Source organism: Schistocerca serialis, chromosome 7, assembly GCF_023864345.2.
Source record: "Schistocerca serialis cubense isolate TAMUIC-IGC-003099 chromosome 7, iqSchSeri2.2, whole genome shotgun sequence".
In the NCBI taxonomy this organism is placed as follows: domain Eukaryota; kingdom Metazoa; phylum Arthropoda; class Insecta; order Orthoptera; family Acrididae; genus Schistocerca; species Schistocerca serialis.
Window position 1 is genome coordinate 474,283,288 of NC_064644.1, and position 144,179 is coordinate 474,427,466.

Genomic DNA, 144,179 nt, shown 5'->3' on the forward strand with positions numbered 1-144,179 from the left:
ACCTTTCTGTTTTGGAAACATTTCTTCTACACTGGTCAGGACGCTGCTTCTTTTTCTGGTGGGGAGTGAGCCGTCGCCCTCTCGCCCTCTCGCCCTCTGTGTCATTCTGGTTATTTTCAACTATTACTACGGGTTCGATTTCTTGTTGAGTTCCTTCCATTTAAATTACTGTCACTTCATTTGTACCATCTTCTGCATTTAAAATGCCCACAAATCACTCATTTTCTTTAAAAAATCATGTAAATACGTCAACACACACCTTGCTGATCTGTGATTACCGGCGAATATTTCGACAATGCATCGGCAGCAAGAGCTTCACTGTTGCGCACGCGTTTCCTACAGCGCAGCCAACCTAATTCTGAATAACAAAAATATCCCTTCTAATCTTAATAAAATGAAATTTAGGGTTGAATGTCTAGATTCGTAAGCCTGATTCCAGTTGGCGTACTTTGCATCCGGACATGGCACAACGACCGCCATGGCTGTTCAACTTGGCGGGTTTTACAAACTGACATTTAGCGGACTTTGCTCCCGAAGACAACGTACACTTAACGGCTTTTGCAACCGCACACGATTTTATACAGCCATTTTCAACGGTTTAGTGCGGGTCTTGCTCCGTGAAACCTATTCCATCTGAAGAAATCCATACGGCAGTGTGCTCAAATCAAAATCTTCAAGAATTGCATTTATCAGCTTTTGCATCTGGGCTACTCACTGTAGACAATAACAATGCAACATCAATAACGCGTTGGACCCTCTTTGCCCAGATACGTTACCGTAAGAAGATTCTCCCACAAATTTTGAACAACCACCTCCAAATCATGTACGGAGTGTCAACCGTGGCATCTAGCGTTTAAGATGGTCCCACACATTATCTGTAGGGGACAAGTCCAGGGAGCAGGCCGCTCATAGAAGAGTCAGCATGATGTAAGGAAGTCTTGAGCAACTAGAGATCTATGCGAACGAGGATTATCTCGCTGGAAAAGTGTACCCGATGGACCACGTAGGAAAGATTTCACATGCGGTTCAAGAACGTCGCCAACAAGAAGGAACGTCGAACAGATGTGCAGAACTATAGACCTATATCTCTAACGTCGACCAGTTGTTGAATTTTGGAACACGTATTATGTTGGAGTATAATGACTTTTCCGGAGACTAGAAACCTACTCTGTAGGAATCAGCATGGGTTTCGAAAAAGACGATCGCGTGAAACCCAGATCGCGCTATTCGTCAACGAGACTTACGAGTTCCCAGGTAGATGCCACGTTTCTTGATTCTGCAAGGCGTTTGATACAGTTCCCCAAAGCTGTTTAATGAAGAAAGTAAGAGCATATGGATTATCAGACCAATTGTGTGATTGGATTGAAGAGTTCCTAGATAACAGAACGCAGCATGTCATTCTCAATGGAGAGAAGTCTTCCGAAGTAAGAGTGATTTCAAGTGTGCCGCAGGGGAGTGTCGTAGGACCGATGCTATTCACAATATATATAAATGACCTTGTGGATAACTTCGGAAGTTCACTGAGGCTTTTTGCGGATGATGGTGTAGTATATCGAGAGGTTGTAACAATGGAAAATTGTACTGAAATGCAAGAGGATCTTCAACGAATTGACGCGTGGTGCAGGGAATGGCAATTGAATTTCAATGTAGACAAGTGTAATGTGCGGCGAATGCACAGAAAGAAAGATCCTTTATCATTTAGCTACAATACAGCAGGTCAGCAACTGGAAGCAGTTAATTCCACAAACTATCTGAGAATAGGCATTAGGAGTGATCTAAAATGGAATTACCGTATAAAATTAATCGTCGGTAAAGCAGATGCCAGACTGAGATTCATTGGAAGAATCCTAAGGATATGCAGTCCAAAAACAAAGGAAGTAGGTTACAGTACACTTGTCTGCGCACTGCTTGAATAATGCTCACTGGTGTGGGATCCGTACCAGATAGGGTTGATAGAAGAGATAGAGAAGATCCAACGGAGAGCAGCGCGCTTCGTTACAGTATCATTTAGTAATCGCGAAAGCGTTACGGAGATGATGGATAGACTCCAGTGCAAGACTCTGCAAGAGAGATGCTCAGAAGCTCGGTACGGGCTTTTGTTGCAGTTTCGAGAACATACCTTCACCGAAGAGTCAAGCAGTATATTGCTCCCTCCTACGTATATCTCACAAAGAGACCATGCGGATAAAATCAGAGAGATTAGAGCCCACAGAGAGGCATACCGACAATCTTTCTTTCCACGAACAATACGAGACTGGATAGAAGGGAGAACCGATAGAGGTACTCAAGGTACCCTCCGCCACACACCGTCAGGTAGCATGCGGAGTATAGATGTAGATGTAGATATAGATGAACGTAGCGCTGATCCGTTAAGGAGGAGGAGGAGGAGAGTAGTGTTTAACGTCCCGTCGACAACGAGGTCATTAGAGACGGAGCGCAAGCTCGGGGGAAGGAAGGATGGGGAAGGAAATCGGCAGTGCCCTTTCAAAGGAACCATCCCGGCATTTGCCTGAAGCGATTTAGGGAAATCACGGAAAACCTAAATCAGGATGGGCGGAGACGGGATTGAACCATCGTCCTCCCGAATGCGAGTCCAGTGTGCTAACCACTGCGCCACCTCGCTCGGTCAGATGATCCGTTAAGGTTCCACGTACCATAATATTAGAGGGGAGCGGCTATCGTAGGCTGTGGCCCTCGAGACCATTAAGCCGCCGGCCTGTGTGGCGACCGGTCTAGGCGCTTTTGTCTGAAACCGCGCGACCGCTACGGACGCAGGTTCGAATCCTGCCTCGGGCATGGATGTGTGTGATGTCCTTAGGTTAGTTAGGTTTAAGTAGTTCTAAGTTCTAGGGGACTGATGACCTCAGATGTTAAGTTCCATAGTGCTCAGAGCCATTTGAACCATTAAGCCGGCTGTGCGAGAGTGGTGGCGCCCGATAGCGTTACTGGAACAGTACAGTTCACCAGGCAGCCTCCACAGCCGTTTGCGGTTATCATCCATCGTCAAAAAGAATTGCAATAATTCATCACTAAACACCACTTTCTGCCAGTCTGTGGTAGTCCACGACTTTCTGGCATAGCACCGCTGTAGATGGAGTCGGCGATATCTCTGTGTTAACGGCAGTACATGACAAGAGCTCCGAATTGCAAGTGCGGATTCGCAAGGGGTCTGTAAATGGTTTGTGGAACAAATGGCACGCGTACACTTGATTGTATCGTGGAGGATCCCTGATCGCCTGTCGCACTATCCTTCAATCATTTCGTCTCGTCGCTCCAGACCCGGTACATCGCACATGGGCGCCATCTCGAGTCCACTGCTACCAGGATCGCCTCACTGAACACCTCGAACGATCTGCTTGGCAGGTTACACGACATGTCGACCAGCATGAGATTTTCATGCCCTTGGTTACGCCCATCTCAAAGTGCCTTGGCTGTGAGAAATGTCGTCTAACACGTGTATCAGACACTCGGCGCCTGCTAACGTTCTTCTCGAGTCGGTATGTATTCGTCAGATGTATGACTCTTCTACTATAAATAGGGCCACCTGCCCAGTAGCAGAGCCACGTAGGGTCTGTGGGCATGGGCATTGACACCAAACTTTGATCATTTGCATATCGGAACTCACTGAACTTACCTGCAAAGTTTCGCGTTTGTATCTTTCTTCACTCCTGGATGTATTTACAACCTCATCGAACCTCCAACCGCGTCCATATGAGTTAAGAACAGGACAACACAAGCAAGTACATACTTCACAGAAGCCCACACACCTACACAAACAGTGCATGAAAGTGCTTCAAATAACTGAATGTATACATGATACTTTCACACTTCATCTCAGCAGTAATTCCTTGACAAACTGCATCCTCCAGTAATTAAGTAGGCAAATATAAGTAAAGCAGAAAAAAATTAGTCACCCCGAGGAAAAAATCATGCTAGTTCTATGTAACACACCTCTACTCATGATCAAGACCTCAGTTCGGCTACTAAGAGAATCGAAAAATTTCGTCAGGTATGTGATATCCAACTGGAGACACCCATTGATTATTAGATCCTGCAGAACTACCACTACGTCATAGTACGAAAAACACCTCAAAAAAATCACAGTACCACCTCTGGCCTGAACGATAACGTCAATACGCTGGGGCGTAAACCCTCTTTGGCCATCGGTCCGCTCGACGCCTGACATTTGCAAAGAGAAAAAACTGCGACTCGTCGGACCAGCTACATGCCTCCAGTCAGCTACTGCCCAATTTCGGCTTTTTATTTTGGCTCATTGAAGATGCACACTTTTTGTGCCACTGTGAGCAATGGCCTTTCGCGAGATACGTGCCACAAAAAAGATCCATTGCAGACAGTTCCCTTCGCAGTGTGTGCTCGGAATCTGTTTCGGGTGGACATGCATTCAGTGACAGCAGCGATTCATATCGGGTTTGAAACGAATTGTCATCGACAAGGCATGACACTTGTCTCCGATTCCTGTAGCTTAGGATCTTTTTACGACCACTATTCTTATGTCGTGTTACATGGCTGCATGTGGCTCATTGCTCCTCATGGCTCATTCAATAAGGGGCAAAAAAGTCTAACAAAGGAAAAACACCGCGTAGATGCAAATTTCTGTATGGTTGTGGAAAGTGCGGGGGTGGGGGGTTGGAACTGCCATGAACAACACAGTAAAAGCGCTGACAGGTGGTGTGTCAGCGTAGGGTTGCGGGTGGGAGAGGTGGCGTTTAAACTTCCCTTTTTTGTGTTTTTCCTGAATATCTCGAGAACTGTGGATTCTAGCGAAAATGATTCCCAGTTCAAACGTATAATACATTAGATTTTCTACAAAAAGGGTCGTAATCATTTTTTCTACATCATTGATAGTTTCCGTGTTGCCGACGATGGAGAAATAGGAGATTACTACAATAGTGTTTTAACCTTACAGGATTAATGTTTATTGCTAAATAAAGTGGGTTAAGAACAAATATTAAATTTGTTTACCACACGTAAATGCAGTAGAACCGTATTGAGGGGGTGGGTGGGATAGAGGGTAGACGCGGGAGGGAAGAAAGGTCATCAGTTTCTGGTGATGCACTTCCCCTTTTCGTAGATCTGCGAAATGAAGAACGAGCAGGCGAGTCCCCACTTTCTCTTTCTCACTACGTCGCAAAAAGCCACTACAGGGTATTACACAAAGTTCTGTCCTTCCGCAGGTCGCCTAAAGTATCACTGGCGACGAACTACGCGGACGCTTCCGGGAAGAATTTACTTTTCACAAAATGTGTTAAAAGTACATTGAATGCAGATATGAGTTACTAATAACACTAATTCAAGGAAAGAATATACACAGATTCTACCTAAATCTATGCGCCATGTTCGATGCTGACAGGGGCGAAATTGATTCTAAGTCATCGTGTACCACAGTTGTAGCATTCTTCCGCGAAAGGCTGCTTCCTCTACCATGGCTGCTGCTCACAGTTTAGCTTACACACACACTATTTTTTTTAGTGTATTGGCCTGCGGGACGCGCCCATACAGTCATCCAAATAGTGGAATGTGAATTACGATGATGCGAATGTAAGGACAGCCCCGAGCGGAGAAAAACTCCAACCTGGCTGGGAACTGATTGCGGGGCCCCTTCGGTTAGCAATCGGCCGCACAGCTGCAGAGGCGGATATGGCACACACTGTCTCCTCAGCGGTTCCTGTCCAGTTCTCTTATGTAAGCAGACAAAATAACTGCACTGATCTCGTTTTACATAGTGTAGCTATTTTCAGTTTATCAAGTGAGTACTTATTTGTGACCGCTCCCTTTTCCCACTTCCAATACATTACACCCTCACAACATAGTTTATTCTTTGATTTCTTTGATACGATTCTGCTCCACTTAGATGTGGTACACATGTTTAATTTTTGTTCTTAATCAACTTTATTTGTCAATAAACATTAACTTCATACGCTTAAAACACTATTTTCAATAATCTGCGATTCTTCCGTCCCCTGAAACACGGAAACTATTAAAGCTAGTGCGAAAATGAATAGAACCTTTCTTACAGGCAGTTTGATGTAGTTTAATTTTGTGCTGGGAAGCATCAATATCTACATGGTTACTCTGCAATTCACACTTAAGTGTCTGGCAGAGGGTTCATCGAGCCATTTTCATACTACTTCTCTACCATTCCACTTTCGAATGGCGCGTGGGAGGAAGGAACACCTAAATCTTTCCGTTCGATCTCTGATTTCTATTATTTTAATATTATGATCATTTCTCCCTACGTAGGTGAGTGTCGACAAAATATTTTCGCATTCGGAAGAGAAAGTTGGTGACTGAAATTTCGTAAAATCGATCTCGCCGCAAAGAAGACCGCCTTTGTTTCAATGACTGCCACCCAAACTCGCGTATAATGTCAGTGACTCTCACCCCTATTGCGCAATAACACGAAACGAGCTGCACTTCTTTGCACTTTTTCGATGTCCTCCGTCAATCCTACCTGGTAAGGATCCCACACCGAGCAGCAATATTCCGGCATAGGACGGACAAGTGTAATGTAGGCTGTCTGTTTAGTGGGTTTGTCGCATCTTCTAAGTGTTCTGCCAACAAAGCGCAGTCTTCGTTTCGCCTTACCCACAATATTATCTATGTGGTCTTTCCAATTAAGTTGGTCGTAATTGTAATTCCTAGGTATTTAGTGGAATTGACAGCCCTTAGATTTGTGCGATTTATCGTATACGCAAAATTTATCAGATTTCTTTTAGTATCCATGTGGATGATCTCGTACATTTCTTTGTTTAGTGCCAACTGCCACTTTTCGCAACGTACAGAAATTGTCTCTAGATCATTTTGTAGTTGGAATTGATCGTCTAAAGATTATACTAGACGGTAAATTACAGCGTCATCTGCAAACAATCTAAGAGGGCTCCTCAAATTATCACCTAGATCATTTATGTAAGTCAGGAACAGCAGAGGGCCTATGCCACTACCTTGCGGAACGCCAGATAGCACATTTGTTCTACTCCATGATTTGCCGTCTATCACTACGAACAGTGACCTCTTTGAGAGGAAATCACGAATCCGGTCACACAACTGAGACGATACTTCATATGCACGCAATTTCATTAATAGTCGCTTGTGAGGAACGGTATCAAAAGCCTTTCGCTAGAAGCCACGGTTTTTGAGGTATCGAAGGAAACCATAAAAAAGTGGCCATTAAACACCCCCAACCTCCACACACCCTCCTCCTCCCTGCCGCCACATCTCACCGCTCAGGATGTTTAGTATGTTGTTCATGACACACCCTACTACCACTGTACAAAAATTTTCAGTCACACGAATTTTACCCCTAATTTTCCGTCGTTGTCTGGACTATTGTAGACATGTTTGACAGTCTTCGTTGATAAAGCAATAAATCGGACAAGTTTATTCACAATGTGGTCATAGTCATGTTCGCCGCGCGGGATTAGCCGAGCGGTCTTAGGCGCTGCAGTCATGGACTGTGGGGCTGATAATGGCGGAGGTTCGAGTCCTCCCTGGGGCATGGGTCTGTGTGTTTGTCCTTAGGATAATTTAGGTTAAGTAGTGGGTAAGCTTAGGGACTGATGACCTTAGAGTTTAGTCCCAAAAGATTTCACACACATTTAAACACATGGTCATGTTCAAGTCTTTAGCAAAATCGTTCAGCGGTTCAGGTTTCCAAGCCGACCGGTGTGACCGAGCGGTTCTAGGCGCTTCAGTCTGGAACCGTGCGACCGCTGCGTTCACAGGTTCGAATTCTGACTCGGGCATGGATGTGTGTGTGTCCTTAGATTTAAGTAGTTCTAAGTTATAGGGGACTGATGACCTCAGATGTAAAGTCCCATAGTGCTCAGAGCCATTTGAACCACTTTTTTCAGGTTTCCACGATGGTACACGTTACTGCGCTGATTCCATACGACTGAACACCACAAGCACACTTCACTACCACGACTTACGCGAGCGGGCGGACTTGGGGGAAAGGGGGGGGGGGACTACATGGCCTCCTGGTTCCAGGTCTCCACCATACACAGCACTCCGAAGCGACCAATGTGCTCTTTTAAGGGAGTGACGAATACTTTGTCCGGCGAGTTAGGTATTTACAGCAGGGGCCAGTTGCGATCCAGGCCACCTGCAGGCTGCGGTGTGAGCTGTGTAGCTAACGCGGCCACACGTCCTGGGAGGCTGGTGGCAGCGGCCACCTGTGCTTGTGGTACCCTCGGCTGCGGCTGGCCGGAGATCGATAGGCGGACGCAGTGTAGGCCCGGGCTGCGCTCCCCCATCCAGCCCAGCGCCGCCTGCCCCTCACCATTCACACAGGTGGTAGGCAGGCACGACAGCCGGCGCAGCTCTGCCTGCCTTCGTACCGTCCTATTCACCCTGGGGCACGAGTGTACAGGTGGTGTTCCAGCGAAGCAACACCAGGTGACATGGTGCCACATTTTAATTTAATTTAATCGTTGTTGTTGTTGTTGTGGTATTCAGTCCTGAGACTGGTTGGATGCAGCTCTCCCTGCTACTCTATCCTGTGCAAACTTCTTCATCTCCCAGTACCTACTGCTGCCTACATCCTTCTGAATCTGCTTAGTGTATTCATCTCTTGGTCTCCCTCTACTATTTTTACCCTCCACGCTCCCCTCCAGTACTAAATTGGTGATCCCTTGATGCCTCAGAACATGTCCTACCAACCGATTCCTTCTTCTAGTCAAGTTGTGCCACAAACTCCTCTTCTCCCCAATTCTATTCAATACCTCCTCATTAGTTATGTGATCTACCCATCTAATCTTCAGCATTCTTCTGTAGCACCACATTTCGAAAGCTTCTATTCTCTTCTTGTCCAAACTATTTATCGTCCATGTTTCACTTCCATACATGGCTACACTCCATACAAATACTTTCAGAAACGACTTCCTGACACTTAAATCTATACTCGATGTTAACATTTTATATCCTCTCTACCTCGACCATCATCGGTTATTTTTCCTAATCTAATTCCCTCAGCATCACCCGACTTAATTCGACTACATTCCACTATCCTCGTTTTGCTTTTGTTGATGTTCATCTTATACCCTCCTTTCAAGACACTGTCCATTCTGTCTGACAGAATTACAATGTCATCGGCGAACCTCAAAGTTTTTATTTCTTCTCCATGGATTTTAATACCTACTCCCAACTTTTCTTTTGTTTCCTTTACTGCTTGCTCAATATACAGATTGAATAACATCGGGGAGAGGCTACAACCCTGTCTCACTCCCTTCCCAACCACTGCTTCTCTTTCATGTCCCTCGACTCTTTATAACTACCATCTGCTTTCTTTACAAATTGTAAATAGCCTTTCGCTCCCTGTATTTTACCCCTGCCACCTTCAGAATTTGAAAGAGAGTAGTCCAGTCAACATTGTCAAAAGCTTTCTCTTACTCTACAAATGCTAGAAACGTGGGTTTACTTTTCCTTAACCTTTTTTGTAAGATAAGTCGTAGGGTCAGTATTGCCTCATGTGTTCCAACATTTCTACGGAATCAAAACTGATCTTCCCCGAGGTCAGCTTCTACCAGTTTTTCCATTCGTCTGTAAAGAATTCGCTTTAGTATTTTGCAGCTGTGACTTATTAAACTGATAGTTCGGTAATTTTCGCATCTGTCAACACCTGCTTTCTTTGGGTTTGGAATCGTATGGTGATTTTATACAATATACAGTTGATATAAGGCAACTCATTTTATACAATATACATATAAGACAAGATTACGGTAAACCTTAAAGTCCGTGTTTTTCAACCAGTTAATTAAGCTCGGTGTGAGAGTGAACAAGTCATCGGGAATTCCAGGGTATGAATGAAGTGGACAGCGTTGGACTAAATGTTCAATTGTCTGCTTTTCTTGATTACATTCACACATTGGTGAACTGATCCAGCCCCATTTGTACCTGTAGTAGCTACAACAACCATGTCCAGTCCTTAACCTGTTGAGGCGGCACCAATGTTTCCTCGTTAGGTCAAAACATTTTGGCTTCTTTGTGGGATCAAGGTGATGGGCTCTTGTTCCCAATGTTTTTGTTGACTATTCATGCTTCCAGCTTTCATTTAGATGAAAACCATCCGAGATGAGTTGGCCTGCAGTAACACTTGCTGGTCTTCTCAATCGCAATCGTTTCTGTGGCGAATGACCGAATTCCTCGTGCAGTGGTAGAGAAGTGATGCAGATATTTTCTTGGCCTCCCTCAGTAGAGCTTGTTTCCACCTTAAGTGAGGTGGAGGGATGTGACTCAGTACAGGTAACCAGTGGCATGGGGTTGATTTAATGGAACCAGTGGAACCAGTAATGCAGCGCATTGTGTCTACCTTCTTCACATGCACACTTTCCAACCAGACAGGTGCACAGTACTCGGCCACAAGCCGCATGCTACATGTTGAAGAAACTTCGGAATAGTGCATCTTGTCTCTGCAATTGGTTCAAATGATTCAAGTGGCTCTGAGCACTATGGGACTTAACATCTGAGGTCATCAGTCCCCTAGAACTTAGAACTGCTTAAACCTAACTAACCTAAGGACATCACACACATCCGTACCCGAGGCAGGATTCGAACCTGCGACCGTAGCAGTCGCGCAGTTCCGGATTCCGCCTAGAACCGCTCGGCCTCCGCGGTCGGCTTTGCAATTGGTAGCAGAGGCTACGAGGGCGTTCAGTGAATAATGCAACACATTTTGTTTCGACAAGTACAGAGTTCGTTGTTGGACATAGTGGAATGTGCCCATTTCAGCCCCTATAGTTACATGAATTTCCTATAGGTGGCAGCGCTATAAGCAGCCTTCAAAATGGCACCTGTAATAGAGGTGGTTCCAAACAGAGGGATGTCAATAAATTTTGAAGGAAAACCAGAGCATCGCAGACATTTATAGCCACTTGCATAATGTCTACGGAGACCTGGCAGTGACCAAAAGCACGTTGAGTCGTTGGGCGAGGCATCAGTCATCATCGCAACTCGATCGCACAAACCTGTCCGATTTCAGCATGCCGGCCGGCCGCACACAGCTGTGATTTCTGCAGTGTTGGAACAAGTGGACACACTTACTCGAGGTGACCGGAGGATTACAATTATACACCTCGTTGCTCAGCTGCTCAACTGGACGTCTCTGTTGGTAGTCCTGACACACACGTCCACAGGTTGGGGTACTCAATGGTGTGTGCCAGCTGGGTTCCTCTTCGTCTAACAGAAAACTGTAAAGAACAACGTAGGACCATCTGTGCCAAATTTATAGCACGTTTCGAGGTTGATTTTGACAATTTTCTCTCGAACATCGCCAGAGGCAGTGAAACGTGGGCTCATCGCTTCGAATCAAAAACATAACTCCAATCCATGGAGTGGGACCATACCACCTCACGTCAAAAAAACCTCTTGGTGCAATGATCAGCTGTGAAGTGTTGTGCTACCGTCCGGAAATTGATGAAACGACTTCAGCGTGTTCGTCACCACAATAATGCAAACAACTTCTCCGTGACAATGCAAGGCCTCACACAAGTCCGCGCATCCGAGAGGAACTCACAAAACTTCACTGGACTATTCTTCCTCATCCATCCTAGAATCCGGATTCCAAATCTTCCGTCTGTTAGGCCCAATGAAGGATGCACTCCACGGGATAAAGTACGTAGTTTACAGTGAGGTTACTGATGCTCCGACTTCGAACAGTAGAGTGGCACAAAGCGGGGGCATAGAAGCCCTGTGAGTATGATGATATAAGGCCGTTGCATTGAACGGATATTACATTGAAAAATATGGTTTTGTAGATAAAAGAGAGGAGAATAATATTGTGTTTTGAAATCCTGAATAAAACGAATCTGCACCCAGAAAAAAAGTGTTGCATTACTTATTTAACGCAGTACCTAAAAGTTTACTATTACCCTGATCACATTCTGTAGCAACTGCTAGTACAAATGAATTCGTGTATAGGTAGTGGGCAAACAGAATGTTTTCTAAAATTTTTTCAAGTAATGTGCAACGGTAGATAACATGTTCTAGAATTCTTTCAATTCGCATTCGCAGACTTCTCTTTTCTTGAGTCTGGGTCCTTAGAGGTGAAAACCCCTCGTAATTTCCTGGTCGTAACCTTCAGCCTTTTTTTCTTCTCCATGGCGTTTATCGCGCCTAATAAGATGTCTGCTTTTTTCAAGAGTTAGCAAATTTTATTTTATTATTTAACTTTGCGGATGCCTCTCTTGCCGCCACAGTTACCAAGGTAAGTGAAAGGTGTTACGTGCAACATATGTCTGTGAATCGTGTAAACTTCGTTGTTTGTGTGTCCGTATATCAATTTTTTGCGTATCGTATTATCCGACGTGGGATTTAGAAACCAGTCCAGTATTTGCCGAAACGAGTGTGGGAAAGCTCCTGGAAACCACACTCCAGCTGCCCGTCGTACCAGCTCACGCGCGCGGGTTCGATCACAGGCTGACTTCACCTTCCAAACTTGCAAGCTGATGCCACTGTGCGTCGCGTTATACGACCAGATCGGTCGTGGCTTTGACTAACATTAGAAAACAAAAGGGGGAAAAACATGATAGTAATGTCGAAATTCTTTTTGACGTCAAGACCCTCGTAATGATATTCTCAGAAACGCAATAGCGGCTGATGAGAGATTGTCCTTGACTAAAGGTATCAGTTGTCCTTCACACGTGTACGTGTTCTGAGTCTCTGAACCAAGTATTTCAAGAATTATTCCACAAGTATTCAAAGTTACAGTACCTGTTCTGTATGATTTCGTATTAGGAAAACAGTGACATTCTTTTGCATATACAGGGAGGTCTGGAAAGCTTGTAAAGGTTGTTGCAGGATGCGTTGTGCTTAGAAATAACTATTAAAACATTCGATATGTTTCGCCGTTTCCGAGTTAATTAGCACTGAAGTCAGCCAATCAGGCCGCTGTGTGCGCTAATTCAAGCGGCTCGCCAGAGATGGTGTTGCCAAACTTATTCTTCGTTGGATTTCCTAAAACCAGACAGGAGAACGATACAAGAATTGGACATAGGACGTGCTTGAGCGTTGTCCTGCAAAATGATGATCAGGTCCTGTAGAAGGTGTCATCACTTCTGTCTCTAAGCTGGTCGTAGGCTGTGTTCCAAAAGTGAAAAGCACAGAGACGGAAGTGATGACACTTTCTGCAGGACAGTGCAAGCTGTTACTGATTTGTTTGACTAATGGGGCTTCTAAGTGCTATACTACCTATTGCACTCCTCTAACTTAAGTCCTCGTAAGTTCAACTCGACTTCTGAACTGAAGGAAACACTTCACGGCATTTGCTTCAGAACTGCTACAGATTCGTCGGGCAACAGACCGCGCCGCTCGAACTGTCAACGCAACTGGCACTGCTAAGAGTATCCTACGACTTCCATATCGCTGGCAACGGGTTATACACAATGCTGGTGACTACTATATAGGTCAGTAAAACTTTGAAACACGTATCTATTTTGTACGAGCTGTAAACAAATAGTTGCCACTATTAAAGTTCCAACCCTCGTAAATAGCGTTTGGTTGCGATTGACTATTTGGTCGTTTAGCGTCTGTTTCTTTCTGTGAGTGCCATTTGAATTTAGAAGAAACAAAATGTTTTCTCTCTCTGTCTTGAATGAATCACTGCCTACTTATTTTCAAGCACTTTTTTTTTTGTTTCCGTGTCATCAGTCGTCTGGCTGGTTTGATGCGAACTGCGACGAATTCCTCTCATGTGCCGACCTCTTCAACTCAGAGTAGCAATTGCAACCTACGTCCTCAATTATTTACTGGATATATTCCAGTCTGTGTCTTCCTCTGCAATTTTTGCCCTCTACAGCTCCCTCTAGCACCATGGAAGTCATTCCCTGATGCCTTAACAGATGTCCCATTACCCTGTTCCTTCTCCTTGTCAGTGTTTTCCGTATATTTCTTATCCCTCCGATTCTGCGCAGAACCTCTTCATTCCTTACCTTATCAGTCCACCTGATTTTCAACATTCGTCTGTAGCACCATATCTCAAATGCTTCGATTCTCTTCCGTTCCCGTTTTCCCACAGTCCATGTTTCAGGGCCATGCAATGCTGTTCTCCAAAGGTACATTCTCAGAAATTTCTCCTCAAATTAAGGATTACCTTTGATACTAGTAGACTTCTCCTGACCAGGAATACGCTTTTTGCCGGTGCTAGTCTGCTTTTTGTATTCTCCTTGCTCCGTCTGCCGTTGGTTATCTTGCTGCCTAGGTAGTAAAATTCCTTAACTTCATCTACTTCGTGGCCATCAATCCTAATGTTAAGTTTTTCGCTGTTCTCATTTCTGCTACTTCTAATTACTTTCGTCTTCCTTCGATTTAGTCTCAGTCCATATTATGTACTCATTAGGTTGTTAGTTCCATTCAGCAGAACACTGGACTCGCATTCGGGAGGACGACGGTTCAATCCCGTCTCCAACCATCCTGATTTAGCTTTTCCGTGATTTCCCTAAATCGTTTCTGGCAAATGCCGGGATGGTTCCTTTGAAAGGGCACGGCCGATTTCCTTCCCAATCCTTCCCTAACCCGAGCTTGGGGTCCGTCTCTAATGACCTCGTTGTCGACGGGACGTTAAACACTAACCACTTACCTACCTACCATTCAGCAGATTTTCGGGAAACATTCCTCACACACAAAGAAAGAAATATGTTATGTGGACATGTGTCCGGAAACGCTTACTTTCCATGTTAGAGCTCATTGAATTACTTCTCTTCAAATCACATTAATCATGGACTGGAAACACACAGCAACAGAACGTACCAGCGTGACTTCAAACACTTTGTTACAGGAAATGTTCAAAATGTATTCCGTTAGCGAGGATACATGCATCCACCCTCCGTCACATGGAATCCCTGATGCGCTGATGCAGGCCTGGAGAATGTCGTATTGCATCACAGCCGTCCACAATACGAGCCCGAAGAGTCTCTACGTTTGGTACCGGGGTTGCGTAGACAAGAGCTTTCAAATGCCCCCATAAGTGAAAGTAAAGAGGGTTGAGGTCAGGAGAGCGTGGAGGCCATGGAATTGGTCCGCCTCTACCAATCCATCGGTCACCGAATCTGTTGTTGAGAAGCATACGAACACTTCGACTGAAATGTGCAGGAGCTCCATCGTGCATGAACCACATGTTGTGTCGTACATGTAAAGGCACATGTTCTAGCAGCACAGGTAGAGTATCCCGTATGAAATCATGATAACGTGCTCCATTGAGCGTAGGTGGAAGAACAAACTAAAATGAGCTCTAGCATGTAAATTAAGCGTTTCCGGACACATATCCACATCTTTATTTGTGTGTGAGGAATGTTTCCTGAAAGTTTGGCCGTACCTTTTTGTAACACCCTGTATATATACACTCCTGGAAATTGAAATAAGAACACCGTGAATTCATTGTCCCAGGAAGGGGAAACTTTATTGACACATTCCTGGGGTGAGATAGATTACATGATCACACTGACAGAACAACAGGCACATAGACACAGGCAACAGAGCATGCACAATGTCGGCACTAGTACAGTGTATATCCACCTTTCGCAGCAATGCAGGCTGCTATTCTTCCATGGAGACGATCGTAGAGATGCTGGATGTAATCCTGTGGAACGGCTTGCCATGCCATTTCCACCTGGCGCCTCAGTTGGACCAGCGTTCGTGCTGGACGTGCAGACCACGTGAGACGACGCTTCATCCAGTCCCAAACATGCTCAATGGGGGACAGATCCGGAGATCTTGTTGGCCAGGGTAGTTGACTTACACCTTCTAGAGCACGTTGGGTGGCACGGGATACATGCGGACGTGCATTGTCCTGTTGGAACAGCAAGTTCCCTTTCCGGTCTAGGAATGGTAGAACGATGGGTTCGATGACGGTTTGAATGTACCGTGCACTATTCAGTGTCCCCTCGACGATCACCAGTGGTGTACGGCCAGTGTAGGAGATCGCTCCCCACACCATGACGCCGGGTGTTGGCCCTGTGTGCCTCGGTCGTATGCAGTCCTGATTGTGGCGCTCACCTGCACGGCGCCAAACACGCATACGACCATCATTGGCACAAAGGCAGAAGCGACTCTCATCGCTGAAGACGACACGTCTCCATTCGTCCCTCCATTCACGCCTGTCGTGACACCACTGGAGGCGGGCTGCACGATGTTGGGGCGTGAGCGGAAGACGGCCTAACGGTGTGCGGGACCGTAGCCCAGCTTCATGGAGACGGTTGCGAATGGTCCTCGCCGATACCCCAGGAGCAACAGTGTCCCTAATTTGCTGGGAAGTGGCGGTGCGGTCCCCTACGGCACTGCGTAGGATCCTACGGTCTTGGCGTGCATCCGTGCGTCGCTGCGGTCCGGTCCCAGGTCGACGGGCACGTGCACCTTCCGCCGACCACTGGCGACAACATCGATGTACTGTGGAGACCTCACGCCCCACGTGTTGAGCAATTCGGCGGTACGTCCACCTGGCCTCCCGCATGCCCACTATACGCCCTCGCTCAAAGTCCGTCAACTGCACATACGGTTCACGTCCACGCTGTCGCGGCATGCTACCAGTGTTAAAGACTGCGATGGAGCTCCGTATGCCACGGCAAACTGGCTGACACTGACGGCGGAGGTGCACAAATGCTGCGCAGCTAGCGCCATTCGACGGCCAACACCGCGGTTCCTGGTGTGTCCGCTGTGCCGTGCGTGTGATCATTGCTTTTACAGCCCTCTCGCAGTGTCCGGAGCAAGTATGGTGGGTCTGCCACACCGGTGTCAATGTGTTCTTTTTTCCATTTCCAGGAGTGTATATTGTGGGGTTTTAGGGCGCTCAACTACGAAGGTGATTAGCGCCCAGTCACAAGTGTAAGTGCACATATAATCTGGTAAAACTCAAGGAGGGGGGGTGGGGGGGGGGGACACCAGAAAGTTCTTACAAAGACGCAGATAAAATAATTAAAAGAGTTAGATGTCTTTGGACAAGTCCGTCAAAGTAATAAAACGAAGAACACGAGCAGCTGCTCGAGCGTCATCAACTAAAATTCCCTGTAAGGCAGATGGCAGAGACAGGACGACACGAGAGTGAATAAAACGGGGACACGACAGTAAAACATGGCGCACTGTCGATGCATGACCACAAGGGCACTACGGGGCGGGGTCACCGGATAGCAGGTAGCGGTGGCTAAACCGGCAATGCCCAGTACGCGACCTGGCCAAAATGACCATATAATTCTTCTTCACTTTCATCCAGGATAGCAATTTCATCAGCGTATCGTATCATTGATATCATTTCACCTTCCGTTTTTTATTTCACTCCTGAATCTTTCTTTTACTTCCATCATTGCATATTCGATGTACAGATTGAACAGTAAGGGCAAAAGACTACGTCCCTGTCTTACAGTCGTTTCAATCCGAGCACTTCGTTCTTAGTCTTCCACCCCCTAGGCTCTCGTACATGTTGTATATTACTCGTCTCTTCCTACAGCTTACCCCTATTTTCTCCAAAATTTCTAACATTTTGCACCATTTGGCATCGTCGAACGCTTTTTCCAAGTCGATAAATTCTATGAACATGTTTTGATTTTCCTTTAGTCTTGCTTACATTATCAGCTGCAATGTCAGAATTGCCTCTCTGGTGTCATTACCTTTGCTAAAGCCAATTTAATCGTCATCTAACATGTCCTCAGTTTTATTTTATTTTCTATTCTTCTATATATTATTCTTGTCAGCAGCTTGGATGCATGAGCTGTTAAACAGAACGCGATAATTCTCGCACCTCCGGAATTGTGGGATGATATTTTTCCGAAAGTCAGATGGTATGTGGCCAGATTGATGCATTATACACACCAATGTGAATAGTCGTTTTGCTGCCACTTCCCCCAATTATTTTGGATATTTTGGTGGAATGTTGTGTATCCCTTCTGTCTTAATTGATCTTAAGTCTTCTACCTAGAGCGACCTAGACTGCCGAGACGGGTAGTGGTGCTCGGTACATTGCTACGGAAAATATCCCAAGTGCAGCCATCGTTCCCTAACCTCTGGCAGACTGTTCTCGAGATGGGAATGTGTACGAGTTGTAGCGATATAGTTGTTACGCGACCACAATACACGGGGCGCCGACCGCAACATTCTCCATTGGCCTCAACAGACGAGCTACATTACTCGTGGAGCTCAGAAACCAGATACGGCAACACATGTCGGTAGCTGCCTAATCTTACCCAACCTCATGTACATCGGGGCACTCACATGTTCAGGCTGCCTGGCTCGCGGTTTTAAACTGTGACGAAGTATCAAGATGACGCACGTTCCGCTGCGTAGCGAATAATTCAGACTGGAGGTATTAAAATTCCTTGATATGACAAAAACGGAAGAATGTGGAGGAAACGCTGAAATACTGAAACTGACAAAACTAGAAGCGAATCCCTTCTTGTCTATGAATTGACTATGAACATAATGCAAACCTGACACCACTTGCCGACGGCCGCATTTAGGAGCGACTTTGCTCATCGTGTGCACTGTTGACCATTATAATTTCAACGCCATGAAGGTAACGTGCAACAAAGGTCAAACTGAGATGACGTGCGCTTCACACTTGGATATGTAAATGACTAACATATCACTACAACTGCAGAAATTAGTTGGGGCGAACGATATATACACTACTGGTCAATACAACTGCTGCACCACGAAGATGACGTGTTACGGACGCGAAATTTAACCGACAGGAAGAAGATGGGTGACATGCAAATGATTAGCTTTTCAGAGCATTCACACAAGGTTGGCGCCGGTGGCGACATCTACAATGTGCTGACATGAGGAAAGTTTCCAACCGATTTCTCATACGCAAACAGCAGTTGACCGGCGTTGCCTGGTGAAACGTTGTTGTGATGCCTCGTGTAAGGAGGAGAAATGCGTACCATCACGTTTCCGACTTTGATAAAGGTCGGATTGTAGCCTATCGCGATTGTGGTTTATCGTATCGTGACATTGCTGTTCGCATTGGTCGAGACCCAATGACTGTTAGCAGAATAAGGAATCGGTGGGTTCAGGAGGGTAATACGGAACGCCGTGCTGGATCCCAACAGCCTCGTACCACTAGCAGTCGAGATGACAGGCATCTTATCCGCATGGCTGTAACGGATCGTGCAGCCACGTCTCTATCCCTGCGTCAACAGATGGGGACGTTTGCAAGACAACAACCATCTGCACGAACAGTTCGACGACGTTTGCAGCAGCATGGACTATCAGGTCGGATACCATGCCTGTGGTTACCTTTGACGCTGCATCACAGACAGGAGCGCCTGAATCCAGATTCTGTTTAGCGCATCATGATGGTCGCATCCGTGTTGGGCGACATCGCGGTGAACGCACATTGGAAGCGTATATTCGTCATCGCCATACTGGCGTATCACGCGGCGTGATGGTATGGGGTGCCATTGGTTAAACGTCTCGGTCACGTCTTGTTCGCATTGACGGCAGTTTGAACAGTGGACGTTACATTTCACATGTGTTACGACCCGTGGCTCTACCCTTCATTCAATCCCTGTAAAGTCCCACATTTCAGCAGGATAATGCACGACCGCATGTTGCAGGTCCTGTACGGGCATTTCTGGATACAGAAAATGTTCGACTGCTGCCCTGGCCAGCACATTCTCCAGATCTCTTACCAACTGAAAACGTCTGGTCACTGGTGGCCGAGCAACTGGCTCGTCACAATACGCCAGTCACTACTCTTGATGAACTGTGGTATCGTGTTGAAGCTGCATGGGCAGCTGTACCTGTACACGCCATCCAAGCTCTGTTTGACTCAATGCCCAGGCGTATCGAGACTGTTATTACGGCCAGAGGTGGTTGTTCTGGGTACTGATTTCTCAGGATCTATGCACCCAAATTGCGTGAAAATGTAATCACATGTCAGTTCGCATAATATATTTGTCCAATAAATATCCGTTTATCATCTGCATTTCTTCTTGGTGTAGCAATTTTAATGGCCAGTAGTGTAGGTACATTCCTTATGTATAATGAAACAATACGTAGTGGGCTGATCATTCGGAACTCACGTGTTAACGTTCGCTGTTTGAAAGAAGATTGTTTTATGCTTTGTGTCATAAGGATGAACGTCTAAAAGCGCATGTTGTTATTCGATATAAGCAGGTTTGTAGCCTGCCAAGGTTACGGTTTATCGTTTCATGATACAGCTGCTCGCATTGGTCGGGATACCACGACCGTCATGGGAGGAGGAGGACATTAGTGTTTGATGTCCCGTCGACAACGAAGTCATTAGAGTCGGGCCGCCATGCTAATATAGAATCGATGTATTCAGGAAGACCACACTCAGCGCCATGCAGGGTCTCAAGGGCCGTGCTCTTAGCTTACGCCAGTGGTTGAAGAAAGAGAATGTTCTTTCTGTTAACTGTTTACAACATTATTTTTTAAACGAGTAGATATGATTATCGTTCTATATTGTCCATCATACTCGGAGTAAAAATATTGATATACAATGACGGAAAAAAATAGCAAAACCAATAAATAATAATTGCAGAGTAATGAAATTTCGGGAGTACATTTGCCTAGATAACATATTTAAGTAATTAACATTGCAAGATCACAGTTTAATGTACTTGCGAGATAAGCCATTACAAATATGAAAACCTGATACGTTTATAACCAGTGTAACCGGCAGAATGTTGAACTCGAGCATGCAGACGTGCACAGGTGCTGAATGTCAGTTTGTGCGATTGTGAGGCAACGTAGCGACGGTTAGCGCTGTTTGTGGTGACGTTGGAATTGTTGTCTCATGATGATCCAGACGTGCTTGATCGCAGACAGGTCTGGTGATCCAAGGGAACATGTCGACACTGTGGAGCATGTTGGGTTAAAACAGTGGTATATGAGCGAGCGTTATCCTGTTGGAAAACACATCATGGAATGGTGTTTAGGAATAGCTGCACAACAGGTCGAATCACCAGACCGATGCACAGATTAGCAGCCACAATGCTTGGGATAACCACGCGAGTGCTCCTGCTGTCATACGAAATCGCACCCCAAATCATAGCTCCATGTGTGGACCCAGTGTGTCCAGCACGCAGTCATGTTGGTTGCAGGTCCTCAATTGGCCTCCTCCTAATCACTAGACGGCCATTACTGGCATTGAGGTAGAATCACCGTTCATCAGAAAACACGACTGAACTCCACTCTGCCCTCCAATGAGCTCCCAGGTTCGATTCTGGGCTGGGTTGGGGTTTTCTCTGCCTGGGGACTGGGTGTTTGTGGTGTTCTCATCATTTCATCATCATCATCATCATCATCATCATCATCATCATCATCATCATCATTCGTGATAGTGACTGTGAAAGAAATTTGACTGCGTAAAAATTTGGAAGTTGTACGGGCGTTGATGACCGAGCAGTTTGGCGCCCCATAAACCAAACATCATTACAAACCAAAGATCCAATGAACTCTCGCTTCTAACCACTGAAGTTGCAAATGGCTGTGATTTGGGGTCAGTGGAATGCACGCTACGCGGCGTCTGGGTTGGAGCCTTCCCTGAAGTAAACGGCTTGTAGCAGTTCGTTGTGTCTCTGTAGTGCCAACTGCTGCTCAAATTGCTGCTGCAGATGCAGTACGACGCGCCAGAGCCGTAAATCGAACACAGCGGTCTTCCCTTCCGATAGCTCCGCGTGGCCGTCCGAAGGCCGGTCTTGTTGCAACCGTACATTCTGGTGACCACCGCTGCCAGCAGTCACGTACAGTGGCTACGTTGCTCCCAAGTCTTTCTGCAGTATCGCAGAAGGAACATACAGCTTCTCTTACCTCAGTGAGGCGCTGACAATGTCGTTTTCGTCGCCTTAAAGACAGTCTTGACTAACATCAACTCACCACGCCCAATCTCAAAAGTACATCTGCATCTACATCTACGTGCTTACTCTGCTATTCACAATAAAGTGCCTGACAGAGGGTTCAATGAACTACCTTCAAGCTGTCTCTCTACCGTTCGGTACGATTCCTGATTTGTCTTATTTTATCGTGATGATCATTTCTCCCTATGTAGGTGGGTGTCAACAGAATGTTTTCGCATTCGGAATTGGTGATTGAAATTTCATGAGAAGATCCCGTCGCAACTAAAAACGCCTTTGTTTTGATGATTGCCACTCCAATTCACCTATCATGTCTGTGTCACTATCTCCCCTACTTCGCGATAATACAAAATGAGCTGCCCTTCTTTGTACTTTTTCGATGTCATCCGTCAGTCCCACCTGATGCGGATCCCATACCGCACAGCAATACTCCAGAATAGGGCGGACAAGCGTGGTGTAAGAGTCTCTTTAGTAGAGCTGTTGTACCTTCTAAGTGTTCTGTCAATGAATCGCAGTCTTTGGTTTGCTCTACCCACAATATTATCTATGTGATCGTTCCAATTTAGGTTATTTGTAATTGTAATCCCTAAGTATTTAGTTGAATTTACAGCCTTCAGATTTGTGTGACTTGTCGCGTAATAGAAATTTAGCTGATTTCTTTTAGTACTCATGCGAATAACTTCACACTTTTCCTTATTCAGGGTCAATTGCAACTTTTCGCACCATACAGATATCATATCTAAATCATTTTGCAAGTCGTTTTGATCATCTGATGACTTCAGAAGACGGTAAATGACAGCATCATCTGCAAACAATCTAAGACGGCTACTCAGATTGTCTCCTATATCGCTAATATAGATCAGGAACAATAGAGGGCCTATAACACTTCCTTGGGGAACGCCGAATGTTACTTCTCTTTTACTCGATGACTTTCCGTCTATTACTACGAACTGCGACCTTTCTTACAGGAAATCACGAATCCAGTCGCACAACTGAGGCGATACACCGTAGGCACGCAGTTTGGTTAGAAGACGCTTGTGAGGAACAGTGTCGAAAGCCTTCTGGAAATCTAAAAATATAGAATCAATTTGACATTCCCTGTCGATAGCAATTATTACTTTATGAGTATAAAGAGCTGTGTTTCACAAGAACGATATTTTCTAAAACCGTGCCGACTATATGTCAATAAATCGTAACTAACGCTCACGACCGTTAGAGCGTGTTATTTGAAGCAAACCTGGCGAGAAATTTGAATAGACATCGTCTCTCACGCTCCTACCAACTTTCGTTTATGCTGCACAATTCCTTCTTCGTGTTGTGATTTTCTTTCCGTCATGCCTTGCGGATAGCCGCGTGGTCTAGGGTGCCTTGTCACGGTTCACCCGACTCTCCTCCCCCCTACCTCCCCCCCCCCCCCCCCCGGGCGGAGGTTCGAGTCCTCCCTGGGGCATGAGTCATGGGTGTGTGTGTTGTCCCTAGCGTAAGTTAGATTAAGTAGTGTGTAAACCTAGGGACCGATGACCTCAGGAGTTTGGTCCCAAAGGAACTTACCGCTTACCTTACCATTCAGTCATTATATTTATGGACTTGTATTAATATTTGCATCTATCATTTCTTCAACATTGTAAATAGGCTATGTGACCATAGACGGTCTACAGTGCCTGGACTGTATCACATTACATATCATACCCAGCATAGATACCAGAAATACTTGGTTGTGGAAACCCATCTGGCTTTGTTGACGTCTTGAAAGTCGTGGATCAAGGCAGCGAGGTGAAAATACTTCGAGGCTTCCTAAAAGTACGTAGGGCGTCAAAGGAAATTTGTGGCTAAGTTGAGAATTTCTTGGTAGAAGGACCTTAGTATGTAATATTGGATGGAAAATCATTGATATATTTAATCGTAAGTTTAGGCATTTTCCAGAAAAGTATGTTAAGACAGTTAATCTTCATGGTGTATGTCCATCATCTGGTAGTCAACATTAATAGCAACCTCGGAGGTTTTGCGGATAACGCAGTTACCTATAAAGAAATAATGTTCGAAAAAAGCTGCGCATACATCCTTCATAAGATTTCAAGGTAGTGCAAAGCGTGTTAACTTGTTTTAAATTTTCAGAAATTTGCAGTTATGTATTTCACAATACGCACAATCGTAGTATCCAATATCAGTTAGCTATAATTTGAATCAGCCATACACAAAAATGCCTGGGTGTAAGAATTTGTGCAGATGTAAAATAGAAAGACTGCACACGATCATTCGTAGATAAAACAGGCGGCTGAATCGATTCCTTAGTAGGATGCTGGAAAAATGCAGCCAGTCTACAAATCACGCTGTTTCAACATAAAAAGAATTCGTCTAGTGCGTGAGATCCATACCAAATTGGACTAGAAGGAAATAGTGAATGTATAAAAAGGAGAGGAAGAATAGTCACAGTTTCGATGAAGCAACGGGAAAGTGTCTCGAAAAATTCTGAAAAACCTGTTGTGATAGAGCCTTGAAGACGGTCGCCAAGCATCCCGCGAAAGCCTACACACAAAAGTGCAAGAACGTTTACATATCGTTTACGTAGGAACCGTGAAGACAAGATTAGATTAATCACAGGTGGTATATAGGCAATTAAGTAGTGAATGCATAAAATATTAAGTCAGATCTTGGTAAGATTTCAAAGTTCTGAAATATTGACAATATTCTTTAGATGATCAGAAATGTAAAACCGTGCACGTTAAAAATACAGAAAAGTAGTATCCTGTGACTACAATATTAATTACACAAAACTGGAATGAGTCAACTCACACAAAGAAACAATTTTCGGGGATATGAAAGTGGAAATTCATATCAAGTACACTCGCTGAAGTTCCATGTTGTCACCAGTTCCTAATCGGTGTTTTCTTCCTCCGTGCACAGTGCCCTCTTTCCTTGCACAGTAATGTATTAACCGGTAATCCATGACTACACCAGTGAGTCTAAGTCGGAATCAGTCGATTTATGCAATTATCTGGCGTAACTGAATGATTTCGTAGGCCCAGTCGTAGGCTCAGCCGGAACCGCGCTGCTGCTACGGTCGTAAGTTCGAATCCTGCCTCGGGCATGGATGTGTGTGATGTCCTTAGGTTAGTTGGGTTTAAGTAGTTCTAAGTCTAGGGGACTGATGACCTCAGATGTTAAGTCCCATAGTGCTCAGAGCCATTTGAACCATTTGTAGGCACAGCAGGCGGCAGAGTCCCATGGGGTCAGTCTGATAAGAAGCCTCCTTACGAAACACTCGTGCCACTCATTCTAGGGCATTTCTCGAGAGTGAGATCCATATCAAATAGGACAAAGAACGCACACAAAGAAAGGCAACACTGATGGTCACAAGATTTGTTACACCTACGAGAGAGGGTTACCGAAATGCTGAAAAACTTGAAATGGCAGTAGCTTGAACAAACGTGGCAATTATCTGGGATAGTCTCCCACAAAGTCCAAATGAAAATGAAATGAGCGTACGGCATTGTTGGCCGGCAGGCCCCATGCGTGGAAGTTCGGCAGCCGAGTCTTATTTCACTCGACTGCACATTGGGCGACTTGCGTGTCGGTGATGAGGATGAAATGATAAGGACAACACGACACACAGTCCATGAGCGGAGAAAATCTCCAACCCGGCCGGGAATCGAACACGGGCCCCGCTGCACGGGAGGCAAGCACGTTACCACGCAGCTAAATCCAAAACCACAAATACGAGACTAATGTGAAATATATTAGGTTGGTGCGTAAGTTCGTAATGTTGTTGTATGCATATTGCTATTCCGTTTGCTGTGGGTTTATTTATCAATTGTTGTTTTTTATTAGTAGTTCACTGTTGCAGTTTGACTTTATATATTGTCAGTTTGAGATTATGAGTTGAGCTGTGGATGCTAGAAAATGAAGTTCCAAATGGAGAAATTGGAAATTTCCGACATGCTCATCTGTTTGAGTTCACTAGAGGGACGACAGCAGCGATGGCACCCACAAACATTTCCACCGGGATTATGTCACTGGACAGAGCACGGCAAGAAAATTGCTTTCTCGTCTTGATGAGGACCGTTTCGACATTAATGACTCTCCACGTTCAGAAAGACCGTCGGGGTTTGATGAAGATCGTTTAAATACGTTAATCCACAATGATCCACATCAGTGTACTCGAAAACTGGCAGATGTGGTGAACTGTGATCATTCCACCAAAGTGCGAGATCTGTATGCAGTTGGGAATGTTTAAAAACCTGGTGTGCAGGTATCGCGTGCTCTAGGCCAAAGTAACAAATATAAGAGGATGGCGATTACGTGCAGCTCTGCTTGCTCGTCATCAATTGGCTCGTGAACATCACCGACCATTCCTATCCTATATCGTTACTGGTGACGAGAAATCGTGGCTTTATGCTGACCTAAGGAAAAGAAAGGAACGGTTAAGCCCAAAGAAAGCAACAACTCCCCGTACAAAGATTCGCGCGGAGCCACAAAATATCATGTTTCGCATCTTTCGCAACAGCGACAGTTTATGTACTACGAATTGCTTCCCCGACGTGTACCATTACTGCTGACATTTATTGTCAACAACTGAGACGTCTTTCCACCTAATCTTGCGCCCTCAGATTTTCTCCTTTTCGGCTCTCTATCGAACAATCTTCAAGGAACTTCCTCCCACGATGAAAATGCGCTCGGAACATGAACTGAAGAGTTCTTCGCCTCAAAACCACGTGATTTCTACAGTCGTGGAATGGGAAAGTACCCCAGTGAGGCAGACTGTTGTAAACATTGAAGGAGAATATATTATAGGTGACTAACTAAAGCGTCTGTTAAGTGTTTCTGTTGTGGTTATTAAACGTATGGGAAAACGCTACGAAATTATGCGCCAACCTAATACTAGACCCCACACGTGTCGCTCCCCTGGAATTCGCAAAGATGAGATTAGAGCAATTAGTAATTACAAAAAGCAAAAAGAAGTTTATGCTGTCATTCTCCCCGCGCTCAATACCTGAATAGCACTGAAGGAGCCTTCATATCTCATACAATGGGAAGTTCCCTCTCGGCCACGTATTTACCGTTGCTTGCAGTGTCTGGATACACAGGGTGGTCCATTGATCCTGACCGGGCCAAATATCTCACGTAATAAGCATCAAACGAACAAACTACAAAGAACGAAACTCGCCTAGCTTGAAGAGGGAAACCAGATGGCGCTATGTTTGGCCCGCTAGATGGCGCTGCCATAGGTCAAATGAATATGAACTGCGTTTTTTTAAATAGGAACCTCCATTTTTATTACATATTCGTGTAGTACGTACAGAAATGTGAATGTTTTAGTTGGACCACTTTTTTCGCTTTGTGATAGATGTCGCTGTAATAGTCACAAACGTACAAGTACGTGACATCATGTAACATTCCGCCAGTGCGAACGCTATTTGCTTCGTGGTGTATCACCCGTGTTAAAATGGACCGTTTACCAATCGCGGAAAAGGTCGATATCGTGTTGATGTATAGCTATTGTGATCAAAACGCCCAACGGGCGTGTGCTATGTATGCTGCACGGTATCCTGGACGACATCATCCAAGTGTCCGGACCGTTCGCCGGATAGTTACGTTATTTAAGAAAACAGGACGCGTTCACCCACATGTGAAACGTCAACCACGACCTGCAACGAATGATGATGCCCAAGTTGGTGTTTTAGCTGCTGTCGCGGCTAATCCGCACATCAGTAGCAGACAAATTGCGCGAGAATCGGTAATCTGAAAAACGTCGGTGTTGAGAATGCTACATCAACATCGATTGCACCCGTACCATATTTCTATGCACCAGGAATTGCATGGTGACGACTTTGAATGTCGTGTACAGTTCTGCCACTGGGCACAAGAGAAATTACGGGACGATGGCAGATTTTTTGCACGCGTTCTATTTAGCGACGGAGCTTCATTCACCAACAGCGGTAACGTAAACCGGTATAATATGCACTATTGGGCAACGGAAAATCCACGATGGCTGCGACAAGTGGAACATCAGTGACCCTGGCGGATTAATGTATGATGCGGCATTATGGGAGGAAGGATAATTGGCCCCTATTTTATCGATGGAAATCTAAATGGTGAAATGTATGCTGATTACCTACGTAATGTTCTACCGATGTTACTACAAGATGTTTCACTGCATGACAGAATGGCGATGTACTTCCAACATGATGGATGTCCGGCACATAGCTCGCGTGCGGTTGAATCGGTACTGAATAGCATATTTCATGACAGATGGATTGGTCGTCGAAGCACCATACCATGGCCCTCACGTTCACCGGATCTGACGTCCACGGTTTTCTTTCTGTGGGTAAAGTTGAAAGATATTTGCTATCGTGATCCACAGCAACGCCTGACAACATGCGTCAGCCCATTGTCAATGCATGCGTTACGGAAGGCGAACTACTCGCTGTTGAGAGGAATGTCGTTACACGTATTGCCAAATGCATTGAGGTTGACGAACATCATTTTGAGCATTTATTGCATTAATGTGGTATTTACAGGTAATCACGCTGTAACAGCATGCGTTCTCAGAAATGACAAGTTCACAAAGGTAGATGCATCACATTGGAACAACCGAAATAAAATGTTCACACGTACCTACGTTTTGTATTTTATTTTTAAAAAACCTACTGTTCGTCTAAAATTGTGAGCCATATGTTTGTGACTATTACAGCGCCGTCTATCACAAAGCGAAAAAAGTGGTCCAACTAAAACATTCATATTTCTTTACGTACTACACGAATATGTAATAAAAATGGGGGTTCCTATTTTTAAAAACGCAGTTGATATACGTTTGACCTATGGCAGCGCCATCTAGCGGGCCAGTCATAGCGCCATCTGGTTTCCCCCTTCAAGCTAGACAAGTTTCGTTCTTTGTAGTTTTTTCGTTTGACGCTTATTACGTGAGATATTTGGCCCGGTCACGATCAATGGACTACCCTGTACACTGAGGCGACAAAAATAATGGGATGTCTCCTTATATCGTGCCGGTGTAGGATTTTGTGCACGGAGTGACCTCTCGATTATCTCACGTAAATGTTCGATGGAATTCATATCGGCTGATATGCGTGGTCAACTAATTCCCTCGAATTATCCAGAATGATCTCCAAAGCAATCGCGAACAATTGTGGCTCGGTGACAAGGCGCACTGTCATCCATCGTTGTTTGGTAACATGAAGTCCATGAATGGCTGCAGATGGTCTCCAAGTAGCCGAACATAACCATTTCCAGTGAATGATTGGTTCAGTTGGAGCACAAGACCCAGTCCACCCCATGTAAACACAGCCCGCGCCATTACGGAGCCACCACCAGCCCATGGCTTCATGGGGTCTGCGCCACACTCGAACCATACCATCAGCTCTTATCAACTCAAATTCTACATCTACATCTACATGGATACTCTGTAAATCACATTCAAGTGCCTGGCAGAGGGTTCATCGAACCACCTTCACAATTCTCTATTATTCCAATCTCGTATAGCGCACGGAAAGAATGAACACCTGTATCTTTCCGTACGAGCTCTGATTTCCCTTATTTTATCGTGGTGATCGTTTCTCCCTGCGTAGGTCGGTGTCAACAAAATATTTTCGCATTCGGAGGAGAAAGTTAGTGATTGGAATTTTGTGAGAAGATTTCCTCGCAAAGAAAAATGCCTTTCTTTTAACGATTACCAACCCAAATCCTGTATCATTTCTGTGACACTCTCTCCCATATTTCGCGATAATACAAAACGTGCTGCTTTTCTTTGAACTTTTTCGATGTACTCCGTCAGTTCTATCTGGTAAGGATTTCACACCGCGCAGCAGTATTCTAAAAGAGGACGGACAAGCGTGGTGTAGGCAGTCTCTTTAGTAGGTCTGTTACATTTTCTAAGTGTCCTGGCAATAAAACGCAGTCTTCGGTTAGCCTTTCCCACGACATTTTCTATGTTTTCCTTCCAATTTAAGTTGTTCGAAATTGTGATACCCAGGTATTTAGTTGAATTTACGGCTTTTAGATTAGACTGATTTAGCAGGTCACCGAGGTTTAAAGAGTTCCTTTTAGCACTCATGTGGATGACCTCACACTTTTCGTAATTCAGGATCAAATTGCGACTCATCTGACCAGGGCTCGGTTTTCCAGTCGTCTAGGATCCCACCAATGTGGTCAAGACACCAGGAGAGGCGCTGCAGGCGAAGTCGCGCTCTTAGCAAAGGTACTCGTGTCGGTCGTCTGCTACCATAGCCCATTAACGTCAGATTTCGCCGTATTGTCCTCACAGATACATTAGTCGTACGTCCCACGCTGATTTCCGCGGTTATTTCAAGCAATATTGCTTGTCTGTAGCACTGACAACTCTACGCCAACGTTGCTGCTCTCGGTCTTTAAGCGAAGGCTCCCAGTCTGCAGTGAGAGGTGAAGCCTGAAATTTAGTATTCTCCTCACACTCTTGACACTGTGGATCTCGGAACATTGAATTCCCTAAGGATCTCCGAAATGACATGCCTCATACGTCAAGCTCCAGCTTCCATTCCGCGTTCAAAGTCTGTTAATTCACGTTGTGCGGCCACAATCACGTAGCAAACATTTTCACATGAATAACTTGGGTACAAATGGCAGCTCCGCCAATGCATTGCCTTTTTGTACCTTGTGTCCGCGATAGTATCGCCATCTGTATATGTGCGTACCGCTATCCCATGACTTTTCTCATCTCACTGTATGCGTAGAACAATCCGCCCATATTGTGACGCTGCAGCAAGTTCGCACCGGTACTAGCATGAAATAGTGCCTTCCTAGCATCGTGCCGTGATAGTTGGCGTGAAACTTTCATCAGCCCTGCGAGCTACTGCGTAGCGCGCGGCTCATAAAGCGGACTTTGTTTTAAACTTTTAGCAGGCGCCCCGGCAGTAAAGGTTCGCCCCGGCCGACCGCACGTATCCTTCCGCGCAGTCGCCATGCCTGCTGAACAAATAAGCTGCGGTCCCTGCGGGATGACGGGAATAGGTTTTATGGCGACTTGCTGCTCCCACCTTTTTATTTATGCCTCGGACGCGAGCTCAGGCTGTCAAACGGGAGAAGCGGTGTAGAAAACCTGGCCTCGCTACGGACGCTAAGCGCTTGTACTCTCTCCCTGTGACATCACGTACCGCTAAGTTGAGAAGATGCTCGGTAGTTTAACAGTCCTGTTTGTGACTGACGCCTTACCTTTAATCTCCTCCTGGCTTAAAAAAAAATGGCTCTGAACACTATGGGACTTAACTTCTGAGGTCATCAGTCCCCTAGAACTTAGAACTACTTAAACCTAACTAACCTAAGGGCATCACACACATCCATGCCCAAGGCAGGATTCGAACCTGCGACCGTAGCGGTCGCGCAGTTCCAGATTGTAGCGCCTAGAACTGCTCGGCCACCCCGGCCGGCCCTCCTGGCTTAATCCCAACCTTATGTTTAAGTACAATAAACTCTTCTACGAGGGACGCTCATTAAGGGGGGTAGGACGTCAAATGGGCCGACTTGGAGCAGGAGAGGCACCACAGGAGATTTTAATTTCCGGTGCGTATACTTTTACAAACAAATTCATAAATCTTTGTCAGCATGACCAAGAAGGATTTAGGATTCGCACTCATAGCAGTGGAAGTTCAAAAACATAACAAAATAATTTTTGTACGTGTGAAATTTCATCATTTTTTCACTTAAAATTGGCTGCATTTGTTGCTATAGGTACATTTTTCTTCACAAGTAAGAGAGATTCTTTGATGAATTTTGCACAGCATACAAACCATACTTACAGGTGTATGAAACTCTAGAATTTTCCAAATCAATTAAAAGCTGTGATAAAAATTGAGATAATTAACTACAATTTTTTTCTAAATATAAAGCTTAAAACGTAAGAGCTCATTCATTTTTTCAAAAATTAAATAGATTATAGAGTTTCAGACACCTGTAAGTATGGTTTGTATGCTGTGCAAAATTCATCGAACAGTCTCTCTTACTTATGAAGAAATGTGTACGTATAGCAACAAATGCAGCCAATAGTAAGTGAAAAATGCATGAAATTTCACACGTAAAAAAATTTATTTTGTTATGTTTTTGAACTTCCGCTGTTGTGAGTGTGAATACTGAATCCTTCCTGGTGATGCTGACAAAGTTTTATGAATTTACTTTTAAAAGTACAAACAGTGGAAATTAAAATGTCCTGTGGTGCCTCTCCTGCTCCAAGTCGGCCCGTTTGATGTCCTACCCCCCTTAAATAATGCAACTTTTTTTTCTGAAAGAAGGTTGGTGTTATTCAGGTTTCCAGTACACCATAACATTCCCCACTCTTTTGGTTACAAAACCGTATTTTTCAACATAATCTTCGTTCAATGCGACGGCCTTACCCCACCTCACTGGCAGAGCCTATGCTCCCGCGTGGTACCATTCTACTGGTTGACGTCGAAGCCATTGTCTTGCTGCATCAATCACCACTCCATCATCCACATACTGCTTCCCTCTGGAGTGCATCCTTCATTGGGTGCAACAGATGGAAGTCGGAAATTGCGAGTTTCAGACTGTAGTGTCGATGAGGAACAACAGTCCAATGAAGTTTTGAGAGTTCCTCTCGGATGCGCAGATTTGGGGGAGGCCTTGCGTTGTCTTGGTTAAGGTGGAGTTCGTTTGCATTTTTGTGGCGACGAGCAGTCTATGGCTGTTTCTTAAATCTCCTAAGGATAGCACAATAGACTTCAGACTACGTAATGAGATTTTCACTCTGCAGCGGAGTGTGCGCTGATATGAAACTTACTGGCAGATTAAAACTCTGTGCTGGACCGAGACTCGAACTCGGGACCTTTGCCTTTCGCGGGCAAGTGCTCTACCATCTGAGCTATCCAAGCACGACTCATGACCCGTCCTCACAGCTTCACCGTGAACGGGTGACCGTGTGGCGTGCAGTCACGGAATAAATGGGGCAATATTCCTTGATGGCATGGCGACTACCGAACATTACATGAAGGTTTTGGATGATTATTTGATCTCCATTATCCAAAGTGACCCTGATTTCGACAAGATGTGGTTCATTCAAGACGGAGCTCGATCCCATCAAAGCAAGAGAGGGTTTGATATCCTGGAGGAGCGCTTGGGGGACCGCATTCTGGGTCCGTAGTGCCCAGAGGCCACTGGCATGGGCCTCGTTTGGCCGCCATATTCTCCGGATCTGAACTCATGCGACTCCTTTTTGTGTACTAATAGTACAGACAAGGTGCACAGCAATAACCCCAAAACCATTGCTGATCTGAAAACAGCCATTCAGGAAGTCATCGACAGCATCGATGTTCCGACACTTCAGCGTCTCATGCAGAACTCGTCTGCGCCACCATCATCGTCGTTGATGGTAGGCGTATCCGAACATCTGAAGTGACCAGAATGGAAGGTGGGAGACGAGATACTGGCAGGAGTAAAGCTGTGAGGACGGGGCGTGAGTCGTGCTTGGGTAGCTCAGATGGCAGAGCACCTGCCCGTGAAAGGCAAACGTCCCGAGTTCGAGTCTCGGTCCGGCACACAGTTTTAATCTGCCAAGAAGTTTCATATCAGCGCACACTCCGCTGCAGAGTGAAAATCTCATTCTGGGAACATCCGCAATATCCTTTCTTTCAGAAGTGCTATTTCTGCAAGGTTCGCAGGAGAGCTTCTGTAAAGTTTGGAAGGTAGGAGACGAGCTACTGGCAGAAGTAAAGCTGTAAGGACGGGTCGTGAGTCGTGCTTGGGTAGCTAAGATGGTAGAGCCCTTGCCCGCGAAAGGCAAAGGTCCCAAGTTCGAGTCTCGCTCCGGCACACAGTTTTAATCTGCCAGAAAGTTTCAGACTACATGTCTTTACCGGTCGAGGGTGCGACTTTCAAGTTTTTATTCGGACGAAAGGTGCTATGGCGCCACTCCATGGATCCCTGTTTTGTTTACGGTTCGAAGTGATGAATAAAAAATAGAACTGCAGCTATCATTTGAAAAGACTGAGACAATGGTAAGAGATCCGCTAGTAATCAACTACATAACAGTAAATAACGGGGAAGGAAAAATAGCGAAACAATTTCAATACCTAACAGAAATTATAGCATACAACTTGGACGAGACCTGCATGGCAAGAATAAACTAACAAAATGATAAAAACTCAAAAACTGACACGGTCTACATACAATAAAAGATGCGTATCAGTCAAAACTAAATTAAAACAGTGGTTCAACCAGAGGTGGCGTACAGAAGTAAAATTCTTTTCAAAGTCACACAGGGAAACAGAATTGACAAAATGTTGAAATTAGAGAGAAGAAAGCTAGAACATGCACAAATAAGAAATATCAAAAAGATGGACAATGTCGGATAGTGCAAAATAAAGTGGTTTACAGCGAATTAGACCCCATTACTGGTAACATAATGAAAAAAATATTTATTGTTTTGGTCACATTATGAGGAAACGATATTACCAAGAAAAATTACAGAAAAGCTTTGGAACATGAAGAGGGTGGCTACTCAGACTTGGAGAAAGAAAAAAAGACATGAGAATTCCAGGTGTGAAGAGGAAGATAATGTCAAGAAGCTGCTGATAAATTAATGGTGACCGCAGGCGGGCGGTGTCATAACAAAATAATGCCCTTCTTTCCTCGCATCTTAGATATACTAGCTATAAGCAACAGCTCAACCGCAGTTTTCAATAGGGATTAACTTAAAATTTGTGATTTATGTAATTCAATGAAATTAGATTTCAACGGTAGTTTTAAAAACACGGGGCACTCTGAAATTTTATTAAAGTCTTGAAATTCCCCGAGTTTTGCATGGCTTTTCCAGGTAAAATATAACTCACCGAGAATTCCAGGTTTTTTTAGATGAATCGCCACTATAATGAAGCAAGAAGTAGGGTGCATAATGGAGATCAAGGATGATGAAATGAGAGCTAGAATGAACCTTGGGCGATATACAGTAAAATACAAAACAAAAAATTGCAGAAACTGGAAAATATAAAAGAAAATTTAAACTAAAAATAGAGCTACGACAAACATTAAAAAGGGTACTTGCAGATGAGGAACGACAAAAAAGAGGAGAACGAATGAAAAAAGTACTGGTCAATTCGGAAAGAAAAGCTACTAAAGGACATGACCAGAAAATGATTGACTGCAGTGGTTCAATGAGACCGTAAAAGCGGAAGAAGAAGAGGCAAACGAAATTTTCTTCACTTTCCGTCATTATCCTGTCACTGAACAACAATTAGAAATTAATATTTTTCTAACATTTGAAATTAAGTTTTCAGCAGGGAATAAAAAAAAAAAAGAATATACCGTATGTATTCTTCGACACTGTCAGTGGCGAGATACGTGATCTGTTGATTTAAAACATGTCTGGATAAAAATCCTGCGAAAAGATTGCAAATTTTCTTTTTGATTAGCAGTTGCGACTCATTGCCTAGCCATCCTCAGACCAGTTTAAAATGTTGTTCAACGTATGACAATCATTACACCTCGTCGCATTCTTAGAACTGAGTCGTACTAAAATAAAAATCGTAATTGGTCATGTAAAATGAGAGCGGTAAGCGCTAATCGCGGATTCTTACAGTGCCCATATTGTCACCCATGTGCGTAATCGATCGACAGCAGTGATTGTTGCATCGCCAATGGGTGAATGTCATGTTTTCGTGTAGTCATCACGCTACACTTCAGCCAGTTAGCTGACAGCTGTCACACAGACGCTTCCTTGTCCTGTTGTGAATATTAGAAGTGATATCTTGTTTACATTCACTCAGGGGCGATGCACCTATAATTGCTGTCGATCGATTTGTAAACATGTGTGGCAGTATGGGCCCCGTAACGATTTTTAATTAGTGATCAGGGTTGCCAGTTTACACAACCAACTACGATTTTTCATTTTAGGGCGACTGAGCTCTAAGATAGCGCGACTGAACTCTTAAGAATACGACGATATGTAATGAGAGTCACACACTGAATAATGTTTTAGATTGATCTGAGGATGACTCGTCAATAAGTGACGTAAGATTTTTATCCATACCTGATTTAAAACGTGTGTAATTGGACTTTAACAATGCTCGGCGTAACACCGCATGTCTTAAAAACGTAAGAGGCGCTGTACGCCGCTAGGAGCAAAGTGAAGTAAGAGAAGAAAACAAATGCCTGTGCTGCGGCCACCTGCGTGAATCGCCGCGCTATCCTGCGGCGCATCTGACGGCGCTGCTCGCGTGATGGATGTGCACGCGCTCTGTCTCGCTGTCAGTGGCTGGGCTCCATCCCCCCTCCCCTCCCCCACCCCCCTTTTCTCTTTCTTTACTGGCGGCTTACACTGAAGGCATCAGGGTCGCCGGCTTTGATCTGTCCGCGGCGAGCAGAGGTCCCCTCTGCTTTCTTGTCCCGCTCTCCGCTAATTGGCTCCAGTTTACTTACTGCTGCCCGCAGACCCGTTTCTTTGCCTTTTCAATTGAATCTGTTTCTCTTTTTCTTCCTTGCTCCCGATCCAGTTCGAACAACCCGTTCGCGGAAGCTGTTGTACCATACTTTTCCGCTACGTTAATCGTTACTTTAACCTACAAACACCTCATACGGAGCCGGTGCACGGGAATATAGCCAAAAAAGACAGTAGTTTTATCATCTGCAATTATACAACGTGATGAGGCAATATTTTTACACTTTAAATGTAAGGGTGTCTTCTCTATAAGGAGGCGTAGACTAAAGATTCTTATTTGTTAGCAGGTAACTAATTACAAACGCATTTCCAACCAACACTTAATTCTCAGAGAAGTACACAAAAAATTCTTCTTTTTGTACCAGTAATGACATTGCTGTTTCAACGCAAAACTGTAAGTAAGAACATTTTTTTGTCGCCACTTATCATAAGAAACTTACAGACACAGCTACTGAAGACTATATATTCACTACTGGCAATTAAAACTGATACATCAAGAAGATGTGCAGATGATAAACGAGTATTCATTGTCAAATATATTATACTACAACTGACATGTGATCACATTTTCACGCAGTTTGGGTGCATAGATCCTGAGAAATCAGTACCCAGAACAACCACCTCTGGCCGTAATAACGGCCTTGATACGTCTGGACATTGAGTCAAACAGAGCTTGTATGGCGTGTACAGATACAGCTACCCATGCAGCTTCAACACGACACCACTGTTCATCAAGAGTAGCGACTGGCGCATTCTGGAGAATGTGCTGGCCAGGGCAGCAGTAGAACATTTTCTATATCCAGGAAGACCCGTATAGGACCTGCAACATGCGGTCGTGCATTATCCTGCTGAAATGTAGGGTTTTGTAGGGATCGAATGAAGGGTAGAGCCACGGGTCGTAATACATCTGAAATGTAACGTCCACTGTTCAAAGTGGCGTCAGTGCGAACAAGAAGTGACCGAGACGTGTAACCAATGGCACTCCATACCATCACGCCGGGTGATACGCCAGTATGGCGATGACGAATACACGCTTCCAATGTGCGTTCTCCGCAATGTCGCCAAACACGGGTGCGACCATCATGATGCAGTAAACAGAAACTGGATTCATCCGAAAAAAATGACGTTTTGCCATTCGTGCACCCAGGTTTGTTGTTGAGTACACCATCGCAGGCGCTCCTGTCTGTGATGCAGCGTCAAGGGTAACCGCAGCCATGGTCTCCGAGCTGATAGTCCATGCTGCTGCAAACGTCGTCGAACTGTTCGTGCAGATGGTTGTTGTCTTGCAAACGTTCCCATCTGTTGCCTCAGGGATCAAGACGTGGCTGCACGATCCGTTACAGCCATGCGGATAAAATGCCTGTCATCTCGACTGCTAGTGATACGAGGCCGTTGGGATCCAGCACACCGTTCCGTGTTACCCTCCTGAACCCACCGATTCCACATTCTGCTAATAGTAATTGGATCTCGACCAACGCGAGCAGCAACGTTGCGATACGATAAACCGCAATCGCGATAGGCTACAGTCCGACCTTTATCAAAGTCAGAAACGTGATGGTATGCATTTCTCCTCCTTACACGAGGCATCACAACAACGTTTCACCAGGCAACGCCGGTCAACTGCTGTTTGCGTACGAGAAATCGGTTGGAAACTTTCCTCATGTCAGCACATTGTAGGTGTCGCCACCGGCGCCAACCTTGTGTGAATGCTCTGAAAAGCTAATCATTTGCATATCACAGCATCTTCTTCCTGTTGCTTAAATTTCGCGTCTGTAGCACGTCATCTTCGTGGTGTAGCAATTTTAATGGCCAGTAGTGTAGCACCACTGGCTACCAGCTAGTCGAATTACGAAGCCACCAGGCAGTCAACGAACGAATTATATAGAGCCAGTGAGTGAAGTAACGCCTTGCGATCTATTTCATTTGATTTTAAATCATAATTAGTGTCACTGACACACACATTACAGATAAGATATAGTGAATCTGAAACCACCATCACTGCGTGCTCAACCCAAAATGCTATTCGACTTATCCATATGATTAATGGCACAGAACATGCTGTTAATAAGTAACTTAGTATACTTCTTAAGAAACATTACACATATGTGAAAGAACACAGCATAAAAATTCTTACTATATCGCCAATAAAATTAAAAGCATGATTCCTGCCAATGGAAGATTTATATCACTTGACATATGAAACCTTTACACAAACACTGTGGTAACAGAGACGATTAGAATAATTAAAAGTAACGATCTTGTATACAAGAAAGTCAGTCCAAAGTCTATGAAGTAGTAGAACTACAGTTAATCACTGCATAAAATGTTCTCATTCCAAAACACAATTTATCTCCGAGACGTTGGGTAGGATTGGTTCATGCCTTGCGATCGCTTTAGTAGACATTTTTATTAATGCTAGAAGATAAGCTTTTTAGTAGGTTCACTGAAATGGGTGAGAAAATAGTTTATTATCATAGGTATGCTGATGACATTTTAACTGTATTTGATTGCACATATGGGGGCAGGCAAATAAAAGTGACTGGGACTAGTGGATAGGACTGGACGTGAAAGTATGCATGTAACCACACCTCGTGAAGCGTACATCACGTGTACATCCGCCATATAAGCGTAGTGTGGGCTGTATCAGTGTGAGTGGAGCAGTGCAAAGGGGACGATGGTACTCACAACGGAGCAGTGGGTGTTGGTTGCAGAAAGGTACGTGATAATTAAGTCGTGGAAACGGCGTTTACTGAAAAGTTTAATGGTGTCAAAGAACCAGCAAAGAGTGGCATGCAACGCTTAGCTCGAAAATGGCGTCAGGCACGATCTGTTTTGAACAAGTGGAAAAAAAATTCCGAGGCGTACCTGCACACCAGAAAATATGGCTGCGTTCTCCAGAAAATGCTTCAGAGTCCTACCACATCAACCCGACGCCTTTTGTAAGACCGGAATATAATGTCGTTTATGCGGACGAATACTCCACCTGGACCTGCCCATGCAGCCCGACGGAGCGTCTGTTGGTAAAACCAACAGATGCTACTCAGCGCCTCCAGTTTTGCAAGTTGCTGTTCTCTGAGATATCAATGAATGGTTTGGACATGGATTTGCTCTTTATGTCTGATGAAGCCTGGCTTCACCTGAGTGGTTATGTCAACTCACAGAATCACAGGTTCTGGGCATAGAAGAATCCGCATAACTTCCACAAAACACCATTGCATGATCAAAAGGTTGGGGGTTTGGTCTGTAGTGTCTTCACGCTTCATCATTGGTCCTATCTTCTTTCATCAGACGCTGACTTCGGCACATTACATTGCCAACATTTTGAAACAATTTGTGGCAGCGTTAAGGGAGGAAGGAAAGACCTACAGTTACTTCGAACAGGATGGAGCAACAGTCCAAACAGCCGGCCGAGCCTTGGAGCAGATTTACACAATCTCCGCTCCTGACAGAGTTGTCAGCGGAGGCCAGTCTGGACGAGGTCCTAGCTGGCCACCCACGTCACCTAGTCTGTTAGTTTGTGATTACTTTGTGTGAGGAGCCATCAAGTCTAAGGTGTGCGGCAATAACCTTCATTGTCCTCAACTCCAGCAGAACATTTCGAACGACACTGCAGCAATTTCAGCAGTCCAGCTTCGATCCGCCTTCAGCAACTTGCTGACCATGGCCGATAAGTACCGAGAGATGAATGGTGTAACTTTCAACATCTGCTATAGTCTGGTTATTACAGTATTTCCTTTCCTCTGCCGTGTTTCTTTGTATCCGGAAGCTCTGTTCTCCGGACCACTTTATTTGCCCCACCCTGTAGTAATTTTATGAATTTACATTTCAACAGCTTACGTCATAAGATTTCGATTCAGAGATATGAACATACAGTCGATATACAGGGTGTCCCAGCTATCTTGTCCATCCAAAATATCTCTGGAACAATAACAGCTATTGGAAAACGACTTTCACCGGTATCAATGTAGGGCTGGGGCCCATGAATGTACATATTTGGAAACATTCTAAAACCAAAGCATATGTGTTTTTTAACACAAACTTATGGTATTTTAAATTGACCTCCTATTTTTTCTTCAGCAATCCACAACATGACAAAGCACATACACAATGGAGTTGATTGCATCGCAATATTCCCATTACATCCCGAGATATTAAGACGCGAAGTTGACGCTTGAAACACCCGACATGCGGTGCTAGCGCACGTCCTGAGGCTCAGGCGTGAACCTCATGCCGCCCGTAATCGCGATGTGATTGACATGCGTAATCACACTTCCATACTTATCAAGAGGTCCGAAACGAATAATACGGTCTGCTGCCATCCTGCATTAACGTCGTACATTCCAGCAGGTATTTATCCCATAGGCTAGGGGTGATGCGGTTCTGTAACATATCTGTGTACCGCAACGTTACTCACAAAGTTAACTTCGCTTATCGTGAATCCGTTACTAAAAAGGTAATGCCGTTCAACGTTAAAACTTTACTTTACTGTAGATCTAGCGCAAGTGACAGTTAATCATTCACTCGTAATAGTAAAATTCGTGTTAATAGTTTTAGTGAAACGAACAAGTGGACTAAAAGTTTTACCGTTGTTTAGGTAAAAATGTTTTGGTTTGGGAAGTTCAGTTAGGACATAGAAGATGAATGTAAACATGTTTAACCAATTAGTTTTGTTATCATATAATTATCAATGTTATGTTTATCTAATACGTTAAATGACAAATTGTTGCAAGCAAATGTTTCTTAACATCACTGGGTAAAATACGTTTTACGTATCTACGTACACAATATGTACCAGTACCGATCGATGTACACCCGTCAGGTTGTCTTACTTATCCTGCACACCCAAAATAAGGTTTATCTAATGCGTTATATGACCCATTGTGCCTGTCGCGCAGGGCCTGGCTCTACCTAGTCAAGTGTCCAACGTAGTTCCCACTACTGCCACAGTTACCACTTCACCATGTTTATGATTTGCGACCCATGCAAACTCCTGTACTCCACCACCCTCCGAGCATCCCATTTGTTGTTGCTTTGGCGTGCAGTACACCGCTTGCCAGTGTAGTCGTGCATCAGAGTAATCTAGTGACGGCACGGAGGTAGTACACATCGAGAATAAACGTTGTGTTGTGGAACTTATACTGTACAGTATAATGTACACACATGAAGATATGATAGAAATGCTGCTGATCTATGGAGAATGTACGTTGACGGGAAATACGTTATGAGATTGCTTGTTTGTTGATAGTAGTTAGCGAACATTATGATTATTAAGTTAATATGTCTGTTTTCTACCCTACTCTACATACCTGTACTGTACCCTGTTGTAGGTGGACGAAATGCTGTTCGCGCCGGATGTTTGGTCGTCTCACATCTCGTCTACGTGAAACGGGAAGCTTAAATCCAAGACCTCGACATCGTCCTAGAACACGCACAGGTGAACGTGCTGAAGTTGCTGTGCTCGCTACCATAGCTGTGAATCCTCAAATCAGTACACGTCAAATTGAACGTGAAGTTGGTGTGTCGAAATCAAGTGCACAGCGTATTCTTAAACGTCATAAATTTCATCCTTACCATGTTCATTTACACCAGGGTCTTCATGGAAATGACTTCCGCAATAAGGTAACATATTGTCGGTGGGCTCAGCAAAAACTTCTGACTAATCCGAATTTTTTCCAGATGTTATCTTTACCGACGAGGCATCATTCTCCAACAAAGGAATTGTCAATATGAGGAATATGCATTATTGGTCCGCAGACAATCCAAAATGGCTCCGTCAGGTAGAGCATCAACGTCCGTGGAAAGTTAATGTTTCGTGTGGGATTACTGAAGATACCATTATCGGACCTTTCTTTATTAATGGAATCCAAAATGCAGACAATACTCCAGTTTTATACGACACAATCTTCCTGTTCTCTTGGACACCGTACCTCTGAACCGGAGAATGGTCATGTGGTATCAGCACGACGACTTCTGAACCGTAAGTTCCCTGGTAGGTGGATTGGACGAGGCGGCCCAGTTACGTGGCCTGCCCAATCTCCAGACCTTACACCGCTGGATTATTTTCTTTGGGGAGCAGTGAAGGATGCTGTTTACCAACATGAACCAACAACACCAGAGGACATGAAGCAACGCATTATTGATGCTTGTACAGCCATCAAAGAGGAAACAGTAGCACGAAGTAGGGCATCCTTCAAAAATGGTTCAAATGGCTCTGAGCACTATGGGACTCAACTGCTGAGGTCATTAGTCCCCTAGAACTTAGAACTAGTTAAACCTAACTAATCTAAGGACATCACAAACATCCATGCCCGAGGCAGGATTCGAACCTGCGACCGTAGCGGTCTTGCGGTTCCAGACTGCAGCGCCTTTAACCGCATGGCCACTTCGGCCGGCCCAGGGCATCCTTCATCCGCAGAGTGACCCTATGTATGCAAGCCAATGGGCATCACTTTGAGCATGAGATGTGAACGCTATGTTTAGTATGTAGTGCTGGTATCACAGTGGAAGTTTCTACAAAGGGCCATTTTACCCAGTGATGTTAAGAAACATTTGCTTGCAACAATTTGTCATTTAACGTATTAGATAAACATAACATTGACAATTATGTGATAATAAAACTAATTGGTTAAACATGTTTACATTCATCTTCTATGTCCTAACTGAACTTCCCAAATCAAAACATTTTTACCTAAACAACGGTAAAACTTTTAGTCCACTTGTTCGTTTCACTAAAACTATCAACATGAATTTTACTATTACGAGTGAATGATTAACTGTCACTTGCGCTAGATCTACAGTAAAGTAAAGTTTTAACGTTGAACGGCATTACCTTTTTAGTAACGGATTCACGATAAGCGAAGTTAACTTTGTGAGTAACGTTGCGGTACACAGATATGTTACAGAACCGCATCACCCCTAGCCTATGGGATAAATACCTGCTGGAATGTACGACGTTAATGCAGGATGGCAGCAGACCGTATTATTCGTTTCGGACCTCTTGATAAGTATGGAAGTGTGATTACGCATGTCAATCACATCGCGATTACGGGCAGCATGGGGTTCACGCCTGAGCCTCTGGACGTGCGCTAGCAGCGCATGTCGGGTGTTTCAGGCGTCAACTTCGCGTCGTAATATCTCGGGATGTAATGGGAATATTGCGATGCAATCAACTCCATTGTGTATGTGCTTTGTCATGCTATGGATTGCTGAAGAAAAAAATAGGAGGTCCATTTAAAATACCATAAGTTTGTGTTAAAAAACACATATGCTTTCATTTTAGAATGTTTCCAAATATGTACATTCATGGGCCCCAGCCCTACATTGATACCGGTGAAAGTCGTTTTCCAACAGCTGTTATTGTTCCAGAGATATTTTGGGTGGACAAGATAGCTGGGACAGCCTGTATTTTGTAAATCCACCACAATAGGCGTAATAATTCACAATCAATCGCGTCACCAGATGACACAATAAACTTGAACATTTTCACGCTACGATTCTGAGACTGGTCAATCTAACACAGGAAAAAGGAAAAAGTAGAAGAGGTTCTAAAAATCCTCCTGAATGTTGCTGCAGAAAAAAGCTAACGTAAGACACTCAGAAGAAGAAATAAGTTTAATGGAAGAAAACGAAGTTCATGTGTGCCCATAATTAGGTACAGTTTGCGACAAAATAGCCTGCTGCTTTAAGAATGCAAAAGTGAGAACACGTTAAAGGAAAAATAATTGTTTACAAAGTCTGTTGCGACATATGGCACGTAAATCGGTAACTTTATTACAGTCACCCGGTATAAAGAGCACGCAACTGGTGAATCACACAACTTGGCCATTTACATTTTCCTATCCCAGAACTCATATGTCAGACTGTTATACTGCGTGCAACACTTGGCTTATTTAAATTGTCCATCGTTTTCCGTCGTCTTCTGGGAATATTGGCGTTAGCTATATGTCGCGACAATATTCTTGCCGCCTGCACCTCCCCACCCCTTTGTTGCGAGTACATAAACAATTTAGTCGGTACGTACGCGACTCTTGCAGCGAATGTAACGCTCGATCGGTGGAGAGTGATGTCAATATACAGGAAATTGATTGACATAGAATATTCATGACATTTGCGTGCATCATCTCTGTACGTTGAATAGGTCATCTCTGTATATCTGCTATACTGTAGCATTTTATCTTTGTAACAGCATTTCTATAGTCCCATGCCCGCATCAGACATTGTGCAATCAGCGTGAACTGGTACATGGAAATACATGTAATTTTAAAATTGTGGCGTGCACCCGTAGAAACGATGCTTGTGGTACTCATGTCATGAAAAGTATTATACTTTCACCCATAAGGGCAATATCAGTGGCCGCCATTGTACGTCAGAGATCTTATGGCTTAATGTGGCATCGTTAAACAATAAGTCTTTGTTGATGCTAGCACACTTTAACTTTTGACTTGTCCGGCGCTTAACTTTTAACTGATGTTGCTTCCATGCAATACGATACTTGCTAGTGCTCTAAGACCTAAAATGTGCAATCGCACAAAGAACAAAGAATAAAAAATGACGTCAAAACATTTAAACAATTTGTTGCAGCTTCGGGCCCAGTTTCAATTAGGATCTTTCAGAGTGCGAGTTTGGCGACTGCCAACAGAAATAAACAGTGTAGCAGGAGAACTGTCTGAGGTAAAGAATCATGACAGGCTGAAATGACGTATCACACTAAACGAGAATGCAAAAATCTCACTCAGAGCTGCATCAGTTGAACTATCATAGCATGCATACGAACGATATCAAAACTTCAGGTTTCAGATCGCCTGTCCAGCTTATTCCCCTTTAATACGTACTTTTAAAGTGCCGCCATCACATTGGAACAAATTTCGTACTATTGTCACATTTACGTAGTATGGGAACTATCAAGGCCCACTGCCAACGGAATTGAGTTTGCAACTTTCCGTGGCTCTTTTCAGTCCGAATACAATCTTCTGAATGTATTGGTTGGTTGGTTGATTTGGGGGAGGGGACCAAACATTTAGGTCATCGGTCCCATAGGATTAGGAAAGAGCAGGGAAGGAAGTCGCCCGTGTCCTTTCATAGGAACCATCCTGGCATTTGCCTGAAGCGATTTACGGAAAACACGGAAAATCTGAATCAGTATGGCCGGACGCGGATTTGAACCGCCGTTCTCCCGAAAGCGATTCCAGAGTGGTAACCGCCGCGTCACCTCGCTCGGTGAGTGTATTGGTCACAACATTTATTTTCACATTCGCCACCCAGGGTTTCAGTCTCCAAAATGTTCAACAATTTGAAAAATACTGATTGCTGGGTGAGTCCCTGGCAATGGTACTGAAACAGTGTTGAATAATAAAATTATGGAATATGTTATCTGGTTGGCGCTATTGCGTTGTTGCTCATGAGAATATAGATTTGAAAAACAGTTATGAATGACACAGGGAATTAAAGTGCTAAAATAATAAGGGACCTGAAGGAGACGTGGACTTTAACATCATGCTATTAAATAGGAATCACTTTTCTGTTGTTCGGCAGTACATTTTGCAGAACGTCAGGAAAAGTTTTCATGTTCTTCAAGCATGGACGGAAAATTTGGTTCATACTGAACATTGTGGTTTTATGAAAGCCTCATGATCAAACATTTTACCTTGCACTCACTTGGTGAACAGACATATTCTTCATTGAACACAAAAAAAATTCAAGTACTTAAAAAGTATGCAGGTCCTAAGGCTTCTTGAATGAGATATAAAGACTTCCTATAAGTTTCCAAGAAAGTATGGTATCCACAACAGCACTATTACCTGTCCGCTGATACTGTTAAACGCTAGAAAATAATCTGTCTCTGAGTATTCCTTGTTAAGCATCCCAGTATTTACGATCATCAAGAATGAACGATTTTGTCAAAGTTTTAATTACCTGAAGTACGTTTTTGTAAATAAATGGTGCAGCATCTATAGCCAAACGCCCCTTTCTTGCTAGCGTAACAATACGTTTCGTAAACAAATTTTTAACTTGAAAATGTAGGCGGGAGAAGAATTTTTAAATTCACTGTGTGTACCAGTACGGAAATGAGGACTGCGTGTGGTCGAACAATGTATGGGGTGGCGGTGGTGGTTAGTGTTTAACGTCCCATCGACAACGAGGTCATTAGAGACGGAGCGCAAGCTCGGGTTAGGGAAGGATTGGGAAGGAAATCGGCCGTGCCCTTTCAAAGGAACCATCCCGGCATTTGCCTGAAACGATTTAGGGAAATCACGGAAAACCCAAATCAGGATGGCCGGAGACGGGATTGAACCGTCGTCCTCCCGAATGCGAGTCCAGTGTGCTAACCACTGCGCCACCTCGCTCGGTGAATGTATGGGGGACGTGAGGATACGTGATGAGGAAACGTGATGAAGGCCCAGATGTCGAGAACTCCTTCGGTCCACTTCACATGCAAAGGATGGACGGAACTGGCGATGTGATCGATTTTGAAGAAGAGGAGGTGGTGACGGTACAGTGGTTGGGAACAAATATCTCGGAAGCGGTGAGGTCGCCAATGTTCGCGTGCTGGCGTCATTAGTGCGCTTGCCCGTTCACTAAAGCACAATAGTCGTCATCCGTGCGCAGCTACAGGAGCGAACAATGCTGGGGAAGGTACCAGTGTTTGCAACACGTTGTTCACCGCACAATGCTGGCGTCCCGTCAAACGATCCCTACGTCTCTCCTCGTTTTCCTGCCTCCCCCTCCCCTCCCCTTCGTAGCTGAAGTCGCTAAAGCACGTCTGTGCAGTGGCACTCGAATCAGAGGTACCCAGTTCTAATCCTTGTGCTGAAAGAATTTTCCACAAGGAGTATCTGGCGAGCAAAGTCTATCAACATAAATGATCTTTTGGATAGGGTGGATAGCAATGTGCGGCTGTCTGCTGATGATGCTGTGGTGTACACGAAGGTGTCATCGTTGAGTGACTGTAGGAGGCTACAAATGACTTGGACAGGATTTGTGATTGGTGTAAAGAATGGCAGCTAACTTTAAATATACATAAATGTAAATTAATGCAGATGAATAGGAAAAAGAATCCCGTAATGTTTGAATACTCCATTAGTAGTGTAGCGCTTGACACAGTCACGTCGATTAAATATTTGGGCGTAACATTGCAGAGTGATATGAAGTGGGACAAGCATGTAATGGCAGTTGTGGGGAAGGCGGATAGTCGTCTTCGGTTCAGACGCAGAGGTTTTTTCCCTTAGCTCTTGCCTTGGCACTTTTTTTCCTCTGCCCTTCAAACCACTACCCTTCGTTCGTCTTCGACACAATCTATCTCCACATGAGCGCGTATTAATGGTTAACGTTAAGCAGACGTACGCAAACATCACAGTACCCACATCCTGCGACACCTCACTCTAGTGAAAACTAAACCTTATGCAGAGATGGTACTAGACCTTGAAAGGTCTCTGTTGGATTCCTTTCATGTTAATTTCTTAAATATGTTGTCATTTACGGCATAAATTCCTCTTCTAAATTTACTGTGGTGTTTCTGACTATCTGGGAGGAGACTGAGCAGTGGAACGTGTTACTTTTACACATAAACAAGAACGATGTGTCACACTACTACATTTTAAAACACAGTTTATATGTAATTCATGTCACACAGTCTCATACGGAACCGACATCTGCTTTTTTTTAATATACTGTATATGATAAGATACTTCATCCCACTTCCCTTCTGTGTGAGAGGATGAATGAGCAAATGTATTTCTAGTTGTATGCTTGATGGTAGCAGACAAGCCTGTCTGCTAGAGAACAGTAGGACCAACGTCGGAACAGGTAGCTACGCTTTCTAAAAGCAGAGAGGTTTCTATTCTTAGTACGGTACTGTCCGTCCCTTGTCATGTTGGTATAGGAAGCTGCCTCTCTGGTCACTTCCGTTCGTATCTGTTAAGCACGCTCGGTAGGAGCCCAGGTCAGTCGGTCCGCGACAAGTGTCTGAAGTGGTAAGATCTCCGGCTAAGCGCGTGTCTGCTAAGTCCGTAGGACAATGGATTTCTTAAGTCCAGCCTAACTGAAAATTTAATCACCTTTATTTCAGGTTTAGCTCTAAAATATCTAATGTTATTTTAAATTGCAATGCAGTGTAATTCGAGTGTGAAGTTCAGAATATCTTCCGGTAGTTGCTTTGTCACTACTTTGTGAGTAAAGTGGAACCACGTGTTGATCAGTAACTCTAACTAAGACCATCAATCTTAAATGCGAATGTGCGTGAAATTATAGCATCTCGTCTTAACAATATTTTTCAATACAGCAACTTTTATTTATGTTCAACCCACGTGGGGTGTACTTTGTGAGACCAGTACCACGTGCTTATACAATTGTTCGACCCACCAGGTTAATAGTAAGACGATAGTAACCAGTTCGAGGTTTTTCTCTTGTAAATAGCGTTTCGATGTAATTTATTTTAACTATCAAAATTATTGTGGAGTTACACTCTTTGTGTAAACCAAGTTGACCACGTGAAGCATGTGGTGTAATCATCAAAGTAGCCCTCAGCTATTCTTTTCGGGAAGATTTCACAGAGAGTTAGTATGAATTTAGTATACCAGTGTGTGGGAATTTCATGATGGACAGGATTGCGCTACGAACGTAACTTCTTTGGGTGAAAATTGAATCGGTTGGTTGTGGTTGATTTCCTCTTGGATATGTTTCAACGTTCTTCGTGTGTTATTTTATGAATGCAGTGTTGTATGTAGTTTCCCAATCTTGGCTCCCTATTTGATGTGTTCCGTGACATTACAAACTCACATTTTCACAATCCTAAATAAAGCACCAGTTTAGTTATGAATCAAGTTTGATATGCTGAAATTTTAACGGAACAATGATCAATGTTAAAATAAATGTCCAAATATAAACTGATTTATTTCTTTTTATTTAAATTGTCTTTATATATATATATCACCGGTTATCGTAAGATGAGTACTAAAAGATTATAATTAATGTTAGTCTGGTTGGGAATTTGGTAAGCTAGACTGGATACCTGGTGAAACAGTTGCGCAGTAATGCAAGGTTAACTTCCTCACATAGCTCACAACTTTTAACCCACTTTTATGGTCTTGAATATCAGCACCGCTTTCAGAATAAATTAATGCAACAACATTACACATAACAACATTACAACCTTTTCAGTTGGCCATCATACCGGTGTGGGCGTGGAGGGGCTCCACCTCTATTAATGAAGCGGTGAGAGGTAACGCTTGAAATTGGGTGTTCTCATCACATTCTTGACGCTGTGGATCTAGGAATATTGAATTCCCTAAAGATTTCCGACGTGCGACCGTAATCACGTCCGAAGCCTTTGCCCTTGAATCACCTGAGTACAAATGACAGCTCCGCGAATGCTCTGCCATTTTATACCTTGTGTGCGCGATCCTGCCGCCATCTGTATACATGCACGTCGCTATCCCATGAGTCCACTCACCTCAGTGTAGAGTAAGAGCATTTTGCACTATTGACGGTAATCCACGATGGGGCTGTTAAGCGTTGCGGTCCGCATGACGTTCTTCGAGAGGATTAAGCTACTGTATGTGCCGACACTGATTATAGTCTCTCCCTTCTGTCATCATCGTAAAACATAAAATATGGCACCACCATAAACAAACATCCGCATTAGTAGAAGTGTTTAGATTTTTACCACATTTTTATTAAGGCGCTTTCTAGTCTGTCTGTCTGTTTAGTACAAACTTTGCAGGTAATTTTAAACTAACTTCCCGATGAGTTAGAGACTAGAAACTTTAAGCATAGCTCAATACTTGATGACAATGCCGCATTATCTCGCTCTCTTATCTGTCTGGACCACCTAATTCCCATATGGGAAGAAGTGGGAGTAAAAAGGGTTGGTAACTTACGACATCTCCAGTCCCCTGTGCGAACTGTGTGTTGTGTGCACAGTATCGGAATGCGTTCCAGGTGGTTTCTCAGTCGACGAGCATGGAGCAGAGATAGGAGGGAAGAGGAGGTGTATATCGCTTGTCTGTGTGTCCAGTGAAAATTCTGCAGTTGATATTAGACTATTTTCCTGATGAGCTAGAGACTTGAAACTTTAAAGATAGCTCCGAATTGGATGACGGTCCAGCATTAATTCGCTTTCTTGTCTGCTGCGCGCAGAGGATACCATATTTTGTTCACCACTATCATTCCCCGATGACCTAGAGACAGTAAACTTTCAAGACTGCTCAGAACTCGATGACAATGCAATATTAGCTCGTTTTCTTGTCTGGTGTGTGGTGGAGTGTACACAAAGTAATCTCTGCCGCTTGTACTCCCCTTTTTCTGTTTCAGTTGCTAATGGTTCGTCGAAAGAACGGTTGTTGGTAAGCCTCCATGTGAGCTCGAATCTCTCTAATTTTTACCATCACAATCTTCTCGCGAGGTATTTGTAGCAGGAAGCGATGCACTGAGTCAGATGAAGAGAAACTGAATGTAACCTCATGTTTCTGTTGTAGTCTCATCAAAATGTTTGAAATCCACTGAAAATTTTCAAACACAAAAAACTAATAAGTATAAAATAATTACTTGAATAAGAATGAAATTTCAATACATCACGTTTTTAAATCAGACTAAAAAGTATGAAACTATTTACCAAATCCCATACAGATTCCTAGCCCCATATAGCGAGGCCTGAAAATGTGAGATTCTGAATTTTTAATAGCTATGAAAATACTTTTAAGATGTAATTGATACATCAATAGTTCACCTCCTTGCTATTACACTACTTACTAATTGATGCATGAACAGCTCACCTCCCTGATATTATTTATTATATTATTGGTTTAAATCTTACAAAGATAGATCCCTTATCATTTAGCTACAAAATAGCAGGTCAGCAACTGGAAGCAGTTAATTCCATAAATTATCTGGGAGTACGCATTAGGAGTGATTTAAAATGGAATGATCATATAAAGTTCATCGTCGGTAAAGCAGATGCCAGACTGAGATTCATTGGAAGAATCCTAAGGAAATGCAATCCGAAAACAAAGGAAGTATGTTACAGTACGCTTGTTCGCCCACTGCTTGAATACTGCTCAGAAGTGTGGGATCCGTACCAGATAGGGTTGATAGAAGAGATAGAGAAGATCCAACGGAGAGCAGCGCGCTTCGTTACAGGTTCATTTAGTAATCGCGAAAGCGTTTCGGAGATGATAGATAAACTCCAGTGGAAGACTCTGCAGGAGAGACGCTCAGTAGCTTGGTACGGGCTTTTGTTGAAGTTTCGAGAACATACCTTCACCGAAGAGTCAAGCAGTACATTGCTCCCTCCTACGTATATCTCGCGAAGAGACCATGAGGATAAAATCAGAGAGATTAGAGCCCACACAGAAGCATATCGACAATCCTTCTTTCGACGAACGATACGAGACTGGAATAGAAGGGAGAACCGATAGAGGTACTCAGTGTACCCTCCGCCACACACCGTCAGGTGGCTTGCGGAGTATGGATGTAGATGTAGATGTAGATTCTCATAGCTATTAAAAATTCACAATCACAAATTTTCAGGATTATATGTATGGGGGATAGGAATCTGTGTAGGACCAGGAGAAATTATTTGATACATTTTATTCCAATTTAAAAACTTGACATATTAAAAATTCATTTTTAGTTAGTCATTACACGTATCAACTTCAGAACTTCATAGCTAACTTCCGGAAATAAGTTAGCAGGGAAATTAAGTCTCGAAAGTGGCAAGGAATTTTTCCTACATACTACTCGAGGGTCGTACGACCGAGAAATAGTCTGAAAGTCGCTCACTTTGGATTGAATTGCAGAGTAATTATGTAGATGTAGATTCAGGATCTTATCGTTCCAGTGAAAATGTGGTGTTCTGTATTGTGGTGTGCGTACTGTAAGACCTTCGGTACACACACCATCAGATTTTTTGACTTGTCGCTCTAGCGAAGTAGGCGAGTGTCAGCAATATGTCTCGTGGTCTTATCGTGGCGTGTTTACCTTCTGCCGTTAGGTCAGACGATAGAAATGCCACTTGCACGCTTAGAGTAGCAGATTGACGGTGACCAACTTTAAACAGAACTTGATTAATTTTCACACACATTTATTAAAATAATAGCAAGCATAAAAATAACTTAACTCGGTTCTGGATGCTATTTACAATTGACAATCTGAAGTTCCTTTGGGCTTGCTACGTTAATCTTATTCTCACATATCTCTGATACTTGACAAAGTGTCTATACATTTCTCTTCATGGCTATGTACAGGAATATGATAATCTTATTAGGCGCAGACTGAAACTTGACTATAGACTAATGCAGACTGACTAATCGGAGGTCTGTACACTCGTTATAATACCTCGCGCGTTCATGTATCACCGCGCGAGTGTGATCCGCGAGGAGAAAAAGGTTCTACGTTAGCAGCAATCTCATTGGCTGCATTACATATTAATACGCGGATCGGCGGAAGCAGAATTATGGTCCGTCTTTATGGCAGCGCCATCTCGTAGTGCGGAGACGGACGAGCGCTGCGCCTGCGCTGTTGTGCTTAGCGGGGCGCGCTCTAGCGGGAAAGTTGTGTACGCGCTGACTACACGGAACTATGCACAGAACATGTATGGACTCATTTTCCGCATTAGGCAACACTGCTGTACTGAGCCCCTTAATAGTCTGAAAGGAAATGTAGTATAGCTGTGCCCGACATAGTTGAATATCTAAAAATTTATTATCCATAGGGAAGATATTACTGGGGAAGCAGGCAGTCGACCGTGGAGCGTGACAGTTCGACATTCATCACAATATCGAGTCCTCACGACAGCACATGTAAGCCTGGGAATAGTTTTGAGCAGCGATGGGAATTTCTCGTACTTTTCATGCAGGGGCACCGCCGTTCCTCCTGCCGGGATACGGCCTGTCACGAAGACATCACTTTAAATGACACTGTTCCACCAATAGGCAGCAAACCGGCTGCGTACCATTCCGTGAATGGGCCCCTGACAAGCGCGAGCGATTCACATACGACAGATTTATGGCCAGTCTGAAATAGTGCACCAGCCGCGACCGCCTTCCGCCGTTCGATATCCCAGCGGCCACAAAAACCTGCCCCAAGCCACTGCCGTACATGACGGATTGGTCCTTAAACGCTCGTTTTTCTGAAATTATCTGAAAACCACTGCAGTGTTTAAGAAGGGTAGTAGGAGTAATCCATCGAACTACAGACATATATCATTGACGTCGGTTTGCAGTAGGGTTTTGGAGCATATACTGTATTCAAACATTATGAATCACCTCGAAGGGAACGATCTATTGATACGTAATCACCACGGTTTCAGAAAACATCGTTCTTGTGCAACGCAGCTAGCTCTTTATTCACACGAAGTAATGGCCGCTATCGACAGGAGATCTCAAGTTGATTCCGTATTTCTAGATTTCCGGAAAGCTTCTGACACCGTTCCTCACAAGCGACTTCTAATCAAGCTGCGGGCCTATAGGGTACGTCTCAGTTGTGCGACTGGATTCGTGATTTCCTGTCAGGAAGATCGCAGTTCGTAGTAATAGACGGCAAATCATCGAGTAAAACTGAAGTGATATCAGGTGTTCCCCAGGGAAGCGTCCTGGGACCTCTGCTGTTCCTGATCTATATAAATGACCTGGGTGACAATCTGAGAAATTCTCTTAGGTTATTCGCAGATGATGCTGTAGTTTACCGTCTAGTGAGGTCATCCGAAGACCAGTATCAGTTGCAAAGCGATTTAGAAAAGATTGCTGGATGGTGTGGCAGGTGGCAGTTGACGCTAGATAACAAAAAGTGTGAGGCGATCCACATAAGTTCCAAAAGAAATCCGTTGGAATTCGATTACTCGATAAATAGTACAATTCTCAAGGCTGTCAATTCAACTAATTACCTGGGTGTTAAAATTACGAACAACTTCAGTTGGAAAGACCACACAGATAATATTGTGGGGAAGGCGAGCCAAAGGTTGCGTTTCATTGGCAGGAGCCTTAGAAGATGCAACAAGTCCACTAAAGTGACAGCTTACACTAGACTCGTTCGTCCTCTGTTAGAATATTGCTGCGCTGTGTGGGATCCTTACCAGGTGGGATTGACGGAGGACATCCAAAGGGTGCAAAAAAGGGCAGCTCGTTTTGTATTATCACGTAATAGGGGAGAGATTGTAGCAGATATGATACGCGAGTTGGGATGGAAGTCATTAAAGCAAAGACGTTTCTCGTCGCGGCGAGATCTATTTACGAAATTTCAGTCACCAACTTTCTCTTCCGAATGCGAAAATATTTTGTTGAGCCCAACCTACATAGGTAGGAATGATCATCAAAATAAAATAAGAGAGATCAGAGCTCGAACAGAAAGGTTTAGGTGTTCGTTTTTCCCGCGCGCTGTTCGGGAGTGGAATCGTAGAGATAGTATGATTGTGGTTCGATGAACCCTCTGTCAAGCACTTAAATGTGAATTGCAGAGTAATCATGTAGATGTAGATGTAGAAGTTAGGAATGGGCATATTGGCGTACGAATTGATAATTTACAAAGGTCTTGCAGAACATAAGTAGGATGGTACAATATTATGGAAATGGAAGAGAATGTACATGAAGATGAAATAGGAGAGTAATTTACATCTATACAATGGTCTCCGATTCTAACACAATGAATAAAACTCCTGGCTTATGCAGATTATATACTGTTGCTGCGTTAAACTGAAGAAGAACTGAAAGACATGTACAGATCTCTCAGGTACAGTGCCAGCAGAAAGGTGCTTTTGATTAACCAAGAGAAAACAGAATATATGGAAGTAGGACAAGTCATAAACCCAAATTCTTACTTTGAAATTGACCAACATTCTAAATTCAGAAAAGTTCTTCAGTTTAAATACCTTGGATCACGTTTCAACAGTAAAAATATCATAACAATGGATATAAATAAAAGAATAGCCTCAAGGTCAAGACGTCTGTACTCACTAAGCAACCTAATCTAAAGTAAAGCTTTGTTAATCACCACAAAGATGAAGATATACAACACTATCATCTGCCCCATAGTACTGTACGGTTCAGAAAGCTGGACGCTTACAAAGAATGAAAGAGAAAAACTGAATGTTTAAGAAAGAAAAGTAATGAGAAAGATCTGGGCTCCTGTGTTGGAGAATGGCGTATGGAGGATTCGAAAGAACAATGAAATTTATCAGTTAATGAAGCAACCCACTATAACCCAGAAATTAAAATGTAGGAGGCTGCAATGGGATGGACATGTGGCTAGAATGGAAAACAACAAATCACCAAGGAAGCATTTGAAAGAACTCTCCAGGCAAAAAGACCATTGTGCCGACCCCGTACAAGATGGAAAGATGACATAGAGAAGGACATCGCAGCGTTAGAAATTTCCGCAGGGTGGAGAGAGGCTACGAGAAATAGAAGGCGGTGGAAGCAGATACTCGGTGCAGCGCGTGATCTACAGGGCCAGTGATCGCTGAGAAGGGAGGGGGATATATATATATATATATATACAGGGTGAGTCACCTAACGTTACCGCTGGATGTATTTCGTAATCCACATCAAATAATGACGAATCGATTCCACAGACCGAACGTGAGGGGAGGGGCTAGTGTAACTGGTTAATACAAACCATAAAAAAATGCACGGAAGTATATTTTTTAACGCAAACCTACGTTTTTTTTAATGGAACCCCATTAGTTTTGTTAGCACATCTGAACATATAAACAAATACGTAATCAGTGCCGTTTGTTGCATTGTTAAATGTTAATTACATCCGGAGATATTGTAACCTAAAGTTGACGCTTGAGTACCACTCCTCCGCTGTTCGATCGTGTGTATCGGAGAGCACCGAATTACATAGGGATCCAAAGGGAACGGTGATGGACCTTAGGTACAGAAGAGACTGGAACAGCACATTACGTCCACATGCTAACACCTTTTTATTGATCTTTTTCACTGACGCACATGTACATTACCATGAGGGGTGAGGTACACGTACAAACGTGGTTTCCGTTTTCAATTACGGAGTGGAGTAGTGTGTCCCGACATGTCAGGCCAATAGATGGTCAATGTGGTGGCCATCATTTGCTGCACACAATTGCAATCTCTGGTGTAATGAATGTCGTACACCCCGCAGTACGTCTGGTGTAATGTCGCCGCAGGCTGCCACAATACGTTGTTTCATATCCTCTGGGGTTGTAGGCACATCACGGTACACATTCTCCTTTGACGTACCCCACGGAAAGAAGTCCAGAGGTGTAAGATCAGGAGAACGGGCTGGCCAATTTATGCGTCCTCCACGTCCTATGAAACGCCCGTCGAACGTGTACCTCGCCCCTCATGGTAATGTATATGTGCGTCAGTGAAAAAGACCAATTAAAAGGTGTTAGCATGTGGACGTAATGTGCTGTTCCAGTCTTTTCTATACCTAAGGTCCATCACCGTTCCCTTTGGATCCCTACGTAATTCGGTGCTCTCCGATACACACGATCGAACAGCGGAGGAGTGGTACTCAAGCGTCAACTTTAGGTTACAATATCTCCGGATGTAATTAACATTTTACAATGCAACAAACGGCACTGATTACGTATTTGTTTATATGTTCAGATGTGCTAACAAAACTAACGGGGTTCCATTTAAAAAAACGTAGGTTTGTGTTAAAAACATACTTCCGTGCATTTTTTTATGGTTTGTATTATCCAATTACATTAGCCCCTCTCCTCACGTTCGGTCTGTGGAATCGATTCGTCAGTATTTGATGTGGTTTACGAAATACATCCAGCGGTAATGTTAGGTGACTCACCCTGTATATATATATATATATATATATATATATATATATATATATATTTGAAAAGAAAGTAATACCTGACCTATCTTTGCCTGGAGACGCTTGAATCTTTCTTAATGGTAAAACACCTGATGTCGGACAAATGTGTCTGTAGATACTATCCGAAATTGTAATAAGACGGGACACACTTTAAATAAACTAAACATTTTGTTCTGAATAAATACTTTTCTTACCGAAACGTACAATTTGCTCAAATTGTTTACCGCCGAATGCAAAACACTTTTGCAATCACCATTCGAGAGAGAGATGAACAGATGAAAGTACATAGAACGATGCGCCGCTGTATGCGCATATTGTTTGGCACAGTTGGGGCTTCATGATAGACACCTGTCAGTGCTCCCCAATGAGAAAAATCAAGAGGAATCAAATCCGATCATTCTACTACAGTATTCCGTCCTATCCGCGGTCAGGAACCTTTTCATTCAGTCTTCGCGTTCCGACAAGAGAAGAATGCGACGGGCAGCCATTCTATTGAAATCAAATACACCGTCGCTTATCCAGTGGTACGTCTTCCAGAAGATCACGTGGAACGTTCGTAAGAAAGTTGGAATACGTATTTCATAAGGTCCCACAAAGCAATTTCCTGTGATGGCACATCATACTTTTATGCTCCACGCTCGTTGGTGTTAAACCTGACGAAGCCTGCGTGGATTTTTCGCTGCCTAGTAGTGCATGTTACGTATATTTACATTACTGTGGTTTGTAAACGTTGCTTCGCCGGCAAAGAGTGTAAGACGTGTATATTTCTATTGTCTATTGTCAAACCACAATTTATGATAGATGTTGGTATTTTATTTGTAGGATTAAGTTGGAATAATTAATATTTGTCATTTTGGAAATAATTGTGGTAGCAGGGAATGTCTGCACCAAAGTATTGTTAGCAGGAGAGACCGCACATTGATATAATTTTAAAAAAGGCGGGAGAGACCGCGTATGGGTACATTTTAAGAAAAGAGCGAGAAAGACCGCGCACTGAAACATTTTGTAATGGTAGCAGGGATTGTCTGCACCAGAAAGCATTGTTGGCGGGAGAGACCGCATTTTAACGTTAGTAGGAAGTCAGTAGTAAGCGAGAGGTGAAGCGAGTCGGTAGCAGGTCTGAAGTGAGAGGTTGAGAGGAGCGGTGTGCCTGCCAGCCACCAGATATGATTTACAAGAGATTATAAACGGATGTACAGAGACATCAGCTAACTATTATCATAAGAGGAACTAATATTATTGAATTATTTTTTTGAGAAACTCAAGACTACTGAAGGTGTGTTTGCGCAATGCTAGTTGTAAGATTATTGTAAAAAGTAAATCCCATTTGAACTTTTGTAAAATCATTTCATTCAGAATATAATTAATTTTTGCCAGCAATATTGCATTACTGATTATAATCCATCCCTAAAACCGTCAACGTAAAACTTTGCAAAATTTTATTGTTGTCAAGAAAAAGTTTAACTAAGAATTACGTAACTTCAGTCAAATTAAAGAATAACGTCAGCTTTGCTATTAAAGAATAACATCAGCTTTGCTAATAAATACAGCCACTTATCCACCAGTAGCTAACAGAGTATACTAAAACAGAGTAAGTATATTCATGTCGCAGTTCGATGTAGCAGTCAGATGGCGATCCAGTAACAGCAAAAAAGGTAAGGAACAATTTTGGGTTATTGCAGGTAATGACTGAGGGCCACGACGACGACACATTCTGTGTTTCGTCGAAATAGTCAGAAAATCACTTTTAATAAGCAGCATTTTAATTTGTATGCGAAGATTGAGAAAGAATTAATTTCAAAGGGAAGATTTCATTTGTTATTATTAAGCAAGAGATAGAAATTCTAAGGGAAGGTTTCGTAGGTTATTGTAGAAGGGAAGGTTGCGTAACAAAAGAGATATAGAGGAGACGGGAAGGTTTCAAGAGAAAACACTGGAAAAACGTAGTAGTGTCGTTTCCCAGGTGCTGCAGAGTAAACCGATAAAATTCGATATGCCGTTCGGAATCACGTCCTCTGAGTGTCTGATATGACGTTCTAAATCACGTTCTCCGCGTGCCTGACTTCGTGACAGATGATACGGGTAGAATGTTACGTCTTATCTGACTCACCCTGTATAATGCAGATAGTGTATCGGCCACCGTCTCGCTAGAGAAGCTAATTCCAAGAATTACAAGCACAATTCTGAATAATACTAATTGTCCTAATTACCTCTTCAGTAAAAAATTAAACGAAAGATTGAAAGCACACTCAGGGAGAAAAGAGCTTTGTGGCACGACTTCACCAAAAAGAGGAATAGGTTAATAGGGCACTTCCTATGGTATGAAGAAATAGTTAACCTGATAATGGGTTGAGGTGTGAGGCTGTAACAGCTATTGAAGGAGACGAAGACTTGAGTGTAGCATACATTACTGATGGAGATGTGAAAATACTTGCACAAGATAGACTAGACTAGCACTGACACCTGCACAAAAGCACTCTTTGGACCGATGATTACATCAACGTAGTTAAGTTTTCGAAAGCCATTAAACTTATAAAAACGTCTGACACGTCGTGCCGTCTTGCACGTCGTAGCTGTCGTTCCAGACTGTACCGCCCACAACTCGAGCAGTCAAGCTGGAAGGCCCTGTACGACAGTCCGAAAGCACCCGGCTGCCTTCGCTCAACCGTCCGCTGCTCCATCAAAGCGAGCAGTCGCCGTCCCACGCGACAGCTAAAAGCCGCCCTGACTACCGGTTACATTGCCGGCCATTAAAGTAGGCGTGAAAACCTCTCCGCTCTCCGTTGACGCCGTCAGCATAAGACTGAAATACTACTGGTCCTCTGTGGACATTCAGACCTGGTAAATACACGGCCCAGGCACACCGAAGGCTGTCTGAAATGTACTGTCGCAAAACCCATGTACGCAAGATTAATTTTACACCATTTTTTCTTCCCGTCTACATTTTGCAACTACAAATTTAATCAGTAATTCGCACCTGAACGAATGAGTGGCTTTTAAGCCAACAAAATCTGATTTATCACAAAAAGTGTCTCTTAAATAGTCCAGTAGTCTTATTTCCTTCCCACGCTACCGTTTAAGCCTCTCGAGATTTGTGGTCTGCACAGAATGAATTGACATAATCGTTTATTTTTACGTTCGTTGGCTAGTCGTATGTGACTGTCCTGTAAATGAAAAAATCGTGTTGTTACAATCAAACGGAAATAAGTCAAATTCCTCCTCAACAGTTAGTTACTCACTTCCTCCTCCAGTGTTAAGCTCTTAGTCTATTCCGACCCCAATATTCCAGCCGTCTCTTCATGGGCCGACCAACATCTCTTCTTCCACGCAAACTTTGGAATTCTACTCTCCTCCTCTCTAAACATGTGGTTTGGTTTCCCTTGCTCTGATAAATTCTGTCATTCAACGAAAATATATTTTATTTCTGCCTTATTCCTCCATTGCGTTTTTTGTCATTTAGGGAGCATTCTTTTACTGATGAGCCGCATTTCAAACTACTGTATTTTGTTTCGAAGATTTCATGTAATTGTTACAGTTGTTTGTGAAAAACACCATTTTAACTAAACAGCACATGAATCCTTTCCCGAATGATTAATCATCATGAAAAGAATTCAAGTAAGGCTGTAATTATGAAATTACTGTGACTCTTGGAGCTGAACGATCGTTTAATATAATAACACGCCAAGGGTGCTCCGAAAATATTTCACAGAATTTATAACAAATACCGACGTCGCCTAGAGAATGCCACGAGCCCAGGAAAGGGGCTGAAGGCGTTGTTGTTCAGTCAGTAAAGGCATTCGCGTCGGTCGTCAGTTACCATAGACCATTAAGGCCAAATTTCGCCGCATTGTCCTAACGGAAACTTTCGTCGTACGTCCCACATTGATGTCTGCTGTTATATCACGCAGTGTTTCTTGAGTGTAGTAATGACAACTCTGCGTAGTCCATGCTGCTCTCCAATCCCGCGTCCGCTCATCCTGATTTAGGTTTTCCGTGATTTCCCTAAATCGCTCTAGGCAAATGCCGGGATGGTTCCTTTGAAAGGGCACGGCCGACTTCCTTCCCCGTCCTTCCCTGATCCGACGACACCGATGACCTCGCAGTTTGGTCTCTTCCCACAAAACAACCCAACCCTTCCATGCTGCTCTCGGTCGTTAAGTGAAGGCCTCCGGCCACTGCGTTGTCCACAGTGAGAGGCAATGCCTGAAATTTGGTATTCTCGGCATATTCTTGACACTGAGAATCTGGCGATATTTAATTCCGTAACGATTCCCAACAAGGAATGTCCCACGCATCTAGCTCCAACTAACATTCCGGTTCAAATTCTGTTAATTGCAATGCTGCGGCCATAGTCATGTCGGAAACCTTTACACCTGAATAACCTGAATACAAATGCCCGCTGCGACGATGCTCTGCCCTCTTATACCTTGTGTACATGATAGTACCACCATGTGCAAATGTGCATATGGCTATCCTATGATTTTTGTCACCCCAGTGTAAATTCTTACAACATTCAGCCAACTTTTGCCTTAATCATTCAGATGAAAATATATGGTTCCAATGACCTTTTCAAATCTCAAACATCTATGATGTATGAGGGTCACTCCAAAAGAAATGAACACATTTTTTTAAATCCATCTTTTATTCTACATGTTTGAAAGTTTTACAGTGTGTAGATACACCCTTTGGAATAATATTTTCTTTTCTCCACATAATTTCCATCCCTCTCAACTGCCTTACGCCATCTTGGAACCAGCTCCTGTATACCCGCACGGTAAAATTCTGGACCAACCTGTTGGAGCCACTGTCTGGCAGCGTGCACAAGGTAGTCATCATCTTCAAACCTTGCTCCACAAAGAGAGTCTTTCAGTTTCCCGAAGAGATGATAGTCACATGAAGCCAGTTCAGGACTGTAATGCGGTTGTTTCAGTGTTGTCCATCCGAGTTTTGTGATCGCTTCCATGGTTTTTTCACTGACATGTGGCCGTGCATTGTTGTGAAACAGCAAAACATCCTGCTTTTGCCGATGTGGTCAAGCACGACTCAGTTGAGCTTGAAGTTTCTTCAATGTCGTCACATATGCATCAGAATTTATGGTGGTTCCACTTGGCATGATGTCCACAAGCAAGAGTCCTTCGGAATCGAAAAACACCGTAGCCAGAACTTTTCCAGCAGAAGGTGTGGTTTTGAATTATTTTTTTTTCTTGGGTGAATTTCCATGATGCCACTCCGTTGATTGCCTCTTCGTCTCTGGTGAAAAATGATGGAGCCATGTTACATCACCTGTCACAATTCTTTCAAGAAATTCATATCCACCATTCTCATACTGTTCCAAAAGTTCGCTGCATACCGTTTTTCTTGTTTCTTTGTGAGCCACTATCAACATCCTGGGAACCCACCTGGCACAAACCTTTTTTAACGTCAACACTTTCAGTATTCTGTAAACGCTTCCTTCCCCTATCCCCTGCGATGCGTCTGTCAGCAGTCACCAATTCGTTAACTCTCTGCGCATTGTCTGGAGTGTGTGCAGCACGAGGCCTGCCGCTGCGAGGACAAACTTCAATATTGCCGTGTCCGCTTTCATCACGTAAGCTGCTTGCCCACCGACTAACTGTACTGCGATCAACAGCAGCATCTCCATAGACCTTTTCCAACCTCTTGTGGATGTTTCCCCCTGTCTCGTTTTCACAGCACAGGGATTCTATGACAGCACGTTGCTTCTGACGAACGTCAAGTGTAGCAGCCATCTTGAAGACATGCTGTGACGGCGCCACTCACGGGAACAGGTTGAACTAAGTTTGAAAACAAGCGGGAAGGATGTATATACACACTGTAAAACTTTCACACATGCAGAATGAAAACTTTATTTCTACAAAAATAGTGTGCATTTCTTTTGGTGTGACCCTCGTATAAATGCAAACAGAAGCGATGAACGAAAATTTGTCCAAAGGTAGTCTTCGAATACTGCCTTCTGCTCACTATGCAGATGCAGTGAACACTACGCCATCCTGATGCAGCGGCTTTGCACAAATGCACGGACTACCCTAGCACACGTCCCTTGTGGTCAGCACAACTGCCTAGTGAGCAGGAGTCCAGGGTTCGAGTCCCGGCCTTGGCACACATTTTTATTCGTTGCTTTAGTCTGCATATATACACACTTAATTATTACTTAAATTATCAGTAGCTAGTAAATTAAGGGTAGTAAATAACTTGCTAGTTAATGTAACTAAGGAAGACACAACAATTTTCAAAGTAGGTCTATGGCACTTTCCTACACTGATCATTCAACGCATAATAACTCAATGATAATTGTTAATGCACCATACATAATTTGTTCCTGGCAGTTGCTTCTATTTCTTAGTGTATACCTTAGCTGGTTTCACATTGTTGAAGGTTCTTTTTCATGACGGAATCTGCAGAATGGAGTGCATGAATCGATGAAAGAGTGAATGAAGTAATAATCTTGCATCAAGAGATTTACGCTATAGCAACTTTCCCAGCTGAAGTTGTGCCGTATACTTCACTCTCCTTGGTTCTTAAACGCTCTCGCAAGAATGGAGAAAACTTCCGCGGCCAAAACTTCACCGCCTGCTTGTGAAAAGTCTGATCACAGCTGAGTTTTTATTGGTTTTATTTCGTGCTTCATATTTTGAGGAGAATGCGTGTATCAAAGCTATTTTCACAGCCTTTGTTAAGTAACGACGAAAGGAACGTTAATCAGGCCCTGCGTAGAAACCACTTCGAAACTGATGTTACATAATCTATGAACAGGATCCATTTAACTTCCTTTACTTTATGTACTGACAGAAATATTTTATAAACAGTTTAAGAAATAGAAAAAAGTGGTTTCGAAAGACGACAGCACACTAAGTAAATAATTCGTTGGATCTCTGGACTATCGAGGTACTTAATGGTTCAAATGGCTCTGAGCACTATGGGACTCAACTGCTGTGGTTATCAGTCCCCTAGAACTTAGAACTACTTAAACCTAACTAACCTAAGGACATCACACACATCCATGCCCGAGGCAGGATTCGAACCTGCGACCGTAGCAGTCCCACGGTTCCGGACTGCGCGCCTAGAACCGCGAGTCGAGGTACTTAATCAACTATGTTTTCTTTTAAATGGTATGATGTTTCTTGTGGTATACATCTGCAGGTGTATTTCTCAATCAAACATGCTGTCTGTGTAAGGTGTGCCAAAACTACTTTCCCCCTTCCTTTTCCATTCACCGACTGTGTACGGGAAGATACTGTCGCCTCCCCCTCTTTCTCCACCACAATATACGTCCGGATTGTTCTAATATCACACTTGAGGTCATCATCCGAGACATATGCTTGAGGAGACTGGTGTTCTTGACTCATTTTAACGTGCGTTCCCACAATTTTGAGATTGAGGATTTCAGAAACGCACAGCACCTTCGTGATAACGTCTCCGGTTGAAGGTGATTGAGTATTTGTGCGAGGTTCTCACATTGACTAGAAAAATACGTGACAAAGATGGAATCTTAGAATCTCGTCCATATCTGCCGTTAATCCAACTTGGTAACAGTCCTACAGCAAAGAGCAATACTCAATAGCTGGAAGATGGAGAGCTTTTGTTAGTGACCTCTTTCCACTGTGGACTACAGTTCCTACGGAAGGGCTAGGATTACGTGATCACTCCGCATGGAACTGCCTCGGAAAGATACTCCCGGATACGTGGCGGTCGTTAACATGCTAGTGACCGCAATGAGATTTTCACTCTGCAGTGGAGTGTGCGCTGATATGAAACTTCTTGGCAGATTAAAACTGTGTGCCCGACCGAGACTCGAACTCGGGACCTTTGCCTTTCGTGGGCAAGTGCTCTACCATCTAAGCTACCCAGACACGACTCACGCCGCTTCCTCACAGTTACTGGCAGAAGGAAAGCTGTGAGGAAGGGGTGTGAGTCGTGTTTGGGTAGCTTAAAAAAATGGCTCTGAGCATTATGGGACTTAACATCTCAGGTCATCAGTCCCCTAGAACTTGGAACTACTTAAACCTAACTAACCTAAGGACATCACACACATCCATGCCCGAGGCAGGATTCGAACCTGCGACCGTAGCGGTCGCGCGGTTCCAGATGACGCGCCTAGAACCGCTCGGCCACACCGGCCGGCTTGGGTAGCTTATATGGTAGAGCACTAGCACTTGCCCGCGAAAGATAAAGGTCCCGAGTTCGAGTCTCGGTCCGGCACACAGTTTTAATCTGCCAGGAAGTTTCATGCTAGTGACCATCTACTAAACGAGTTGTCAAACGATATCGTGTCGATTATTATTTAGTTTCTTCTGCCTTAAAAGTACTGCAAAGGGGTTATGCACCAGAAGCGTCTGTTGCACTTTCTTTGTCGAGCGTCATCGTATTTTTAACTATATTGAAGCTAATGGTCTTTTCGTCTCGATGCCAACAGAGGCTGAAGTCTACAAAAGTATAATTTTACTTTCGGTATAATTTTTCCGCTTTTAAAAACCCGCTTTTGTTTTATCTGCATACGGTTTTGCTGCACTCGATTTTCATGTCGTACAACTTCATACATGTTGACTCCTCACAAGCTGTAAGAACATACCGAGTAACGGACGATTTTTGTGATTGGATTCAGGACTTCCTAGCAGGTAGTACTCAGCACGTTGTTTTTAGTGGGATGAATTCGACAGATTCCGGCTGTTCTTCAACGGAAAGTTATACGGCCAAAAATCCGCAGAGTATGTACGACACTTGTTGGGACCGGCAGTTTATCCCGAATGTAAATAAATGGAACGTATTGCGCACAAATACGTGAGGAGATCCATTATTGTTCAATACGATTTGCCGATAAACCACTGGCTACAGTAACAACAGCCTTGGAGAAGACGACAGGAGCAACATGAAGTGGAATAAAACAAACTGCAGAAAAAGAAGGCGCCGAGTTAAGACTTATAGGAGGACTATAACTTGATTAGATTAATAGAAGAGATAGAGAAGAAGCAACGAAAAGCGGTGCATTTCGGCATGGGGTCGTTTAATTGGCGGGGGAACGCGACGTTGGTACTAAATAAACTCTAATGGCAGGCTCTACAAGGGATGCACACAGCGATGTCAACTGTTGAAATTACAAAAGAACACGTTGCAAGAAGAATCGAGCAACATGTTACTTCCTCCTATATACGCCTCGCGAAACGTACACGACGACATAAATCAGAGAAATTACAACTCATTTGGAAGGATACCGACATTCGTTGCTGGACTATATTTTCGGTTTTGAAATTTTCTTCCCATTAAAAAAGACATACTGGATTCCGTTAGTCCCAAATTCAATCGCGTGCTGCTTTCGGTATTTAGTTAGTACGTATTGCGCTCACTAGGCGTCCTCGGGAGTCGACCTGGCTGCACGAAGAGACCAAGTCGAATTTCACGTGACAGCTGTTTTGCGTAATCTGTGTTACTGTGTAACATAAAATGTTTGGCAGGTAGTACAGAAAAATTCGTTCCTTCTGGGCTACCTTTTCCATTCAACAGACAAATAATTGTATAGCACTGGTAGATTACGGAGTATGGTAAAAAAAATGAGTTTACTTTATTGTTAGGTGCTGTTTCATTTCTAATATGAGCAGTGGCAAATACCAATATGTTTGTTCTTATCAAATATAAGGCACTGTGCTGCATAATAACATGCAGTTAGCTATACAAACAAACATGTCATGTATACTGACTGTAAACTGAGTTGATACGCATAATTTCTGTTTAAATGTCCAGAAGTTCGGAACTGAGCACTACACAAAACGTAGAGAAGCACTATCCTATGACTGCAATATTAATAAGTCACAACTGGAAACAGTCAACCCATACAAATACACACGTGTAACAATCTATGAGGGCATGAAATGGAATGATCGCATAGGTTCAGTCGTAGGTGAAGAACGTCACAGTCATTGGTTCATTCCGACCAATAACGCCATACGATCGTTTTTATTGGTAAGAAGCTACGAAAATTCTGAACGTCTACGGGGGAAATTGCTTACGGAGCACTCGTGTCACGCACGCTAGAACATGGCTCAAGAATAAGGAACCCACACGAGTCTACCGGGTGATTCATATTTACGTTTAAAAACACCCAAAGGGACGCGGATGACGCTGGGAAAAGTAATTTACTAGAAGTCACATGGTGCCGCAGATGTCGGGAAATACCCCAGAAGTGGAAGAGATATATTGAACGTGTGACGTCAACAGATGACCAACTTAGCCGCAAGTGCAGCGGTTGGGCTTGAGTGTGAAGGGATGACCGAAGAATTGCAGTACCTGCATTCGAGCAAACGGTACAAATTTCGAACACCAGTTGTAAATATGATGTGTTGTAAATATAGAAGTTATGAAATAGTTGTCCTGGGTGTAACCAAGAAAAAGCTGTTTCTATTTTATGTTTTATTCCTTTCTTCCTCTTTTTATTTACAGACATGTAGTAACGAAAACGTAGGCCATTTACTGGTATCGACGCAGTTCGGAAGCTTATGCTTATTTACTTGTGACGCAGGTTTTTGTTGTACTGCACTTTGCAATAAACCAGCGGAGACTGAGAGACCAGTAATTAATGACTCTTACCACAATGTAAAAATACAACTAACTCAATGAAGAAAATACTGCTCGTCAGTCGCAAGACTCGACTCCTGAGCCCCACGAGGCAAAATAGCGCACGTAGGCCGGGAGCCACACCGACGTGAATGCTTGACTTTAGTTGGAATGAGCAGGTATGACAGGCATTATAGGCACAGCCACTGCAGGTGCGACGAGGTACTTCATCTGGTGACGTCACATGTTCAACATTTGACATCCACTTTTGGGGTATTTCAAGACATCTTCTGCCCCATTAGTCTTAGTCTTGACTTCTTAAGTAATAGAACCCAGTACGTTGTCCTCGATGGTGAGTGTTCATTGGAGGTGAGCGTATCATCTGGAGTGCCCCAGGGAAGTGTGGTGGGTCCGCTGTTGTTTCCTATCTACATAAATGATCTTTCGGATAGGGTGGATAGCAATGTGCGGCTCTTTGCTGATGATGCTGTGGTGTACGGGAAAGGTGTCGTCGTTGAGTGACTGTAGGAGGATACGACTTGGACAGGATTTGTGATTGGTGTAAAGAATGGCAGCTAACTTTAAATACAGACAAATGTAAATTAATGCAGATGAATAGGAAAAAGAATCCTGTAATGTTTGAATACTCCATTAGTAGTGTAGCGCTTGACACAGTCACGTCGATTAAATATTTGGGCGTAACACTGCAGAGAGATATGAAGTGGGACAAGCATGTAATGGCATTTGTGGGGAAGGCTGATAGTCGTCTTCGATTCTTTGGTAGAATTTTGGGAAGATGTGGTTCATCAGTAAAGGAGACCGCTTATGAAACACTAATACGACATATTCTTGAGTACTGCTCGAGCGTTTGCTATCCCTGTCAGGTCGGATTGAGGGGGGACATAGAAGCAATTCAGACGCGGGCTGCTAGATTTGTTACTGATAGGTCTGATCATCACGCGAGTGTTACGGAAATGCTTCAGGAACTCGGGTGGGAGTCTCTAGAGGAAAGGAGGCGTTCTTTTCGTGAATCGCTGCTGAGGAAATTTAGAGAACCAGCATTTGAGGCTGACTGTAGTACAATTTTACTGCCGCCAACTTACATTTCGCGGAAAGACCACAAATATAAGATAAGAGAGATTAGGGCTCGTACAGAGGCATACAGGCAGTCGTTTCTCCCTCGTTCTGTTTGGGAATGGAACAGGGAGAGAATATGCTAGTTGTGGTACGAGGTACCCTCCGCCGGGCACCGTATGGTGGATTGCGAAGTATGTGTGTAGATGAATATATTAAATTACTTATCTCAGCGTCATCTAGTCGCTGCGGAGTTTTCTAAACGTTAATCAGAATCGCCATGTATATCACTTCATAGTTAAGACGATCACCCGGTCTCCTTGTCCCTGTAACGAGTAGCTTATCCAGTGGCTTCCAGAGGCAAAAAAAGCAATAATTTTCGGTACTTCATATAATTATTGATCGAATTTAACAATTCAGAAGTACAGTTCTACGATAAAGGTTTAAGACTATAATTCAACTATTAACGTTAATAACGGTGTGTATGTCTGTCTTGTAACACAGGGCGCGCAAATGGTGTATTCATCCAGTACTGTGATTATGAATACTTAGCGACTTCCAACAAATTTTGCACATGACTGCAACACTTTCCGAAACTTTTTCTCGCTTCACAGAATAATGAGACGAAAACAGTTTGTTCCTTACGATATTTTTGATGTTCGTGAACTTCATCAGACACAAAGTTTTAATTACTTCTTTAGTACTAATTTTATTAGCAACACATTTTGCAGGCAGTATTCACAAATACCACTGAATGTACCTAAGAAATTATATCACTGAACGATATATACTTCAGGTGATATACGTCATATATAATGAGATGCGCGAAACACCAGCTTCTCTTCAAATGGAGCGCAAATTTTGCAGCCTATACTCGTCGAATGTTTGATAGTGAAAGAACTTAGCGGGTGCCAAGAAACTTTAAACATAATTTGAAACCAGCTTGCGTTTTGACATTTTTATTAAATACGGGTGAGTAATCCAAAACTAACAAAACCAACATAATTAGAGCTTGCGTCTTGAACCACAAAGGTTTTACAGACTCGACGTCACAAATTTAACACATTAACTCATTTTTAAAGCGATCAGACGTTTAACGCTGTTTTATGCGTGGGGGTGGCGGTGGAAGGTTACTGGTATGGACTAACAGGAGATGCTGCAGGTATTCCAAGACGGGAAGTGCGAACGGTTTGTTTTATTCACGGGAATACTGAGAAAATGAATAGGCAGATGCTTGAGAGAATATGCGAAATATTTTGCGAAAACATGCTTAGCAGTTTATTTGATTCACGGGAAAGAGTCACGGGAATACTGAGAAATTAAATAGACAGATGCTTAAGTGTATATGCCAAATATCTTGCGAAAACATGCTTAGTAGGTTTCGGGAGACAGTATTATGTGAGTAATCTAGGAATACACTAAAGTTCTCTACATATCGCTCCTGTAGGGGCCGCGAATACAAGGTTTAACCATTTACATCAGATACGGGGCCATTTAAACATTCATTCTTCCCACTCTAAATACGCGAATGGAACCCCAAAATATGGCACAGTTACAAGTACCCTCCGCCATGCACTTCGCACTGATGTTCGGAGGATGGATGTGGGTTTACAAATTGTGTAAATTATTTATAAAATTTCTAACTCAAAAACTAATTACTGAATTGTGCCTACATTGGAGTTGTTTGATCTTAGAATAAAATTTATCAATACAAATTCAAAATACGTTACGCAGTCACCAACAATTTGACGCCAGGGAAATATAAGGCCGAAGAATAATTGAACAACAAATACCGTATCAACACATAAAATCGCTTTTCTAATAAGGTAACAAAAATGCCCGGTCGACAACGAAACAATTGGAAACAAAGTACAATCTAGGATATGATATGGCTGGGGAAGGAAACAAGCCGAACCTTCTCAAAGAAACCGTCCTAATATTACAATTAATGGATTTAGGAAAACCGCAGGAAACTTTAATTCCCTTTCGAATGGGTCCCCAGTGCCTTAACATATGGGCGCGCTCTCTCGATGGGATGTTTAAAGCTGAACTATGGCGGCAGACTACGGTCGAAATTTAGCATATTTCTGGCTCTTTGTACGAAATGTTTCAGTGCGAACATAGATATGAGCAACGGGAAAACTTTACGAGATGTTCCAAACGGATTGTAAGACATGTAGGACATACATTACATGCATATATATGGTACTGAAACATAAACAAGAAATATGTCTACCACTATAAATCATAAAACTTGCCATATCGGTAAAATGTCGTACGCCGTACTTTTTTACGAAGTAATATCCCACCAAGTCCTATGTAGTTCGTATATTTATTTTTGCAGGGGGCGCCACGTCTGTGAAGATTCGAAACTAATTTCTGGATCATGAATAAGAGACACAACCAAAGTCACTGCATTTCATCGCCAGCTTCCCTTACGTTCGGACTAACATTGATGTTTAGCTGCAGTTATTCTAGAGTAACCAAATGCTCTTCAGCTGTGTATTATATTACATTTCATTTACCTTAGCTGCTTTAGTATAGTGGTAAGTAAATGTTACAAATATTTTCCTTATCGAAAATCGCTCGCCCCTCTGCATATGGTCAGTCGTCGAGTACCTTGTACCGTTATTTTCACTGGTGGGGTGAAATAGCGCAGGTGAGAGTGCGTTATATCAGTTAATGATGACGTTAAGTACACCATCGAACTGCAGGACGTCTACAATTGGGATAAATTCTAGCGTTTGATTCCAACCGTCAGCTTTGACCAGCGACATCATACCGGGCCCTACGATGCAACACTCACAAAATTTCAAAATGACGACCAATACTCGTAAACGTTTCCATGGAGGCGAAATGTAGTCATGAATCACAGAAGAGCGGAAATGCTTAAAAATAAATAACTAAACTTACGGGACAACTGTGGGAAAATGGGATTCTGGGATGGAAGACACTAACATGTACCGTAAGAACCTCAGAATCACGGTAACAGTAAAATATAGAAGACGAAAAGGACAGGAACAAGATGTGGCTAAAAATGATGAAAAATTGGGAAAGTGGAATCGACAACTAGGACTGAGCTACATAACACAGTTTCACTAAGAAATGAAAACCTAAAAGAAATTGCAATACAATCCTATAGAGATATCAGGAAAAATAACGAAACGTGGAATCAATCACTAGAACTGAATTACACAGCTAAAGTAGATAGAGTGATAAAAAAAAAAAACTAAAATAAATCGTGCCACATTCGGAAAAAGATAAACATATGCGAGAACCAAGATTATAAATATGATTGCTGCTCGTTTCACTCGAAGGAATATGAGCTGTTCTCTTAGGTTCCTTCCTAATTACTACCTCGAAAATCGTGCCACATTCGGAAAGTAACAGCCTAATATTTGTGAGAACCACGATTTCACACGCAGCAAATTAAGCTGTGGTCCTAGGTTGCTGCCTAACCACGCCCTCGGAAATCGCGGCATGTTTGGAATAAACAGGGCAGCTTGCGCCAATTACTAGGACAACCACATATAACATTTAATGACTGGCCAAATACATCCTTCTCATCGTAAGCTAATGCGTCGCACATGACGTCGTGGTTCAAAGCCTATATTTGGAGTCACACGCTTGAATTTCAACTGATCGGACACGTGAAAGCAATTCACGAAAGTAATGTTACAACGCAATATGAATAATATGACACAAGAATGATATGACGCAACTGAAGTACGTACTTACTGATGCAGACAGCCGATGCGGACGAACGATCCAACCGTCACCTCGCAACGGTCGTGGCGGTGTGTCGTCATCCGACATTGTTGTTGCAGATCGCCGAGGAGTTCCCGCAGCAGATCATGTAGCGCTGATTGTTTATACGGAAGAAGGAAAATATTTACTATAGTTGACAGGTTTTCGTCAGAAGCTCTCGTGCCTACAGCAGTTCCGCAAGAAATTCAAGTATCTATAAGATACTATTTACCGTTGATATCTGGACTACAGCATAAGTTGTTATTAGAAGTGTGCATTGGAAGTGTACACACTGGCCATTAAAGTTGCTAAACCACGAAGATGACGTGCTACAGACGTGAAATTTAACCGACAGGAAGAAGATGCTATGATATGCAAATGATTAGCTTTTCAGAGCATTCACACAAGGTTGGCGCCGGTGGCGGCACCTACAACGTGCTGACATGAGGGAAGTTTCCAACCGATTTCTCATACACAAACACCAGTTGACCGGCGTTGCCTGGTGAAACGTTGTTGTGATGCCTCGTGTAAGGAGGAGAAATGCGTACCATCACGTTTCCGACTTTGATAAAGGTCGGATTGTAGCCTATCGCGATTGCGGTTTATCGTATCGCGATATTGCTGCTCGCGTTGGTCGAGATCCAGTGACTGTTAGCAGAATATGGAATGGGTGGGTTCAGGAGGGTAATACGGAACGCCATGCTGGATCCCAACGGCCGCGTATCACTAGCAGTCGAGACGACAGGCATCTTATCCGCATAGCTGCAACGGATCGTGCAGCCGCGTCTAGATCCCTGAGTCAACAGATGGGGACGTTTGCAAGACAACAACCATCTGCACGAACAGTTCGACGACGTTTGCAGCAGCAGGGACTATCAACTCGGAGACCATGGCTGCGGTTACCCTTGACGCTGCATCACAGACAGGAGCGCCTGCGATGGTGTGTTCAACTACGAACCTGGGTGCACGAATGGCAAAACGTCATTTTTTCGGATGAATCCAGTTTCTGTTTACAGCATGATGATGCTCGCATCATCCGCAGCAGGATAATGGACGACTGCATGTTGCAAGTCTTGTACGGGCCTCTCTGGATACAGAAAATGTTCGACTGCTGCCCTGGCCAGCACGTTCTCCAGATATTTCACCAACTGAAAACATCTAGTCAACGGTGGCCGAACAGCTGGCTCGTGACAATACGCCAGTCACTACTCTTGATGAACTATGGTATCGTGTTGTAACTGCATGGGCAGCTGTACCTGTACACGCCATCCAAGCTCTGTTTGACTCAATGCCCAGGCGTATCAAGGCCGTTATTACGGTCCGAGGTGGTTGTTCTGGGTACAGATTTCTCAGGATCTATGAAGCCAAATTGCGTGAAAATGTAATTACATGGCAGTACTAGTATAATATATTTGTCCAATGAATATCCGTTAATCATCTGCATTTCTAATTGGTGTACCAATTTTAATGGCCAGTAGTGTAGTTATAATGTCACTATATTGTTGGGTACCTCAGATATCGCCTCACAGTTTTATTGACATACACATGGTTAAGATTCTTCATACGTACATGAAAATCTGAATTAATTCCTAAACTCAGTGCCCCTTTGCTGAAACTGTTGACTTTAAAAGTATCGTAAAGTAAAGGAACTGTTCAAATGGCTCTAATCACTATGGGACTTAACACCTGAGGTCATCAGTCCCCTAGACTTAGAACTACTTAAACCTAACTAACCTAAGAACGTCACACACATCCATGCCCGAGGCAGGATTCGAAACTGCGACGGTAGCAACCCCGTTGTTATAGACTGAAGCGCCTAGAAAAAGGAACTTTTCAATGGCGTATTGCCCTCCTCTAACGATCAAGTAGAGTGGCCAGTTTTGTTGCTGTCAATCCCTGCGTGCTGTTCACGTGATCACAGCACGGAACGCAGGTAGAGGCACCCTGGTAAAGGGACGCCATGCCAATGTGAGTCGGACGGTAACTGTGTGAGGACAGACTGGTGTCGTGGGACTGCGTGCGAGGAACTGATAAGGTTAACACTTTGTGTAGGATGTCGCTGGTGCGAAGAACAACACGAGTATGGCTAGTAAAATAATGAAACAGGTACTGAAATTATTTCAGGGTTCGACGATGTGTCTAACATGATAGCTTAAGGATGTTGCAATGGGTGTTAGTTTTGTATGTTAACAGTTGGTTCCGAGAAGCAGCGTGAACAATAATAAAGTACAGCTAAAAAGTTGACTAGCTGTGGTTTCTTTCCTCTAATATAATCATCTTCCCAAAAAGAATTACTGCAACAAAACTTTACAGTAACGTCACATGGAATCAGTAACGCATTGAACCAGGATTCGCTCCATGGTACAGATAAAACACAGCACATTATTAGCATGCTCCGGAAACCGCCATCTTATGTGCAGAATACAGATAAAGGCATACTTTAACATAAAGACTTTGGGATTCAGTGATCAAGACCAGATATTGCATCTCACAGATTTTTTCTCTAACATTTTCTTTTGCTGTCAGATTAGATCGTACAAAAATAAAATCATTTCGCTAATAAAAAGTAAAAGTGACATTTATAGGGTACTAAACATTTACAGGCAGTTCTTATACTGCAGAGTAAACATTCAAAAGTGATGCAATTAATTAATTACACACGAAGCAACAACTTCACTCCTCAGGTTTGAAGTCGTAGTATACCGTGTATAGTTCTCAATGACATGTCGAACCAGTCTTTCGACGATACATTACTGTGCAAACAGTCGCATATCTACACACATACTCGCAAACCACTTTACAGGGTACTTAGATTGGTACCACATGATTGCAGTTCTTCCCTTTATATCTCCGTGTGAGGTGTAAGTAGACTTAATTTTATTTCACAGTCCCTACGGCAGAGATACGTAAGTGGCCGTAGAATGTCTCTAGATCTTCCACTTAATACAGGTTCTACAAATTTTGTGAATAGACTTTCGCGGGGTAGTGTGCGTGTATCATTAAGCGTTTGCATATTCAGAGTTTCCAACATTTCGGTGAAACTCTTCTTATGAATCAAACTTTCTTATGTACGAAAAAAACCTGTGACAATGCCACCTTTCTCTGTATACGTTCAATTTTCCCTGTCACTCTAATGTAATATGTCGCAAACACCTGCGCAGTATTTTAAGATGGAACTCGCAAGTGATTTATAAGCCCTCTCCTTTGTAACGTGACTGCATTTTTCCGGTATTCTACCAATGATCCGAAGTCTGCCATCTGATTTACCTACGACTGAGTCTTTGTAATCCTTCGTTCCATATTCCTACAAACTGTCGCACCCAGATACTCGCCTGACATGACGTATAGTTGTCAATGACTGTTTCTGTAATGGTGGTATAACACGTTATTTTGTTTCGTGAATAGCACAATATTACGTTTCTGTACATTTGATGCAAGTTGTAAATCCTTTTACCACTTTGAAATCCTATCGATATCTGACTGAATGTACCTACAGCTTTTTGCAGACAGTACTCCATTACAGATAACTGCATCATCTGCGAAAAGTCTTAGGTTACTACTAATAGGTAACGTGAACGACAAGGGTCCCAACACACATCCCTGTTACATGTCTGAAGATACTTCTACATCTGTCGACGACTCTCCATCCAAGGTAACACGCCGCGTGTTACCAATAAATCCTCAATCCAGTGATCCAGCGACCACTTTCGCTTGACACCCGATGCGATCATATTTTCGATAATATGCGTAGGTGTAATACTCAGTCAAATTCTTTTCGGAAGCCAAGAAATACAGAATCTAAATGACTAACTTGGCGTCTGGTTTGACGAAGTCATGCGAGAAAAGCACGACTTTGAGATATCAGAACCGATTTTTTAGTGGCAAAAGAGGAGAAATATCGTGTATTTCGACAGACAAATACTATTAGCAGACATTTAACACAGCGGCTTTTATCTACATCTTTGTCTCCATACATTAATTCAATGTAAAAGATTTCGCTCCTTTCCATTCACCAACTAAGCAAGTGGAGAGCACATTTGCCTGCAGCAGTTCGAGCTTTTACCAGTGAAATTGTAAGGACGATTCTGCGAACGGTTCATACAGTATTTCTACTTGACATATTGAGTGGTAGCTGTTCTTAAATGCGGATCAGTGCGTAATAATGCCCATAATGAGGAGAATGAACCTGTTGTTGTTGTGGTCTTCAGTCCTGAGACTGGTTTGATGCAGCACTCCATGCTACTTTATCCTGTGCAAGCTTCTTTATCTCCCTGTACCTACTGCACCCTACATCCTTCTGAATCTGCTTAGTGTATTCATCTCTTGGTCTCCCTCTACGATTTTTACCCTCCACGCTGCCCTCCAATACTAAATTGGTGATTCCCTGATGCCTCAGAACATGTCCTACCAAACTATCCCTTCTTCTAGTCAAATTGTGCCACAAGCTCCTCTTCTCCCCAAATGTATTCAATACCTCCTTATTAGTTATGTGGTCTACCCATCTAATCTTCAGCATTCTTCTGTAGCACCACATTTCGAAAGCTTCTATTCTCTTCTTGTCTAAACTATTTATAATCCACGTTTCACTTCCATACATAGCTACACTCCATAACAAATACTTTCAGAAATGACTTCCAGACACTTAAATCTATACTCGATGTTAACAAATTTTTCTTCTTCAGAAACGCTTTCCTTGCCATTGCCAGTGTACATTTTATATCCTCTCTACTCCGACCATCATCATTTATTTTGCTCCCCAAACAGCAAAACTCCTTTACTACTTTAAGTGTCTCATTTCCTAATCTAATTCCCTCAGCATCACCCGACTTAATTCGATTACATTCCATTATCCTCGTTTTGCTTTTGTTGATGTTCATCTTATATCCTCCTTTCAAGACACTGTCCATTCCGTTCAACTGCTCTCCCAAGTCCTTTGCTGTCTCTGACAGAATTACAATGTCATCGGCGAACCTCAAAGTTTTTATTTCTTCTCCATGGATTTTAATACCTACTCCGAACTTTTCTTTTGTTTACTTTACTGCTTGTTCAATATACAGATTGAATAACATCGGGGATAGGCTACAACCCTGTCTCACTCCCTTCCCAACCACTGCTTCCCTTTCATACCCCTCGACTCTTATAACTGCCATCTGCTTTCTGTACAAATTGCAAATAGCCATTCGCTCCCTGTATTTTACCCCTGCCACCTTCAGAATTTGAAAGAGAGTATTCCAGTCAACATTGTCAAAAGCTTTCTCTACGTCTACAACTCTAGAAAAGTAGGTTTGCCGTTCCTTAAGGGTCAGTATTGCCTCACGTGTTCCAACATTTCTACGGAATCCAAATTGATCTTCCCCGAGGTCGGCTTCTCCCAGCTTTTCCATTCGTCTGTAAAGAATTTGCGTTAGTATTTTGCAGCTGTGATTTATTAAACTGATAGTTGGGTAAGTTTCACATCTGTAAACACCTGCTTTCTTTGGGATTGGAATTATTATATTCTTCGTGAAGTCTGAGGGTATTTCGCCTGTCTCATACATCTTGCTCACCAGATGGTAGAGTTTTGTCAGGACTGGCTCTCCCAAGGCCGTCAGTAGTTCCAATGGAATGTTGTCTACTCCCGGGGCCTTGTTTCGACTCAAGTCGTTCAGTGCTCTGTCAAACTCTTCACGCAGTATCTTATCTCCCATTTCATCTTCATCTACATTCTCTTCCATTTCCATAATATTGTCCTCTACTACATCGCCTTTGTATAGACACTCTATATACTCCTTCCACCTTTCTGCTTTCCATTCTTTGCTTGGAACTGGGTTTCCATCTGAGCTCTTGATATTCATACAAGTGGCTCTCTTTTCTTCAAAGGTCTCTTTAATTTTCCTGTAGGCAGTATCTGTCTTACCCCTAGTGAGATAAGCCTCTACATCCTTACATTTGTCCTCTAGCCATGCCTGCTTAGCCATTTTGCACTTCCTGTCGAAATCATTTTTGAGACGTTTGTATTCCTTTTTGCCTGCTTCATTTACTGTATTTTTATATGAATGAACCTGATAGTATCAAAATTATATGAAAGGTGCTAAACCGCTGAGGCGAGTCATGAAGTTTAAATATGTAGGGGCAATGTTATGATCGATGTGAAGTAAAACGAACACATGAAATCAATAGGGGAAGTGAACGAAATACGTAGATTTGGCGCGAGCTTTCAGAGAAAATGTGTGCATCGGTTACTGAAAGATCTGTTCTACGGCAATGTTCTGGTGTCTGCAGTCCTTACCAAGTAAGCATTCCAGCAGACACCAAACGAATGCAGAGATGCCTTGTTATCATCGTATCAGACCAGACAAGCCCTTATAATTGGTACCAGGTGGTCGTGGGACCCTCCGCCTACGACTACATCATGTTACAGTGAAGTGTTGTGTATGTGTCAGTCGGTTATACAGGGGCTGGACAAACTAAAGTCCATCCGAACAGGCCATGAAGGCCGAACGGTACCGACCGGCTGCCGTGTCATCCTCAGCCCGCAGGAGTCACTGGATGCGGATAAGAAGGGGCATGTGGTCAGCTCACCTATCTCCCGGCCGCATGTCAGTTTACGAGACCGGAGCCGCTACTTTTTAATCAAGTAACCCCTCAGTTTGCCTCACAAGGCCTGAGCACACCCCGCTTGCCAACAGCCAACAGCGCTGTGCAGACCGGATGGTCACCCATCCAAGTGCTAGCCCAGCCCGCAAGCGCTTAACTTCGGTGATCCGACGGGAACCGGTGTTACCACTGCGGCAAGGAGGGGCTGGACAAAAAAATGAAAAAAACAAGAGTAACCCATGCTTGAACGTAAATGCAGACGCTAGCGAAGCCTATAGATTGCGTCGTTGTATTTGACCACGACGGCACCTGTCCAATGCTCTCAATACATTGCAAATGTAAGTCATGGTGTGCACTATACCAGAGTTAAGTGAATTATGACGTAGGTAAATTGTTAGTGCCCGTATGGTGTGTGCTTCTGTGACCAAGGTAGCCGAAGTATCTGTATGTTTCAAAAGGCACCGTATCGAAGGTTTATACCGTGTACAGGAAAAGTAGAGAAGCGTCTTCCGCTAAGTCACAACGCGGACGAAAGCGTGTGTTCAATGATTGTAGCAGAAGACTATTGAAGAGGATTGTGAAGAAAAACCACGGAACGACAGCCGCAGAATTCACTGCGAAGGTATATGTCGCATTCACGAAACCTCTCAGCACCAAAACAATACGATGGTAGCTCCAGAAGCAGCGAACCGCAGGGCGAGCTGAAATTACAAAGCCGCTCATTAGAGTTGCAAACGCACGTAACAGGAAAATGTGGTGCCGTAGCCACAAAGCCTGTACTGTGGAGCAGTGGTAGAACGTTATTTGATTGCGTGAGTCGAGTTTCACGCTGTTTCCAACTTCTGGCCGAGTTTACTTCCCATGTGTGAAACGTGGGTCGGGGGGGGGGGGGGGGGGGAATTCGGTGACGTTCTTCGCAAGTTCACATTACTGGCTCCGAGCACTATGGGACTCAACATCTTAGGTCATAAGTCCCCTAGAACTCAGAACTACTTGAACCTAACTAACCTAAGGACATCACACACACCCATGCCCGAGGCAAGATTCGAACCTGCGACCGTAGCAGTCCCGCGGTTCCGGACTGCAGCGCCAGAACCGCACGGCCACCGCGGCCGGCTTCACATTACTGCCAAGGATTTGGAGACCATTTTGTCTCATCAGATCCATGTTTGTGCCCCAGTTGTGTCGCTATATTGCAACACGACAGGACTGCAGTGCACATCCCACATCGTCCAAGACTGGTTTTGTGAGCACGATGGTGAATTGTCGCATCTCCCCAGGCCACGACAGTCACCAGATCTCAATATTATTGAGCTTTTGCAGTCCACTTTGGAGAGAAGGTTGCGAGATTGCTACCCGCCTCCATCGTCGTTATCTAAATTAGCCACTATTTTGCAAGAAGGATGGTATAAGATTCCGTTGATTCCCTTGGAAACCATACAGAACTCGTCTTTATCCATTCCGAGAAGACTGGGAGCTATTCTGAATGACAACGCTTTTCCTACATCGTACCAGTCACGGTAATTTGTTGTGCTTTTGGTGCTTTGATATTCGTGTTCACCCCATGTAGGCAATCAGTGCAGTGGACGCGTGGGGACACGACACGATGAGAGAAAGGAGGTATCGTGCCTGGACCGGTATACGACCAAACCGTGAATTAAGCTGTCCAATTTGTTGGCTTATCAAAGCGGACTGCCCAGCTCGTCTACAACGAACGGTGTACCACACGCGGGCCATGTAGCGTAGCATAATGAAATCGGTCGTAGAAGGATCATAACGCTCAGGGAATGAAGACGAGTGTCACTCTCCGACATGGGCAGTCTGTTTCGAACTGGAGAGGAACTGTTGCTGTCAGTGACTGAAGGTCCATCGCAGCCAGCTTTAGGAAGAACTATGCGAAAGGAACTGGACGCAAATGGCACTGGAGTCAGGTACTCGCAAAAGGCCACTGTTCTTCAGTGGACCGACACTACAAAATCTGGACTGTAGCTGCCTGGAGGCTTGTACTGCGGTCCGAATAGACACAGCTTTGCCTCATTTTCAAATGTTGTAAGGCACTGAATGCTCCGATAGCCCAATGAGGTGTATAACCAACAGTGTGTGGAGAGTGTAGTTCAGGCTGGACGCGATTCTGCGATGTTTTGGAGGTGTTTTTCGTCCTCTGTCTCGGGTCCACTCATTTAGGTTACCACTAACATGAACCATGACTTTTATTTCGAAATTTTCGGTCACCAGGTGTTGCCCCTTTCTTCTACATCTTCATGATGATAGTGTTTCTGACACTCCCATCTTCCAAAATAACAGCTGTGTTCACAGCGTCTCTGCTCCGACCAACACCCAAGCTCCACATAACATCTCGACTGGCCTGCTAGAGCATTCAGCATCAGTGCCACATAAGCTGTCTGCGACTGTTAAGAACGGCGAGTGAAACATCCCCGCTGTTTGGTAGCTCTACGAAATCTAATAAACATGAGTGGCCTTATCTGGATGTGGCACACCTAAAAAAAAAAAAGCTTGTGGAATCTCTTTCTCGTCGAACTGGATTCCGCTGTCAAGGCTAGAGGCTGTATTAGACGGTATTAGAGCTATGCCTCCTGAGGAAGAGTAGCTTTTTGTCAGCTGTGTTTGGTTTCAATATTTAGTGCGCCATAATTTGTAGACACTTACTGAAAATCATGCTATACCACTACTCGAATAATATTTTTCAACAGTTCCTCAAGTTTCATTATAAATATCGCAAAACGAGAATTAGAATGACATAGAAATCTGTTCCTCCATTAATCCTAAACGGATCACAAATAACTTTTTCTCCTTCTCCAAATAATTTGGGGGTAATTATGGACCATTACTGGACTCACAACTACAGTATGTGAGGTAGCTTCAAATCATTCACTACAGAAACATAAACAAATGTTTTTCTTGAGCTTGGAAAAGAAACTTGTAGAACCACTAATACTCTCCACATTTCATTATGGTGATCCTATTCTTCAAGGACTGTCGTACGAGAGTTCACGCTGGCTGGAATTGGCGACGAGTGCTTGTGTATGGTACATTTGTGACGTTCGCTATTTAGACTATACCAGCCTGCCTACGACCAATTAACACGTACCGATAACCACAGAATCTGTGTTTGCTCTATCGTCTTCTCAACCATTGCATTCCCTCTCACTGTATTCAACTCTTACTCACTACCTAAACAACAAGGCAAGCTTTGTTTTGCTTTGTTTGTTTTAGGGCGCAAAAACAACTAAGGTCATAAGCGGCCGTGCCATAATCTTAGATCACCAAGAAGTACAAGAACTTAAAAGCGACTGTGCGTTAAGTGCAAGCAACGGAAGAAAACGGAGCTTTTAACCTCCCCACAAAGAATGTAAATGAAAATGTAAATGTGAGCCAAGTGTAACCTCCCCACAAAATATCGTTAATGGAAATGGAGCCAAGTGTAACCTCCCCACAAAATATCGTTAATGGAAATGGAGCCAAGTGTAACCTCCCCGCAGCGATTAATAATTAAATGATAATGTGAGCCAAGCGTAGCCTCACCATAAAAAAAAAAAAAATAATTAAATGAATTTTTCTAATATTGTAACCTCTGAACAAAATTGGCTCCGATTTATAGTCTCTGTGCAAAGAATGCATTCACACTTAATATTCTCACAAAATTCGTTTCTCATTTAATGTCAAGTTCGAAATAGAAAAATTCCTAACACCAAAATTAATAAAAAAGGTTCTGTAACCTGATAAATTTTATGAGGACAGCAGCGCTGACCTTCGGCCCTGTATTCTGAATAAAAAAGCAAAAAATTCTTACCTCAATAAAACTGCAATTATATCCGCTCTTAATTACTCATTTTTCGACACAGCTTCGTGCAATGCTGGCGTATATTTTTTTTTTTTATTTTTGGATGCAATGATAATGCATTGGAAATTCTTTAAATTGAAATGAATGCTTTTCTTTAAAAGAGTTGCTTTATATTACGAAAATTATTATTGTGGCATTTTTTCTGAACAAATTAAATTACAATTAACATACATTATTTAATATGCGCAAGGCTGCTTCTTTACCTTCTACAACAATACTCATCCTCCAGAGTCCTGACCAGAGTCGCGACCAGAGTCGCGACCAGAGCGCACAGCCGACGCATGCCGACTCCCGCCGACTAGCACGGACTAACACGGACTGACTACTACTGGCGACTCGCGCGGTCAAGCGCAGACTAGCAACAGCTAACCATGGAGGTAAGAACAAGGGGAGATGGCGCTACGTATCCCAGCCGTAATACATTTTGAAGCCATGGGGGCGTGGCTCGCTGCCGTGACACTCTGACCAAAACATTGCCAGTGTGCTATAGCGCTGCGTGTATTACAGTCGCTAATTGCACCATATACGCATGTAACGTCATCAGATTGGTTGTTTCGAAGTTTTTGTTTAAAATAAAATCTTGTAAAGGCAAAATTCCGCGTTTCTTCTGATCAAAAATAGTTTTTAATGTAATATTACGAATAGCTAGCCTTCAATGTAAACGATACAATTTTGTTAATTCAGTAATAAACGTGCATCACAAACTAAATAATAGAAACTGAAAACTAAGTTAACTATACCCTCCCTCCAAAGCCCCATAAATACATCTTGTTTGCAATACGTACTGGGACATTTCAGTTACGTTACACTACTGGGAAACACTGTTCATTACCACCAATATTTACTGAAATACGGTACATAGAATGGCAAATCTACACAGTGTCCTGTTTAGGCCTATACTTTACGCCAGTTAATGTAGTGTTAGCTTTTAATTTGGTACATGATGAAGACAAAGTGAGTTACTCAACACTTCGATTATCGACGATACGTACGTATTGTACTGAAACGTGAACTTGAAAACTAAGAATCTAATTCTTTGAATTAACATACCTTTTGCAAATGTTTTGGGTGTGTAGGGAAAACTGATGGTACAGCATTTTCTCGGAGCCTTACTGTTGAAAGGGAAGTTCGGTCTATGTCAACTTCTCGGAAATGCTGAGAACATATAGTGCTCCATTTAGACGCACGCCAATTCTTCCTCCTCACGGCATTCTCCCACAGAGCTTTCCGACTTTCATTTTTAGGAAATCTAAAATGATACAGGAGAAAAACACGCTATAGTACAATTACCGATGTAGCACACGTTCATTCACAATGAAGTTGTAAAATCACACTTAACGAGACAACTTACACATGAAATGTTATTCTCTTCGAGTTCGCATCGCAATCAGAACGATTCGTACATCCGAACACCACACAAGTCACCATAACAGCGCAAAATCCTTCCAAAAGCGGGCGACAAGCCTATGCACAGCCTATGCACACGAGCTTACAGCAGCAATGTTTTGGTCGGATTGAGATGGCTACCCTCGGCTTCACATAGCTTCACAGCTGTGACATCACGGCATCTCCCTCTATTCTTACCTCCATGCAGCTAACGATAAACAACTCTCTGGTCAGAGATTCTGTCATGCCTCGCCCATCGCCGGCAATGTGTACGTCTTTCAAGCTAAGAACAAGGACTTCTTAGTGGTGTAAGATCCACAAAATAGGCTGTAGAGACAGCGGAGGCCCCAAGGATTAAATGTCCTTCGCCATTTTGCTCTTTCATATACTTGTCTGTAGCCATCAAGCTAGAACATTACGACCAGCTACCTACTGTCAATGTGAACGCGCCAAGGCGATAGCAGCGTCACCTGGCAAGGAATTACTGCTAGTCAGACACATGCACGGTGTCTTTTTTAATTATAGCACTATGGGACTTAACTTCTAAGGTTATCAGGTCCCATAGAACTTAGAACTACTTAAACGTAACTAACCTAAGGACATCACACGCATCCATGCCCGAGGCAGGATTCGAACCTGCGACCGTAGCGGTCTCGCGGTTCCAGACTGTAGCGCCTAGAACCGCTCGGCCACCCCGGCCGGCGCACGGCGTCTGTAGTACCAGTGAGCGTGCTGTCCAACTGTGGAGTAAGGAAGGAGCGCGATGTATCTGAGTTTGACCGAGGGCAGATTGTGATGTTCCGGAGGTTGGGCACGATGATTTCGCAAAGTGCACGAGTTGTCTGGTATATGAGGATTGCTGTGGTGAGTGTCTTCAATACGTGGCGAAACCAAGGTGAAACCACGCCCAGACCTCGTTGGGTTGAGCGCCCACCCCTCATTACAGATGTCGGATGTCGTAGATTCGACAGACTAGTACAACAGGACAGGTGGAGGACTGTGACTTAACTAACATCAGATTTAATGCTGGGCACAGTACAAGTATGTCTGGACAGACAGTGCACCGAACACTCCTAACGCTAGGCCCCCCGCAGCCGACGACCCATATATCTGCCAATGTTAACACCGCGACATCGGTAACTATGACTGAAATGGTCACTTACCCATCGGCACTGGACGTTGGCGCAGTGGCAGAGCGTTGCATGGTCTGATGAATGCTCTTCGTCATGCTGATGGGAGGGCGTGAATCCGTCATCTACCGGGATAAGAGCTCCTTGACACGGAATGGAGGCAAGCTGGCGGAGGCTCCATTCTGCTTTGGGTAACATTCACGTGGGCATACATGGATCCAATAAAGCTCGCGCAAGGAACCATGACGGCCAAGGAGTGCCGTAGTCGTACTGTTGCAGACCATGTACACCCCTTTATGACGATCATGTTTCCCAACGACTGTGACTTTTTCAACAAGATAATGCCCCAAGTAACAAGGCCATAAGTATGATGGAGTGGTTCGAGGAACACGGGAGTTTCAGTTGATGTGCTGCCCCCCCCCCCCCCCCCCCCCCAACTCGCCAGATCTGATCCTGACAGAAGATATCTGGAATATGATTCAACGTGGCGTCAAAGCTCACTGCCCCCTTCCCGGAATTTACGGAAATTAGTTGACTTGTGTATGCTGATGTGGTACCACCACCCTCCAGCGACCTAAGAAGGCCTCATTGCTTTCATGCCACAAGGCATCGCCACTATTATCCGGGCCAAAAGTGGGCATATCGGCTTTTAGGTACATGGTCGTAAAGTTCTGACGGATCAGTGTATAATTCATTCTCATCAATTTCCCACCACCCCAACTAATCTTCCCTCCCCCCGTCTATAGAGTCCTCTACTGAAACTGCAAATATTTTTCCATGACAGCAATTACCGTCTTGTCTCCCAGTGAGATAATGTTGGACGTCAACTTGCAATAACCACTCATAGACGGCAGGTCGCCGCACTAGCAGTGGAGGCTATATAATGCGTGTTGGAAGGGGTGGGGAAGGGGGGGGGGGGAGATGCGGAAACAGTACAGTGGTTGTCGCTATGTGGAAACGGAGCAATTCATCTGGCGTCCAAGAGGGCACGATAATTGGCTTTTGGGCCAAGGGTGGAAGCATTTTCGAAACCGCTAAGACTGTAAACTGTTGGCGTGCTGCCTTGTTTAAAGTATGTCGCGAATGGTAAAAGGGCACTATCCAAAACGGGCCCGGAGGCAATTATGGTGCACCAGGGACCATAGATAACAGGTGTGAACGACGAGCAACTGCTGAGTAACTGACCACCCAGATGAACCAAAGGGACACCAACAGCGTCTCCTTAAGCGAATGTTGCTGAGTATGGGTCTCCGCAGGTAGCGTCTGGTTCGTGCACTTATGGTGCCTGCTGTTCATCGGCGATGAAGACTGGAATTTGCACGTCAATAGTGCAACTGGACAACCACTCAGTGTCAACAGGTGGGCTTTTCCAATGAATCAATTTTATGCTCCATCGAACAGATGTTCGTTGGTGTGTATGGTGTGAAACATTTGAGAGCAATCATCCTGCAAGAGTCGTCGGAAGGGTCAAGGCCGGTAGAGGGAGCGGTAAGGTCTGGGGAATGATTTCGTGGCATTCCCTGTGAGATCCCGTCATTCTGGAAGGCACAGTGGTATAACACAAGAATGCATCCATCCTTGCTGACCACGTCCACCCCTAAATGTACTTTGTACACTACTGGCCATTAAAATTGCTGCACCGCGAAATTTAACGGACGGGAAGAAGATGCTGTGATATGCAAATAATTAGCTTTTCAGAGCATTCACACAAGGTTGGCGCCGGTGGCGACACCTACAACGTGCTGACATGAGGAAAGTTTCCAACCGATTTCTCATACACAAACAACAGTTGACCGGCGTTGCCAGGTGAAACGTTGTTGTGATGCCTCGTGTAAGGAGGAGAAATGCGTAATATCACGTTTCCGACTTTGATAAAGGTCGGATTGTAGCCTATCGCAATTGCCGTTTTTCGTATCGCGACATTGCTGCTCGCGTTGGTCAAGATCCAATGACTGTTAGCAGAATGTGGAATCGGTGGGTTCAGGAGGGTAATAGGGAACGCCGTGCTGGATCCCAACGGTCTCGTATCACTAGCAGTCGAGATGACTGGCATCTTATCCGCATGACTGTAACAGATAGTGCAGCCACGTCTCGATCCCTGAGTCAACAGATGGGGACGTTTGCCAGACAACAACCATCTGCACGAACAGTTAGACGACGTTTGCAGCAGCATGGACTATCAGCTCGCAGACCGTGGCTGCGGTTACCCTTGACGCTGCATCACAGACAGGAACGCCGGCGATGGTGTACTCAGCGACGAACCTGGGTGCACGAATGGGAAAACGTCATTTTTTCGGATGAATCCAGATTGTGTTTACAGCGTCATGATGGTCGCATCCTGGCGACATCTCGGTGAACTCAAATTCGATGCGTGTATTCGTCGTCGCCATACTGGCGTATCACCCGGCGTGATGGTATGGGGTGCCATTGGTTACACGTCTTGGTCACCTCTTGTTCGCATTGACGGCACTTTGAACAGTGGATGTTACATTTCAGATGTGTTACGACCCGTGGCTCTACCCTTCATTCGATCCCTACGAAACCCTACATTTCAGCGGGATAATGGACGACCGCTTGTTGCACGTCCTGTACGGGCCTTTCTGGATACAGAAAATGTTCGAGTGCTGCCCTTGCCAGCACATTCTCCAGATCTCTCACCAATTGAAAAGTCTGGTCAATGGTGGCCGAGCAACAATACGCCAGTCACTACTCTTGATGAACTGTGGTATCGTGTTGAAGCTCCATGGTCAACTGTACCTGTACACGCCATCCAAGCTCTGTTTGACTCAATTTCCAGGCGTATCAAGGCCGTTATTACAGTCAGAGGTGGTTGTTCTGGGTACTGATTTCTCAGGATCTATTCACCCAAATTACGTGAAAATGTAATCACATGTCAGTGACAGTATAATATATTTGTCGAATGAATACCTGTTTATCATCTGCATTTCTTCTTGGTGCAGCAATTTTAATGGCCAGTAGTGTATTTCATGCGCGATGGCATGTATCAACAAGACAGCGCAACGTGTCCTACAGCTCGCAGTGTAAGTGTGTGGTTCAAAGAGCCCCAGTATGGGTTTACGGTGTTACTTTTGAAACAACAAACAGTTTACTTATTTTTTTCCACATCTTTCATCTTCATTTGATTGCCCCCTATACTTCCCTTAATTAATCTACGTCCTACATGAGTAGTATCAAATACCGAAACTCGTTCATTCTTGATATAAAATTTTAGTCCTCATCATATTTATTAATCTCTAAATGGGTAAAACGTAGTCAAATATACAGACAAATCTTGTGAACATAGCCTAGAAAGTGACTCGTTCCACCTCATTAAGTTAGAAACCGTGTGCGTCTTCTTTGGAGTATGGGACCGACTGCTTAACTACCGAAATAAGTGATTGTACTTAGTGAGGAGACAGGTTGGCGTGCACCTGCTAGTTTCCATCCTCGCTCAGGAACGGAGGGCGAGATTTCTCGCACTTCTCTCTTCCCTCCCCCATTGCCCCGAGCCTTGACTCGGCGTCTGCTGGCGCCACTCCGATTACCTACTCCAGTGCTTTCTCGTCGGCTGCGAGAGTGGAGGCAGAAGACGAGCAAGAGCGTCGCAATTACAGACGAAACGCTCCTCGCGCCGCCAGTGCGCCGTCCATTTCCCATTCCCCCCTACCGTCCCTTCCCACCGCCGGGCCCATGACGTCACACCGGCGCATTAATGTTGCATGAGGCGCCGCCATTCCACCAATTACTACTCGGCGCCTCCCTACCCATTTTGACAATCGACGGCGCCAGACTCCGAAACCTGATGATGCAGTCCTTCTTATCTAGCACGGTTTCTAGCGGGTTTGCGACCAGCTGAAGGATAGCGTTGCCATACGTTCCGATTAAACGCGAATGTTCTGATTTTTAATTCTTTGTCCCAGCGTCCCAAAAAGGCTCAACTGGGCACTACATGTACCGATTTTCAAGTACGAGTAAGAGTATCGAAGGTTTATACGAGGGTGAGTCAAATGAAAACCTTAAATATTTTATTAAATATTATTTAGTGTGCAGAAGTGGTACAAAACTGTATCACTTTTCAACATAATCTCCCCCTGCTCATTGCAAGTCCTCAAGCGCTTACAAAGTGCGTAAATTCCTCTAGAAAAAATTCTTTTGGTAGTCCGCGCAACCACTCATGCACCGCGTGGCGTACCTCTTCATCAGAACGGAACTTCTTTCCTCCCATTGCGTCTTTGAGTGGTCCAAACATATGGAATCACTTGGGGCAAGGTCAGGGTTGTTCGCTCTCTTCGTTTCCGGTTGGTGGAAGTCAGCTCAGGTTTCGTCCCCAGTAACGATTCCTGCAAGGAAGCCATAACCTTCTCGTTCAAAGCGCCGAAGGAGATCTCCACAAGCGTCAACACGTCGTTGTCTCATTTCAGGAGTCAGCTGCCGTGGCACCCATCTTGCAGACACTTCGTGAAACTGGAGCACATCATGCACAATGTGGTGTGCTGACCCATGACTAATCTGTAAACATGCTGCAATGTCATTCAGTGTCTCTCGACGGTTTTCCTTCACTATGGCTTCAACTGCTGCAATGTTCTGTGGTCACACCTGGATGAGGAGCACCTTCCACTGGAGTCACACCATTTGCGAACTTCCTACTCCATTCGTAGACTTGCTGCTGTGACAAACATGCATCACCGTATTCAACCTTCATTCGTCGATGAGTTTCAATAGGTTTCAAACCTTCACTACGCAAAAACCGAATAACAGAACGCTGTTCTTCCCTGGTGCAAGTCCCAAGTGGGGCGGCCATCTTTATACTGACACTGTAACGGTATGTGTGCATCTGCACTATGCTGCCACCTACAGGCCATTCTGCACGCTGTTTGTAGCACGCTTACCAACATACAGATAACGGAGCGAAATTTCGATTTGTTATTACAAATTTAAGGTTTTCTTTTGACTCACCCTCGTGTTTCATTGACTCACTTTACTAATTATTTGTTAATACATACCTATAAGTAACCGCCAGCGTCCAACTCTCATTCTACAACCACGTGACTACAGCTGGCAATGCTGTATAACAATCATTATTCTCTTGTTCGTATTGTTGAGTAACTTGAGTTTCGAGTGGGGCCCAAGTGTTATTTCCGACTATCAGTTGCCGTTACTACGGTTATTTTTTATATCAGCTACTTTTTGCAGTTATTTGTAACTATCAATTATTTTTACAACCGAACTGGAAACGAGGGTACAGTTAACACTGGGCGCCCACGAAACGCGAGCGGCTATATTTCCCTCAACCCACGTACGCGCTAGCTCAGAGTAATTTCACTCCGATGTATTTTTTATGGGCGGGACTTCCGTCACTTTATCTCTAGCGAAGAGTTCGTTTCTTAAGGTAGCCAACTCGCAGTACCTCGTCGCACGCCAGCCCAGTTGGGTGACATGGTAGCCCATTTCGAAACATTATACTTAGTTAACATTTTTCATTTTTTTTATTGTAGTCCTAGTTAAATCTGCGAAACATACGTTGAGCTATTTAACTTTTTTTACGTGGCTTGGTAGTCGTGCAAGTTGATCGTAGCACGCGCTACAGTTTCAAGGCAGCTGTATGTGTGGCGGCATGTGGATCACATAAGGGCAATAACAATACAGTTGTTGTACACTCTGTGGATGCCCCTGATGGCCGACTGTTATCTTCATAGAAGTACAAAAACACTTGTTTCAGTCGAATATCTATCCTCCCTTGAAATATGGGGTGTTAAAAAAGTCTCTCCGCAGTGCCGCGCGTGCCGTTATGATTGTTCGCTTGCCTCGGCTACTTCCCTTCAAGTCGACTCTCCCAACATTCCACTATTCCATTTATCTCAACCAGCGTCAGTAGTATCGTTGGTGTGTGTCGTTACGTGTTGACGTGAACGTTTAAGTTTAGTTCCTTTGTTCGTTTGTTTCGTTTTTGTCACTGTTAAAATGCTACCCATTGAAGAACGTGTGTTTTTAGTCGAGCAAGTGTTCAAAGCTGGCGAACAGTTTCAGTTCCTCAAACATTTAATTCGGTTTTCCCGGAGACAACACTTCCATATCGCGACACCGTGCGAGATTTGATTAACAAATTTCAAACTACGGGTTCAGTGACAAATGCACTTAGAAGTGGTCGTCCTAGCGTTTTGTCTGCGGATGAACTACTTGATATGTGCGATAAAATTTTCATGAGTCCGAACAAGTCAGTAAGAAAACTCGCCCAGGCAATCGATGTTAGTGTCGGAACGGCCCAGACAGCTGTAAGGAAAAAATTAGAACTTTTCCCATACAAAGTGACAGTCGTGCAAGAACTAAAAAATACTGGCCATGGAAAGACACTGCATTATTGCCAATGATTCAAAAATTTCGCTCAACAAAATGGAAGGGATATTCCTAACGAAACGTTTTTCACTGACGAAGCGTGGTTTCATTTATACTGGTACATGAACTCTCGTATATGGAGTACTACAAATCCATTGTGTATTCATGAGGAACCACTTCATTCTGTGAAAATAGGAGTTTGGATTGCAATTTCTAGACGTCGGATTGTGGGTCCCATATTTTTCAACGAAACAATAAACGCACAACGATACTGCAGTGGTATTCTGTACTCATTCATAGAAGAACTTGTGTTAAGTGAATTACTGAACGGTTATTTTCAACAAGATGGTGCAACCGCGCATACAGCTGGCGTTTCAACGTCACTGTTTGCTGATGTTTTTGGTGATCGCATAATTTCACAGGGACTTTGGCCTCAACGATCGCCTGACCTAACACCTCCTGACTTTTTCTTCTGGGGTGTAGCGAAAGCCACTGTCTATAAAAACCGTCCAAAATCCATCGATGAATTGAAAACTGAAATATCCACTTTCACTGCTTCTGTTACAGAAGAAATTTTACATCTTGTGTTTGGAAACATGATTAGACGAATTGAATTGTGTATTCAACAACAGGGGGGACACTTTCAACATTTAATGTGAAAATTTGTAATTAAAAATGAATATTCAATAAAAATTAATAACTTGTATTTCACTAAGTTTCATTTCGGTATATTCACTGCGGCGTACGACACGCGCGGCTAACAATAATACGGCACTCTGGAGAGACTTTTTGAACACCCCGTATCATCATCTGCTACCACCTACCTGAGTCTGCGACAATCTTCCAGGTCTGAGGTATGGAATCGTTTGGATACATTAATAACTGAGAGCATCTTACACTGTTCTTGAAGCTTTCAAATGAGCTCTGCCAAATTCTGTAATTATGCAAGCAAACAAACAGATCCTTTAAAAAAATGGCTCTTAGCACTATGCGACTTAACTTCTGAGGTCATCACTCATCTAGAACTTAGAACTAATTAAACCTAACTAACCTAAGGACATCACACACATCCATACCCGAGGCAGAATTCGAACCTGCGACCGTAGCGGTCGCTCGGTTCCAGACTGTAGCGCCCAGAACCGCACGGCAACTCCGGCCGGCGATCCCTTAAAAGCAGTCAAATCATTTGAGAAGTATGACAGGTCCACAAAATAATCTGTGTAGATATTGTGTATGTAAGTAAGTATATTTCTAAAGTATTATGCTCAGTAGTAACGCATAGATTAACTTTCCAGGCGTTCGAAGTTCCTCCTCGCCTTCATCTTATGACTGGGTTTCTGTCGACTGTGTCCCGATTTTAGTACCAACATTTATGGAAACCCTACATAAGGAGTATCGCTCCAATATTGACTTTTCTTCATATGTTTCTGGATTGTTCCTTTTGCCATATTCTATTCATAAAGTCATCTCTGTCACAACAAGTACGCCCCGTTCCAAAAACAGATATTGGTACACATTGCTTCCTGAAGAAACCTACATTAACGGCTACTAACAAGGGAACCTCCCCATCGCATCCCCCTCAGATCTAGTTATAAGTTGGCACAGTGGATAGGTCTTGAAAAACGGAACACAGATCAATCGAGAAAACAGGAAGAAGTTGTGTGGAACTATGAAAAAAATAAGCAAAATATACAAATTGAGTAGTCCATAGGCAAGACAGGAAATATCAAGGAGAACGCGAGCTCAGGAGCGCCGTGGTCCCGTGGTTAGCGTGAGCAGCTGCGGAGCGAGAGGTCCTTGGTTCAAATCTCCCCTTGAGTGAAAAGTTTACTTTCTTTATTTTGGCAATGTCCGTTCGTTCATTGAGATCTCTGTTCACTGTAATAAGTTTAGTGCCTGTGTTTTGCGACCGCGCGGCAAAACTGTGCGATTAGTAGACGAATGGACGTGCTTCTCCAATGGGAACCAAAAATATTTGATCGCAAGGTCATAGGTCAACCGATTCTTCCACAGGAAAACACGTCTGATATATTCTATAAGACACTGGTGACGGCATGTGCGTCACATGACAGAAATATGTTGTCGACCCACCTAACTTGTACAATTGTCGAGTGGGTAAAAAGATTCTTCTACCTTGCCTGATGTAGGTTTTCTTGTGGATGTGATAATAACTCCCAAACAAGTGATGAAAACATAACAGACGGACAGATAATAATTGTCTGAAAATGAAAAAATTAAAATTTTGATACCACGGAAGAATCGAACCAAGGACCTCTCGCTCCGCAGCTGCTTACGCTAACCACGGGACCACGACGCTACTGGACGGTTTCCTTGATGTTACCTATCTGCGTATGGACTACTTAGTTTGTATATTTTGCTTATTTTTTTCATAGTTCCACATAACTTCTTCCTGTTTTCTCGCTTGAGCTGTGTTCAGTTATTCAAGGCCTATCCACTGTGCCAACTTATAACTAAATCTGAGGGGGGTGCGATGGGGAGGTTCCCTTGTAAGAGGCATTCCAGTATAAAAGAGGTTTTAAAGTAGTAGCTCGCCATAAACTGTCTTTTCATACAAATTCTATCAAAGTAGCTGCTAAACAAAATTTCAGCACCACAAATGGATAGCAAAACTGAAATTTTACTTTTTTGTGTATTCACTATAGTATTTGAAAATGAAAAATGTCAAGTCTTTGGCGATCAACCACTAGCCGACTTGTGGCTTGAAGGCAGCCTTCGTTCGCCACGTTACTAGAAAGGGTAGGACGATGAGCATATCGCCCCAGACTCCTTTTGCCCCTAAGAAAGGGTCCCAGGCTTAGTGGACCTTTGGCTGCCCTGGAAGGAATGGAACGATGAATATTCCCTGCTCCTACCCAGGACTGAACCACGGACTTTCAGAGTTGGAGTTTCGTGCTGTACCCACCAGGTCACCTTGACTGTGCAGTATACAGCACTCCGTCTTCAGACCACAATATGCCCATCGGGACCATCCGACCGCCGTGTCATCCTCACTGAGGATGCGGATAGGAGGAGCATGTGGTCAGCACACCGCTCTCCCGGTCATAATGATGGTTTTCTTTGACCGGAGCTCCTACCATTCGGCCGAGTAGCTCCTTAGTTGGCATCACGAGGCTGAGTGCACCCCGAAAAATGGCAACAGCGCATGGCGGCTCGGATGGACACCCATCAAGGTGCCGGTCACGCCCAACAGCGCTTAACTTCGGTGATCTGACGGGAGCCGGCGTATCCACTGCGGCAAGGCCGTTGCCCGTGCAGTATACAGGGTGAATGTTAATAAAACCGACAAAGCGCATGGACGGATTCCTGACCAGAAATGGAGGAAGAAAGTTACTACGAACATGTGTCCGGAAATGGACGGTAAAAATCAGGGGGTTTAAGTCCGGTGATCTAGCAGGCCGTGCTATGGGGGCAATGCATCCTATCCTACGCACGGGCAAGATGTTGCTGAGGTGTCAGCCAATTATAATGCGGAACTGGGATGGTGCCCCGTCATGCAAAAACTACATAACCTGTCGTACTGCCAAATGCACTTTCTCAACCATCCCAGCAGAGTATTCCGCAGGAAGTCCAAGCAAGTTCCTCTGTCAAGGCTCTGTGGAATAATAACCGGTTTAAGTATGTGGAAAATCTGTGCGAGACCGGAAGTCGAAGCCGTATACCTAGCTTATCGGGGAGAACAGCCTAACCAGTAGTTAGCTAAGCACGCCTTCAGACCTGTCTCAAACTCTGATGCCTCCAGCTATGATATCCGAACACTACGCATGTGTTCTCCTTCACGTTACTTCAGAGAATCTAATTCAGATAATTTATATCTCGTGTGGCAGTATAACGCACAGTCCTCTAATTCCTATATACCACATGGGATAACCTGTGCCACCAATATTCAAGAAATCGTAGACTGACATACCAGTAACAGTGAAAGTCCGAGACAAGCTTGGAGGCGTGCTAAGCGATACTCGCGATTAGCAAGTAGTCTGTCCTCGAGCCATGGTCCGGCACATATTTTCAATTGTCACATCATACTGATTCTCCTATAGTGTTTAGAGTAACCTCCATGTCAAAGAGTGCTTCATTTAGATATTTAATTTATACTTAGAGAAGCGATAGCGACCTGCTTGTATAGCATAACGCGCAGTGTGTTGGCTGGTGAGACAGAGAGGTAAGCTAGACCCAGATCGAATGTGTGTGGCGAGACGGCACACCTATTAACTCAGTGAAATTACAATGAAATGAATACCCATAGCTCCATACAGGCGTTGATGTAAGTCAACGGGGACAGGTGAAAATGTATGCCCTGACCGGGACTCAAACCCGGGATCTCCTACTTACATGGCAGACGCTCTATCTGTCTGAGCCAGCGAGGACACATGGGATAGTATATATATATATATAAATATATATATATATATATATATATATATATATATGACAGTGTTGTTTTTAGGCGATTTCCTAATGTCTTTTATGCAAATACTGGGCTGATATCCAGATTTCGCCCAGAGAATACGATACATATACAGTTAAAGTAATACACGGAGCAAAGTTTACACGGTTCACAGACAGATAGAGCACAAGACTTCCGTCTCTTAGGTTACCATAAAGTAAAATCATTAAAAAAATTGTCAACTCCTGAAGAACTGGATCCTGTACTAGATGGAATAGGCGCTAGAATAAAAAGAAGAAAAAAGAATAAGACATGGAACCTATAGTATCGGGCGCCTATACAATAATACAGATTGCGTGTAGGTTTTTAAAGAAAGGACTTTGATTTTTTTAGTTTCTTTGTTCCGGAGAGAAGTGAGAATCGCTTTTCTCAATCACTCCCACTTAACTATTATATGTATATGGTTACCTTCGAGTTATTATCAAACAAAGGTCGCGTTGTTAATTTCTAGTCCATCGCTGCTCTCTGGAGAAACATCAGAAGAAGAAATCAATCCAAGAAAACTGTTTACTCTCATCTTTTTATGGCCGTGACACGAGGTGTCTGCACTGAGAGAGACGAGGGGCTGATAAGACGGAAGTTTCTTAAGCGCCCGCTCAACTGGAGTAGCAAGGTCCTATCCTACAACCGGCCGCTGTGGCCGAGCGGTTCTAGGCGCTTCAGTCCGGAACCGCGCTGCTGCTACGGTCTCAGGTTCGAATCCTGCCTCGGGCATGGATGTGTGTGATGTCCTTAGGTTAGTTAGGTTTAAGTAGTTTTAAGTCCAGGGGACTGATGACCTCAGATGTTAAGTCCCATAGCGCTCAGAGCCATTTGAACGTATTCTACAGTCGGCGAGAGAAGATACCAGAAAGATGCAGTGGGCTTGGTGCGGCTGCTCCCCGTGGCTACATCAACCAATCACGAAATGTCTCTTTAAATGACAATATTCTCTTCGCCCGCAGCCGTTGCGTTTCGGAACTGAAAGCTGGCAACGCGGAATTGAAAGCTGGCAACAGCGCAGCCAGACATCACGGATCTTCCTTCGTTGACTCTAGCGGCAAACATCAACCAATTGATTGTTAATGAGTTCGGTGGGGCCATGTGGTAGTATAGGCCGTCGCGTCTGCGCCAGCTGACACGCCTACAAAATGCTGTCACTTCTCCTGGCGCGGAGACAGTACATCCACTCACTGGTCACGAACACTGGCGTACACCTCCCACACGGTCGCTATGTATATACCAGGGAAATCCTCCTGCGGCGACAATACGGCCCACGGTTAGACGAGACCAGCATCCTCACCGCGGCAGCAAGCAACGTATTAAGTCTGTGAGCTGCGTATAATGTCATGGCACCAAAATTGGATCTTTAGAAATTGCTAGGAGACATGTAGCTATTGCCGCAGATGCACCAACTACGTGGAAACGGATACATGTGATCACTGAAAGCGTGTAAGGTTCGATGTGACATTACAGTAGTCACATACGCTGCGGTTGGTAGAACACTTCCGGAGATGTCGTAGAACAGACAAGTGTGTTATTGATGAGTAGAAAACAACACCCGCAAGCGAGCAGTTGATATAAGGGTTTTTATATAATATTTCACAAGCCCTAGGCATGCAGTATGGTAAATTCCTCGTAGACGATTGCTGTAAACGGTGATAATTTCTGGAGAGGGAAATTCTCCTCTGCAGGAGTCAACATGAATTACACAAACAGTGTTATGTGAAACACAGCTCACTCTGTCTACGAAACCCAAAAGGTAGTAGGTACCAGGGCCCAAGCTGATGCTATGTTCCTTGACTTGCAGAAGGTGTGTGATAAAAGTTCCGCACCGTCATCTAATGGACAAAGTAAAAGCGTACGCAGTATGACACCAGCTTTGCGATTTTGCGATTGGACTGAGGAGTTCCATACAAATAGAACACAGCGTTTCATTCATAACAGAGAGAAAGCCTCGGAGGTGCCTCAAGGGGAGGTAGTTCATGAATGATGATGTTAAATACAGTAAAGTCGCAACGCTAGAAAACTGTAGCTACATGCAGGTAAAGGAAGACCTGCAGGGGACTGATGGTTGGTCCAGGGACGGGAAGTTGATCCACGACATAAACTTACGTAAAATGATGCACATGAATAGGCGGAAAGGCCAGTTATTGCTTGATAACATGATTACTGAATAGTCACTGGAAACACGCGCAACCATTAAATATCAGTGAGTATTTGTACGAAGAGATTTAAAGGAGCACCTACATAAAACTACTCGTAGGGCACGCAGATGAGGGACTGAAATTCATTGGAAGCACTTTAATCCACACGCGAAAGAGGTAGGAAGAACTGTGTGTTTCGACGCAGATTTGTTTATTGAGCACGAAAGTGTCAAGGAAGTGCTTATCCAACTCTTAAATGCAAACATTACATGAGAGGTGTTATACATTATGGCACGCGATACTGATAATTCCAAAGGTGTATGTACCTAGAAGAGTCAACCAACATATTAATATTGCTTCCTCCAGCGTATATCTTGCAAAACGATCATCAAAATAAAATCGGAGAAATTCAAGTTCATGCGGAGGCCACAGTCGTCAGTCCGACGCATCATTTGAAATGGAACTGGGAAGTGAAAAAGCGCGTGAGGCATACGGAATACACTTCCTCACAGAACGTAAAGTGGCATTCGAAGTACAGACTCAGATGAAGGTGTACGTAGAGACATAGCCCTACATTATCAAACCCTCATAAAATATACGACTGCAGTAGGGTATAAAACAAGACATTTTGTACTCAATTGGAGATCTAATAATTGTAATTAACTAACGCATAATCTATACATTATGACTTTCTTTGGATAAATTTCGATTAGTACAATTTACTATAATTTAGTAACGACCCCCACGCATGATACTTTCGTATGTGAATGTGGAATTTCACGGTATATATTGATGATGAGAAGCTGAACGTGCACAGTATTTTCATTGTGTTCAGAAGATGGTGGATATAATACGCACGAAAACGATGGAATTTCAACGTCGTTAATCGATTGAAAACCTTAGAAATTGTTCCATAATCTGATATTAGACTCAATGTATGTTAACAATTACTAGTTGCTGCGTTGTTTTTGTGGAATGTAACATGGGTGGAGACCTCATTTACAGAGACGGTACAGAGCAACATTCCAGATAAAACAATATGTTGTCATTTTGCAGCAAAACGCTATACTCTTTGTTCAACTAATTACGTGTCAAACTTTGCTCCATCATTCAATGTACATTGACAGCCAACGACCTATTATACAACATGATACAGTTCCGATTCTGCATCGTCATTTTAATCACATGGGTTTCAATACAGGTTATTTTTATGTGCTTGCATTGTCTACAGATGAATAACCCCTTTTGAATTGAGCAATTTCTGTGTCCAATTTTTCATACGTGTAAAGGCTGTCTCATTTGATGGACAGTTAATGACTGCGCAAATAGATAGATGACGCTGGGGAAAAAGCAGATCTGCCGCAGTGTCCTAATGTAACTCTTCCAGCACAGCATGCAATGCTACGATGCCATGAACAACGATTTGTTTGTGGTGGTAGGGACATAATTTGTGGCATCTCAGTTTTTCAGTTGGTACGTAATCTACAGTTGTGCACTGTGCCCAGCGACTTCGCAGAGAGGTTTCCTGGATGGCACTACAAATCTTCAACGCGGCTTATGGAGGGGTAATGACGTATATCTGCGCCCAGGACAACTGACATCAAGCGTCCATCTACTGGAAGTTGATCAAGAATCTATATAAGTTCTACAAATGCTGAACAGTTAGTTATAGAAACACACAGAATTATTGATTTAATATTGTTTTCCACTTCCTGACAAAAAAACTGAAACACTCAGAAGGGAAGTAGGAAAACAAATGAAACTTATCAGCTCTAGCGTATGTGCGATGTCATTTCAGTGACTACAAAATAGAACCAAATTTAAAAGGATCTTACTAGTATGAGCTCAATTATTATTACGACGCTGCACCCACTCTGGGCTGGATGCATGCTCTCATTTGGTTGGGAGGGGTGTCATAAAGCAGTTGCATCCTTTCCTGGGGCAAGCCGGCCCACAACTGATTCTTGATATCCTTCAATAGTGGCAGAACTAATGTCTTATTTGGTTCCCCACATTTTCTGTCAGGTATAGAGCACAAGACCTTACTGGCCCGTGAGTATCCCACCAACATATAGACAGCTCATCGAGGCATGCACCATGTGCAGACGAGCACTGTCCAGTTGTAAAATTGTACCACGACACTGGTGCATCAGAGGTAACACAAGAGGACACAGGGCGTTCGTGAGGTACCGTTGTCGCGCCAGCATTTCATCGATAAGTACCAGCTGTGACCTGATGTCATACCCGATGGCTCCCCACACCATAACGCCAGGAATAACGTGGATATGCCTCTCCAAAAGGTTGAAAGACTGGGACATCTCCCTAAGTCGCCGCCATACTCGCTGGCTATTTTCGTAAGTGGTAGTGCAGAAGCATCAGTCATCGCTGAACACAGTGCGACGCCATTCACCAGCAGCCCATGTTTCCCGATCACGCCAACACTCTAAACGCAGCCGTTTGTCCTGTGGTGTTAACGGCAGTTCATTTCTGGGACATTAATGACTTATTCCAGATGCTGTTAGTCTCCGACCAACGGTGCAGAATGACATATCTCACACGAAGTCCATTACTTGTTTTCCGGTGGCAGGTGCAGATGTGAATGGGCCACGATGTGCTTGCTTCACACTTGGGCGGTCCACGCTTCTGGTAATCGGACATGGTCGACCGGAACCTTAATCACCTGTATGCCTGCCCTCATGTAGTCCAACATCAGGCCACTGTCACAGCAAAATGCCCCTCAGATCCAAATATGGTACGATTCGCCAAACCAGCCAAATGGAAGCCAACAATGAGGCCTCTTTCAGACAGCTTAATGACATTCGCCAAAAGCCCCGCAATTGAGATGTTATATTATTTTAATTACCAGTTTCGCTGCATTCCATTATGCCATTTTCAGGCCTCTCATGCATATTTAAAAAATAAACGATACTGGCATACAGTGGCCACATGTTCCTGGATGTCTTGAATTCTATACCATATCCCAAGTGCTCACTTCGGCCTAAGGCAATCAAGTCTTCGAAGGAAGCACTTGGGTTACGGTTTCATGACACCCAGGAACATATGGATCCAGTATGCCAATATCGCTTATTTTTGAATGATGTATATGAGGCCTGAATATGACACAATGGAATGCCGAAACAGGTAGTTAAAATAAAATAACATCTCAATTGCATGGGTGTCTTTCAAACAATGTCTCGTGCTGATAACTCTGTCTCACATGAGTACGCGGCATCTCCGTGTCCTTTAAGCGATCATTCAACATCTGACGCCGTTCACGCCCCGTGTGTACCCAACCAGGTCGGATAACAACGCTAAACACGTATATACTAATGCACTCTGACGGTTGTTCTACCTTTCACAAAGATTTGCAACCCTAATCAATTACATACCTCCCAATGGTGAGTACATGTACGTTCTTCTTGGTCTGTACGCTTTTTGACAAAAAGTGAATATTTAAATGGCACTACATTTTGCGTGACTGGCTTATTTGATTTCCTTGTTGCCTAGACCCATGTGTTTACATCTATCAAACCAGCGAACGCAATTATATTTGGTATTTTGTTATTAAGTCTTGTAATCTCTGATGTATGAGCACACAGTCACTGATTAGAAGGTTGTGTGTGGAGGGGCTGGAGATTACCCAAATTTTTCCGAAGGAACGTTTCGACCATTCGACCAAACACCTCATCGTTTTCCAGTGACCAGTGACGAAATACTATTCCATCTCGTCAACGACATATCCTGATTAAACTTCGTTTTCGCTCTGTTCCCTATCTTTATCTTCCATGCTTCTTCTCGATTGATGGGTCTATATATGTGTTATTATTTGTTTCATTTTGCTGTAGAATTGTTAAGCTATAGTAATCTTTCTCCTCCTCATTTTCAGAACTGTAAAATGTTCCTGAGTCGAGTCTGCCTCTATGTGGACAGGGACGGGCGATGCTGGTGTATCGAGCAAATGTTTCTTGCCTAAATTATTGCAGAGGCCAAGAGGCTGCTAAAACGTGTACGTGTCATTTATTTTCTCTGACGGTCAACTGGACTCCCCAACTTGTTTAACTTTTAATATTTCGGCCCACTTTGGGATTGAGTGGGCGAGTCTACTAGCAACAGCAACGGCCACAACTAAACATCGATCTTCCACTAGATGTTTATTGTTTAAGTGCATTTGATCCTTCAACCTGCCCTGCAGGTAAAAATCATAACGAGAGGCACCCGGAGATCTTAAAGACTAGGAGACTACCGCTGACCTCTTCTCGAGTCACAGACAACGAATTCTGTCCAAGGCTGCATGGGTAATTGCTCAATGTTGCTGAAAATATCAATAGAGTCTTTCATTTTCTGTCTTATGATCATAGCTTTGCTGTTTAAATTACAGTCTCACGAAATGCAGAACGCAGTTTTTAGGTCAGTTTTACTGTGTAATCTTTCACAGCAGAGTCGACCACGGCGCGCCTAATTACACGCAAGTATGACATGCAGACTGTATGCGGGCCGAAGCTCTGCCTATCTCGGCTTTGTTCGGTATTTCTCGGAAGTGCTCGGCACAGTGCGACATTTCATTTAGCACTACGGTGCGGCATTTTTCGGTCGGCATGGCTTTCTTCAGCTGGACGGAATCGTTGTGTCATCGCTTTTAACCCTTCGCTACTTGTTCGAGGTATAAAAGAAGTTTACAGGTTCAGTGACTGTTGGCGCAAAAAAAAGTCCGTCTAGCGATCTATCGTCGCAAGTCTTTAAAAGTGAATGAGAATGACAGAAGTGAAGGATAAGAATTCTCAGTATCTATTACGCGAAATATAGTCACATAATCGACGACATTAGAGCACCATGCAGAAAGAATTTAAAAATTTGGTTGACGGGGGGCCTTAGACACACGACGCTTCGTTTAGCAGTTGCATGTATTATTCTACTGTTATTTGCAACAATTTCCGATGCCGAGAACAATTTTCCATTTAAAACCCACAATTTTTGAATTTATGAAGGAAAAAGAAGAACAGGAACGAAAATTAGAACATCTGGAATGGATTTTAAACCTTGCATTTTAAGTGGACTTGAATCCTCACTGCCCACAGTAAGACACTGCAAGGAGAGAAACAACTTTTTTCTGATTTGATAGGGATGCAATCAAAAAGAAAATCGCGTTGTGCAAGGGACAAATTCTGACAATTTAGAATCACAAGGAAAGTTTTTGAGAAGCTGAACATCTGTTTTCGAGCTGCTTTCGAGATACCTTGCCGTTTCAGTTGAAAGCACCCCTGTGCATTTGCAGGTGGAATTGATTGATCTACAATTTTATTCTCGTTTAAAACAGAAATTCTATACTTTATAACTGTCCAGGAGGTATACATTGTTTTCTTCGGGAAGAGTTTCCACGTCTCCATAATGAGACTGCAACCGCGCAAAAATATTTCGATCAACTTATGCGTGTGGAAGGTTATTTTAGATTATGAAACCAAATACTGAATTCTATGAAACTGCCTGCATTGTCTGTTTACCAGCAGTTTGTACCAGATGAAAATAATATTGTGTCTTCAGCGTGCTAACAGGAATTAAATAATACTGGAAATTTGTTTTGTTTGTGACCTGTGTTGTTTAGAAATATAATATCAAGTCATATGCAGTACGGCTGCGTTGCCAATTAACTGCGGTGAGTTCGCAATTACTCCCTCTTCCACCTCCTCAAACACAGAGAATGTGGCGTGGCAGTGGGGGGAAGAGTGCAACCAGGAGAGAGACTTGCACGCACGCAAGCCGGAGTCCTGCTTGTATGCCAAATGCGTCGCCGTACCTGATCTATGGAAATCAAAATGGACGCATCCAATAAAAATTCTATCAACCATCTATGCGTAAAATTCAGTTGCATTGTCACTAGCTGTAACTGTAACAAAGGGACTCATTTTCCATGGTTGTTTATAATGTACACTACTGTCCATTAAAACTGCTACACCACAAATACGACGTGCTACAGACGCGAAATTTAACCGACGGGAAGAAGATGCGGTGATATGCAAATGATTAGCTTTCCAGAGCATTCACACAAGGTTGGTGCCGGTGGTGACACCTACAAAGTGCTGACATGAGGAAAGTTTCGTACCGATTTCTCATACACAAACAGCAGTTGACCGGCGTTGCCTGGTGAAACGTTGCTGTGATGCCTCGTGTAAGGAGGAGAAATGCGTACCATCACGTTTCCGACATTGATAAAGGTCGGACTATAGCCTATCGCGATTGCGGTTTATCGTATCGCGACATTGCTGCTCGCTTTGGTCGAGATCCAATGACTGTCAGCATAATATGGAATCGGTGGGTTCAGGAGCGTAATACGGAACGCCGTTCTGGATCCCAACGGCGTCGTATCACTAGCAGTCGAGATGGCTGGTATCTTATCCGCATGGTTGTAAAGAATCGTGCAGCCACGTCTCGATCCCTGAGTCAACAGATGGGGACGTTTGCAAGATAACAACCATCTGCACGAACAGTTCGACGACGTTTGCAGTAGCATGGACTATCAGCTCGGAGACCATGGCTGCTGTTGCCGTTGACGCTGCATCACAGACAGGACCGCCTGTGATGGTGTACTCAACTACGAACCTGGGTGCACGAATGGCAAAACGTCATTTTTTCGGATCAATACAGGTTCTGTTTATAGCATCATGATGGTCGCATTCGTGTTTGGCGACATTGCGGTGAACGCACATCGGAAGCGTGTATTCGTCTTCGCCATACTGGCGTATCACCCGGCGTGATGGTATGGGGTGCCATTGGGTACGCGTCTCGGTCACCTCTTGATCGCATTGACGGCACTTTAAACACTGGACGTTACATTTCCGATTTGTTACGACCCAGCCGTCCGAAGTGGCCGTGCGGTTAAAGGCGCTGCAGTCTGGAACCGCAAGACCGCTACGGTCGCAGGTTCGAATCCTGCCTCGGACATGGATGTTTGTGATGTCCTTAGGTTAGTTAGGTTTAACTAGTTCTAAGTTCTAGGGGACTAATGACCTCAGCAGTTGAGTCCCATAGTGCTCAGAGCCATTTGAACCATTTGTTACGACCCATGGCTCTACCCTTCATTCGATCCCTGCGAAATCCTACATTTCAGCAGGATAATGCACGACCACATGTTGCAGGTCGTGTACAGGGCTTTCTGGATGCATAAAACGTTCGACTGCTGTCCTGGCCAGCACATCCTCCAGATATCTCACCAATTGAAAACGTCTGGTCACTGGTGGCCGAGCAACTGGCTCGTCACAATACGCCAGAGACTACTCTTGATGAACTGTGGTATCGTGTCGAAGCTGCATGGGCAGCTGTACCTGTACACGCCATCGAAGCTCTGTTTGACTCAATGCCCAGGCGTATCAATGCTGTTATTACGGGCAGAGGTGGTTGTTCTGGGTACTGATTTCTCAGGATCTATGCACCCAAATTGCGGGAAAATGTAATCACATGTCAGTTCTAGTATAATATATTTGTCCAGTGAATACCCGTTTATCATCTTCATTATTTTCTTCTTGGTGTTGCAATTTTAATGGCCAGTAGTGTATAATGAAACACTGAGGTCAGATTCCTATCCTTCCTATCCGTTTGACATGGTTCAAATGGTTCTGAGCACTATGGGACTTAACTTCTGAGGTTATCAGTCCCCTAGAACTTAGAACTACTTAAACGTAACATCCTAAGGACATCACACACATCCATGCCCGAGGCAGTATACGAACCTGCAACCGTAGCGGTCGCGCGGCTCCAGACTGTAGCGCCTTGAACCGCTCGGCCACTCCGGCCGGCCCGTTTGACATGCTGAATGCTCGTGAAATATAGTACTGACATTATGTTGTTCTACATGTACATCCACACCTATATTTGTACTCAGAAAGTCACCTTACGGTGTAATGTGGACGGAGCTCTTGTAGTATTATCACTTCCCCATCGTTTCAACATTCCTGTTTCTGGAGGAATTATTATTAGAGACTCCGTATGAGCTTGAAATCCTCTGGTTTTACTTTCATGGCCGATTCGACAAATATTTGTTGAAGGAAGTTGTATGTTCTCGTATTCTCGTAGAACAAAGTCTCTCTGAATTTTAACTCTAAACTCCTTCGCGAAACGCATTGCAATCTGCTGTATGGTTGGCTTACGCATTTTCTGACAGCAACACACTTTGCATAATACTTCGGCGGCTGTCGACTTCCTAGCAGACAACACACAAGCGCGACCGCACTGGACATGACCACCAGACGGCGTACTAAGCGACGACTGAGGTCGCTGACCCCGCGGAACTCTTTCTTACGCCGGCCACGACCGTCTGTATCCTGGTGCCGTGGGCTGTGCTTACGCGTCCTGCGAAGCCAGTTCACTTCTTGTATCAGGGACTCACTCGGAGCCAGCGCTACGACATGTCGGCTGCCCCTGCCAGTCTTCGTGACCCAGAACCTCCGAAGTGGCGTTCTCAGAGGAAGATCTAGTGGATACCATCTTAATGACCAGTCATCGGGCTCTGTAATATTACTCTACTAACTATTTCCATCCAATCCCAAAGAAAGCAGGTGTTGACAGATGTGAAAATTACCGAACTATCAGTTTAATAAGCCACAGCTGCAAAATACTAACACAAATTCTTTACAGACGAATGGAAAAACTAGTAGAAGCCAACCTCGGGGAAGATCAGTTTGGATTCCGTAGAAACACTGGAACACGTGAGGCAATACTGACCTTACGACTTATCTTAGAAGAAAGATTAAGGAAAGGCAAACCTACGTTTCTAGCATTTGTAGACTTAGAGAAAGCTTTTGACAATGTTGACAGGAATACTCTCTTTCAAATTCTAAAGGTGGCAGGGGTAAAATACACGGAGCGAAAGGCAATTTACAATTTGTACAGAAACCAGATGGCAGTTATAAGGGTCGAGGGACATGAAAGGGAAGCAGTGGTTGGGAAGGGAGTAAGACAAGGTTTTAGCCTCTCCCCGATGTTATTCAATCTGTATATTGAGCAAGCAGTAAAGGAAACAAAAGAAAAATTCGGAGTAGGTATTAAAATCCATGGAGAAGAAATAAAAACTTTGAGGTCCGTCGATGACATTGTAATTCTGTCAGAGACAGCAAAGGACTTGGAAGAGCAGTTGAATGGAATGGACAGTGTCTTGAAAGGAGGATATAAGATGAACATCAACAGAAGCAAAACGAGGATAATGGAATGTAGTCGAATTAAGTCGGGTGATGCTGAGGGAATTAGATTAGGAAATGAGACACTTAAAGTAGTAAAGGAGTTTTGCTATTTGGGGAGCAAAATAACTGATGATGGTCGAAGTAGAGAGGATATAAAATGTACACTGGCAATGGCAAGGAAAGCGTTTCTGAAGAAGAGCAATTTGTTAACATCGAGTATAGATTTAAGTGTCAGGAAGTCGTTTCTGAAAGTATTTGTATGGAGTGTAGCCATGTATGGAAGTGAAACATGGACGATAAATAGTTTGGACAAGAAGAGAATAGAAGGTTTCTAAATGTGGTGCTACAGAAGAATGCTGAAGATTAGATGGGTAGATCACATAACTAATGAGGAAGTATTGAATAGGATTGGGGAGAAGAGACGTTTGTGGCATAACTTGACTAGAAGACGGGATCGATTGGTAGGACATGTTCTGAGGCATCAAGGGATCACCAATTTAGTATTGGAGGGCAGCGTGGAGGGTAAAAATCGTAGAGGGAGACCAAGAGATGAATACACTAAGCAGATTCAGAAGGATGTAGGTTGCAGTAGGTACTGGGAGATAAAGAAGCTTGCACAAGATAGAGTAGCATGGAGAGCTGCATCAAAGCAGTCTCAGGACTGAAGACCACAACAACAACAACTATTTCCATTACGGGAAACTTAGTCTCTTTCTATAACTTCTAAACACTGACTGCAGCTCCTCCTCTTGGATCCTAACCAAGTGCACTACATGCTAGTGTGATATTCTTACTCAAACTTCTTGCACGCCAAGTTCATAATGTGAAATTTTCTAATACACTGTGGCAGTCTGGGCCGCAATAACCTTTCTTGTGTTCTACAATCATACAAGAAGTCTATTTGGGTTTTATAAGTGTTTCACCACAAGCCTACAGCTACATCTACATCTACGTGGATACTCCAGTTCCAGTTCCAGTCTCAAACAGTGAACAAGAAAAACGAAAACCTATATCTTTCCGTGTGAGCTCTGATTTCTCTTATTTTATTATGATTATCGTTCCTCCCTATGCAGGTCGGCGTCAATAAAAAATGGTGCGAAACCCCAAATAACGAAAAGTGTGAGGTCATCCACATGAGTGCTAAAAGGAACTCGTTAAACTCGGTTACATGATAAATCATTTAAATCTAAAAGCCGTAACTCAACTTAAAACCTAGGATTACAATTACGAACAACTTAAATTGAAAGGATCACATAGAATGTGCGTTTTATTGGCAGGACACGTAGAAAATGTAACAGACATACTAAGGAGTCTGCCTACACTACGCTTGTCCGGCCTCTTTTACAATACTGCTGCGTGGTGTGGGATACGTACCAGGTAGGGCTGACGGAGTACAGCGAAAAAATTCAAAGAGAGGCAGCACGTATTATCGCGAAATGTGGGAGAGAGTGTCACAGAAATGATACAGAATTTGGGATGGACATCATCAAAACAAAGGCGTTTTTGACTGCGACGGAATTTTCTCACGAAATTTGAATCACCAACTTTTTCCTCCGAATGCGAAAATATTTTGTTGATACTGACCTACGTAGGGAGGAACGATCACCACGATAAAACAAGGAAATCAGAGCTTTCCGCGCGCTAAACGAGATTGGAATAACAGAGAATTGTGAATGTGGTTAAATGAAACCTCTGCCAGGCACTTAAATATGATTTGCAGAGTATCCATGTAGATGTATATTCGGAGGAGAGAGTTAGTGATCGAAATGTTGTGAGAAGATTCAGCCGCAACGAAAAACGCCTTTGTTCTAATGATGTCCACCGAAAATCCTGTATCATACCAGTGACACTCTCTCGCCTATTTCGCGATAATACGAAACGTGCTGCTCTTCTTTGACCTTTATTGGTGTACTCCGTTAGTCGTATCAGATAAGGATCCCAGACTGTGCAGCAGTACTCCAAAAGAGGACGAAAAAATGGTTCAAATGGCTCTGAGCACTATGGGACTTAACAGCTGTGGTCATCAGTCCCCTAGAACTTAGAACTACTTAAACCTAACTAACCTAAGGACATCACACACATCCATGCCCGAGGCAGGATTCGAACCTGCGACCGTAGCAGTCGCGCGGTTCAGGACTGCGCACCTAGAACCGCGAGACCACCGCGGCCGGCCAAAAGAGGACGGACAAGCGTAGTGCAGGCAGTCTCTTTAGTGGATCTGTTACATTTTCTAAGTGTTCTGCAAATAAAACGCAGTCTTTTGTTTGACTTCCCCACAACATTTCTATAGTTCTCTCCAATTTAAGTAGTTCGTAATTGTAATTCGTAGGTATGTGGTTGAATTTAAGGTCTTTAGATTTGATTTATCGTATAACCGAAGATTAACGAATTCCTTTTAGCACTCATATGGACGACCTCACCCTTTTCATTATTTACGGTCATTTTTCGCACCACACAAATATATTTTCTAAATCGTTTTTTTTTAATTTTTGATCTTCTGATGACTCTACTAGAGAGTAAACGACAGCATCATCCGCTAACAACTAAGACGGCTGCTGAGACAGTCTCCTAAATCGCTTATACATATAAAGAAAAGTAACAGCCTATAACACTACCTTGGAGAATACCAGAAATCAGTTCTGTTTTACTCGATGGCTTTCCGTCAATTACTGCGAACTGTGCCCTCTCTGATAAGAAATCATCCATAACCACGCAATTTCACTCAAAGCCGCTTGTGTGGTACAGTATCAAAAGCCTTCTGGAAATCTAGAAATACTTGAAGATAGCCACCAGCCTCCGCCTTATATTCTTCTGTTAAGGTAACACAATTTATTGAAATTTTGTTCGTTATACATATACAAGTCAAAACAGTCAGTGTCAAGAGTGTTCTTGTGTTCGACAAATATTCATGACAACCTTACTGAACTCTGTGTGTTCAACACTTCCTCCTGTCGGAGCTGGTTGTTTGAGTTTACTAAACGTTTTAATCATTTTTATCTGGGTGAGTTTTCCACGTCTCTCCTCGGCGAATACATTATACTTCTTGTAGTGTCTGCCACTGAAGTTCGACGAGCGTCTCTCTGATGCTCCCGCACCTCCTGAAGGAACCCGTGACGTAATATGCTGCTCTTATTTGTATCGGCTCTATTTTCTCTGCTAATCATAATCGCACCTTATAAAAATTAGTCACCCTCAGTAGACAGTATGACAATATCGTGTAACATGGAGGCGCATAACCCGCCGCTTGCGGTCGAAAGTAAGTATCAATGCGGCCCAAGAAGTGAGCATCCATCGCACGACCGAGAAAAAGAAAAGTAAACTTGGACAAGTGCAAGGAGGACTCGTGTACTGACAGTTCCGTGTTAATTATGTGCGCATATATATATATATGGTTCAAATGGCTCTGAGCACTATGGGACTTAACATCTGTGGTCATTAGTCCCCTAGAACTTAGAACTACTTAAACCTAACTAACCTAAGGACATCACACACATCCATGCCCGAGGCAGGATTCGAACCTGCGACCGTAGCAGTCGCGCGGTTCCGGACTGAGCGCCTAGAACCGCTAGACCACCGCGGCCGGCCATATATATATATATATATATATATATATATAGGCTAGTTCGTCCTAAATGGGTGCTGAGAATCTCAACAGTTTTGTCTCTTTTCGATAGAGTTACTGGCAAGACAGTATCAGTCTCTGCCACAGTTCCTCAGACTAGCCCGGACAAACAAAAAGGAGCGAGCAGGGGACTTCAGTTTATACACTGAAGCGCCAGACAAACTGGTATAGGCATGCGTATTCAAGTACAGAGATATGTATGCAGGCAGAATACGTCGCTGCGGTCGGCAGCGTCTATATAAGACAAAAAGCGTCTGGCGCAGTTGTTAGATCGGTTACCGCTGCTACAATGGGTCTGAACGTGGTGTTATAATCGGCGCTCGAGCGATGGGACACATCTCCGAGTATTGATGAAGTGGGGATTTTCCAGTATGACCATTTCACGAGTGTACTCGGAATATCAGGAATTCGGTAAAACACCAAATCTCCAACATCGCTGCGGCTGGAAAAAGACCCTGCAAGAACGCGACCAATGACGTCTAAAGGGAATCGTTCAACGTGACAGAAGTGCAAACTTTCCGCAAAGTGCTGCAGATTTCAGTGCTGGGCCATCAAAAAGTGTCAGCGTGCGAATCATTCAATGAAACGTCCTCGGTAATGGTTTTCGGAGCCGAAGGCCCACTCGTGTGCCCTTGACACAAAGCTTTCAAACTCACCTGGGCCCCTCAACACCGACATTGGACCGTTGGTGACTGGAAACATGTTGCCTGGTCGGACGAGTCTCGTTTCAAATTGTATTGAGCGTATGGTCGTGGACGCTATGGAGACAACCTCATAAATCCATGGACCATGCACGTCAGCAGGAGACTGTTCAAGATGGTGGAGCCTGTGTATTGGTGTGTGGTGTGTGCAGTTGGAGTGATATGGGACTCCTGACTCGTCTACATACGACACGTATGAAGCGTGCTGTCTGACCATCTGCATCCATTTATGTCCATTGTGCATTCCGACGGACTTGGGCAATTCCAGCAGGACAATGGGACACCCCATAGCCCAGAATTGCTACAGATTGGCTCCAGAAACACCTCCTGATTTTAAACACTCCCGCTGGCCTCCAAACTCCTCAGACATGAACATTATTGAGCATATCTGGGGTGCCTTGCAAAGTGCTGTTCACAAAAGACCTCCACCCCCTCATTCTCCTACGGATTTATGGACAGCCTTGCAAGAGTCATGGTGTCAGTTCCCTCCAGCACTACTTTGGGTGTTCGTCGAGTGCTTCGGCGTGCTAACGGCGGCCCTACACGATATTAGGAAGGTGTACCAGTTTCTTTGGCTCTTCAGTATATATGAAGATATAGAAGAATTAATAAAATATTTTATTTACTTACGAAATCATGATTAAAAGTTACACATTTTATGTTTGCATGCAGTTATGTTCGTCTACTATGCTTCTGAAGGACGATGAATGCAGTGTCTTTCCTAATGGCAAAAAGGTAATTTTTATGTGATATAATTTAACGATTTTCATACATTTTTACGTTACATGTAGTGTGAAACTGTGCGTCCTTGCAAATTCCGTGACTCTAGGGCGACAGGAAGTACCTTGCAAGTTTTGATGAGTGAGTTTGCGAGTATCAAAATGTGTGACATAAATAACCGTATCTTTTGATTAAAAAAAAAGCTATAAAATTCCCTTACTGTAAAGTTACGCCAAACTGAATGTTTTCAATTTTCAATCTGAAACTGCAGCCACACGATACTATTCTCCCTTTTTTTATTTTTTATTTTTCCAGCGGTTATTATTACTAGTGTCAGGTATATTACGTGCGCTCAAAAGCATTGGGCACCCCTGCTAGCCTTGATAACGAGCTCGTTTCGGCGAGAAAGAGTGTCCTCATATTTTTTTCATTTATACCATACCCAGGTTATGCCTTTCGCTGATGATTAGTTCTCGTACAGCTACAAAATTGCAAGGATATTGGCTACAGCGTTTCACTCGTCATTCAAAATATTCCCATGCACTTGCTATGGGATCAAGATCGGTTGGTTTAGCGGGCCAGTTGAGGTGCGATAGGTTTCTATTAACAAGACTTATCTGGACTAGTATGTGACAAGAAAGAAGCAGACTTAATTCTAACCTGAGAATAAACATAACTAACACTTTACACAACAATAACCATTATTTGTACTTACACAAAACATCTTCTTGTCCTATGTACACATAACAGATCGTAATCGCGATAATAGTGATTTTGACTCAAGTTTAAAGCATTTACAGGACAGTTTGATTATAAATTTCGGTCTTTGAAATGCCGATTACGAACAAAATAGAGGAGGAATGTGTTCAGCAGTGAATGTCAAGTGGCCGGTCATGCTGGTCATATAATGGATCATTCTTGATCAGAATACAAAAATCTTGTTGGCTTAGCAAAAAATCCGCTTCCATTTCTTTCAGGATAAATCATGATTTGTCATTATAAATAGAAATCAAGAGAATCCATACTGGTAACGAGAAAATAGGCAAATGAACGTAAATTTGAGTGACAGGTAGAGCTGTAATTTTCCCTTGTCTTATCTTATTAATGTTATGAGAATTACAGGCAACGAGCGACAGAATGTATAGCTGCAGCTCGGAGCAAAAAACACACTTTTCAGCTCTGACAACACGATCGTGTTTAGAGAAGTAAATGTTGGTGGATAGCGGGCATCAATGTGTTGGCAGACAGCATGAATTGCTCACTGCGAGTTCCGCTAGGATCACTCCACTTTGTCTCGTTTGGTCTACGATCCATAATATCAGGCAGGTGCCCATTCACTTTCAACTTCACAAGACAGTTCGATTCGTATTCCAACGGGCATCCACTCTCCAGGTAGCAAGACATTCTATAGCTAGTGATTAATGCCACGTTAACTAGTATGTAATGACTCCTCTGTCGACAGGCATTAATCACGAGAAAGACTCAACCTTATTTGCAATGGATCTCATTAGTGAGTAACCGGTGGCTGTTCCGACAGAGGTCGCTGCGGACTCGCTGCTTTGATTGATGCAAGAAAGCTTGCTGAACCGGTCCTTGCTGCGATCAAATTACTTTGTAGGGACTCGCATGCACACATCCCTTTGCTTTGTGTCACTTAGCAGTTGCAATGTGTAGAACTCATACAAGCAGAACCTACAACTGTAACTACCCAAGTCGTCCAGGTATATCCAATATAAATACCTCGGGCTAATTCTGAACAGGAATGAAGATACCACAAGCATTAGCGACGGCTCTTTGCAATAAACCACAGTGGACTCCGGACTTTCTTAAACCATTACCCCTGAGTGCAATTAGGAATCAGCTCGTAACCCCCCCCCCCCCCCCCTCCCCGTTTGTTGGCCCCCTCCACCACATTATCGCCAACTTTAGCACCTAACTAAACTGTAGAGCGAAACTCTTTTCTTGGAACACTTTTATTTTTAAAAAAGATGGAAGGTGAATGATATTAACTTGTGTGTGTGTGTGTGTGTGTGTGTGTGTGTGTGTGTGTGTTTGAATGAGAAAGGAATTCGTGGTATATCGCAAATGCTACCCACAACTTCTTTTCAGGTAAAAAAGCTAACTATCCTCAGTGAGGGCAGACACTTGTTACGAAACTTACCTCCCATGCATTACCCCTCTCTATTGTGGCACATGCTTCATCTGCACACTGCAGTGTGTGCACTATACTTACTGTTCGTAAATGACTTCATTGCTGTACTCCTTACTCCTCAACTTGCAGAAATTGGAAGACTTCAGGCTGTTAAATCCTTGTGTCTGATCACAGACACTAATAGCAATAGTAACAATAATGTGTGCAGCAAAACAGTAGTCCTTATGTAGATACTGCTCTGTCGTGCAGTCAATTAATTCATTTATCTATTTCGAAGCGAATAATGAAGCAATTTTTGTAGTACTGCAAGTACTATCTAAAACTCTGGGAAGATATTTGCTTGAGATATTTAGCATTTCTTACGCATATATCTCACTTTTATCATCAGTGACGGACAGGACAAAGCACTACATACGTGTGTAGTGCGAAGGACTATTTGAGAAACCTGTAACCTCCACTGCATTAATGCGACTAACTGAGAAGAAGTTGTCGTGACTTGGCAAGACAGCCAAGCCACTAGGAGATAGCCGAAAGGCACGCGTTTAAGCTCACGCAGGCTGGCGTGAGGTCTGGAACAGTTAAGGGCATTTATAGTAGCAAAGAACGTGAGTAACTACTGGAATACTTAACTTTAATTCATAATTGGTGAACATCGGTCTGACGGTACATGCATCACAAGATAAATAGCAAATGATAATGGCGCCTTGCTAGGTCGTAGCAAATGACGTAGCTGAAGGCTTGCTAACTATCGTCTCGGCAAATGAGAGCGTAATTTGTCAGTGAACCATCGCTAGCAAAGTCGGCTGTACAACTGGGGCGAGTGCTAGGACGTCTCTCTAGACCTGCCGTGTGGCGGCGCTCGGTCTGCAATCACTGATAGTGGCGACACGCGGGTCCGACATATACTACCGGATCGCGGCCGATTTAAAGGCTACCACCTAGCAAGTGTGGTGTCTGGCGGTGACACCACAGAAGTAATTATTTATAACTGATATAATCAATATTACAGTCTTACAATATTGTGATAGTAATAATGATCTTTTGAAAATAATTTAGCTTCGTGATTGAAACAGAATCTAGTCGTTTAGTTTTTGCCCCTCAGAAAATTTCATTTTGCCCCCAGGTTGCGAACCACTGACATCGTAGGACAGTGATAGTCGAATTCTTAGTGGAACATATAGCCAAATGTTGAACGTTGTGCTTCAAGAGAACAGGTTGTGATTGTATGCATCAAATGATGATTTCATAGTCAATGACAGTGTTAAAAATGAACCATCTCCCACAGCACTCAAAGAACCAAAACTTGTGGACGGATGATTGTAGTTTCGTCTCGTGACAACAGGAACCTTACTTACTAACCATTGAGCCTACAATGAACTAAAGCTACTGACCAGCCGAACTTGAAAATGGTACCCTTTCTATGTGCTGCACACCTAGAAAGCCATGATCTGTCCAGTCCTCTGATATGCCAAGGTAGCCATCAACGTTCTGACACTCCTTCCAGATCCTTGAATGACACACAAACCATCTAGATTTCCGCGTCTGTTGACTATCCCCTGCAAGGATCCTCACACACACTGAACACCTCCAGTCATTAGCCTTCTGACTGGTTTGATGCTGCCCACTTCATCTCAGAGTGGCACTTGCAACTTACGTCCTCAATTATTTGCAGGAGGAGTTCCAACCTCTGCCTTCCTCTACAGTTTTTACCCTCTGCACCTCCGTCTAGTACCATGGGAGTAACTCCCTGATGTCTTAACGGATATCACATCACCCAGTCCCTTCTTCTTTTCAGTATTTTCCATATATTCCTATCCACGCCGATTCTTCAGAGAACCTCCCCATTCCTTACCCTATCAGCCTACCTAATTTTCAACATTCTGCTGTAGCACCATATGCAAATACTTCTATTTTCTTCTGTCTCGAATTTCTCAAAGTTCATGTTTCACTGCCAAACAATTCTTGGCTCCAAACGCATATTCCTAGAAATTAACATCTATGTTTAATACTGGTAGAATTCTCTTGGCCAGGTGCTAGTCTGCTTTCTACGTCCTCCTTGTTCAGTCCACCGTGGATTATTTTGCTTAGGTAGCAGAATTCCTTAATTTCATCTACTTCGTGATCACCAATTATGATGTTGGGTTTCTCCACTGTTCTGATTTCTGCAACTTCTCATTCATTCCGCCTTTCTTCGATTCACTCTCAATCCATATCCTGTACTCATTAGACTGTTCATTCAATTCAGTAAGTTTTGTAATTCCTCATTACTTTCACTGAGGAAAACAATGTCATAAGAGCATCTTAACACTGATATCCTTTCATCCTGAATTTTAATACCACTCTTAAACCTTTCTTTTGTTTCCGCCATTGGTTCGTCGACATATAGACTGAACAGCAGGAGTAAAATTCTGCATACCTCTCTTACATCCTTTTTAATCCGTGCACTTCGTTCTTGGCCTTCCACACTTTCCCTCCTGGTTCTTGTACACGTCCTACACATCGGGATGAATCGACTCCAACACACGCATGGCCTCTTCTCTAATCGATGCTTTCGATGAGTTCTGGAAGTCCAAACACAACATTGTTTAGGATCTCAGCGGTCACACGCGACTAGATCTCAAGAGGACAGACATACTGTGCGCTCGGCAATGCAGGATCGTTCTGCCACGTCATGCACCTCGAGTTACGAAATGGGCTTGTTTGCATAAAAACAAATATCCACAACGGCATCACGGAGTGTCAGCATGGCGGCCGTTGTTGGGGATTACCTTGACGCTGAGGCAGGGAGAGTTGCGCCGACAGTGAGGCGCCCAACGACAATACTGGTCACGGGAGTGTCAAACGTCGTCTTTATGGACGAATAGCAGTTCTGCATATAACATCACGATGGACGTAGCCGTGAGTGGAGGCTGCATTCGTCATCATCGTATGAACCCTGTCATAATGCTATCGGGTAGCTTTGGGTAAACAAAATGACCACATCTGGTTCACATCGGTGATTTGGATAGCAGGCCAGTAACTGTGCTGTGTCGAGGTCTCTGTGATGTTATCTTCCAACAAGATAACGCTAGACCACAAGTTTCTCGTGTTGTTCTGTCCTACGTGATACGGAGGTTATTCGATTGTTGCACTGGCCAGCATCTGCTCCAGATCTCTAATCCTTGAAAATATTGGATCATAGGTTGCCAAAAGACAGCCGCATACAAAACCCCCTCGTAGTACCTAACATCCGCAGACGTTTCTCAGTGAAGCCTCGAGACCGTAGAAAATGGTTTAGGTGACGTACAGCACAACTGGTGACGACTTCCCACATGAGACTGTGCTAGTTAAGCTGCCCTCTCCTGGGCCATATTAATGAATCACCATGTAAGATTTCCTCCTACCTATTTTCTGCGAATCTCTCTTTGATGTTATACCTCGAAGCAGTTCTTGAAGGGCACTGGATTCGTAAAAAGATGCAACCAGGCGATCGATGATTATAAATGACATGCGGGTAGCTAACTTACTTGAAATTAGTCCCTGGATGGTATTAGTCCCTGGATGGTATTTATTACTGAACACTATAAAATAGTTACAGTTAAATAGACTTCATCGGTTCACCTCAAAAATTGATGACATTCGAGAGCATGGTAAAACCAGCTATCACAGAATGACAAGTTCCGATTACGTCCTATAGCCGACTGCGTAAATTGCTGTGCAGTCCAAATTTCTTGGATGCTTCGTAAAACTTCTTAGCTATCTGTACATCATCGGTGTCTTAACAATATTCATTTCTGTACTGATTTAACTGGTTTGTTGTATAGTGATAGTGTCGCATTATAGCTCTGATGACTCCTAGGCTCCTCCTAATGTTTGCTATGCCGAAAGTAGACTTTGCTAACTAACATTTAAAACAGAGAATCGTGAAATTCGAGTCGGAAAGCATGTGGTTGCCCTACTTAGTGATAATGAAAAAAAAAAAAAATCTTTTTCATAGCTCGCGTACCTCTCCACACTCCAGTGACGCACTACTGCGCCATATGGTCCATTCGTCACCGATGTCAGCTTCTCACTCGATGCTGTCGCCCTCTGAAACGCTGTTAGGGCACTGAATTACTTCTGCTAGCTGCAGAGTCGCAGTAAAATGGAAAATTTAGATAATAAAATGCTGTCCAAAACAAGAGCGACATTACACATGCCACCACAAGTCAACCGTTGAGATTGATAGCCTGTAGAGCGAAAGCAGCATGGAAAGACGTACCCATTTATGTCGTTTCAGCTTAGTTCGACTTTAAGCCACCTGGGTTACAGCTGTTGTTGCTGCAAAGGTGACAACTCAATGTTCCAAATTTAGCATCTATGTACCCCCTAACCCATATAATCGACAAATGCAATCACGTATTCTTCCTACTATACTCTATATACACAAAGAGTAAAATTTCTTATTTCCTATCATGCTTGGTGTCACATATTTAATGGCCTACATTGTAGCAGTGAGAGACAGATACAGTGCGACGTGATAAAGTTACGAGGGGTCCGCCTCTGGTAACTGAGTGACGCCGGCACGGTAGCTCAGCGTGTTCGGTCAGAGAGCTGGTTGGCCTCTGTAATAAAAAAACTAAGTGGAATGATCAACAAAGGAACTTGAACGGATGTCATGTGACGTCCGCAACGACCAAACACAACAAAAGAAAAATGGTCAGCGTGACAGAATGTCAATCCTAAGGGCCAGCGTTCGATTCCCGGCTGGGTCGGAGATTTTCTCCCCTCAGGGATTGGGTGTTGTATTATCCTAATCATCATCATTTCATCCCCGTCGACGCGCAAGTCGCCGAAGTGGCGTCAAATCGACCGGCGAACAGTCCACCCGACGGGACACCCAAGTCACACATCGTCATCATCATCATCATCATCATCATCATCATCAAGTTACGAGGGCAACACTTTTTTTCTCGGCCAATTTCGATGGCAGAAAAAACACAGAATTTGTCGAGGAATATCCCCTCTTCGTTTCCTATAGTTTCGTGAAGTTCAAATAGGTGGCGATGCTATATCTAGCGTTAAAAATGGTGTTTGTAACTGAGGTGCGTTGCAAGCGGTGAGCTGTCAGTGAGTTTCTTTTGGCGCAAAAACAGAGCATCGCAGATATTTATGGACGATTGCAGAATGTCTACGGAGATCTGGAGTGAACAAAAGCACGGTAAGTCGTTGGGCGAGAGGTCTGTCATCCTCGAAACAACTTTGCGCAAACCTGTCCATTCTCTCGCGCGCCGATCAGCTACGCACAGCTGTGACGTGCAGTGTCGGAACATGCGGACACACTCATTCGAGGTGATCGACGGGTCACAGTCAAACATCTCACTGCCCAACTGGAGGTCTCTGATTGTAGTGCTGACTTACTCATCCACCACCTGGGGTACTCAAAGGTGTGTATGCCCGCTGGTCTCCTCACCGCCTAACATAAGAACATGAAAAGCAACGAAGGAGCATCTGTATGGAGTTACTTGCGCGTTAGACGCTGATCGTGACATTTTTCTGTCGAAAACGATCACAAACGATGAAACATGGGTTCATCATTTCGAGCTGGAAACAGAACGGCGATTCATGGAATGGCGCCACACTACCTCTCCTCCAAAGAAGAAGTTCAAAGCCGCACTCTCAGCCGATAAGTAATGGCGACGGTCTTCCGGGACTCTGAAGGGATTATTCTGTTTGATGTCCTCTATAGTTATGCAACGATCAACTACGATATGTATTCTGCTACCCTCAGTAAGTTGAAGAAACGACTTCAGCGTGTTAAGTCCCAAACAGGAAAAAAAAAAAAAATAACGCAGAAGAACTTCTCCTTCTTAATGACAGCGCAAGGCCTCACCCAAGTATGCGCAACAGAAAGCAGCTCACTAAACTTCACTGCACTGTTCTTCCTCATCCACATTACAGCCTGGGTCTCGCACCTCCCGACTTCCGCCTCTCTGGCGCAATGAATCATGCACTCCGCGGGAAGCAGTGCGTGGATGAGGCGTAGACTACGATGCAGCAAGACGTTGGCTCCGACGCCGACCAATAGAGGGGTATAATGCATGCGGCCATATAGGCCCTCTCAGAGAGGCTGCGTAAGGCCGACTCATTGAACGGAGAATTAGTTGAAAAATAGACGTTTGTAGCCAAATGGGTGGGGAGTAACATTTAGAACTGGAATCCTGAATAAAACCAACTTGCTTCCGGAAATAAAGTGTTGTATTACTAATTGAACGCTCCATGTACAACTGTGTATAGATCGGGTGCAAACTGAGTGCGCGACAGCAGATAACGTGTTCTGGAATTCTTTCATCTCGCATTCGTAGACTTCTCTTTGCCAGAGTTCGAGTCGTTGGAGATGAGTATTATGAGGACTGTACCCCGTCAAAAGATGCAATCGTGTCCCAACTAGTATCAACATGCTGTATTTTCAGCCTCTCTTAGATGCTCACCAAGAGAGAGAAATAAACTCCTCTGCCCTCAGATAGTCCCAGTCTGCTAGGAGTCCACGCTCCAGTTTTTTAATTGGAGCTTTTTTTAATGATCCTGACATGTCATATTTTGGCCATTTAATAGGTGTCGTTTGTTTTCGCCATTATGCTGCCACATTGTTCCAGATCGGGATGATATTTATCTGACATACATCGAGAAACACTGTAAGGGGTTCATTAGGGGTTCATTACAATTCGCTAGCGCGCTTCAGAAGATGTAATTTCAATGGTTTGCTCACGCGCCGCCTGAGATATGGAATATCTATGCTACAAAATGGTTCAAATGGCTCTGAGCACTATGGGACTCAACTGCTGAGGTCATTAGTCCCCTAGAACTTAGAACTAGTTAAACCTAACTAACCTAAGGACATCACAAACATCCATGCCCGAGGCAGGATTCGAACCTGCGACCGTAGCGGTCTTGCGGTTCCAGACTGCAGCGCCTTTAACCGCACAGCCACTTCGGCCGGCATATCTATGCTACAATAGAATCGCAGGTCAGAGCAGTGTTGGCAGTAAGTCGCAGAGAGCTGTCGTGTTTTGTAGCTCGCACAGAGCACTTGAGTTATGGAGTTCGAACAAGGCAGCGCAACGGTTGACTTGTGTTGGGCCGGTTGTGCAGAACGATGGCAGTGCCTGAGCGATGTAGTATAAGGTAATAAAAAAAAGTATGATTGTTCTTTGTAGCCGTGCGGACATGTTAATTTCCACAACTGATTTAACCACAATTGTGATCCCATGTAATTCCTTTCAGAAATGTTTCAATAATAACTTTTGTTCTGAAGAAAACTGCCGGCCGGGGTGGCCGAGTGGTTCTAGGCGCTACAGTCTGGAACCGCGCGACCGCTACGGTCGCAGGTTCGAATCCTGCCTCGGGCATGGATGTGTGTGACGTCCTTAGGTTGGTTAGGTTTAAGTAGTTCTAAGTTCTAGGGGACTGATGACCTCAGAAGTTAAGTCCCATAGGGCTCAGAGCCATTTGAACCATTTTTTTGAAGAAAATTTTTGCCAGTCATGTATCTGATTTTAAAGATTTTACAAATTTTTCCTGTGCATACTTATATTGGTTAAGCAAAAGAAAATCTGTTGTTTTCCTACAAATGAAAATCTAGTGGTCAGCATTGCACTGGGCTTTGCCAAAAATTTCTTATAGGAGCAGATATATAGATAGCGTTATCCGGCGACATCATTATGAGGTAATAATTTTTCAGTTTATTCAGGATGATTCCACAGGGCCATGACGCAGCGCTGCTGACGTCAAAACCTATTAATATCGATACGCAGTCATTCTTTAACAGAAGGTCACATTAAAACTTGAAATTTTGTTATAGGGAAGAAATTTTTTATTGGGAACTGAAGCGAGATTTTTCTGTTAGGTTACACTAAATATGAATACTATAATTATTTTTCTGTTGGGAGGTTACAACACTTATGATAGCTAGTAAAAATTGGTATCCGTATTTGTTTATACATTTCCGTACCTACGCGGTCACACACAATCTGTAGCTATTTCGTCGAAATCCAACCTCGCAAAAGAATAAAAAATAGTCCTCCGTGTGAGAAACTGTAACAGCCACAATGGAACAAAATAAAGGGAGACGCTGACGTTTTACGTAAGATATGCACTCATTACTCGAAAAAAGAAATTTAATGAGGTAATGAACATTGCAGGGAAGCTCTATATCTTGTTATCAGAGAGCGTCACAACGGTTTCGCACAAGGCGCAGGTGGATATCTCCCGCGGCGAGACGCCATAACTAATCATTACACGCGGCCTGAGATTTACGAAGACACTCCAGCAACTGTCGGGTTTGCGTGAATCATCTCCCTAGCCGTCTCCAGTCCTTAACTTCTGGGTTGAAGAACGTCAGGTACTTTCCACCGAAATCGTGATGAATCAGACAGGCTACGAGGGCCTCGGAACAAATCAGGGGAAAAAAATTACAGAAGTAGGGACGTAAAGCCGTCGCTACAGCTTCCTTCATAAGTAAATTATCCATTAGCAAAAGAAAAAAATGTATATATATTCGAGAATTTCTGGCTATTAGCGTGTCCCATAAATTAAGCAAAAAGGCAGCTGGATTCGTTTTACTACCAGTGTCCCGCGACCTTTATGGCGGAAGTTAAGGAGATATTAGCGGTGGAACGATAAACCAGAGGCTCAGTTTATAGCGCCGTACTTTTCAGCCGTGGGAATACTTGATCAGATCCACCAACATTACTGCAGCGGTATTTTACTACCACGCCGAGTCGCCAACATTTATGTTCCTCCGCCACTCCCCCACGACTAATATACCCATCGACCGGTCCTGACTGTTTCGGCGCATTTGGGGAACAGGTCGAGTGTATACGCGAAAAGTGAGTAAAAACACGACGTGACGAAACTGAAAACGGTGCTTGTGTTCCATGACATTGAAGAAGTACTGAAGATTAAGCTTCGTACATTAATCTAACAGGTTGTCAATGTCCACGTTTGATGGCTTGACAAATGAAATCTTGCTAAACAGTCGTTGAGACTTCTTCTCCGTTATCTACTTCGACACACACTGGTGCGCAAAACTTTACGATGGAAGTAATTTTCGCTTGATGTGTCATTCCCAAGTAGCATAGCTCGATGAAACTTGGACCATACATAGAAAGAACTTCTACAGAAGGGTAACTGAAGGAAACACGCAATGGGACGGATAGAAATGGCATTTTCATTGAAAGACAATAATTACATAGAAGTAACAGCTTTTCATGATGGTCCTCCGGACGTTACAAAAGGCAGTACACATTTCTTCATAGGGTGTGTGATTACTACAGACAGCAAAGCATCTTCTGCAACGTGCTCCCATACTGGCCAGAAGGTTGGTAGTAAGGAGTTCTTGTGGTAGAACGTTCCAGTCTTCCACCAGCGATGTTGTCCGCAGCTCATGGTCTAGTGTGCCGGCACGGTAGCTCAGCGTGTTCGGTCAGAGGGTTTAACTACCCTCAAGTAGTACTCAAGAATAGGCCACATTAGCGTCCTATACATCCTGTTTCAAAAATGACTTTACAACTTTGAAAATTCATATAAATTAATTCATAGTACCTACAGAGGTGATTGTAGTGTCAATTTGTAGGGAAATACAAGTTTCGTCTCGCGTAGTTCGCGAGTCCGAATCGCACAATATGGAACGCTAGCGGTAGTTGCGTTAAGGATGGCGGCCTTTACTGGACCCGACCGTGCTGTATGTTTTGGTTTGAAGAATCGAAGTCGTCGGCGACAACAGTTCAGTGAAAATCCACGTCATACTTTGCAACTGAATGTTTTTTGTGCATGGAGCAAGAACAAAGTACACGGCCCCTTTTCTTTCCATGAGAGGACCATCAAAGGGATAGTGTACCTGGATGTTGTTATTGTGGTCTTCAATCCAGAGGTTGGTTTGATGCAGCTCTCCATGCTACTCTATCCTGTGTAAGCTTCTTCATCTTCCAGTACCTACTGCAACCTACATCCTTCTGAATCTGTTTAGTGTATTCATCTCTTGATCTCCCTCTACGATTTTTACCCTCCACGCTGCCCTCCGATACTAAATTGGTGATCCCTTGATGCCACAAACTCCTCTTCTCCCCAATTCTATTCAATACATCCTCATTAGTTATGTGATCTACCCATCTAATCTTCGCCATTCTTCTGTAGCACCAGATTTCGAAAGCTTCTATTCTCTTCTTGTCCAAACTATTTATCGTCCACGTTTCACTTCCACACATGGCTACACTCCAAACAAATACTTTCAGAAACGACTTCCTGACACTTAAATCCATACTCGATGTTAACAAATTTCTCTTCTTCAGAAACGCTTTCCTTGCCATTGCCAGTCTACATTTTATATCCTCTCTACTTCGACCATCATCAGTTATTTTGCTCCCCAAATAGAAAAACTCATTTACTACTTTAAGCGTCTCATTTCCTAATCTAATTCCCCCAACATCACCCGATTTAATTCCACTACAGCCGGCCGCGGTGGTCTCGCGGTTCTAGGCGCGCAGTCCAGAACCGTGCGACTGCTACGGCCGCAGGTTCGAATCCTGCCTCGGGCATGGATGTGTGTGATGTCCTTAGGTTAGTTAGGTTTAAGTAGATCTAAGTTCTAGGGGACTGATAACCACAGCAGTTGAGTCCCATAGTGCTCAGAGCCATTTGAACCATTTTTGAATTCCACTACATTCCATTATCCTCGTTTTGCTTTTACTGATGTTCATCTTATACCCTCCTTTCAACACACTGTCCATTCGGTTCAGCTGTTCCTCCAGGTTTTTTGCTGTCTCTGACAGAATTAGAATATCATCGGCGAACCTCAAAGTTTTTATTTCTTCTCCATGGATTTTAATTCCTACTCCTAATTTTGTTTTGTATCCTTTACTGCTTGCTCAATATACAGATTGAATAACATCGGGGATAAGCGACAACCCTGTCTTACTCCCTTCCCAACCACGCTTCCCTTTCATGCCCCTCGACTCTTATAACTGCCATCTGGTTTCTGTACAAATTGTAAATTGCCTTTCGCTCCCTGTATTTTACCCCTGCCACCTTCAGATTTTGAGAGAGAGTATTCCAGTCAACACTGTCAAAAGCTTTCTCTAAGTCTACAAATGCTAGAAACGTAGGTTTGCTTTTTCTTAATCTATTTTCTAAAATAAGTCGTAGGGTCAGTATTGCCTCACGTGTTCCAACATTTCTACGGAATCCAAACTGATCTTCCCCGAGGTCGGCTTCTACCAGTTTTTCCATTCGTCTGTAAAGAATTAGTGTTAGTATTTTGCAACTGTGGCTTATTAAACTGATAGTTCGGTAATTTTCACATCTGTCAACACCTGCTTTCTTTGGGATTGGAATTATTATATTCTTCTTGAAGTCTGAGGGTATTTCGCCTGTCTCGTACATCTTGCTCACCAGATGGTAGAGTTTTGTCAGGACCTGCTCTCCCAAGGCTGTCAGTAGTTCTAATGGAATGTTGTCTACTCCCGGGGCCTTGTTTCGGCTTACGTCTGTGAGTGCTCTGTCAAACTCTTCACGCAGTATCGTATCTTCCATTTCATCTTCATCTACATTCTCTTCCATTTCTATAATACTGTCCTCAAGAACATCGCCATTGTATAGACCCTCTATTTACTCCTTCCACCTTTCTGCTTTCCCTTCTTTGCTTAGAACTGGGTTTGCATCTGAGCTTTTGATATTCATGCAAGCGGTTCTCTTTTCTCCAAAGGTCTCTTTAATTTTCCTATAAGCAGTATCTATCTTACCCCTAGTGATATGCGCCTCTACATCTTATAGACCTGGATATGTCACAGTGCCGGCCGTGGTGGCCGAGCGGTTCTAGGCGCTTCAGTCCGGAACCGCGCGACCACTACGGTCGCAGGTTCGAATCCTGCCTCGGGCATGAATGTGTGTGATGTCCTTAGGTTAGATAGTTTTAAGTAGTTCTAAGTTCTAGGGGACTTATGACCACAGATGTTAAGTCCCGTAGTGCTCAGAGCCATTTGAACCCTTGTCTCTGATGAAGACACACTGTCGAGAACAACATACTGGATTCTATTACTTATGAAGTCTTCGAGCCACTCACATATCTGTGAACTTATTCCACACTCTCGTACCTTCGTTAACAGCCTGTAATGGGGCACCATGTCATATGATTTTGGGAAATCTAGGAATATGGAATCTACTTTCCTCTTCGTCAGTATTTCATTTGAGAAAAGGGCAAGCTGAGTTTTGCACGACCGATGCTTTCTAAAACGATGCTGATCCATGGACGCAAACTTCTAGTTCTCAAGAAAATTTATTAAATTCGAACTGAGAATGTGCTCTAGGATTCTCCAGCATACTGACGTTACGCACTGGTCTGTAATTTTAGGGACCGTTCTGTTGTCCTTCTTATATACGGGAGACACCTGCGCTTTTTTTCAGTCGCTTGGGGCTTTGCAATGGGCGAGAGATAATACTCAAAGTGCTAGAGGGGAACAACACATACTATTCATCGGAGTGCTACCCCTGAAACGGATACTACACTGCACAATAAAAATTGGCTAATCCCATCAAAAATTTATTAAATAGTGTGAGAGGCACGACTAAGCCAGTGGGGAAATAAGGTAGGGTTGAGAGTTCCCCAGACGCAGCATGTGGCGGGAGACCGCCTATCCCAAACACGCGGCAATCTCCCCTCCCCCATCCAACCCCCCTCTGATAGCAGCTCCAAACGTTATATCTGTAAATGAAAACCACTTTCGTAGAGAAAAAGGAGACTATTTCAACTATCTATGAGTGAAATTACAACGAAATGAATACCCCTGGCTGCGTTCAGGCGTTGATACAAGTCAACGGGGACAGTTGAAAATCTGTGCCTTGACCACGACTCGAACCCGGGATCTCCTGCTTACATGGCAGACGTTCTATCCTTCTTTTTTTCCCTACATTGTTGGTTGAATTTGTTCGTGGCGGACGTCCGATGGCACCCGTTCAGGTTGTTCGTTGATCCGTTCACTCAGTTTTTTTTTATTACAGAGGGTAGCGAAACCCTCTGACCGTACACGCTGAGCTACCGTACCGGAGTACTTTTTTCATCAATATCATGTTACAATATAACCTACTACCTAATACATTAGTAGGTCCTAAGTTATTACTAATTTGTATCTGCAGCTACTTAATATATTAACACTACAGGTTTCTCTTCCTACATTCCATCACCACTACGGGAGTTAATCTATCATACTTTATGTTAATTGTTGTTGTTATGACTACACTACCTGCAGCGTTACATGCGTGCCAGAATAGATACAAACCTACTTATTTGGCCATTCCCACTGAGCTAATCCCAGTGGGAGTGCCCCTGGCACTGGGCGGGCCATTGATGGTTTCGCTGCAGTTCTATACTATTTCTAATATCCTAGATTGATCTTATAACTAATCTTATATCTAGTGTCATAGTCGGTGCATGTCAAGTCCGTGGTGATGTACTACCCCCCAACCTATTCCAAAAACCTGGCGGATTCCAGCCGTGAGGCGGCTGGCCAAGTCCACGTTCCGGCGGAACAGGGGGGCGTACCTGACAAGTCCGGTTTAATTCATTTATCGATTGTTATCGAGATATTCTGTGAGGACTTTGCTCGATATTTTGTTTGTTAGGTGGTTCAGGATATTGAATGTGGTTTCGTGCCTGAGCAAGTGGTACGTGTCGTTGTTAGGCAATTGTACCCTAAATTGTTGTGCAACATCGTCGAAGAGGGGACACTCGTACACCACATGGTCTGGAGTGCCTAGCTCTGCTCCACAGTCGCACGCTGGTGTTGCCCTTTTCCCAAACCGACAAAGATATGTCGGATAGGGTCCGTGCCCGGTAAGGAAGTGCAGCAATCCCCTAGTTGGTTTGATATAAGCGAGTTCTAGCCTTTCCTTTATGTTCGGAAGCAGTTCATGTGTTCTGCGGCCAGTTTCGTCGCTGTCCCAGAGATTTTGCCATAATTCCATGCCCCTCCTTTTGATACTTGGTTTGTCCCCTATATATATCCCCATGATTTCCTCAATCTTTTCCCTTCGATTTTTCTTTATCCAGTACCAGGTGGCCTGTTCTCTTATTTTTATGTCCAGTGGACATAACCCCATTAGTACTAAAAGTGCCCCTCCTGGGGTTGTTCTGTATGCGCCCACTGAGCGTAGGAGCATATTTCGCTGCACTCTCCTTATGGCCACGGCAGGCATGACCCTCGTGAGCCTGTGTGCCCAGACCGCTGACCCGTAGCCTACTATGGATGTAAGAATGCTGTTGTGGTATAATTTTATGAGGTCAGGTGGGAGGTGGAATCTTTTGTGTCCTATACCTATTAGGTTGTTTAGTATTGTGAGTGATCTCTGTGTTGCTGTGTCTATATGTGATGTATAGTTCCACCTCTCGTCGACGATGACACCAAGATACCGGGCTTCGCGGCGCCTGATAACTGGTAGACCATTTATTCTAACGGTAGGATTTCTAGTGAGTTGGCCTTTGAGCAGCAGGTAAGTTGATTTATTGGGTGCGATAGTCATTTTGGTTTTGTGACACCATGTGGTTAGTATTGTAATGGCTCTTTCTATTTTTGGTTCCAGATCTTCGCGGCTGCGGCCGCCGACCAGCAGGAGGAGGTCATCAGCGTAGGCTATGATCTCTAGCACATCTTCACTGCTCTTTAGTTCTTCCAAGAGTGGCTCCATGTTTATATCCCAAAAGAGTGGCCCCAGGACCGATCCCTGAGGACACCCCTTGGTGATTTTCTTGCTGACTTTGCCGCTAGGGGCCGATAGCCAGACCTCCCTGTTTTCACAATAGCTCCTCAGACAACCGTATAGCGGCCCTGGGCATTCTTTCTCCCGCAAGCAGGAGAAGAGCGAAGGCCACCACAGGTTGTCGAAGGCGCCACTGATGTCCACCATGATGCCGACTACATACTTGTGCGGGGCAGAGCCACAGACATCCGCGGCCAGGGCGATTGCGTCAGACGCCGACCGCCCCGCCCGAAAACCGAACTGCCTGTCACTCATCCCGCACAAGACTCGGTGTGCAGCCAACCTGTCTGCCAGCAGCCTCTCAAAGAGCTTGCCCAACAAGTCCAGCAGACATATGGGTCTGTACGACTTGGCTTCTTTGGGGTCTTTGTCCGGGCCTTTCTTAATTATCACTACGTTAGCCTTCTTCCATATCGAGGGGAAGGTCCGAAGCCGTAAACACTCGTTGTACAGCTGAGTGAGAGGTGCCACCAGCTGGGGGGCGAGGTACTGTATCACCTCCGCGGTTATACCGTCTGGACCAGGAGCTTTGCCTCTTTTGAGCGCTTGTATTTGGGAGTTTACCTCTTCTTCAGAGAAGGGGTAGACGACACGATTGTTTTCGTAGACCCGTTGGTTCTCTCTTCTTATTCTAAGTTGTTCTAAGTTGTTCTTCTGTATCAGTACCGGAGTACTTGTCAAACTTTGTCGCGAGGCCCACATTCCCAACCTAATGTCCCGCACTATATTCATAGTGCCCCTGCCCATTATACTGGTTACTCGCGGCTTTTTACCTATTCCCGTAAGAGTTCGGGCATGTTTGTGCATCCGCACAGAAGAAGAAGGTGGTCAAATGGCCGGTGAGCCTTAACTATATTTATATATGAAGATGGTATCTGTTCTCTCAGACATGTCCGAAAGAACAGATACCATCTTCCTATATAAATATCTGTGAGTGGTTTGCCAATATTACAAGCCAAGTATTCAGAAACCATGCACAGCACGGGGTACCAGAATTAGGGGGCATTCCACTAGGATGTGAACTATCGCAACCACAGTAGTCAGAAGAAGTATAGTTTCAAACCTTCCTCCAGCCAACAACCTACACGAACTGGAACAGCAACTGTTTCAGTCGTGCAACGAAACGTCTGAAGACAATATTCGGAGGCTGTTTACTTACAGATTACAACCAGTACAAGAGTGTGTTCGTGCCTGTGAGAGCCATACCTGATACTAATGGTGATGAGGACATGAGTTCTGAATGGAATGAGTGCTTAATCATTTAATACGCGTTACATGACGAACAGCGCGACAAAGTTTGACAAGACACCGTTTGTGAATAAAAGAAATTGCGTTTGACGCGGACGGTTTTTCGTAAACCCATGTTGATTCTTTTATTCCAGGAACGTCAGATTTGTTCGAGCTTAAATTATGCTTCGTGGTTCCATAACAGCAAAGCTGGCCTGTAATTGTGCATACATTGTTTTACGTTATTTGTAAACAGGAGCGACTTGCGATCTTTTTCAGTCACGTGGGATGCTTCGGCTACGCGCCGGCTACACGTCTTTCGGTCGCTGTCCTGAGGAAGTGTCGTGTGCTGCTGAAGAGGCGGCGCCTGCTCAGCTGTGGGCAAACTGAGGAGGGCCCTGAGGGAGTTATCTGACGCGCGGGCGCTTTCAAGGGTCACGTAGCGTCGCCCGCCGGCAGCCAATGTTACGTGCGAGCGGGCACAACGAAACAGTATCGCCAATTTGCCACAGACTCAAATTTAAACCCATCAGCCTGCTGCTCACATACAAGGTTACTCTAAATGATTGTTAGGGTTCCACAAAACAATAACACACAGTTTAGGCTTACCCACTATGGATAACGTAGAACACCATTTTAATCTTCTGGTACTTGACTCATCATCCTTCGTCTTCTTGCTTTCCAGTACGTGTCGTTGAGTTTGAATTACAACTCTTAATTTTTTTTTACACTCTGTTAAATATTCTTTGTTCGTGGTCGAAGCAATCTTGTGACACAGAACAGATGCAGGAGATGACAGGATAGCGATCTACGCTGGTGGGCGGCCAAATAATCATGTCAAATACGCCGCCGGAACAGCCTACTACTTCACTTCTTGGTACACAACTGAGTGTTCCATGAGGCTTCTCCAAATCTTTCCCTCACATGACTGTTATTTTTGTGTCGTTTTTGACTAGAAAATCGGCATTTCGTTACCAACTAAGCCGCACTGACCTGGTATCCACTGAATCGCAATCGTCTTGTTCTTCTGATGAACTAATTTAATTACTTGTTACCCTTCTTTCAGTTGAATGACTTTCTTAATCTCGTGTTTTGATCACTGCTGAAATTGTTCCTCTAGAAGAATAAAATATGACCACTTTGTCGAATGTGCCGGCACGGTAGTTCAGCGTGTTCGGTCAGAGGGTTAGCTACCCTCTGTAATAATAATAATAATAATAATAATAATAATAATAATAAAACTCAGTGAATGGATCAATAACGAACATCAACGGGCGTCATGGGACGTCCGCCACGAACAATTGCAACGAACTATAACGAACAAAATGAGATAAAAAAAGTGGCTAGCGTTGCTGCTTCTGGATCACGGGTTCCCGGGTTCGATTCGCGGCCAGGTTGGGGAATTTCTTTGCCCGGGGACTAGGTGTTCGTGTTGTTATCATCATCTGTGACAGTGGCTAGATTGGACTGTGTAAAAATTAGGACTTCGTATGGGCGCTGATGACCGCGTAGTTGAGGGCCCCACAAACCAAACATCACCACCCTTCTTTTCCTATTAATGGGGCATCTGTGTAGATGTGGTGCAATTGATCGTCAAGGAATCGCAGGTTTATTGTTTACAATGCTGTAGCTCTCGTTATTAATTAATCTGTTCCATTTTTCTTGTGATTATCCATGCATTTGCGGCTAGTCAGTTACGAAATATTTTTTTTTTATTTACATGAACTACCTTTAGATTTTCTGATTCATGTTCAGATGAGGCATGCACAAGAATACATAAATTTCTACATACTTCGTCTGAAGGTGATATTGAAATGGTTCGAAAAGTAATTCATGGAAATAAGGAAATATTTCAGTAAGTGTTTGGTCACAGTTATCTGCATCTATATTGAAATAATTCTCAGTGCAATTGATGTTATTTTATTGTGTACTAATTTCTAACACATATATTATTTTATAATTTTTTCTAGATGTATTACAAATGCAGTTGTTAGATCGGTTTCTGCTGCTACAATGCAGGCTATCAACATTTAAGTGAGTTTGAACGTGGTGGTATTACAGCAACTCTGAGATAGCGATGAAGTGCGGAGTTCTTCGTACGACCATTTCACGAGTGTACCGTGACTCAGGAATCCGGTAAAACATCAAATCTCCGACATCGCTGCGGCAGGAAAAAGTTCCTGCAAGAATGGGAGCAACGAATACTGAACAGAATCGTTCAGCGTGACAGAATCTGCGGAAGGGTTGCACACCCTTCCGCAAATTGCTGCAGGTTTCAGTGCTGGGTCATGAGCAAGTGTCAGTGTGCGAACCATTCAACGAACCATCATCGATATGAGCTTTCGGAGGCGAATGCCCACTCGTTTACCCAAGATGACTGCACGACACAAAGCTTTACGCCTCATCTGAGCGCATCATCACCGACATTGGACTGTTGGCGACTGGAAACATGTTACATGGTCGGACGAGTCTCGGTTCAGATTGTATCGAGCGGATGGACGTGTATGGGTATAGAGTAAATCTCACGATTTCGCGGACCATGGATGTCGGCAGAAGACTGTTCAAGCTTGTGGAGGTTCTGTAATGGTTTGGGTCGTCTGCTGTTGGAGTGATATGGGACCCCTGATACGTCTAGATACGACTCTGAAAGGTGACAAGTGCGTATGCAGCCTGTCTGATCACCTGCATCCATTCATGTGCTTTGTGCATTCCGACGGACTTCGGCAATTCCAGCAGGACAATGCGACGCCCCACACATCCAGAATTGCTACAGAGTGGCTCCAGAAACACGCTTGTGAGTTTAAACATTTCTGCTGGTCACCTAATTCCCCAGACATAAACATTATTGAGCATATCTAGGATGCCTTGCAACGTGCTGTTCAGAATAGATCTCCATCCACTCTTACTATTACGGATTTATGGACAGCGCTGCATGGTGTAAATTCCCCCCAGCACTACACCAGACATTAGTCGAGTGCATGCCACGTCGTGTTGCGGCACTTCTGCTTGCTCGCTGGCTCTCTACACGATATTAGGCAGGTGCAACAAGTTCTTCGGCTCTTCAGTGTATAATACTAACACAAGCAATAGTTCACACCTTCAGCCCATTTTCCCCTACTTAAATCTCCAGTACTGCCGTGGCTCCTGTACAGCGTCTTAGAAGGAATACAGAGACTTTCATTCCAGAATAAAACCAGAATAACTTTGTGGATGAAGGATCACTGTGGACTTGCAGTGAAGACAATGAAGACGTAGATACACTGGATGGGAAACCAGTGGGCGACGGATTAACGAAATACTACAAAGGACCAGCTTACGACTTATTTTTCTTTTCATGCCCAAAATTAGGAATCATCGGAATTACACGATACCAAATATGAATGACCGTGATACGAAAGTAGGGTAAGAGATGCCGCAATGTCCACCACTGCCCCACTGCCGAAACATCCTCAAAATGGTTCAAATGGCTCTGAGCACTATGCGACTTAACTTCTGAGGTCATCAGTCGCCTAGAACTTAGAACTAATTAAACCTAACTAACCTAAGGACATCACACACATCCATGCCCGAGGCAGGATTTGAACCTGCGACCGTAGCAGCAGCGCGGTTCCAGACTGTAGCGCCCAGAACCGCACGGCCACTCCGGCCGGCGAAACATCCTCAGTATGACAATAGTAATTGCAACTGTAACTTCCAAGATAAGATACTGAACCTCAGATTTAATCAAAGGAAGTGACGGCAATACTTATATCAATTCAATGGGGTCCCAGTTCCGCACAATGACTGCAGCTTCTACAAAAACCCCACCCATATTTACTTCGGTTCTCACCGAAGAATTCAGACCACAAAATTACGGTAGGAAGTGCAGGCATTGGAAAATGAACCCCAAGCGAACTTGAAAATCATATTAGCGGCAAACAATATAGGCATTTATTCTTACAGACACCGATGCAACTGCCTCGGTAGGTGCCCGGGTTCGATTCCCGGCAGAGTCGGTGATTTTCACCGCTCTGGGACTGAGTCATGTGTTTCCGTTATCATCATCTCATCACAACCGACTTGCTAGTCGCCTAAATGGCGTCACCCAGAAGAGTGACTTTATAGTAGTGTCAGACAAAGATAAAGTTTCAGCTACATTACTTGGGAAGTTGTTATAATGCAACAAAATAATCATACTAAACTATGATCTTATGTAATATTATTTTACATTATGTACCGCCAGAGACACAATCAATGATGCCTGAACAAAACACACAATGACTGACCCGGAAGTCAAAAGAGCAAAAAACAAAAATAACGGCTAAACACGTAGGAACGGGCACATGACGGTAGCATCTCGAAAGTGAAGTTGGTTTTCTGATGCATATTATTTCTAATGTGGAATCCATGTAGCTCTTACTTACTGTGTGGACCAATAGTGGACAGTTCTACTTATGGCTTCAGAAACACTATTTTAGTTCCACCTTACTTAATTCCTAACTCAAAATGTGCCATAAAAAAATTTGAATGCTTCTGGTGGCAAAGAAGTCATAGCAATACTGTGAGATTATTCATAAAGTTCTTTTTTACGCTTAGAAAGCTCTGAAATTGCAAGGAATTAGCCTCTACACATTTCGAAGCCGCAGGTAGATACCTCCAAGACAAACGGTACCGCGTTACATGCGTTTCCTGACCATCAGGTATGCACGAGCCGGATGAGCGAGAACTACAACACGTCAGTATGGTGACTCACAGAATGAAGACGTATCACACTGTTGTTGAATGTTGGTCCGTCTGTTGTTAACCTAAAAGACACGTACCTCTGCTGTCTTCTGACAATTTTGCGCGACAAGCAAATCCCTGCTCACTGCAGGTTGTTTGCTTCGAGTCAGCTCTCAAGTAATTCCACAATTGTTAAACAGCATAGGTACCTGCAACAAAAAAAAATAGTAATTCTCAGCATTTTGAGCCAAACTTTATTTTTGTTCACATAATTCAAATCAAGGATTAAAAATGTTTACATAATCACTTCATAACAGTATTACGGATAAAAATTCCTGAATTATGTACAGTTTAAGAAATTTACTCTTCTTTCATCTGTATTCTCAAGACAGCAGTAATCACCGACACACAAATCGTTCTGAAATCAGTTACAGAAATCGGAACAAAAGAACAAGTAAATACTTTCCGGAATAAAATACAATGAAAATCAGACGTGGAGACAAAAGTTCACATAATGATTACTTACTGAAAATAAAACAATTTCTGATTCTCTCATGGCAAGAAGAATGGAACAAAAATAAAAAAAACAAAGGTAAAAACTTTGCAAGTTTACAGTCGTCATGTAACAAGACCGCCGTGGTTTGCAAAGCACGCAAAATCAAGAAAAGTAATTGCATCCATTGTGCTAATGCGTCTCAATCATGGTTTTCTCCCCGTCCTTTTAAATAAAATCGATGTATTGGGCACACCCTACTGTCAATGTGATGATGTAATAATTAGTGTAAATTGCATGCTCTTTCAGTGCAACCATTATGAGAAAACCAGAGCCAGTTTTTTTAGGGAGCTCTCCAGACTAAGTCACCGCCTATCGCTTTGCACTGTCCCAGTGCTTGGAGATACAACGAGGAGTCCATACGACGCCGTCTCCAGATTTATACACAGCACAAGAAAAAATGGATATCCACAAATACTGATGGGCGTCGAAATTAATGAAGTAATTGAAATAAATGTTTTAATACAAACATGTTGCTAACAATCAATTTACATCTAATAACATAACTGTACATCTGTAACAATTTCAACCTGACGACAAATTTAAGAACGAGTGCCCTATAACATATGAATGTAGATAATATTTTACTATATTTGTAAAACCTTTTAATTTGTGATCGGTAAAATGCATGTATGCTAGAAGTCACTAACGAATAAATAAACAAATGAAATCATTTTTTCTGTAGGGAGCTACCGAAGCACATATCATTGTTTAACCTGAACCGTTGTAGGAAATTCATTTCCTCTTCTTACCTCACATGTTAGATAGCGTGTGTTTAAGAGAGAGAGAGAGAGAGAGAGAGAGAGAGAGACAGAGAGAGAGAGAGAGAGAGAGAGATGGTAGGCGGGGGGAAGGGGGGGAGAGGAGAGGGGTAGAGGGGAGCGAGAGAGGGGGGGGGGGGAAGAGAGAGAGAGAGAGAGAGAGAGAGAGAGAGAGAGAGAGAGAGAGAGTGTACACATGAGATAACACTCGAAAATGACAGATTTATCGGATGTTACACTAGACGCTTCTCCATGAACACGTTTCCTCCAACTGGTCACAACAAATTTTGGTCTATGATGTAAATTTAAGTTTCTTGGTAACGCGTGAGGCATTGTTGTCGTTCCAGTTTGGCCAGTCAGTGGACAATGCCGCTGTCATTTAACTTTGTCATTAATCACACATCTCTCAGCAATGGCCTTTGTGCACAGTAAGGAGTTAAGCTGAATGTGAGCACCCTGCACCCTGTGGTTGAACGGGTACCATCGGGTAGCACTTGCACACACGGCAGACTGCCACAAGAAAATTTCAACTCGGCTATTCATAAAATGCAACGTCGTAGAGGCACTAGTTATACATAGGCCTACACAATAATTTTTACCACCTATAAATTATCTCAAATAGAAACTGAATTTAACAAGCTGGGCCCGCTCGTGCAATGCCACAACAGTGATAACTTAAAGCACATAAAAAGCCATTTGATTCAACATATTAGATTTATAGTAAAGCAATTTATATACAAGCAAATGAAGTACTTTAGATTTTTCTGTTACAGTTTTTACGAAAAACCGAAGTATCATTAGTTTAGATCAGATTAATAGCAATGAAACTGATATACAAATAAATGAGGTATTTTTAGATTTTTGTGTCACAATTTTTAAGAAAAACAAGTATTATCACTAACTGACCAACCATACACACCCTCCCTCACCCACTATCTTTTGGGCCCTCTCTTTCTCGCTCTTCCTTTGCGTCTTGTATATGACTAATTCGAAAGTTAGAGCCCAAATACGATGCAAAAATTCATTTAATAATTGTGGTCTATTACTTGGGCAAGGTATGCAAAACCGATCCATCAAGAGAAACGGGGACCGGACCTTCCACTGATGCCCTGAAGGTGGCGTGATGCTGTCATTGGTGGGGTCAGTGCTCAGGTTAAGGTCTGTAACAGTACAATCTGTTTTTGAAAGCTGAAGCGGACAATAGATCAGAAATCAACAGACATAATTTACCTGTAAGGACCAGAAAAATGTAGACCGTATGGATGTGAGGGGGAATGCTATTTTTGGACAGTTTACGTCACAGATTGTGAATTTTCTGGATCTGCTCGAGGTTTTGATCGCCCTGCAATCTAGCGACCATTATTGCTACTGTCCTGACATTTCTTAGCGTTATTAATGTTGTGCGGATTTTAATAACGAAAATGACAGTGAAACATGGACTATTGTATCACGTATGGTGCAGGTCACAAATAAAAATGGTAATTCATTAATAAACAAAAGAAAAAAAATCACGATTCAGTCCAGTTCTCGAGCTTTCCGTTGTCCAGCCATCTAGCGGCTTCTATTGCCACTATCTCCAGGACGGGCCTTGCAACTGTAATTTTATCGTGCGATCGCAATTACAATCTGTTTAACATGTTTTATTTCGTTTATTAGGTATTTAATTCTCGATTAATTTTCTTTGATGTTTCATCTTTATATTACCATGTTGTTTCCATGTTGATTAAAATGTAATCCATGCTGATTAAAATGTACGCTACTGGCCATTAAAATTGCTACACCACGAACATGACGTGCTACAGACGCGAAATTTAACCGACAGGAAGAAGGTGCTGTGATATTCAAATGATTAACTTTTCACAGCATTCGCACAAGGTTGGCGCCGGTGGTGACACCTGCAACGCGATGACATGAGGAAAGTTTCCAACCGACTTGTCATACACAAACAGCAGTCGACCGGCGTTGCCTGGTGAAACGTTGTTGTGATGCCTCATGTAAGGAGGAGAAATGCGTACCATCACGTTTCCGACTTTGATGAAGGTCGGATTGTAGCTAATCGCGATTGCGGTTTATCGTATCGCGACATTGCTGCTCGCGTTGGTCGAGATCCAATGACTGTTAGCAGAATATGGAATGGGTGGGTTCAGGAGGGTAATACGGAACGCCGTGCTGGATCACAACGGCTTCGTATCACTAGCAGTCGAGATGACAGGCATCTTATCCGCATGGCTGTAACGCATCGTGCAGCGACGTCTCGATCCCTGAGTCAACAGATGGGGACGTTTGCAAGACAACAACCATCTGCACGAACAGTTCGACGACGTTTGCAGCAACATGGACTATCAGCTCGGACACCATGGCTGCGGTTACCCTTGACGCTGCATCTCGGACAGGAGCGCTTGCGATGGTGTACGAATGGCAAAACGTCATTTTTTCGGATGAAGCCAGGTTCTGTTTACAGCATCGTCATGTTCGCATCCGTGTTTGGTGTAATCGCGGTGAACGCACATTGGAAGCGAGTATTCGTCATCGCCATACTGGCGTATCACCCGGCGTGATGGTATGGGGTGCCATTGGTTACACGTCTCGGTCACCTCTTGTTCTCATTGACGGCACATTGAACAGTGGACGTTACATTTCAGATGTGTTACGACCCGTGGCTCTACCCTTCATTCGATCCCTGCGAAACCCTACATTTCAGAAGGATAATGCACTACCACATGTTGCAGGTCCTGTACGGGCCTTTCTGGATACATAAAATGTTCGACTGCTGCCCTGGCCAGCACATTCTCCAGATCTTTCACCAATTGAAAACGTCTGGTCAATGGTGGCCGAGCAACTGGCTCGTCACAATACGCCAGTCACTACCCTTGATGAACTGTGGTGTTGAAGCTGCATAGGCAGCTGTACCTGTACACGCCATCCAAGCTCTGTTTGACTTAATTTTCAGGCGTATCAAGGCCGTTATTACGGCCAGAGGTGGTTGTTGTGGGTACTGATTTCTCAGGATCTATGCACCCAAATTGCGTGAAAATGCAATCACATGTCATTTCCTGTATAATATATTTGTCCAATGAATACCCGTTTCTCATGTGCATTTCTTCTTGGTGCAGCAATTTTAATGGCCAGTAGTGTAATAAGTTATTCCTTTGCTTGCTTGTAACCCACTTACTGAATCGTAACTGTCGGTAACAATCGTATAAAATATTGTACTGGCTTCACAGTCAAGTAATATCTTTTAAAGGATAACATGTTCGCCTCTGACTGGTGTCTTTACTTAAATATTACCATACTCACTGTATGAGGTTCTTACAGCAAACTTGTTCAAATACGGCACGAGTTTTTACGGTGGTTGTAGTTTCTCGTGTTTCGTTTGCACCTGCGCTTCCGAATTCAGATGTCACGTGGTTTTCGAGCTGCGCTTGATACCGCCCGGACCCCTGCAGAGTACACAAAATCTAGGGCTCCTTCGAAGGCGAGTTTCGTTTGCCCAGCACTACTGACAGGTTGTAGCTTGCCATACACCATGTAGGAGACATTTGACGCTCACTGTGTTTTCAGATAAATATGAGGGTGGTATCTTGGACTAGCAATGTCCGTTTATTTACTCCAAAATTCCCCAAATGTTCCTTCTTAAGCTACATCGGCGAAACGAAGTCGAGAATTCTGAACAAATATCAGGCTGCACTGGCAGTGGTTCCGTTCGCTATCTACAAATCGCTGTAGTTGTAGATCGAAGGCTTACATAATATTCACGATTTTTACAGTAAGAAGATGTCAAAACCAGCACCCGGATGAATGAGGCTCGTGTTTGGCTTTGTAATGTATGCTGCAGCTGAAGGGTCCTGTAAGCTACGGCGTAAAGTCTTGGCAGGAAGCCTTGGCAAGAAGCCTATCGCTGTGAAACATGAAGACAGACACCTGACGGCGGACAGTGGCAACCGTCTGGGGATTCCTAACTACTAGCAGATGTATTAGAGCAACGTGGTCTGCCCATGTCAGGTCTCTGGGGATGTCTGCGACAGATTCATGTTTTCACAGAGTTAAGCGTTTCACGTAAATAACCAATAGGAGCAGAGAGAAAGAGAGAGAGGTAGAAAGTGAGACAGATTTTATAAACCAGAAAAGAAAGACAATATTGCCCATAGACTAGAAATATACAGGGTGTTTATAAATGAATATCGGGGTTTTAACAGTGTCTAATATTTATTATATTAAACTTACAGTTATAAATGATAAGTCAAATGAAAGAGCAACTCAAACAGTTTTACCAAGCACTTTACAAATGTTCACTGTGAGTACCATTTGTCACAGGGCACACATTAAGTCTGTATCTAAGCATTGGATAGGCCGCAAGGGGCCAATGCCAGAGCTTGCTTTGCATGGCCTCCACGTTCGCCCGACCTAACGCCATGCGATATTTTCCTTTGGGGCTTCATCAAGGATCGTGTGTACGTGCCTCCGCTACCAGAAGACCTCCCTGAACTAAGAAACCAGATTGTTGAAGCAGCTGTTGCTACAATCACTGAAGACACACTTATCAACGTTTGGGAAGAGCTCGGCTATAGACTTGATGTGTGCCGTGTGACAAATGGTGCTGGCATTGAACATTTATAAGGTTCTTGGTAAAACTGCCAGCATAGCGTACTGAGCAAGTGGCCAATTTCGAACCTAAACAATCAATTGACGTTAGTGCATCGTTGTTGTTTATATTTTGCACCAAGGCCGAAACTTATTTGCCCTAATTGTACGCTTCTGTGCAGTGTGTTTCACACACATTCTTTTTCTGTGTAACTTACAAAATTATATTTGAACGGAATATTTATGTACATAGGTGCGCGTAAGAAACGTTACTCTTTCTGCGGATTTAAGAAAACAGTTTATTTAGTTATTTTCCAGTGAGTTCCCGGCAACGAGTTATAATTACATATTAATGTAACATTTTTTTTATTATGTAGATGATGTTTAGGGTGTCCACATTAAAACCGATGATTTCCAGATTCAGATAAAAAATACTTTGAGGTGTAGATACTTCTGGTTTGCGGCATCATTTAAAGTAAATCAAAAAGTTTTATGTATGTTTTTTTGAATGTTTCTTTTTGTTTTGATTCGGGTGCTAAATAACTATGAGAAATAACTACGCGTCAAGAGGGAACCTAATATATGGTGTGGTACGTGAAAATGAAATTATAAGTTGCTGACTATTGAAATTTCCACATGAATTTCAGAGGGCACTAGTAGACGTCAAGACGATTGAGGCTTGGTACGACAGCTTGCTAACCAATGGGAGTGTTTTCAGATAGTAATGTTCTCGCAGAAAACGCACATCTGATGAAAAGTTAGATGAGATCAGATACACCCTACAAAGAAGCCCTTCCAACTTAGTTCTTCAAGCATCATGAGAGAGATGAAGATACATCGCCCAACAGCTCAAAATGCGCTGAGTAAACGACTTCGACTGCACGCCTACGAATTTCAGATTGTGCAAACATTGAAGCGAAACGACTTGAAGCTTCGCCACGAATTTGCTATTGAAATATTGAACCGGATCGGGAAAAGCCCCAGTTATTTAGGAAATATTGTTTTCTCTTACGAAGCAAACTTTTTGACATGTTGGAATGTTAATCGGCACAATAGTCGCATCTGGGGTTTGGATGAAAACCACAGTTTCCGGTATCATGTCAGAGTCAGCGAGATGGTGAATGTCTGGTGCGCGATGATGAAAGACAGCATAGTTGAACAATTTTGCTTTAGCGAGCAAGCCAACAGGAACCCTTATCTCAACATCTTGAGCAACTTGCTGTCCCTGAGCTTCTTCCCCTTTACCCAAACGTGATCCTCCAGAAGGATGGTGCACCAGCACACTGGAATTTACACGTTCGTGGCATCCTGGACTGATTACCTCCGCAGCGATGGATAGGACGTGATGGACCAACCAAGTGGTCATCGCGAACTTTCTTCCTATGGGGTTACATGAAAGACATTATGTATGCCTCGCCTGTAGTGATATTGGCGATCCCCGCGGAAGAATTGTGGATGTAATAACCTGCATCAGCTCGCACAAGCTTGCGTGCACATCGGTTGAGATACAATATCGTCTAGGCGTTGGACAGGTTACGAATGTAGTCCAAGTAGTATGGATTTTTTGTACAAAGCATTTTGAGTTACATTATATGACGCCACTAACAGGAAGTACGTTGAAACTTCCTGGCAGATTAAAACTGTGTGCCGGACCTAGACTCGAACTCGGGACATTTGTCTTACGCGGGCAAGTGCTCTACCATCTGAGCTACCCAAGCACGACTTACACCCCGTCCTCACAGCTTCACTTCTGCCAGTACCTCGTGAAGACGATCTCTTATCAGAGATTCTTTCCGAGAATACTGTTAATGATTGTATGGAAATGTTTTCCATGTTGCTGGAATTTGGAACAACCGAGATACAACGGTAAACATCTCCAACGGCTTAATTACTGAAATTACAAATGCCTCAACTTATTAGTTTTAAGCGATGCAAACGAGCAATGAAACTACCGTGATTCAATATCATCCTAGTGATTGTAGAGATAACCCTGGAGTAGGTATACTGACACTTTATGAAAACAAATTAATCGAGGTGTGAGGAGATGAACGACATCTTTAATACTTTTCTTTTTTTACTTTTGCTGTTTCTGTTCCTCTTTCCACTGGGTCCTGACTTCCATTTCGACATTCCATGAGAAGTTGGTCAGTGGTAACTAGATATTTAGGTAAGCTCCAGATATAGCAGCTTCCTTAGCCAGCTGGTTTTATTCTACAAAATTTCTTTGTGAGAGTTCATCCATAGCACATAAAAATATTTATGTCTTAGAGATCATTCCCGTCCTTCATGAGCTGTGTCGAGAGCTAGTTTACTACTGCGTTTTCCCCTGTTACTGCTACTATGGTTTATCAATAAGAAGCAATTCCACATCTACATCTACGTGGATACTCTGCAAATCTCATTTAAGTGCTTGGCAGAAGGTTCATCGAACCACCTTCACCACTGCTTCCGTTTTATAGGAAGAGGCTGATGATGGAAGTTTACAATTTTCATAGCGATTCTTTTTCGGTCACAAGAAAGCACACTTAGCTCTACCTTCTGACGCGAAATGAATCCACTGTGTATATGAAGATCTTTGCTAATTTTCCATAGGGTTACATACTGGCTATCAAATTGAGACACAAAGGAAATACAGACGTTGGCTGCGAGTGGAAAAGTTAAAAATTTGTGCTGGACCGGGATTCGAATCCAGACCTCCTGCTTACTTGGCAGATGCACTGAGCACTGCGACGACCTGTCACAGTGGTCCAGGGACGGATGCGTGGACTACCCTAGCACGCCTCCTGTCAGACCCAAATTCTCAGCTTATCCACACAGTACCACATTACTCGTAGCATTTCGACGATTCCTGCAAGAATTATCTCCAGTACAGATGCACACTAGGCTTGGAGTCTTATGACAATCGGCGAAAT